Source organism: Rhinatrema bivittatum, chromosome 3, assembly GCF_901001135.1.
Source record: "Rhinatrema bivittatum chromosome 3, aRhiBiv1.1, whole genome shotgun sequence".
Lineage (NCBI taxonomy): Eukaryota > Metazoa > Chordata > Amphibia > Gymnophiona > Rhinatrematidae > Rhinatrema > Rhinatrema bivittatum.
The window spans coordinates 390,886,614-391,030,792 of NC_042617.1; the positions used below are offsets into that span (position 1 = coordinate 390,886,614).

At 42.7% G+C, this 144,179-nt stretch overlaps 1 long non-coding RNA gene across 3 annotated transcripts; it reads left to right on the top strand.

Moving 5' to 3' along the window:
* Positions 1-4,288: 4,288 nt before the first annotated feature.
* Positions 4,289-117,957, top strand: LOC115087911. 3 transcript variants are annotated; one of them, XR_003855659.1, is made up of 5 exons: positions 4,289-4,742; positions 5,545-5,577; positions 29,270-29,348; positions 114,807-114,999; positions 117,007-117,957. It is a non-coding gene; the product is annotated as an uncharacterized LOC115087911 (long non-coding RNA). The 3 variants fall into 3 exon arrangements; XR_003855658.1 differs by having other exon boundaries at positions 4,312-4,742; positions 114,807-114,982; XR_003855660.1 differs by lacking the exon at positions 5,545-5,577 and having other exon boundaries at positions 4,311-4,742; positions 114,807-114,982.
* Positions 117,958-144,179: the final 26,222 nt, after the last annotated feature.

Below are 144,179 nucleotides of genomic sequence, written 5' to 3' on the forward strand. Positions count from 1 at the left end.
TGCACTTGAGAACCATCTGTCAGGTGTGTCCCAGCCGAAAAAAGGTTGAGAACCACTGATGTGGAGAGAGCATTAATAGCATTATAGTATAGCCTACTGACAACTAAGGTAAGTGTGAAAAGACAGAATAACATGCTAACAGTTAAGTTTATAGATAGTTGTGGTGACTCATGAAGCCATTGTCTCTCTTCAGACCTAGAGTAATGGTGTTAGGCTTTTTAATGAGTTCCAATTCAGCAGTTTCTGTTATGCCCGTCGGTTGCAGATGGCTGTGACCGCTGCTGCTCACCTCTTTCTTCACTTTCCTGACCCACGGGTCTATCCAGTACCGAGCGGTAGGAAGAGCTGCGTTAGTGCCTACGGCACCCGCGGTTACCGCACGCACAGTGCAGCTCACCTACCGCTCGATCCTGAACTCTAATTTCATGCAAATGTAAACCGCGGCTAAGAAGTGCCCGTGAAGCGTTAGGCCCGCGCAACCCATTTTACTGGATAGAGCGCCTATACAGTATCCTGGGTGCGCGGGCCTAAGGCTTCACGCCACGCTGGTATCTGTCATTTCAAATGTCATTTGAAATTTATTTATTTATTTATTTATTTTTAGTTTTTATAAACCGACGTTCCTGTATAAAATACATATCACACCGGTGTACAGTGAAGTAAAAAACTGTCGCCACGTGGGCGGCTTACATTATAACAAATAACAATTAACATTTAAATAACATTATAAATAACATTATAAATACATTTAACATTTTTAACAGATAACATAAAGATTAGAGGAGAGGTTACAGTAAACCATCGGGGTTGATTAAGATTCAATGATGCTCTTCAAGGACTATGGGCAACAAGTGAGTCTGGTCAAAGGCTAAACTGAAATAGTATTAGCTCAGATATATATATATATATATATATATATATATGACAGATACCAGGAAGTTGCTTCGCCGCTGTCAGTGTCTGTTCTCCCCTCCTCCCGGAGCAGGGCGCGAAAAGCAGCCTTGCTCCGGGAGGGTAGAATAGACACTGACATCAGCGAAGCAAAAAAAGATAAAACAAAAAAAGCCCCGGCCGCGATCATGGGTGCCGGTCTCCGTGGCAGCCCCAGTCCTCTCCCCTGCTCCCAAAGCCAAAAAAAAAAAAGCGAAAAAAACGTTGCAGCCCCCCTCCGATGTCCGGACTGGGGCTGCCACGGAGACTGCAACGGCGAAGAAAAAAAAAAACCAAAAGTAATTTTGGTTTTTTTTTTTCAAAAGCGACAATTTTGTTTTTTTTCCAAAAGCGACTTACTTTTGGGATCTGTCAAGATCCCAAAAGTAAGACGCCTGCAAATCTTACTATTCTGAAGCCATCAGCAGGAAGACATTGCGATCGTAGCTCCTCCCGAGGAAGACAAAGATGGCCGCCTGCACGGGGGGAAGCTACAATTGGCCGCTCAAGACGTGGCGTCACATCCCGTGACGCCAAACGTCGTGACGTCACGTCTTCAGCGGCCAATTGCACGCTTTCCCCGTGCAGGCGGCCATCTTCGTCGGGAGGAGCTACGATCGCAATGTCTTCCTGCTGATGGCTTCAGAATAGTAAGTTTTGCAGGCGTCCAAAAGCGACTTACTTTTGGGATCTTGACAGATCCCAAAAGTAAGTCGCTTTTGGAAAAAAAACCAAAATTGTCGCTTTTGAAAAAAAAAACCCAAAATTGCTTTTGGTTTTTTTTTTGCTTCGCCGCTGTGTCCCTCCTTCTCCCGGAGCAAGGCTGCTTTTCGCGCCCTGCTCCGAGAGGAGGGGGGACACAGCGGCGAAGCAAAAAAAAACCCAAAATTGCTTTTGTTTTTTTTTTGCTTTGCCGTTGCAGTCTCCGTGGCAGCCCCAGTCCGGATGCTAGGGAATAGCTAATTCGCTCGTTTGCATGCAATATCGAGCTAATTCGCTCGTTTGCATGCAATATACATGCCGCGGGCGGAAGGGGTTGCCCGGGGAATTTAGGACGCGGTAGGAGTAGGTTAAAGGGGATTCGGGATCGCAGGAAGGGCTAACGCGGCCGGAAACGGAGTAAAAAGCGACTTAGGAGCAGGGTAAACGCGGCCGCACTTTACAGGATAGACCTGCCAGTGGGGTAGACTGGCAGCCTCTGCCAGCCTGCCTATCGCTCCCAGGCCTACCGAGGCAGCATGGCCACCGCCAACCGCCATCTTGCCGTCGGTACCCCTTAGGCACGCGTGCGCATGGGCCAGTTTTAAGCACATCATGGCGGGAACATTGGAGGCGTCCCCTCCAGATGACGTCATCCCTCCAGATGACGTCATCCCTCCAGGACATTTAAACCAGCTGGCCCTGCCTACCGACGACTTGGCAAAGAGATCCCTCCTTGCTAAATCCGCCTCGCTCTCAGAGGACCCTGCATTCCAGTTCCTGCTTTCTAACGCAAGATGTTTCGGGTACCCGCTCCTCGGGGGCTCTCTCCACGTCTTGGCTTTCCGCTCCTCGGAGGGCCTATCGCTTGGGACTTCTACCTGCCCTGTTCCCCGGGGCTTCCCTGGAACCATCGCTACTCTCTTCGTGAGTAACCCGCTCCGCGGACTACTTCCTGCTCTACCAAGGACCTCTCTGGTGTACCCAGCTTCGCGGACCATTACCATCTCTACGGAGGACCTCCTCGGGTTTTCATCCCTACTGAGGACCCTCACCAGTGTGCCCCGCTCCGCGGACCACTACCATCTCTACTAAGGACATTACCGGTGTACCCCGCTCCGTGGGCCACTACCATCTCTACTGAAGACCTCATTGGTGTATCCCGCTTTGCGAACCATTACCAACTCTCCGGAGGTATCCTCTCTGGGTATCCCCCATTCCTCCGACCCTGTGTCTCTGTGTCTGTGAGACCTCCTCTCTGGCACCCCCCGCTCCACGGGGGTGCCACTCTATTTCTTTAATAAAGACTCTAGACTGATACTGTGTCTGACGTCAGCTGAAACCTCGCCTCCTGACTGTGAGGCTCATGGGGCTCCTCCCTGTGGGCGGTACCATCTCTCACTTCTGCCCAGGGCCCACACACCACTAACCCCTAACAGTTTCATGCTGGAGTGCTCCTTTGAAGTTTCTCTATAGGAGTATGGCAACCTTAAGGTCAGATAGAGAATGGCCTGGAAAGTTGAAATGTTCTCCTACTAGTTTCTGAATATTGCCATTTCTAATGTTAGAATTATGTCCATTTATTCTTTTCCTCAGGGGTTGACCTGTTTGTAGACATTACTGGCAGGTGATAACATATATAACATTAGAAAAAGAGCAGGTGAATGAGCCCCGGATGTTGTAGTTGATGTTGTTGGTTTCTTTGATGGCACTGAGTCAATATGTGGACAGACTTGGCATCTGGGTTTCTGGCAGGGTCTGGTTCCTGAGTTGGTGTCGTCGTATAATTTGTGGTTGCTGGTGAGTATCTGTTTGAGGCTGGGGGCTGCCAGTAATCAGGCACCCATGGCAGCTGCCACTCAACTCCTGTCATTTTTACTACACTACCACCCTCTGAAGAGTATACAGATGTGTTAAATAAAAATATTAAGCATTTAAAAAATAAATAATATAAACAAGGGCTTATTTAAGCAAGAAGTTCTGACCTTTAATTCTAAATTTATAACTGAGTTCTCTGACTTCCACGTTTACATGTATTGACATTGGGAGTAATCACTTTTCACTGATATAAGACATCTTTGTTTCTGTTAATACCAAATATCCTTCAGAAAGAAATCCCCCATGAAAAATAAACTTCCACTATAACACCTGTTATGTCTCAAAATATCTTTCAGAGCAGATCCCAGACGTTTGAAAGTGAGTTCACTTCAAGGCAGTTTTACCCTCATCGCTTTCATCCAGTAGAATGGATGCTCATCGGCCTCGAAAGCAGCCTGGAGTTGGCGAATTCCTATTACTTCTGCGAAAAGGTATAATAACCTTCTCCGACAGCAAGCAAAACTTCAGCCTACCTAGATCAATCTGTTTAGCGGGCTGCTAGGAAACTTCCCCCAAAACATGCCGGGCCCCACACCGACGCTGCTCGTTAGCGGACAGCCCTGCCTCTGCCCTCGGCCCGTCGACTGCATTGGGCAAGGAACGGGGCGGGCCCGGGAAATCTGACCCTGAACGCTATGATTGGCCGAGCTCCCTGGAGCCGGGAAGAGTTTCCTGATTTCTGATTGGTCGGGAGAAATGACTTTTCTCCGGGATGAAAGGGCTAAGGAGCTCGTGCTTCATTGAAGGCAGAGAGCGGGGAGGGTAGTAACAAATCGTCAGGATTGTGCGAGGCGGGGTGGGGGTTTGAACTCAGGCAGTTTCCCCACTGGTGGAGATGAGCTGACCCCCCCCCCTTTTTTTTTTGTTTTGAGGGAAGGGGGGGGGAGGAGGAGGGTGTTGGAGATCTGTGCAGAGGGGCTGGGTGACTCCGTGCAAGGGAGCGAGGCACAGAGAGCTGCACGCCAAACTGGGCAAAGGAGGAGGAGGAGGAGGAGGAGGAGAGACAAACACACACACACACACAAAAAGAACATGGCGAGTGAGGACGACTGCAGCTGCCTTTTACCCCAGTGCTGGCAGAGAGCATTTTGTGAAAGGAAGCTTTTGTGTTCCCTCACCAACTAAAGAGAAATGCAATCTGTGCCGCTTCCCCCCCCCCCTTGCCCCCTCCCCCGGACAGAAATAATTGCAGTCCCAAATGTATTCATTCCTGTTGTCCTTCACTTGTCTTTCCGGTAAGTGCCCCTGAGACTTGTTTATTTTTAATTAACTTTAGCGAGTTGAAACCTCTCCAAAAACGACTCTTCACCAATACTTTTCTGTTTTGAGCTTGTACTCTCGTGCAGTTTTTAGGCAAAACATTTATATGGGCTGTTACTTATGTTTACCTCTAGATCCTAAAGAATATGGTGAAAGGAGATCTGTTTGAACACCAGTAAAATGTCAAAAGTTTTTATGCATGTTTGTCCTGTGTACCACATCCCTACTTACTGGTAAAACGGTCCATGCAGAACTAAAATCTACGAAGTATGAACATTTTGTTTTCTCGCTGCACACGTTATGATCTGAGGGTTGTAGATCTAAGCGTTTATTTTCTGTGGCAATCGCTCCATTTGCTTAGGTTTTCCTGGCTTCGCCTGCAGTGAAGTGGAAGGAAGCGTGGAGCGAGAATCCTGCTCCTTTCCTCCTTGCAGCGGCAGAGCGAGACCCACTCGTCGCCCCTTCCACCCTCCGGAGTTGTTTCGGGGGCGGCGGGGAGAGGGGGGTGGGTGTCGCTCCCGAAGTCACCAGGTAGCAGATCCCAGCTACCTGGTGACTTCGTTTCCCTGCATCTGGCGAGTCCGTAGCAACTTCCAACACAGCCGAGGCCGGGGAAGGGCGAAAACACAGGCACACAGGGCCACTTCAGAGGCTTTGCACGGGTCGCTCTCCGATCGGGAGCGGAAAGGAGGAGCTTTTAATATTTCGCTTGTTTCGAGGCCTGTTTAGATGCGAGAACACCTGTGAAATATTGACTTTCTCTTTTTATCTCTGAAGGGCTGCGGAAAAGAGCCTGCAGGTGCATTGACGGTAGGTCCGGTAGCTGTAGATGTGAAAACTAAAGCCCGTTTCCCGTGATTTTTGTTGTTGGCCTATCTACTTAGTAGTTAGCACCAGGTTATGCGTAAAACGTCTCTTTCTACCTGCCTGGTGCAAGTTTAAAGAAGGCCGGAAATATATGTGAACAGATGTTGGAATAGTAAGGTTAAAGTGGGTGGGGGGGGGGGGGGGGGATGTTGGTGTTCTCTTTTGACATTCACTCAGTCACAGATTGGGGTTTTCCCAAGTTGTGTTAAATTCGTTTAGTTACTGCTCCATGATTTATACAAATATTGTTCTGAACACAATACTTAAGCCTGCAACAATAGGAAATCATATAATGTGCCAGTGCACTCCACAAATGAATGCTTTGGAAATCTACATGCAGCCATCTCTGAGGTGGAATATCTGGTTATAGATTCTGGTGACCGATCTGTGTTTCACCTCAGAAGGAGAAAGAGGAGAAACACTACTGGATGGATTTATCCAGTGAAGTTGAGTGAACTGAGGTAGAGGATGGTAAGTTCTTTCTGAAAGGGTAAGGGTCAATGGGAGATCTGGCTTTTTACATTTTCTAGTCCCAACGCCTATTTCCCTGTTCTTGCTGCTAGATCTCAAGCTTCCACAGTGAGTGTAGGAATCGTGCTTTTTTTTTTTTTTTTTTTTTCTGGAGGTAAAGCTGCATATCTGGATGATCAAATGTCTATTTTAGTTTTAGAAAGAAAGCCTGCAGTATGTCTCTGAGATGTAAGTGTGGGGGCAAGATGTTCTTAAATACTTCTGTGTACCATTTGCTTCTACCAGAAGAACTCACCTGTTTGTCATGAGAAAAATTACTTTTGTAAAGTTGCTGGAAATCTAGGGTAAAAGTGTCTGAAGGTGCAATTCTGTAACCTAGCAGTTATTAAATTATCTTTAAACATGAAATTTAATGTAGCATGATTGAAAACTGTAGCTTTGCATTCATGATTTCCAAGTTAGTATGTTTGACATCTGTCGAATTATACTTACTGAGAGTTTAACATAATTGGTGTTTTTTACATTTGCTGTTTAAGAAGATACAAAATTATGCTTATCTTATTGTGCAAGAAGATCTATTTAAATGCAAGTACAGTGTCAGAAGTTTGTCCTGTGTGCCATATCCCTATTATAATTAATTTTTAAGATAGTACTATTAAAATCTTTGATTGGCATTTCACCCAGACTATAAGCTGCCCCATATTTTTGTTGCACTGGATAGTTTTTGAAGCTGGTAAAGGCATCTGAGTCGCATAGGCTGCTATTACATTTTCTTAACTTAAGACTAACTCTTTACAATGTGACATTTAATTGACCTTTGGAAGTTCATTCTGTTAATCATACTCCAAGCAGTAAAGCTATGGTTGACTGGGCTGGTGTTTTTAGATTCAGTCGTGCTCAGCATATAAATTCTACAGCATAATTGCTACTTTTAAGTTCCTATTTTCAGAGAAGAAAAGAGTTTTTACGTTCCCCCTGGGGGCTGAATCCTTGTAGTTTGTTTTATTTATTTATTTTTAATTGAAATGTTTTCCTGTCATTAGTTTGTGCTGGGTGTGGCTAAAAGGAGAAGTAATGGAAATTTCTTGCATACACTTGAACTACTTTGGGAAGGACAAAAATGCAGTTGGAAATGGAGAACAACCTTGAGGGTTGGTTTTTTTTTTTTTTTTGAAGGTTATTTGGTGGCCAGTAGAAGAGTGGTTATGAAAGTCTAAATTAACTGTTATTCTTAGTCTCGGCAACTTGGCTGAGGTTTAAGAACATTAGTAGTGAGTGAACTGTAGAGTCACACAATTTAAAAAAAAAAAAAAAAAAAAAAAGTCAACTCAAAAAATTTTTTTTTTAAATCATTGTTACATATCTGTTATCCAAATCATGGCTATAAATGAAATATTTTCTACAATTACTAGCTTTTTTATTTTCAATTCAGTGTTGCACATAAAACCATTTTTTTGCATTCAAAAAGTTTTATATCTTGTAAGAGATCTCTAAACTTTGCTCACTGTTGCTGTTAGCTGGCTGTTGATAGACTTTTTTTTCTGTTCAGCTGGAAGTGCAAGGAGGCAGCAATTTTGAAACTTGTATAAAGTAAAAACAGTACATTTTTTTTAAACTAGGATATAGTGGTAGAGAACGGGGGCACAGCCAGAAAATGTGATTTTCATTTTGTAGTTCTAGGGTGACTTACCTAATTTTTCACATGGTGGTCTTGACTGGTCTCTGAAGAATCCAGTATTTGACAGCTGTCGCAGGTGTCAATCCCAGCACATAACCAAGGAGGTGTTTTTTTTATCATGGGTGGCACAGCTGCTTGTTCTTTCATGCTGTGTTCTGCAAACACTCTGGCTGAGTATATAGGACCTCTTGTATTCAAACTGCCTTTGTATTAAAATGTTAAACTTTTCATACCTGAGACGTGCAAGGTAGTCTGTGCTTTTTAAGCTCACTTCATTTATTGCATAGCAGATTCCAGAGATGATGATCTAAACCTACAAATCTAACTGATTTTTTTTTTTTTTTTAAAGCTGTTCTGCTTCATCTCTGGCCTCTTGACCTCTCTCCACTCTTCAGTGGTCCCTAACTCCCTGGGAAGTCAATTCTGGATAGTAACATTACTTAAGCATATATCACTCAAGGCAGGATTCTGAATGTTGTGACAGGAATTGGGGGTCATTTAATTTAGTACAGTGGTCAGAGCTTCAGTTTGCCTTAGTTTACAAAAATCCTGAAGCTACAAATTAGAGGTCGAGAGAGTTTTTCTTTTCAAGGTGCCATTTTAGGGGTCTTTTTTTCCCCAAATGGGATAGATAGGATTTTATAACTTTCAAAACACAAATCAACAGAGCACCTGTCAAGTAGTTACTTGATATTGGTGTTAATTACAAGCAAGTGAGACTGGAGCCACCTCCACTCCCGGTCACTTCAAAAGTTGCTTCTCTGGGACCAGGAGAATAATCCACATTCTCTTCTGCTGTGACTTTTTTCCAGGCTAATAAAAAAAAAAAAAAAAGTTGCATGAATAATTCCTAAAGGTGTCTTGCTAGGTGTGTAAATTCCTTCAGTTTTAGAATTGTTACTAAATTAAGGTTGTCTACGATTTACAACTTTTGCTGGCTGTTTTTTTTTCCCAATTTTGTCCTTGCTTTTGGCTTTTTCCTGACCCTCAGGCACTCTGGATGGGGGGGGGGGGGTTTAAATCTGCAACTTTGACATTTTCTTTATGGTCCCTATGCTCCTAGCAACAGAAAAATAATTAAATATTGTACATCTGCCTCCTTCCCAGTTATTCCTGTGTAAGCAGGAGGGCTGGCTTCAGCTTTTCTTTGTTGATCTGTTTAAGTGCATGTAAAAGTACAGGCACAGTACATTCATCAGGCTGTAATCTTTGGATACAATGACACGTTTTTATCCATAGTGTCCCTAAAAATTTGCAAAGGGTATAATAGCCCTCGTGTCTGTGGAGGTGTTCAGGTAGCATTGGTTGCGTTAGTCAGACTGCCGTGCAGATAGAGATGAATCATTTTTGAAGTATGATTGCAAGACATTAGCATTGCATGAAATGCGATTTATATGTCTTTCATTTCAGTCGATGGAGCATTTTCCAGTTTACCATGATGAGCATGGAGTGTAAAAAGCAGAAATAAAGAGCAAAGTCTTGAGGTTTTTCCTAACTTGAGTAAGTGGAGGAGCGGCCTAGTTAGGACAGCAGGCTGGGAGCCAGGCGTCAATTCTCACATATCCTCTTGTGATTTAGGGCAAGTCATTTAATCCTCTGGGACCAGCTTAGCTGGTAGAGCCCTCTGGGGCGGGACCTACCAATTCACTTGAATTGTAACTTGCCTTGAGCGTGGATTTGGAAAGGCATATAACTTTTTTTTAAAACTTCATCTTACAGGTGCCAAACTCCTTTTTTTTTTTTTTTTTTTTTTTTTTTTTTTTAAATTTTATTTTCGGAGCAGAAAGGATGTTTAGAGATGCGGTAAGATCTATGATGTTGAATCAGTACAGAGTGTGCATATGGTTGCTCGTTTGATTATTTTGCCTCCTGTTGTGGGATATGTTCGCATCCCTGCTAATTCCCAACCGTGATGTCATTCACATGCTGCTTGTTGAATTCCACTTTTAAATGTCATTTGTAATCGTACATGAGTATTCAGATTTATTAGGGAAGCCACAAGTGCTTTCAGTTTAAGCTGAATGTCTGCTCTTCCTCCCACTTGCACAGAATGCAGAGATTTAGAGTCTATATCCACGGTCTTCATATTTGTAATGCTGTCTTATCGTTGCTTGTAAAGAAACACAAGTTCTTCGTTCTGTACTGCAGGCAATCATGACTTTTAAGCTCCTACTTGAAAAGTATTAGACATCGTATCCGGGGAGAGAGAAAAAAATCAGTAGCAGTAATCTACTTGAGAAGTTCAAATGTACTTTGGAAAATTCTTCCACTGTTTTCCAGGCTGACCTTGCTTTGACTTTCATACAGATTTGATCTCCTCCCTTGCTGTAGCTGAAAGAGTGAAGCACTATATTGTTGCTGATGCAGTGTCCTTTGCGTGATCTCTCTTGAATTAATTAGGTCCTCTGTTTCCCTTTAGAAACTGTACATGTTGGAGTATAATTGTAGACAAAGTAAAAGTGTGTCAAGGTGTAACAATTCCCCCCCCCCCCCCGCTGCTGTGTTTGTCACCAAGACCCTGATTGTAAGTAAGGTGCTCCCAGCAGAGTGCACAGTCTTACCAGTGGATGTTGGCACACTTTTTTTTTTTTTCTGAACAACCCTTACTTTTGGTGCAGTAAACAGTTTTGTGCACACACACAATGTGTACATAAAACTGCATATACTGGTTAGTTCACTTGCATGGAGATCTGATACTAATGAAGGCATTAGTTATTACCCCTCTTCCTGCCAATTCAGGGGCCCATGCAATACAGTGCGCTCAGCCAAGCGCACTCTTTAACCCGCTGTTGGACGTGGGTTAAATAGGTTCTAATCCACCCCCTAATGCAATAGGGGGATTAGCGCCTATTTAACACGCATCTGCGGAGTGAATGAGTTGGCGCTCATCACATGCAAATGCATGTGAATGAGGCTATTACTTATTCACTCCAAATGCAAAAAAATAAATGTGCGTCTCAGACGCTTATTTATTGCTCAGATATTAACGCCTGCTCCAGGCAGGCGTTAATAGCTGAGCGCACTGGGGGAAAAGTGCAGAAAAAACTGCTTTTCTGAACTTTTTTTTTTTAAGTTAAAGAAAAAGACTGCCAATATGCTCGGCATCTGTTTTCATAACCGGCCGGCTGCTGTAATGAAAATCGGCACCGGTGTTCATAACCGGAAGACCACCAGTAACCACGGGGTCGCGTAAGCAAGGAGGTGCTAAGGTCACGATAGCGACCCTAGCGCCTCCTTGCTAGCGCGAGCCCCTAATTTGTTTATTGCATGGCTCCCCCCCTTGCGGGTGCCATGCGTGCGCTAAGAAAGCAGGCGCTGAAAAGTCAGCGCCCATTTTCCGCAAATTTCATTGCATCGGCCCCATAGTGTGAGGTGTGTAAGCTTAACCTATGTCTTGTTAATGCCCAAAATGTATCTCTTGTTTAGAGGTGGAGTAAATTTTATGAAGCCAGTGTTTAGTCTGTGGGGCCGCACCTGGAGTTGGTGATGTGGGGGTCCTAGCCTAGGGATTTACACCCAGAAAACATGGCTTGTGCACAAATATTGTGTTCTGCTCATGAAATAGGGTTTCTGCACATTATTGTGTGCTGTAGAACATGATTTGTGTGCACACAAGCTGTGCACCTAACTCAAGTTACTCTGGATTTCTAATCCATTTTTATGCGCACTAAGGGGCGGATTTTCAGCGCCCTGCTCGCCTAAATCCGCCCAAAACCGGGCGGATTTAGGCGAGCAGGGCCCTGCGCGCCGGTAAGCCTATTTTACATAGGCCTACCGGCGCGCGCAGACCCCGGGACTCGCGTACGTCCCGGGGTTTTCGGAGGGGGGCGTGTCGGGGGCGTGTCGGGGAGCGGGCCCGGTCGACGCGGCGTTTCGGGGGCGTGTCGGCCGCGTTTTGGGGGCGGGTACGGGGCGTGGCTATGGCCCGGGGGCGTGGCCGCGCCCTCCGTACCCGCCCCCAGGTCGCGGCCCAGCGCGCAGCAGGCCCGCTGGCGCGCGGGGATTTACGTCTCCCTCCGGGAGGTGTAAATCCCCCGACAACGGTAAGGGGGGGTGTAGACAGGGCCGGGTGGGTGGGTTAGGTAGGGGAAGGGAGGGTAGGTGAGGGGAGGGCAAAGGAAAGTTCCCTCCGAGGCCGCTCCGATTTCGGAGCGGCCTTGGAGGGAACGGGGGGAGGCAGCGCGGCTCGGCGCGCGCAGGCTATACAAAATCGATAGCCTTGCGCGCGCCGATCCAGGATTTTAGTGGATACGCGCGGCTCCGCGCGTATCTACTAAAATCCAGCGTACTTTTGCTTGAGTCTGATGCGCAAGCAAAAGTAGGCTGATCGCGCTTCTTTTAAAATCTACCCCTAAGGGGCGGATTTTCAGAGCCCTGCTCGCGTAAATCCGCCCAAAACCGGGCGGATTTACGCGAGCAGGGCCCTGCGCGCCGGTGAGCCTATTTTACATAGGCTCACCGGCGCGCGCAGAACCCCGGGACTCGCGTAAGTCCCGGGGGTTTCGGAGTGGGCGTGTCGGGGGGGCGGGGCCGGAGCGCGCGGCGTTGCGGGGGCGTGTCGGCAGCGTTTTGGGGGCGGGTACGGGGGGCGTGGCTACGGCCCGGGGGCGTGACCGCGCCCTCCGTACCCGCCCCCAGGTCGCGGCCCGGCGCGCAGGAGGCCCGCTGGCGCGCGGGGATTTACGCCTCCCCCCGACAAAGGTAGGATGGGGGTTTAGACAGGGCCGGGCGGGGAAGGTGAGGGGAGGGCAAAGGAAAGTTCCCTTCTAGGCCGCTCCGATTTCGGAGCGGCCTAGGAGGGAACGTGGGTAGGCTGCGCGGCTCGGCGCGCGCAGGCTATACGAAATCGATAGCCTTGCGCGCGCCGATCCAGGATTTTAGTGGATACGCGCGGCTTCGCGCGTATCTACTAAAATCCAGCCTACTTTTGTTTGCGCCTGGAGCGCAAACAAAAGTAGGCTATTCGCGCGCCTTTTAAAATCCGCCCCTAATCATTTTTTTATACACACTTTCAGGTTTGTGGGTTGTTTTTTTTTTTAATTGTTTCATAAGCTGACTGCATTGGAAGCTATTTTTTTTTTTTTTAAATGCATTAAACTGCGCTTAATTTTAATGTGCAGTTTATTATATTGGCCTCTAGGATTGGTTGTTAACTTTTTTTGTTTTGCATAGGACTGTGGGTTGTTTTTTTTTTTCCTTTTCTGGGGAGTGGCGGGAGGTAAGGAGAGGGCATGCTTATAGCAAGCTTTGTTTGGGTTATGTATACATAAGTGTTCAACGATGCATACATCTGGACAGCGGATGGGAGTATTGGTAACTTCACAGTGTGTACAATAGAGACATTACTTTGTCTAGAGAAATGATTACTTGTGCTTGTAATGTTTGGTTTTCACATCTCCAATAATGCAAGTATACCATTTTGCACAAAGAATGACTCCATTTGTGGCCAGCAGGTAGTTTTATAGTTAAACAGCTAGAGTGGGCGTTTTCTGCACAACTTTCAGAAAGATTTTGTGGCGGTACTTTTTTGCTAAGTAGACCAACGCTCCCCCTCTTGTTAGGAGTGGTACACAGATGCCAAGTGCTAAGAATTCCTGGAATGTGGAATTGCACTGTTCCTGATAAAAGTTTGCTTTGTTCTCCCTAGTGACTTGACCCATTCAGAATATGTGGTTTCCTAGGAAGTTTTAATACCTCAAAGTCAGTAGTCATTAAAGAGTGACTCCAACACAATTGATTTTTTTTTTTCCCTTTCTTTCACCTGCTGCTTGGAAGATTAATTTCACTAAACTTAGCTAGGAAAAAAAAAAAGCACCTAATGTTTGCTAATAAAATTCATTAGTGGGGGGGGTTGTGCGTACTGGTTACTGACCACAGTACAGAAGCAATTGTGTGTTTTAAATTGCTATCACTTCACCATGTTTTCTGTAGCTTTACTATGCAGGTAATATAGTTTAGTTTATTTAAATTATGTGACTTGTTGGAGTGCCTTTGCTAGGTTTTATCAATCCTGCCGAGTCTTAAATCTAAAGAGTTGTCAATACAGGTAGTTAGCAGTGAAATGCAGTGAAGTCCAGATTTAATGTTGGCTTGCCAGCTCCATCAGGCCACTGAGCTTTTGAGATTAACATTTTCCTTCAGTTTGATATATTTATGGGATATTGAAATAACCCGATAGCAGACTTGGTGCTGTAATTCTTCAGGGTACTATTTTGGTATGGAGAGGTGTCTTGTGGAAATGTAGGGCTTGACAGTTTGTTGGTTTTTTTTTTTTTTCCTTTTGTAGGGTGAAGCGTGATCTTATATTATCACTTCCCCAGTGAGGGGGTTTGGGTGGCGGGCTATCAAACCCCCCTCCTCCCTCTATTGTACAGAGTGTGAATCTTGGCCAAAAATGGATTGTCCTCGGTTCATAGCATAGAGCATGCGCTTGGATTTTGACCAAAAGGAGGCCAAGAGCGATAAGATGGTAAACATTGGCGATGTGCTCGGCCTGGGTTAGGCAGTAGGCACTAGATGCAAAATATCCCAGGGTGGCGTCAAGTCACTTTATTGCAAACTTGCACCAGTGCTTCGCGCTCTGCTGTGTGCACCACCCTGTGTTAGACAGCAAGACCTGGGGCTCTGTTACTTAATGCTGCTGCTTTTTGTATTGCAAATGTATTGCCTTCTGCTTTGTTTTCTTGCAGACCAAGTTTAGGTGGCATACAGTATTTATTTATTTTTTTTCCTCACCCCAAGCATATCTAGTTGGATTTTCAGCAATGCAAAATTCAGGCTATGGAGAGCCTCAGAAGTGTGAGCTGCTGGTAGGACTCTATTGCTGGCCGAAAAGTTAAGGGGGAGGGAGTGCTTGAAAGAGTGGAAAAGGGAAGTAGAAAATACTGGGGTGGGGGCCACGGTGCGGTGGAGAGTATTTGGAAGCAAGGGAAGGACCCTGGTGGATGGAAAAAGAATAGGGGAGTAAATTATTTTTTTTTCCCAACAAAAAAAACCTCCCTAAATTAAAAAAAAAAAAAAAAAGTACCTAAATTTACAAGCTCTTTCCCACTCCTGGGTTTTTTTGTCTATGAAGAAGTGCCTTTTTTTTTTTTAATTTGGTTCTCTTTCCCTCATGTATAAAGTTTCATTTCCAGGCTTTTATGTAAGCTGTGACATAATTTTATGTGTGTTTTATTTCTAATTTCTTATATACCGCACATCAGATACCAGAGCAGTATACAATTAAAAATATACGTTCAGTGTAATCATGTATATAAACATTAAAAACACCCCAATGAAATGACACACAAAACAGTTAATAGCACTTCAAATCTGACCCTTCCTAGTCAGGAACCCTTTCAAATTAAAATTCATAAAGACCCAGACCATGATGGAAAAAGCCAGACCTTTACCTTTTTTTTTTCTAAAACTGAGAGAGTTCAATTCCACTCTCACCCCCAACAATGCCAATTTTCAAGTTTGTGATATGGACTTTATATTTTGAGATCTTCTCTCCTCCCCCACCCTTCCTTACCAATGAAAGGAGAAAAGCTTTGTCTTTAAGTCATTGTCTCTTAGGGCATGGCATCCATTCCCCTCTAAACCTCTGATCTCCACCAGTCTCCCCAGAGAGCAGTGTGCATCGTCAGCAGTGCTTGGGCTCAGAGAGGGGAAGAATGAGAGCTCTTGATGTGCCCCCAAATCCTGGAGAAAATAACCTTGGTAACTGGGAGGGGGGAAGCAGGGGTGGCTGCAGAGCACTATATAGAAACAGGGCATTTCAGCTGGGCTAACCGGTATTCATTCCTACCATGGCCAGTGATAGGAAGAGTAATCCCCCCCCCCCCCCCCCCCAACAAATTGCAGTTTATCCTGGGAGCGTCATGAGACCTTGGTGCACAGATCTGATCGGGTTCACGGAAGGGAGAGGTGCGTTCCCTCGGGAAAAGGTGGGGAGGCTACTGCCCCAAAGCCCGACAGCCATGGAGGAGCCTGCACCATTCTGTTGTAAGGCTTGGCTCTTGGCAGGATGAGATTGTACAGAAGAGGATCTTCAGGGCAGGTAATAACTTTGCTAAAGGTGAGATTAAAGGTCACCTCCATAGCATATGCCAGAATCTTTGAAACCTGGTGTATTCAGAGGCAAATGGTGCAGTTTACAGCACAGCTATCTATAGTTCTGCAACTTCTCCAGGATGACCCAGATAAAGGGCCAGCCCTAAATTCACTGAGTGTGCAAGCAGGTCAGAGGAAGTTCCTAGCATCACATCCAGATGTGCACTGCTTTAGGGTAGTGAAGCATGTGGGCCTACCAGTGCGATCCCCTAAACCTTCATGGGACATAAAGCTCATCCTGAAGGCCTTTTAGGAGACCCTCCATACAAGCCTTTGAGGATAGCCTCAATAAAGGACCTTATTTATTTATTTTTTTTCTGGTAGCAATCTGTTCAGCAAGAATGATCTTGGAGCTTAAAGTACTTTTTTGCCAGGATCCCTACTTGACTTTCTCAAAGGAGAAAGTCACAATAAGACTAGTGCTGTCCCTCTGACTAAAGGTGGTGTCAGTTCCATTTAAATCAGGTGGTCTTTTTGCCTGGCTTCAGGAAGTCAGAATGCATTAGCAAAAAGAAAGGTCTGCATTTGCTGGATGTGCAATATCTAAAAGCCTCAAATCTCTTCCCAGAGGTTAGATAGTCTTTGTGGTTTGGAGGAGCCAGTAAAGGAGAAGTATCATGAAAAACATCCATTGCTTGCTGGATGAAGGAGGCGATTTAGCTTCAGCGTCTATACTTAAAGGGAAGTTTGGTCCCAGGAGGATTATGAGCCCATGCCACTAGGGCACAGGCAGCATCTTAGGTGGGAATATAGGCTGGTGGCACTAGCAGATATCTGTAATGAGCTTCAATGCAGTTGTTCACCAAGCACTATAGACTAGACCTGCAGGCAAAGTGGGATGTAGCCTTTGAAAGCAGCCCCAGCCTAGTCCCACCCAGGACGGTGGTTGTTTTGGGACATTCTGCTTGTCTGGACTGATCTGACAGGATGATGCAGAAGGTGACATTAGCTACTTAGCTGCTAATCTGCTTTCCTTTGAATCCTGTCAGACCAATTCAGAGCCCAACCTGAAAATAGTAGGGGAAGTAGCAGCTGCAAAAAAAAAAAAAAAAATTGGGAAGGAAGAACAGAGAGGGAAAACTCGTTCTCTTATTTAGTTTTTTTGAGATTCCAGGGAAGCTCAGTCACTGGCTTGGCAAGAGTCTGACTTCTGCTGCTGTACCAGACTATGTGGGCCAGTGTAAAGAACTGCTCTCTACCTCCGTCTTCTGGTAAGGGGGACAAATTCCACTTGTTGGGAATAGTCTGACAGGATTTGAGGAAAGCAAATTAGCAGGTAAGAACCTAATTTCCCCTTTGGCAGTGACAGCAGCCCTCAATGAGAATGATTCCATATGCATTTCTGAAGTGGATGTCTCTCCAACTTCAATGCAAAGGATCCTTACAATCAGTGGGAGCCGTGCTGTCAGAACTGGTGAAGAATTTCATTGGCTCCTTAAGCCCTGAATAACAGAGAGGGACGTTGGAAACTCTTCTGTCCGGCATGGAGGAAACTTTACAACATAGTGGTGCCACTCAGTCAGTCAGAGGCTCATACTTCATCTCGGAAGGCTTCTGGCTGCCAGGGGAGTCCCTTCACGAATCGGAAGAAATGCACTCAGCTTATTCTGAGTTCCTAATGGATATGTTACCCTTACTTTCTGAGTTGACAGGGGATCAACTATCTCCTCCCCAGGCTCCAGTAATTCATCTATAAGCATCATTTCTCCCAGAGACACCCCTTTCATCCTTTTGACATCACAGAGCTCCTTCTACTTTGCTCTGGCGGCTGTCTGATAGAGGTTGGCACTTGGCGAGGTGTCTGCCAAAGACTCAGCAAGAGGTCCAACCCAAGTCTGGGACTAGCTTTTAACAGCTTCTAGGTTTCCTCACCTCCTCCTCGGGGGCAGGGGAGGCATGTTCAGTCCTTCCAGAATGGGTATGCATCACCAAGTACAAGTGGGTCCTGAAAACTGTAGAATATGGCTGTCACTTGCTCTCTTCTTGACCTCCTTTGATCCAACAGAGAAGTCTTCAGTTCTGACCTTTTTCAGTCAGCTTAACTGCATCTGGAAGGAGCATCTCTTTTAATGTAGTAATGACGGTAGGAAGACCAAATGGTCCATCTGGTCTGCCCAGCAAGTTTCTTATGATAGTAACTGTGGCTCCGTGCAGGTTACCCCCAGGCTTTATGTTAAGGGTAGTAATATTTACAATCAAAACCAAGCAACTGTCAAACCCATAACAAAATTACTGCTAGCAACATTTTTACGGGATGAGTAGTTTTCTTAATTGTGACAATGCTGCTTGAATGTACTTGCTTTTAGACTTGGCCGTAGAAACAGTCCTGTGCTTTATCTGTGGATCCATAAAGTCTAGAGGATGTGAACGAAGAGTGGGTGGCTCGCAGGAATGAAGGCTACTACCTGGAGATAATACCCTTATTCAATAAACATACACACGGTTAATGCGACTCCAACATTGCTCTAAGCTTCAACGGCAAGAGGAAATGTGAGACAAAGGATTTGCATTCACAAAAAAAGCGGGGAGTAGCTTGCTTGCTTACGGCAGTTACTACCCCAAGTCAAATAAGCTTGATATTTCACTTTCAATGCATATCCAGCATAGCTCTCTGCTTCAGTGGCAGGGGAGAATGAAGAAAAAGTGGATCTATATACAGACAACAACCAACAAGGACTGAATTACCTAGTCTGGGTAAACAAATAAGCATGGGTTTAGCTTGCTTATTGTGGCGGTTAATACCCCTAACTAATTAAGCTATTTCACTTAGATGCAGTTCCAACACTGCTCTCTACATTAATGGCGGGAGTGGAAGGGAAATAGAACCAAAAGGTTACTAAGGGCCAAGAGTAACAGAACTATGAGAGAAAAAAAAAAGTGCGAAAGCTTGCTGGGCAGACTGGATGCGCCATTTGGTCGTCTTCTGCCGTCGTTTCTATGTCTGTGTATTAGTATCTCGAACCATAAAAGTGGGGTCCCGGCATGGGCTGTCTTCTGAATCCAATTCCCCCTTTTCCCCTGCCGCCAAAGCAGAGAGTGATTGTTGCAATTGTCACAAGCATCAAAACTAATTGGTTAAGGATAGTAATCCCCCATGTCTCTCTTTTGTGCAGGTTACCCCCAAGCACCCTTTCCTTCATTTCCAACTCTGCTCTGTAGGGATCCACAGTGTTTATTCCATGTTCTTCTGAATTCATATACTGTTTTCGTTCTCACCACCTCTTGTGGATGGACATTCCAGGTACAGAAATGAAATGACATAGAGACATAGAAATGACAGCAGAAGAAGACCAAACAGCCCATCCAGTCTGCCCAGCAAGCTTTCGCACTTTTTTTTTCTCAAATACTTATCTGTTTCTCTTGGCTCTTAGTAACCTTTTTTATTCTATTTCCCTTTCACTACCGCCATTACTGTAGAGAGCAGTGTTGGAACTGCATCTAAGTGAAATAGCTTAATTAGTTAGGGGTATTAACCACCACAATAAGCAAGCTACACCCATGCTTATCTGTTTATTCAGACTATGTAATTCAGTCCTTGTTGGTTGTTGCCTAAATATAGATCCACGTTTCTTCATTCCCCGCTGCCGTTGAAGCAGAAAGCCATGCTGGCTATGCATTGAAAGTGAAGTATCAGACTTATTTGGTTTGGGGTAGTAACCGCCGTAACAAGCAAGCTACTCCCCGCTTTTTTGTGAATGCAAATCCTTTTTTCCACATTTCCTCTTGCTGCTGAAGCTTAGAGTAATGTTGGAGTCACATTAACTGTGTGTATGTTTATTGAATAAGGGTATTAATCACCAGGTAGTAGCCGTCATTCCCATGAGCCACCCACTCTTCATTCACATCCTCTAGACTTTATGGATCCACAGTGTTTATCCCACGCCCCTTTGAAGTCCTTTACAGTTTTGGTCTTCACCACTTCCTCTAGAAGGTCATTCCAGGCATCCACCACCTTCTCTGAACAAATATTTCCTGATGTTGGCTCCAAGTCGAGCCCCCCCCCCCCCCCCCCAACCTGGTATTTCCTATCATGATCCCTAGTTCTAGTTTCCTATCCAGTGGAAAATGTTTGAAGTTTGTGCATCATTAACACCTTTCAGTTATCTGAAGGGCTGTATTATATTTCCCCTACATCTCTCTTCCAGGGTACACATATGAAGAGAGGCTGAAGGATCTAAATAAATCTTCCAATACAGACCCCACATCAGAAAGTGATTAAGCTTGTCCCTTCTTGAGAATTTGATCTGGTGTTTGTACTCCGGCATTTTCTAATCCCTAATAAGTTAGAGGGACTAAGCCCTCTCCTGGACTTGGTGAAGCTGTAGATTTTTGTTCTGAGAGGTTCAAGATAATCTCCCTCAAGACAATTCTTCCTTTCATTCAACCAAGAGTTTGAATGTGCACTTTGGATCTGAAAGATGCTTATAAACACATTCCTATTCTCTCTGCCCATCAAATGTTTCTCAGATTTGTGGTGATGTGCATGCATTACTAGTAAAAGGTGTTTCCATTGAACCTAGAGTGTTCACCAAATGTCTCAGTCAAAGCTGCTAAACTTTGCTATCAGGAGGCCTACATGTTCCCATACCTGGATGATTGATGTCGGGGGCCATCTCCAGTGGGAGTCCAAGAGCCCCTCAGTGCAACCCTCTGGCCTCTCCAGTCTCTGGGTTCCTGGTCAATTTCTCCAAGTTCAACTTGGTTCCGCCTCAAAGGATATAGTTGATAGGAGCCTGGTTAGCCTTGTTTCAGGAGAAGATGGTTTTTCTGATGAAAGAGCAGGACCAGATGCCAGTGAGGTTGGTCCTTTTTTGTTTTTCTTGATCACATGACCACAGAGGTGCGTGCAGGCTCTCCAGTGGGGCCAGCTCTATCAGCCATTATCCCACCAAATCTCTGTACCAAGATGCAAATGTCTCTTGTTGGTGGAGGCTCCCAGAGGTCCTATTGGTAGGTCTCCCACTATACATCCCAGTACATTGTGACCCTATCTACTGACTCTTCCATGAAGGCGTGCACCCCAGTGGGTCATGGACCCAAGGGACATATCCCTACCTGAGAGTCACCTGCAAATCAATGTCTGAGCCAACTGTAATGCATTAAGAGCTTTCTCCTATCTACTCTCTGCAAAGGAATCTTGATCCAGACAATTTGTAGTGTTGAAACTCTCCAGCATGGAAACTGTTACTTTTAACCTTTTGACATTATTAGAAGCAGATTCAACTGTGGGATCGACTGTGTGTTGATCATAGTGGTTATATCTGCTATATTTGATAGTGAACCACCAGATCTGTTTAACTCAATTGAAGCATGTTGGAATTACGAACACAGTATTTAATTGGTTTTCTACATATCTAGTTGCAAGCAAGTCAGGATCAGTTCAGAGGCATCATGGTACAATACATGTACAAGAGTGCTATAAAGCTCTACCTTATCTGCAGTTTTGTTCAATTTATACATGACATCACTATGTAAATTTGCTGAACTCTGTATGTTTGTACACAGATGACATAGATTTTCCTTCTTAAAAACGTCATCTTGGACCCCATGTTAAGTCTCGTTTTTACTGTTACTTAACAGCAATCATTGGATGGCTTTTCCACAGTAAACTAGCTAATGATATTCAGTCATTTTCCATCCAATGACACTCCTTTTAGTTTTCCTTTTCCATGGCTGCTTGATTCCTATTGTAAAGCAAGTTAAAAAAAAAAAATAATCTAGGAATATGGCTGGATTTGAATATCTTGTTGTACACGCAAGTAAACTATGTAGTTTTTAAACTCTGGCTGCTCCATTTAAGACCACTATTGAACAGCTGTGATTTCCATACAGCCCTCAAGTATTTGTTTTGGCTCCCTTGAACTAAGTCCATCTCCATTGGAGCTTCTGCAAGTACACAGGGTCGGTAACTTTGAAACAGCCGCATGGGTGCACATATAGGCACGTAGGCCGGCTTGTGCCAAAGGACGTGGCCATATAACATGCGTGCATGGTATAAAATAGGTAGTATATGCGCACAATTTTATATGTACACGTGTAAATGCGCCTCTATTGTGTAAGTGGAGGGATTTTTGACAGTATGTGCACGATGCAATTACCAGTTTCCCCAGCTCATTCCCAGTTCGCCCAGGTAAAGGATAGGACTTCCTAAAAAAAAACAAAAAACCCTCCCCCACTAGTTAACTAACATACTTTTTGCCCTATTGTCCCCAACCTTTAAAACCCTGTTAACCATTCTGGTGTTTGTGTGTGGTTTTTGTTTTTTGTTTTGTTTTGTTTCTATCTGCGATAGGGGACCCCAGTGCATGTTTGTGCGCATAAATACTTTTATGCACAGATTTCACTGAGAAATCTAGGAATGCCCAGACCACGCCCATGCCCCGCCTCTTTTTAGCACAATATTTTTGTGTGCGCATATTGGGAGATACGCGCATACTCGCAAGCTTTTTAAAATCCTCATGACGCCCGCTGGCCTGACTTCCGCCCATAACTCCCAGCTTTGGCGTGCATAGGGCTTTTAAAATTCATCTTTAAGGATGCTGCAGATTGCGCAAAATTCTGCTGTGCATTTATTGATAAATACCTTCCTTGGAACACATTACACCAATATTGCAGTCATTTCACTGGCTTTCCTGTCTTGTGAAGAATTTAAATTTAAGATTGTATTCATAAATTATTTATTTATTTTTATATACCGGTGTTCGATTTTACATATCACATCGGTTTACATTCAAACAAAAATGCAGGAAATCAGGCAATTCCTTTGTCAAATACATTGAACATTTATAATATGGAAATTGTTAACGGGTATAAAAAGAACTTGGAGATGGTTAACACTACGGGTTGCACAAAGGGGAGTGTTCTGGCGTCGTTTAACTGTCCTGCGCTGTCATCAGTGATGTCGTGGGGGCGGGTCTTCCGATCAGGGATCTTATGAGTAATAGTGCATCTCTACACATTTTATAATCTTTCCTGTACATTACTATAGGCACATCTTGTGACTTCTGGAGGTTTCAGCTGCATGCTGACCCATCTGGCAAATTCAATCCTCTAAAACAACTGAAAACCGTTTTTATTCAGGCAGGCTTTCTAACTAGATGATTAACTTTTTTTTTTTTTTTTTTAATTTTGTCTTTCACTATTTTTCTTTGTTTTCTCTCGTTTTTTGTTTGCTGTATTGTGTTTTATAATCTTTATTATGTGTATCCTTATGTACGCTGCCTTTTCCTTCGTTTAAGGTGGACTATAAATCTTTTAACTGAACCAGGTGGCCACATTTTATGTAAACCAGAATCCAAGCTTGCCATTGCTGGTCTTCATGGCATGGATTTTGAATGCTTAGTAGTTTTCCTATTTTGTTTTAAAAAATGGTTTGGACAAGTACCTGGAGGAAAAGTCCATAGGCAATCCCTTGGATAAGCAGAATGGAATCTGTTAACCTTTTGGGATCCTGTCACATACTTGTGACCTGGATTGGCCACTGTTGAAAATAGGATACTGGGTTTAATGGACTTTTTGGTCTGACCCAGTATGGCAAATCTTATGTTTTTATGTTCTCTATCGCTTTTGGTATTCAAGTTTTATGAATGGTTGATGACATTCTAAGCTTCGGGTCAGTAAAACTCCAGTGCTTTGATACCTCTTCATTGACCTAGAGCAACTTATGAAACCTCCCTTCGAATTTTGTCCACCAGCTTGAGAGGTATGTGAGCTGGAAACGTTCTCATCGCCATCACCTTGGCCCAAAGAGTAAGCAAATTATAGGTTCTGGTTTCTTATTCATCATACCTAGGTGGTGTGTGTTTTGTGGGGGGGGGTTTCTTTGTTTTTCCACAACAGGCTTGCTTTACAAGCTCACTCTCAAGTTCCTTCTGAAATGGTGTATCTGCATTCCACATTAAGCAAGCTATTGTGCGTTCAGCCTTCTTTTCAAGACCATATGCACTTTACTGAGAGAGGGCACTTCACACCAATCCTTGGACTGTAAGAGAGCCTTTGCATATATGAGAATTCTACCTTGCGGTCAAGCTTCTCAACTGGTCGTGTTCTTTGATCCCAAAAAATTGCAAATTAATTTTGTCTAATTGGCTAACAGACTGTTTAGTACACTTGTGTGGTTGGCTTGCAGAAAAGAATCTGTCAGGGCTCATCAAGTGAGAGCTATGGCGACTTCAGTGGCTTATCTCCAGGCCATTTCTATTGAAGACGTTTGCCCAAGCTGCTGCGTGGTCAGTTCACACCGTAATATCTCACTATTTTTGGATCAATATGTCCCTGAGATTACAGGAACTATGGACAAGCAGTTCTGTACAGCCTTTCTGCCCAGTAGTCCACTCTGTGTGGTGGGATCTGGGTTGTCTTGGTATTTGTTCTGCCATGCATCCTTTAGCTTGGGACTCTTGATGCAGCATGGCTGGTTCATGCCTGCTTAGTGATGGCTAAAGCAAGCTGTGCTTAGCTGTAAACAGACTTCTCCATAGACTAGATGAATCGGCCATGCTTAATACCCTGGAGAGTCGACTATGTCTTAGGAAGATAATGAGGGGCTCATAAGTGGGCTGTGTGGATGGACTTCTGTGCATGCTCTGGAAAATCTTTACTGAGCTCTGACAGCTGGGTCTGTTGATGCTGTTTGATGATATCATCCATGTGTTAAGGCTGATTTCATCCTACTGTCTACAGAGAATCCTGTTCACATGTAAGCAGACTTTTTTTTTTATTTGCCCACCTGAGTGGAGTGAAACTGGTTAATGTCAGATATTTGTAAGAGTGAAGCTGCGTACCATAGACACCAAACTGGAAGGAGCCAAGGTGGAGGTCTCTTGAACTAATAGCTCTTGCTTGGTTATGTTTCAGCACTCAGAATATATACCTTATGTTGTAAGCAGACATCCATGCAGAACAAACCTTATTTCTGGCAAAATAAAACATTTCATATAATATCTTTCTTCCTTATTAATCCAATTATGGGCTGGCCTTTTTAAAGATATTAAAGATAAATGGTGTTAAACATATCATAGAAAAGCAGAATTCCTGCAGCAAGGCCGCAGTCAGACCCAGCTGGGTTTACATTAAGTGATTCTGAGGAATGCCTCTGTTGGAAACCACAATGCAAAATTCTATGGACCATAAGCACTCGGACAGTCAGAATACTTAGGGGTAAATTTTCAAAGGGTTACGGGTGTAACCTCCAAAAAGCTGCCCCTGCGGGCGCCGAGCCTATGTCCTGGGGCTTCGAAAAAGGGGCGTTCCGGGGGCGGGGCCGTGGGTGGGGTGCCAGCCCGGGGGTGGGACCAAGGCCTTCGGAACAGCCACCGTGCCGGGGGATGGCATGCAGTCGGCCGGCGCGCGCAAGTTATGCTTGCCCAGAGGCAGGCGTAACTTTCACGATAAAGGTCAGGAGGGGGATTTAGGTAGGGGAAGGTGCGGGAGGGAACGGAGGAAGGCTGCTCAGCGCGTGCAAGTTGCACAATTGTGCACCCCCTTGCACGCGCCGACTCTGGATTGTATAACACGTGCGTGGCAGCGCGCGCATGTTATAAAATCGGGCGTAGATTTGTTCGCCAGGTTGCGCGAACAAATCTGCACCCGCGCACTGGTTTAAAGATCTGCCCCTTAATTTCTGATACTCCCCAATCATGCCTTTCTGGAACAGAAAACTCCATGGCTTGCCTTTAAGTTTGGAAATGAACTCCTGCAAATAGGTTTTTTGTTTTTGTGTTTTTTGTTTTTTTTTTAAGTAAATGTTCAACAGACTCTGGAGTTAAAGCTGTTAAAACCCTCTTGCCCTCAGTCAGCACTTTGTAATGTGCAGATCTCATTGATGGAGTGATGCCTGTGTCTAGATTTTTTTACTCATTCTTTTTCAGGGTGCCTCTATTTGGACTTATGGGGTTGGGGATAAATGGCAGCTGCTGGGCTGAGGCAAAAGTTCAGATTGCTTCTGCTGGACTGGCCTTGCAGTATCCAGTACAGAGCAGAGCATGGATGGATACTTCTCTGAACAGAGCCAGCATGGAAACCTATCTGTTTTAAAATCTATCCCTATTAGGCGATTGATCTTTGTCCTACTGACAATTTATACTTAGATGAAACAAAATAAACTTCATCTGAATCCAACAAAAGAGTTAGTGGGTTAGAAGGAAACTGAAGGGTGATCAGGGTCTTAAGATTGAGCTGGTAGGAACCTCCTTCAGTTTTGCTACCAGAGGTGCCTAACTTGGGTGGAATTATGGATTCTGCCTTGTCAATAAATGCCCGTCTGTCCAGGGTTGTAAAACTGGCATTTGGAAACTGCCCTGTGCTGATTGCAATCTCTGTTACAAACTATAGATTTGAAAATGGCACTGCATGCAGCTGTTCTTTTCACCCTCTGTGTAGGTCTACCTGTGAATGCGCTGCAGCAGTTGAGGTTAATTCAGAAGACTGCAGCGTGGATAGTCACAGGTTGCAGGAGTAGGTGAGCATGTTACTCCTGTGTCATGCAGTCTCCACTGACTTCCTATAGAGATCTAAATCGCATGTCTTCTCATCTTTTGCATGCTCAGCACAATTTGTGGTTCCTTCTTTGAAAGATCTTCATTTGAAGTATTTGCATAACAGACCTTTTTGTGTGTGCCATGGCATCCATTTGGAACAGGTTACCTTTGCCACCTAGAAAACAGCTTTTTGAAATTCGGGAAGCTGTCAAGTGTATTTTTGTTTGGGGGTTTGTTTGTTTTTTTTTTAAAGAATCTTTTAATTGTTAAGTTAATGGTTAGGTAATTTTGAAGGTTCTGGCGATTTTTAATTTGTTAGCCTAGATGTCTGCTACCAGTAGAAAACTCTTTTAGTAGTTGCTGTTGTGGTTTTTTGTTTGTTTTGTTTTTTTGTCAGAATAATTTTTTATTAAAAGAGAAGAGGCATGTAAACATGGAGTCAAAAAATCCCCAATGTCCCACACCATACAAATAAGTACAAGTGAACTCTTGATCACAACTCATTGAACCAGATAAAAAAGAAGATGGACATAAAACACATGATACTTGAAAAGTTTTAATGATCCAAAGACAATGACAAACCTTTTCCGTTGCAAAAAAATCAACAGAACCAGGGGTCACGATTTAAAACTCCAGTGAGGAGAACTCCAGAACCAATGTTAGAAAGTATTTCTTCACGGAGAGGGTGGTGGATGCCTGGAACGCCCTTCCGGAAGAAGTGGTGAAGACCAGATCTGTGAAGGACTTCAAAGGGGCGTGGGATAAACACTGTGGATCCATAAAGTCTAGAGGATGTGAATGAAGTGAAGAGGCTTGGGGGCGGCTTGCGGGAATGATGGCTACTACCTGGAGATTAATATCCTTATTCAAAAAGCATACACACGGTTAATGTGACTCCAGCATTGCTCTATGCTTCAATGGCAAGAGGAAATGTGGAGAAAAAGGATTTGCATCCACAAAAAAGCAGGGAGTAGCTTGCTTGTTACGGCGGTTACTACCCAAAACCAAATAAGCCTGATTCTTCACTTTCAATGCATATCCAACATAGTTCTCTGCTTCAACGGCAGGGGTAATGATGAAAAGATGATTTATATTCGGACAACAACCAACAAGGACTGAATTGCACAGGCTGGATAAACACGTGTGGGAGTAGCTTGCTATGATGGCGGTTACTACCCCTAACCAATTAGCTAGATACTTCACTTAGATGCAGCTCCAGCACTGCTAACTACATCGATGATGGGAGTGGAAGGGAAATAGAACCAAAAAGTTACTTACAACATAAGAAAATGCCATACTGGGTCAGACCAAGGGTCCATCAAGCCCAGCATCCTGTTTCCAACAGTGGCCAATCCAGGTCATAAGAACCTGGCAAGTACCCAAAAACTAAGTCTATTCCATGTAACCATTGCTAATGGCAGTGGCTATTCTCTAAGTGAACTTAATAGCAGGTAATAGACTTCTCCTCCAAGAACTTATCCAATCCTTTTTTTAAACACAGCTATACTAACTGCACTGACCACATCCCCTGGTAACAAATTCCAGAGTTTAATTGTGCGTTGAATAAAAAAGAACTTTCTCCGATTAGTTCTAAATGTGCCCCCTAGTCTTTCTACTATCCGAAAGAGTAAATAACCGATTCACATCTACCCATTCTAGACCTCATGATTTTAAACACCTCTATCATATCCCCCCTCAGTCGTCTCTTCTCCAAGCTGAAAAGTCCTAACCTCTTTAGTCTTTCCTCGTAGGGAAGCTGTTCCATTCCCCTTATCATTTTGGTAGCCCTTCTCTGTACCTTCTCCATCGCAATTATATCTTTTTTGAGATGCGGCGACCAGAACTGTACACAGTATTCAAGGTGCGGTCTCACCATGGAGCGATACAGAGGCATTATGACATTTTCCGTCTTATTCACCATTCCCTTTCTAATAATTCTCAACATTCTGTTTGCTTTTTTGACTGCCGCAGCACACTGAACCGACTATTTCAATGTGTTATCCACTATGACACCTAGATCTCTTTCTTGGGTTGTAGCACCTAATATGGAACCTAAGGGACAAGAGTAACAGATAAGTGTGAAAGCTTGCTGGGCAGACTGGATGGACCGTCTGGTCGTCTTCTGCTGTCATTTCTATGTTTCTATGAGTACATCTTTTATTTTGTTACTGTTGGATTTTACGCTTTTTACTTTTTAAATTATCTGCCTTGGTGTTTTTTGAAAAGTGGTATATAAATATATTTAAAAAAATAAACTACAGCATGACATCTCAAACCAACAGATGAATTTTCAAAGGAGCTATGCATGTAAATGGAATATACTACTGTTTTAATTTTCAAAAGCCATTTACCCACATTAAGTGCACTTAAAGCTGGTAAAACCTTTTGATAATTCACTGGCATGTATTGTAGGAATTTTCAAAAGGCCATTTACACGTAAAGTGCATTTATGCTTGTAAAACCCAGTTTTAAGCATGTGAATGCTTTTGAAAATCAGGCTAAAGGTTTTAGAAAGGGAGAGCACCAAGAAAATAGTCAGTTGATCCAGAGTTGGGACATGACTTCCCCTTTTCTGTAAGTCTGTAGTTCTAAAGCCATCATAAGCATTTGCTCATAGAATGCACGATTATTTTCTCACCAAGAAATAGCTTAAAATCCAAATGCCAGTGTAAGCAAGTTTCTCTTGTGAGCAATGTGCTCAAATGCCATGACCTTTTAAAGGCAGAACTGGTTAGCTCAGCCTGCTTCAATCAAGCTCAGACCATGGTTCAGGAAAAGAAATTTCAAATGAGGTTGTCTGTGCTGCAGGGATTAACATGTGAAGTGGTGTTGCTCTGTGATCTTCTGAAGCTGAGGCCTTGAGTTCTCAAAAGCTCCTGTACTTCATCTTTTTTTTTTTTTTTTTTTTAAGGGCTGACTATAAATATTGCAACCTACAAAGACTCGTGCGATGTCCCTGAAGTTGGCTGTGTGGTAAAGCTCTGCTATTGGTGAGTGAAATGCAGACACTGGTGATGCAACAGTAGATGGTTTAGCTGTTTTGGCTTTGATTTATTTATAGAAGGGCAATAAGCTCAATAAACTATAAACTATTCAAATCCTAGTGTTTTATTTCCTCACAATTATTTATTTATTTTTAATTCCCTGGGAGCTATTAACTATTTCCGAAAGCTCCTCATATATTTGTTTCAACTCCTGTAAATTGGAGTACTGCTGCAGACTCCAAGAAGACACTGGCACTAATCCGTGTAACGTATGAATAACATATGAGGTGGAGAGACAGATCTTTAAAAAAAAATAAATAAAAATGATGGGTATAGCAAATAAAATAAAAAATATTGGATTAAAAAAAGAACATGCATGAGAATAAAACCAATAGCAGAAGCAGTGGAGCAAAAACAGACAAGCTTGTAAAAAAAAAAAAAAAAATGTCCATGCAGTGTTTCACCAGCAAAGCAGTATGTTACCTTAACATTCTTGAAATGTAATTTGAATCCTCTTTATGGTTTTGTCTGAGGTTGAGGATGGTTCGTTTTTGCATATTTTATATTTTTATGATCGATTCCAAATTTTGCTCATAGCAATTTACAGTCTCGGATCAGAAATCCCCATTAATAAACACAGTGCAGAGCTGGTTAGAGCCTACTATAGATATTTTTTTTTGTTTGTAATCATTTGTATTGATTTTCTGATAAATGGACAATACAAGTAACCATAGCAAGTACCATCGCATGAGGGTGCCATATAAATAAGACACTAACCCCTCTCCTCAAACACGCTAGTGAGAGGTGTGTCATTGAACATATATCAACAGCAACTAGAAACACATTAACATGGCAGTTGAAGGAATCATGATGCAGTGACTAAGAGCAAACCTATAAATCGTAGAAGTCCCATCCCTCCCGCCCACTCCCAGACATAACAAGCAGAGCAGGACATAATGTACAAATCCCAGACTATAGCAGTCAGTATTGGCAAATTGTAAATCCATGGTAGTCAGTATTGGCGAATGGTAAATCCATGGTAGGCGATTTATCTCCAGTAGAGATAAAGATGGGTTAACCTGGTGTGAGTCTTGCGTGATTTTAAATGTCGCATCGAATGGCAGGGACTGTAAAAATGTAGACCAGATTGCCTGGAAGTGCATCTGTTTCTTCTTAGTTAGAGGGTGTGGATTTTCGTTCCAACATATATAAGTCCAGCATAGCGGTTATCTATTCCTGTACAGATGGTGAAGATGGAGATAGCCAATGACGCAAAAGCAACCGTAGAGTTACCAGGCAACCTTTGTGGAACAGTAATAGGGGAGCACTAGATCTTGAATAAGGCGTTGCTTGGATGCCCAGCAAACAAAACTGCGCATCCCATACCAAGGTTTGCGAAGCAATAGAGCTAAGTTTCTGAAAAACCTGAGACCAAAACATTTGGATAAGTGTACATTCCCACAAGCAGTGTATCAAAGAAGCATTAGGGTGAGCGCATTTAATTCATGCATGAGATGAAGAAATACCTGCCATATATGCTTTACAAGGCCATACAATAAGTTTATGCATAATTTTAAAGTGCAATTCCCGTAGCACCACACTAAGAACCACTCTTTGATTTAGTTGATGACATTCTCGCAATTGGGCGGCAGTAATACCGCCTTGCAGATCAACTGACCAGCTCACTGCTAGTGAATTATATGTTACACAATAACCAACCTCGTTTCCTAAAATATATAATTCTTCAACCTCCACAACAAATTAGGAAACCTCCAGATTTCGTGGTTTTTTTGTGCGGTTGCCTTCTGTGGTCCAGCCCTTTAGTCTGACTGGCCACTTAGATGGCTTCCGTGTTTTATTCTTCAATTTTTATTCACAATATTTTTGTGATTTTCTGCATTTTTTATTTTGTGCTGCTCAATTCCCATGTGAGGGTTTGTGCATTATTTCCCCGGTGCGCGGTGCGATCCATCATTGTTTATTCCACTTTTCTTAAATTTATCCAATTGCCGCCGCTATTAAGATAGGACCGCTTCCGCTTGCCCGACACTGGCCATGTTTCGGCAGTGGTCTGCCTGCTTCAGGGGCCTTGGGAAGGGATTTCTTAATCGCGGAGTCTCCGTCAAAAATGCACTGGCGTTTTAATATTTTTGTAATTCATTCATCAATGTGAGCGGCGCCTTCACGCAATGCAGAAAATCACATAAAAATATTGTGAATAAAAATTGAAGAATAAAACACTGAAGCCATCTAAGTGGCCAGTCAGAGTAAAGGGCTGGACCACAGACGGCAACCGCACAAAAAAACCACGAAATCTGGAGGTTTCCTAATTTGTTGTGGAGGTTGAAGAAGTGAATTATATGTTGCATAGTGTGAGGTGGTATGTAAAAATTTGTAAGACATAGAGATAGTTATAGGTCGTTAGGCACCCATGTGTAGGAACCTTTGAAAGGGTCCATTAGTTAGGTCCCTCCTTCTCATAGCGTGCAGAGAGTGTATATAGCTACGGATCTGCAGGTATGCCAGATAGTCCAGGTGCGTAAAACTAAGGTGTTGGCAGCAGTAGGAAAACAATTGCACACACCCAGATTGCAGATCTATAAATGGTCTTACATTGAAGATACCCTCGGCTACCAAGGCAGAAAACTTTTTCCCATGCAATCCTGCTGGAAAGTTGGGGTTCCCTATGAAGGGTAAACAATATGACATTTCCCAAGGTAAATGCAAGTGGCATCTAAAAAATCTCCAACAGCCCCTAAGTGAGGTAATTAATAGGTTACCCATAATGTGAGACGGGAGGGAGTCACGGGAAGAATGCAAAATAAAGGCTAGACTTCTTGGTTGCATGAGTTCCTTTTCTAAATGTAATACTAAAGAAGAGCGACCATAGCCCAGCCATTCCCACATAGTTGATAACAAACAAGCTATGTTATGGTATCGAAGATTAGTGACTCCCAGTCCACCCTCTGCCCGGGGAACTGTCAACTTAATAAAATTTAACCTGGCATTTTTAGAATTCCAGAAAAGTTTTCCAAATGTTTTTTGTATAATCCTAATATAGAAGGGGGTCATCTGTAAGATGTACAGCAATTTGGGTATCAACATCATTTGAACTAATGCTATTCTCCCCGAGATGGATAGAGGGAGGGACATCCACCTATTCAACTTCAGTTGAAATGTTTTTATTAACGGGGTAACATTATGAAGGTACCAGTTCTGCGGATTGCTGTGGCTCTTAATCCCTAAGTACTTAATGGTATCGCCCACCCATAATAAGGGAAGTCCGACCAATGAATCTGTAAATGCCCATTAACGTCCATGGCCTCTGATTTAGTTAAGTTTAATTTCAAACCGGAAAAGGTACCAAAAGTGTGTGTAAGATCAAGTAATGTGGGTAAGGATGTGCGTGCATTGGAAATAATAATTAGCATGTCATCTGCAAAAAGCATCTTTTTTTGTTCAGTGTTCCCTGTCTTGATACCCGGAATCAGTGCAGTCTATTTTGTGAATCATGGGTTCTAGAGAGAGAATATAAAGGAGAGGGGATGGGGGCAACCCTGCCGTGTGCCCCTTCCCAGAGTGAAAAGCGGGGAAGTTGTACCATTGAGACAAATGAATGCTTTAGGGTCTTGATATAACAATTGAATAGCAGTTAGAAAAGGACCAGTAAAACCAAATCTGTGCATAGCCTCAAACAAGTATGAATATGCCACCCTGTCGAAGGCTTTTTCGGCGTCAAAGCTTATTATTTATTTATTTATTTTATTTATTTTCTTTTATATACCGACATTCGATCGAAATATCACATCGGTTTACAGGGAACTGAGAAATAGGGGGGGGGTTGGTCCGCCCTATTTTACATTATAACATGGTATATTAACTATTTAACATTATAACATGGAAACTATATACACGATAACATGGTAAGCATTTCGTTATGTCTTAAGTAAAAAGAGTGGTTAAAAGATTGAGGAGGAGAAGGTGGAATAAATAGTTTAACATAAATAGTAGTTATATACAGGATTCAGGAATGATAAAAGGCAGGAGGGTGGGCACAGGGTGGGGTGGGAGGTGGGTGATAAGGGAGTAGGGTTGGGGAGTGGGTGGGTTGGTCCGAGGGGAATGGGGATGCAGTCAGGGAAGCAGTCAGGAAGGGGTGCAGTCAGTCAGGGAAGCAGTCAGGAGGTGTGGGTGGCGTTCGGGCATGTTAAGTGTCAGGTGGGAAAGCTTTTAGAAACAGCCATGTTTTGAGATGTTTTTTAAAGACTTGCGATGAGGGTTCGTTTCTGAGTTGGGGTGGGAGGGAATTCCACAGGGTGGGGCCCGCTATCGATATGGCTCGTTTGCGGGTTGCGTTGAGGGTGTGCAGATTTGCAATCAGGGATAGAGAGAAGGCCCAGTGTTGGAGGACCTGAGATTTCTTTGCGTGGGGTATGGGTGAATTGCGGTATTTAGCCAGTTCATTTCGTTTATTTTTTTGTGTATGAGGGTGAGGGTTTTATATTGGATTCTTTGTGTGATGGGGAGCCAGTGGAGTTCTTTGAGAGTGGGTGTGATATGGGAGGATTTTCTGCTGTTGGTGATGATTCTGGCGGCAGCATTCTGTAGAACTTGGAGGGGCTTGATGTGTACTTCTGGGAGGCCAAGGAGGAGGGAGTTGCAGTAGTCGAGTTTTGAGAAAATAATTGATTGAAGGACTGTTCGGAAATCGTGCGCTTGGAGAAGGGGTTTTAGTTTTTTCAGTGTTTGAAGCTTGAAGAATCCATCCTTAATTGTATTGGAGATGTGTCGTTTGAGGTTAAGTTGGTTGTCAATGGTTACGCCTAGGTTTCTTGTGGCTGGCGTGAGTGAGTTTCCTGGGTTGTTTGGGTTCGCTGGGTTGTTTGAGTTTCCTGAGTAGTTTGGGGGGGTGACGTTGAGGTGAGCTGTGGGGCGGTCATCGTGGATGATAAGGATTTCCGTTTTGGATTGGTTGAGGCAGAGGGATAGTTGGGATAGCAGGTGGGATAGTTTTGAGCTGAGTTTGCTCCATCTTTCCATGGTGTGTTCGATGGACTTGCTTATGGGGAGTAATATTTGTATGTCATCTGCGTAGACAAAATAGGTGAGGTTTGTATTTGAGAGGATCAATAACAGAGGATCCGACGTGTGGTGAAGTCTACAGCTTTCTAGTGCCACCAGTAAATGTCTAATATTAGATACTGGACACCTGCCGTACACAAATCCAGTTCTAAGGAGATTAAGTCTGGCAAAATATACTTTAGCCTATTCGCCAAGATTTTAGCATATATCTTTACATCCTGATTAAGGAGTGAAATCGGTTGATAAAACCCTGGATCTGCAGGATCCCTCCCAGGCTTAGGCAAAATGGTAATGGCTGCAACTTTCATAGTTTCGGGGATTTGGGCCTGAGAGATCATATGATTAAACAGGGCAGTCAGAGATGGCACCACTTGTTCCTGCAACGTTTTATAGAATAAGGAGGTCATACCGTCTGGCCCCGGCGATTTATGAAGCTTGAGCTCTGATATGACCTTCAGGACTTCTTGGGGCATAATTGGTTTGTTTAAGCCTTCTAGCTGTGGTTCCGTGAGTTTTAGGAGCTGTAAATCAGCAAGAAAATTTTTCTGATTAAGCTTATGGGGTGTCTCTGAAGCATACAGGGTTTCATAAAATGTATTGATAATTTGTCCTATCTCAGAGGTAGAAACAGCAGACAAACCATCCGGTCTCCTAATATGGCTAATAAATTTAGACGGGTATTGAGCCCGGGACAGACGAGCCAAAAGCCGCCCCGGCTTGTTGCCATGGAGAAATAGTTTGTCTAAAGGAAAAAATAGTTCCCACAGCTTTCCGATGCAAAAGATCGTTCAATACTGCTTGGGTTTGCTGAAATCTGTCTTTCCAGACATCAGTATTATGGCTGTTCCATTGATCTTTATAGTAAGCCATTTATTTTCTCTAAAGTCTGTTGCCTTTTCTTTTGTATGGTATATTTAAGAATATCATCTCTTAGTACAGCTTTCGCTGCTTCCCAATACAGGGCTGGATTGTCTTTGTGCTACATATTAAATTCGACATACTGTTTCCACCTCTGTTCAAGTCTGGGTCATTAGCCAACCATTCAGGCATTCGCCATTGGAATAAGGAAGGCATCATCATCGCTGAACCAATAGTACAGAAAACTGGTCAGTGATCTGAGATCACTAAATGCCCAATATCAGCCCTGTCTACTGTAGGGAACATGGATTCTGATTAAAAAAAAATAAATATATATATATATAGTCAATTCTTGACTTGGCCGGTTGGGCCCGTGCATAGTGGGTATAGCCTTTCTCTGTTGGGTGTAACACCTGCCAAACATCAAGAAGCTGTAGGGTTTTGCCCAGAAAAGGGATTCCCTTCCTCGGGCCTAAGATCTGTGGGGGGCTATTTGAGCACTGATCTAATGTAGAATCCATTATACAGTTAAAATCCCCTGCAACCACTGTTGGGAGGGGTCCAAAATCTGATATACAGGTTACTAGACTAGTAAAGAAATGGTGATCGTATTTGTTGGCTTTAAGAATTATAATCCGCCCTTCAGCATCGGTCCATTGGGACTCTAATTGAAAGGAGATAGATTTATGTATTAAGATAGTGACCGCATTTTATTTGTGTGTACCGGAGGAGAAATATACTTGATTAACCCTCTTTTGATTTTTTAATTTAAGGTGTTCCTTATCGAACATATGTGCTTCCTGTAAAAACACAATTTCTCCTTTTGATTTGTGGCAATGAGCTAGTACTTTTTCCCTTTTTACAGGGGAGCCTATATCCGCAACATTCCAGGTCATATAATTAACTTTAGGTCCCATTGGTCCATATATGTCCAAAATCATGCCCCATAAGGGACTGATGGCAATAATGGTTAGGCTAATCCGGGGACACCCAGCCTGCTCATCCGGCAATGACCCAGCTCAGAAATACTCTGCCCCACCAAAACAGTACCAAGTGAGCAATAAGATGCTGGTTTTATAATCAAACCATGAGCCTAAACATACACAACAACAGAACCCTCCAATCTCTGATACGAGCTCCCAATCCAAGCCAGGTGCAACCTTCCCCTTCCCACTGCCCAGAATCAAGCCCCATATACAATCCCATCTCAATCCTGAAAGAGCTCCCCTCGTCGAGAGCCAGTCATAAGGGTGTGGTCAGGTGTCCGTCCCCAAAAGAAGATCGTAAGGAAATGCAGGCAGGTATGAGAGCCATCAGGTCCCGATTAACAAACTCAGCCAGCTGGCGACAGTGAAATGGGAGATAACTGAAGGGGAGCAGATCTCTTGAAAAGCAGGTGATAATGAGAACAGGTATTACTCCCTTAAGTCAGAGCAATGGCCAAATGTGACATGTGGGCAACCAAGGCAGTCCACGGGACCCATAGGCTCCAAAACCTCTCAATGTCAAAGCTGGTATTAACATGGCAGGCATCCATATGCAGCACAAAATGTCATTCCGCTGAGCAGGCCGCTACCTATCCGCTCTCATTCATCCGATGTGTTCACGACGTCCTGCATATATTTTTGGGCCTCTGACAAGGAGTCAAAGGCCTGGTTTTGGCCATTGTGCCAAATGCGTAGTTTAGCTGCATATTGAAGCCCAAAGTGCACTTGTTTCGCAGCTAATTGGGAGCATAACAGGCCAAATTCTTTCCGCTTAGCCACTCGTGCTGAAAAATCTTGAAAGATTCTTACCGGCTGGTCTTTGAATGTTAAAGATGGGATTTTGCGCGAAGCTTGCCAGATTCTTTGTCAGTCCGCAAAATCAAGTATACGGGCAATCACGATCCGTGCCATCTGGTTCAGCAGAGCACGAACGCCCAGGCAATGGGCCCATTCGATTTTTAAGGAGCCAAGTTGTTCAGGGATTTCTAGTACTTCAGGAAGCCATTGAGAAAGCTGGTTGGCCAATCATAATCTGGAATAGACTCAGGTAGGCCTACAAAGCGGAGATTATTGCGATAACGGTTCTCTAGTTCTTCTAATTTTTCATCCTGCATTTGAATGAGCTGCTCTAATTTATGAATCCGGTGCTCCGCCGACAGTGCCTCGACTTCTATTGCCGATACTCTTGAGTTCAAGGGCGTCAATTCATGGGTGCATTTCAGCGAACGCGGATTTCAGTTCCAATATCTTCTCCAATATTTTATTTATTTATTTAACAGTTTTTTTTTATACCTACATTAAAATACATATCATATCTGTTTCCATTATAACTGAAGGTGGAAAATACAGTGAACAGGGGAGGGGGGTGGACAACCAGCAAACAAGGATTAGAGGGGCTCTAGAAGAGAGCCCGAAGCATAGTGGAACGAGAGGGGGAGGTAGGGGGATGGAAAGAAACTATTTACAAAAACTGCAGGGTGTGTGTAGCTTGTATCAAAGTTTTTTGTGGTTTTTTTTTTTTTGTATTTTGTCTAGTTTATTTGAAAATGCCGTCGTCACTGCGGTTGTTCATCCGCTAGGCCCATCGGGCCTTTGTCTGTGCCGGCTGCCATTTTGTCATCGCCGGTCTTCGGGTTGTCTTTGTCTTTTTTTCGCCAATTTGGCTGGCATCGTGGTGGGTGATTTATTCATATAGCAGTCGATGTTCATAAGCAATGTTCAGCAGGAACATTGAATGGAGTAAAGAAGGTCGGATGCCTATGGAAAGTACTGATAGAGGGACGGACACCTGGAACCAGGTTAGACACGTCAACCCGAGATCACCGCATCACGTGACTCCCAGGGCCTACTATAGATTTAACAGAAGAACATTCTGGAAACGGGTGTTAATGAAGTTTGGATGGATAAATAGGTCAATCCCCCAGAGGGGTGGGTCAGTGTGTTACCAATCTAAAGGATGACACCACCAGTCTCTAGGGAATTTTGAGGAGTGGAGTCGTCAATGTCCAGGGGAGCTGGTGAGGGGCAGTCATTCTGTGCTCTTGCTGGGCTCCCGGAGGAGAGCGGTTTGGTTGCTCTCTCCTTTCCATTTCCAAGATGGAAGAGGATTCCATGGAGATGCAGTCCTGTTCAGGTCTAAGAAGGGCCCTCTACTTCAAGGTTGAAGGAAGAAGGGAAGGTCTTGCTGAGTATCCGGGACAACCATCGGATAGTGGTGTTACCATTCTTCGGGATTTGAGAATTTTCACTGAGTTTTAAGAGTTTTTTTCTAGAGGAGATGACACTTTAGAAAGAGAGCTAGGAGGGATCCTTAAGTTCTGCCCCAGTCCTAGAATGATTGAGCATTTATTTTTGTCTTTTGGGACTGTCAGATCTATTTTTGTATCTGTTGCCAAAATAATCTTTTCAAACGATATTGTTGAACTGTCTTTCTTTTAATTCAGTAAACTTCACTGTGGTTTTGGAACACTATTAACGCTGAGAACTTCTTTTTTTTTTTTTTTTTTTTTTCCTGTGATCCTACAAGTTAAACCTGTCCCGTCACAGAATTTATGTGGCAGATGCTACATTGAGTTTCAGTGCTAACCAGTCTCTGTAAATCTGCATCAATAAATACAATAATTATGATAAAGCAAGCAAAATATGCAATAGATGGCCTCATACAAAACAAGTCTCCTCAAAATGGGGCTTTTTTTTATGCTACCATGTCAGTAAAATTTAAACATCCTCTAAGAAAATTTAAATACTTGAGAATCTCTAAAATTCCAGAAGTTACTGAAAAGTTTGTAGTGGCTTTGACTGCAAATGTGTGTGTGTCTTTTTTTTCTATTTATGGAACAATGCACACATCTATTAAGCAACACATACCACTAAAAAAACCCCAATAAATTGCTTTCTGGTGGTGGTGGTGGTAATTGGTACGATGGAAAGTTCCAGAGGTTTAAAACATTGGTTAGAATTTGTTTGCTTTCCTCTCATAAACTTAGTAGTTAAAGATTTTGCCCATCGAGCTGGGAAGCCAAGGCACACCAAGCAAGTTTAGCAGGACTGTAACATAATTTACTGGAGAGGTGGTAATACTGTCCAGTGTTGTGACTGAATCAGTCAGTCTACCACTCCTGTGCCTCTTCCCTTCCACTCTTTTTTTTTTTTTTTGTTTTTGTTTTTTTTGTTCTGGCATTTTGACACTCTCTGATGCTATAAAGAAACTGTACAATGCAGACTCCCTATAAAAATACAGGTTTATGTGAAAATCTGGGGGTGAAATAATGCTGATTGCCCATAGATTTGCTGCTTTTTATTGGCTTGCTTAAATCGGAATGTTACACGCACCTACTGTCACAAGTTGTACAGTTCTGAGCCTACCAAGTCTGTTTGGGAGGTCTTGGACAGCAGAGTCTATAACGAGCTTAGAGGAGGCACTAGCTCAGTATGAGAAGAAAAGGATGGAGGTGGTGGGGTGGAAGCTCGTGCTTAAACTTAAACATTTCAGCAGAAACACAAGGGGGGGAATGCACACAACGGCTTTGGAATCTAAAGTGCTTTATTTATCCACTCAGCAGTTGATCATTGATAACCAGTGTGTAAACAGTTGCCACCTTGTAATGTACTTCAACCTTGTTCTGCGGTGATTGCTTCTTGGCATAGCTTTGTTTTAATACTGTAGTTCAGCTCAAGGAAAAAATGTAGAGCTCCCCCCACACACACACACCATAGATTTGGGTTTTATTACTTGCTTTGCCAAGCCTGAGTTCAAGGCAAATGACAAATTTGGTACAGTAAGTATCCCTGCACCAAGCGGTTTACAAGCTGGGATTTTGTACATGAGGCAGTGTATGGAGAAGGGACGTGCCCAATGTCTTTTCTGGTTCTCCCTGTGCTGATCGGCTTTTCTCAATCGGACCCAACCCATGAGCCCCTGTGCTTTTTAAGGATGGGAGCATCCCACTTGTGGGGCAGAATAAGGACATGGCCATTCAAAGCACTGGTCCTTTGTGCCATGGCCTAGCAATTCCACTGCTGCTTCCCCCACCACTCAGACTAGCAGGGCCTCTTGCCCAGCTCTCCTCTTGCTGTCTTTTTTTTTTTTTTTTTTGACAAGGTTGGGGCCCAGTAGCAACCTTAAGAGGGAAAGTCGTCATGGGTTCTGTGAGCTGGAATGCATGTGAAGGACCTCGGCAGCCTGCTTCTTGCATGGATTTCTTTGTAACAGAAAACCTGTTCAGGAGGACAGAGTGGGGACACTGCAGGCCCATGAAAACATTCTGACTTCAGTTGTATGGGTCAGTGTTAGACCGCATAGTTCAGTAATACGTCTATGGCACAGGTACCCACATTGGCATCCATGGCAAATTTTAATGGCCTAGAAATTCCACTGATGGCACCTGTAACCTTGAAATTTCTAGTTGTTGAGGTACTTTTTGGCATCTGAGCTCTGATCCCTGGTGTAGATGGCATTGACCAGGATGACTAGATGGTATCACTTTGAAACTCCTAGATATTGAGGATCAAAAGCAATTCTATTGTTTAGAAAGAAATACAGCTTGGGGATTACTGTATAGGGATGTACAATCACATTAACTCCCCCCCCCCCCAACACTGCCAAAAAAAACCTAAAACAAGCTTCCCTGAGTCCCTCCCCCAAGCCCCTCCATGAAACCTCGGCTGAGCCCATCTAAGACTTTCCCAGGCTCCTCAATTCCCTGCCCCCCCCCTGCAAATCCAGGTTTAGGATCCAGTCCAAGCCCAGCTGGATCTTCCCTGGCCCCGTCTGATAGTCCTTGAAGTATGGGCCAAGGCCACAGGGACCTATCTTTCCCCCACTTACCCCCATCCTCTAGGGGAGTCTCCAAGAAAGGGATAGGAGCAATGTCTGTTGGTTCCTGCCCCCATTGAGTCCTTTTTATAAAAAATAAATAAATAAATAAATGGTGCTGCCTGGAGGACAATGTTGAAGTGATGTCACTTCGGCACCTTCCTCCAGGCAACAGACACCCTTTTTTTTTTTTTTAGGACTCGGGGGCAAGAGCGAACAGACATTGCTTCTGCCCCTTTCCTGGAGAAACCCCCCCAATGGAAAGGGGTAAGTGGGGGGGGCTAGGGAGGTCCCCTGCCCATATTTCAAGGGCCATCGGAGGGGCTCTGGGAAGCTCGAGCTGGCCTTAGGGGAGGCCTGGGCCCCGAGCCTGGATTTGCAGAATGGGATGGGGGGGATTGGAGGGGCTGGGCTGGGCTTAGTCCAGGCCTCTAATCTTTCAAGGGCAGGAGATGGATGGAAGACCTTGGGGGGGAGGCCTTTTTTGATCACAAAAAATGAAAATGTCGTCAATTTTTTGGGGGCATGTTTGTTTTAGATTATTTTTGGTTTTGTTCCCTTTGGATCAAAGTATAGCCTCATTTTGTTTATAACAGAATCCCATCCCTTTACTATAGCAAATAGACTCTCGTTGTTTTGCCAAGCATTGAGATACCTGCTCCTGAACTTACTAAAGTCCTGCTCCTTTTGTGGGGGAGGACTTTCATAGCAGCCAACTGAGCGGCAGTTGAGGAATGCAGCAGAGTGATGTGATCCAAAATAAGCAAGAAACGCCAACTTTTCTTGAATCTAATATCGCCTACATGTTAAAGTAAATTCCAATTTAGCTGTAAGGAATTTTAATCATTTGTATTTCCCATGTAAATTGTCTGGTCTCCGATCGAAACTTGTAAACGGTTGTGATGGCGAAACCGAACGACAGTATATAAAACTCGATAAAAAAATAAAATAAAATGGAAGCATAAAAAAAGCTGAATTCCAGTTAGCTTATGGAGAACATTAATCTAAACTACATTACCTGTGCCTTTGAGAGTGCATTTTTATGAACCAGTGCTTTTAAGAGGAGTGTGGTTGGAGCTTGGGGTTAGAAACCAAGTACTCTTTAATGTGAACTTTTACTGATGAAGGCCTGGATTTAGCCATAAGTAACAGGCATGGGCCTAGGGCACCACATTCTGAAGGTGCCCCCAAAACTAGGATTCTACAGGCTGCTTTCTGATTTCCAGGGGCGAAACCTCCTATCCCTGATATCCTGCCTATGGGTGCATTAATCTTAAATCTGGCCCTGGACTGACGTTTTATATAAGAACTTTTTTTTTTATAGCAGATGAGGGCCAGTTGGTCCACCCAATCGTCTTCTCCTCTGGTTCTCTACGACTTTGGGTAGATGAATATATATATTTCCATATTTAAACCAGCTCTATTCCTATTACTGCTTTCTAAATATCCCAAGCACGTTTATATTATGTTACAATGCTGGCCTCTACCACCTCTGCGGATAGGCCATTTCAGGCATCTGCCACCGACTCAGCAAACATATTTGTTTTTTCTGAGCCTCACATAACAGTAGATGAATGTGTTGACAGATAAGGACCAATTAGTCCATCCAGCCTCCCTGGCTGTTTCTGTTATACTTGATTAAGACTATATCCCAGCTGTTCTCTATAGGAGTTTGACCATCTGCAGAATGTTGCTCCTTATCCAGGCTGATCTTTTGTCATCTTCCTCTTTAAGTTCTTAAAAGTTGCATACATAATCCAATACCTAGGTCCCATCCCATGTCTTTTATAACCTAAACAGCTATCAAAACTAGTGAGGCTGATGCTGGACCATCTATCTTCCCTGTATTTGTTTCATGTTTGGATTATAACTAAGGCTGCGCTGTACAGATTACCTCTGCTTTCTAGGAAGCCTGATGCAGCTCTTCACTTGACGATAAACTTACAGTTGCTGGATTTTAACCTGCTTTGAAGATATCTCTGGATGTAAAAATGCTACCAGGGTGGGGGACAGCATATTAGTCACAGGAGTTTCCTAGTCCATTGTCCTTCATCACTAAATTATAGTATTTCACTTTGTAGTAATATGGTGAGCTATATATAACCACACGGCAAGGTCCAGCAGTATAAATTGTAAAGCTCTCAAACTTCCAGGGCATATTCCCTTGTTTAGTTAAATTTATTTATTTATTTATTTTTAGCCTCCCTTTCGTATGATTCATTCCTACTTGAGAAATCAGATAATCTCTAGCAAAAATGTTCACTGCCATGGGTGAATAAAAGGTCAACTATTGAGCCTTATATGCAGGGTTTTAGGCCTGCCTCTGCTTGGGTGTGCACTTCATTACTTCATGCATGAGCCTCGTTTTACTTCTTGAACATGCAAAATCCCTCATTTGACATCAGTCTCATTGGAAAGTCAGTGAATGAAGTCCATGGAGTAGGCTTATTAATTTAATGGCAAAATAAAAACTTGCCAGCATGTTCCTTGCTTCACTGTTTTTGTTTTTTTTTAATATGCCCTCCCAACTTTTACATAGCCAAGATCCATAGGAAATACTTCAGACTCTCCATTAACACCATAGTAACATAGTAAATGACAGCGGATAAAGACAAATATGGCCCGTTCAGGGTGCCTAGCAGCAGTTTGTCTGCTTTGGGTAGATGCATGTACAAATTCCCATATGGAATGCAATGTTCACGCCCCCTTCCCCAGCCTCTCCTTGCAGATACCTCTCATGCTTTCTCATAGATTTGATGGCATCCTGTCCCTGCCATTTTGGGTTCTAACTGCTGCTATGATACTAAAATTAGCATCTCAAGATGGGATGGTTCAGGACCAAGAGTGGTGGTGAGGAGCATTTAGTCTTCCTTGTTAGTCATAGCAGAGGTACTTCAAGCAGTGCTCATAGCTCCCCTGCTTCCTTTCTCCTTTTGGATTCACATCTGCTCATTAATAACCACATTAGAACTAGAGGCTCTTGCAGAAGTTTATAATATGCACCTTAGGAAACTATAGGTCTCCTTATCTATAAGCTTGGCATTATCTAATGCCTTGCCTCCCTGGTGATACTCCTTTTTTCTACTTGGAAGTTGGAGAATATCATCCTTGCATCCTTTGCCAGGACCGGAGCTGCCTTGGAAAGAAGCAGTGTGTGCATTGAAAATCTATAGCAAGTTTTGATTCTGAAGTGGTTGGATGTCAAGGTCTCTTGTCAGCTCTGGACATTATCTTTCGGGGTTGCCAAGGATGCCTTGAATGGGATAAATTTTATTTTCAAAGCTGTCTTCCATGATGCATGGTTGGTAGGTTAGTGTGGTTAAAAAGATAAGGTACTCTATTTTTCAGATGATTGTACATGCTGTCGTGAGAATAGATTTACAGCCCGATGATGTGCTGTGATATAGTAAGGAGAAAAGTTATTAATAAGATACTTTTCTTGGTACCTTCTCCTACTGGTATAGCACTGGTCTTAAGGATATTATTGGAGGATGCAGAACGTTTGACATTTCAGTAGAGAAAAGGTGAGCTTTTTGTGTGTGACTGAGGCGTAATGGCACATTTCCTAGCATGTAGACAGATCGACTCAGGATCAGTGGATTATGCACCTCTGCCAGCAGATGGAGTTAGATCAAGCTGATCCTGCAGTGATATCAACCCACCAGTATTTTCCGTCTCCAGCAGATGGTGGATGTGCATCTCTCTATGGGGATTGCTTCAGATTTTAGAAGGAGAATTTTATATTAAAAAAAAAAAAAAAAAAGCCCCGTTATTCTGCAGGGATAACAGATGGTCCCTCCCCCAGTTGAGAATTCCTGAGGTGATTTCCATGGTTCCTCAGATTTGTGCCTTGGTCTGGTAGCTGGTTTTCCGGCATGGACTTAACTGATTGTACATCTTAAAGGCAGTAGGTGCAGGAAGCTGAGCACAGCAGATGCCCATTCCCCCCGCAGCCAGAGACAGTCTTATTCAGCCAGGAAGGTCCGAGCTCAGTTAAATTAAAAAAAAAAGTGACAGTATAGAAGGGTTTTGTAGGATTTCCTCTGGTCTCTGTGCGCCATTCCAACGTTCATTCCCGCTCCTTTGGGGGTTAAGGGAACCGGCAGCTTGGTGGGTTGAGCAGCCCGAATGGGCTAGGGGCCCTGCTGTTAGGCTTTTTTCTGTGTGCCATGTGGTAGGCCATGGCGGTGTTTTCACTCGCTTCTGTGCGTGTACGGCTGCCCTGAGTCTACAGGATCATCTGTGTACACAGTGTGTTTGGCTATGCCTATGAATTGTGCACCCAGTTTTGGGCGCACTTCCTGTGCACACATTCTTTAAGCGTATCTGTGGTGCACCTAGATTTTGACTCAGTGTTTGTGCGTTTTTGTTTCGTGCAGTGCATAAATGTGGGGCACCTAACTTTTCTGCGCATGAAATTTTTCAGCATGAGCCAGCTGGATGCACATTCTCAGTGGACTCACTAACTTAATGGTGCCAGTGAACAAGAAACCTAAGCGCTTTTCTCTCTGTGTTGCCTGTCATATTCCAGCATTGCTGCCTAGCGTGCCCTTTAATGTGTCAGTGCTGCTTAGAGGCTCAGGGAGAATTATCTTCCTCTAGTTTTGCTAAGCCTAGTTTTTCCCAGCCTGATGATGCTGGACCTTGGAACTCATAAGAACATAAAAAATTGCCATGCTGGATCAAACCAAGGGTCCATCAAGCCCAGCATCCTGTTTCCAACAGAGGCCAAAACCAGGCCACAAGAACCTGGCAATTTACCTCAAAAACCTCTTGTCCAAATGTAACTGATGTGTGGAGATATTTTTTTTGTCCCCGCCCCCGGTTACAGGTGGATTCTTTCCCTCTGGTGTCATATGCGTGAGTAAAATGAGAATTTGAGCTAGGTTTATCACCTTTTGTCAGGAGTGCAAAAGGAAAACCAGTAACAATGTTTCGTACAGTATAATGACAGCTGTGGCAAGGGTCCTTCTGGAGATGTACCTGCCCCTGGGCAGGAGTAAAGATTCATGGTCTCGGAGTGAGTATAAGCATAGCCATTTGGATTTTGGACCAGTCTGTGACCAGAACGATGGGTGTTAATAAGAGTGGCTATGGTAGCTCTTTCCCATGTGCCTCAAAGTTTTTTCTTTAACTTTTTTTGTTCACCTAGTTTACTGTCCAAGTAGGATTTGGATTTTGGACATATTTGCCTTCCCTAATCCATATTCAAGATGAATTACACTTTAGCTACAGTAGGTAGTTTCCTACCCCAGAAGGCTTGTAATCGAAGGTGGTACCTGAGGCAGTGAAGGGTAATGTGAATTGCTCACGGACACAAGAAGTGTTTTGGTGGGAAAAGTGGGACTTGATCCCTGGCTTTCCTGGTTCTCAGCTTGCTGCTCTATCCACGAATAGATGCTTTTGTAATAGTAGTTGTTTTTATCTAAACTCCCATGCCCTGAGAGTCACTTTCTACAGTCCAAAGGCAGCTCAGTGAGTTGGGAACTGCCCCGCCTCCACCCCACTCACCTCTGTGTGTATAGTACTGCTTTGGTTGAATTTCTTATTGAAAAAGGTAGGTAATAAATCCAAATAGAACCTTGTACTAAAAACTTAAGTGGACAGGGCGTAACCTGGCTGGACAGCGCCGCATGGTGCGGTAGAAGAGCGAGCCACGGCCTGCCCGTTGCTGTTGACGGTGAGCGACTGTAAACATCCTCGACTGGAAGCTGTGAAGCAGCAGAGATAGCTTTCAGTCAGATGTTTGCAGCTGCCAACTGCCACCTACCACAGACTTCAAGGAACACAAATGCCAGCGCTCTTTCTGATACAGAATCTTCTAGCGTACTCCTGCTCTCAACTTTTTTGTTGAAAAATGGTTTCTTGTGAAAAAAAAATTTCACATCGAATTTTAAAGGGCTGATTTTTATTAAGCATTTTTTTCCCCTATAGACACAATAGGAGAAATGTAGAGTATGGAGGCAAAGACACTTGAGGCAGCTTTCATCGCAGGCAGCAAAAAAGGCCTGGAGCACACTTCGGCGCTCTCTTTTATTGTACATTCATACAAAGGCAGATGATGTGTCATTACATGATTGGCTACTTTCCCATAGCAACAGACGAGTCCCTACACTATTGGCTTTGGCTCAGGGGGTGTGCACGGATCATTTCATTGGCTGCTGAAATCTATACCTCCTGACTTTGTCCTGCCTCTGACTAGGGAACACCCAGCCCCTCCCCCAGGAATTCAGGGCTAAGCACAAGCCAGAGAAATACATGATAGTCAGGTATCCTTTCCCAGGCAGAGACTTAAGCACAAGTGATGCTTTTATTCAGGCAAAGGTCAGGGAGAAGGGAAGTTAGTGTTTAACCCTGATGAAATGGCTTGCTGGCAAGCGCATATTTCCCACAGAGAAAACCTTTAGTATATGTTGTAGGGAGCCCCTCCCAAGTTCAGGGATGAGCCACTGCCATTCACCACCATCATGACTGCAGTGATCACATCTGTCGCACATCTGGAGAAAAACTGCACTCTGCTTTGAGGGGAAGTTTTCCAGCAGTATAATTTTACTATATTTCCTCCCCCCCCCCCCCTACAGAATGTCCTGGAAAATAGTCATATAATTATGCAGACATAAAGCTAATGTGGAAAAAAAAGAAACTGTAGATACTTGTCCATAGGGCAGCCCTAACTCCTTTCCTCTTCACATATATCAAATACTACCCTTACACTGTGGAGTTGATGTACAGTATTTTCATGAAACAAGACTGGACTGTGGGTGCAGTGAATTGAAATAGACTGTATGGTAAAACGTTAATGCTAAATGTGATTTAGCGAGTTTGACTGCAATAACATTTTAAAAAAAAAAAAAAAAAAAAAGGAAAATAAAATGTGGTTATTTGGGGGGGAAAAAAGTGGTATGGTCTAAATTGACCTTTTGAAGAAGGACCCACGTCGAAAGGGCTTTTGACCAGTGATGGCAGTATAGAAGAGGCACATTAACTATCTGGATCTGGTACTGTGCTGTCTGAGGTTTTCCCTTAGTCTACGGGGTTGTGGGTTAAATTAATTTTTTTTTCCATTGTATGATAATAGTTTTGTGTTTAAAGAAAGTATGAATAGAGCTAGTGTTAAAGAAAGTGTGCAAAAATAATAAATATAAAAATCAATAATAAAAGCAGTAGGAAGAGGTCCCCGGTAGGTACCTTTTCAGTAGTGTGTTTTGTTTTTTTTTAAACCCATTTGTTATACCACATGGGTTTTACTCTGTTACATGTGGGGTGAAGAACGTGGACTATGAAAGGTTACATTTCTAATCAGGCCTTCTATTAGGCTATGATATTGTTGCAAGCATTTTTCACTCAGCCTTTAAATGTCCTCTCCTTTCGTTGAAAGATTTGTTATGTACAATCAGCATTTTATGTGTGTGTTTATTTGTACATCGCCTAGTCCCATTTAGATGATTAATCAGTTTGAATAAAAGATAAATATAAATACTTGGTTCAAATATTTCTTCTTCCAGTCACCCCTTAAAAGTGCTAAATTTCAGGAATAAAAAAAAAATACTAGAAAATTATCTGTTCATTATTATCCCTCAGTGTTTGACAGTTTTTATTAGTTGTTTTCTTTGTTTACTTTTTAAATCATACACATACATCTCAGTGGTTGCATTTTTCCCAGATTCTTTACTGGCAGTTGGAGTAGTGAAATGCTTAGTGTCCTGAGATTTGGTGGTCTAAGTGCACTGTTGTAAAAATCTTTAACTTTTGGGCGCATGAAGTGGTGGCTACTATTTCCAGTCAGCATGCAATACTCCTCCTGCAGGTAAAGTTGTAATAAGGTTTTGCAGCAACTGTCTTTTTAAATCTTCTTCTTTTTTTTTTTTTTTTTTTTAATGTATCCAGTCAAGAAGGATTTCATTTATAATCTGTGGGTACTACTACTTAAGGGAATATAATTAAAATCAATAGATTCATACTGGAAGTTGCATCTGGCACTGCTGTCCTGCCTTGGTTTCTCGTTGCAGCCGTCCTTCATGCCTAGTCTCTTCTGTTGATCTTGAGCAGGGAAGGCCGGGAGCAGCTCCCGGTGAGCCTGGCTTCTGAGCTATAAGAGGTGGGAAATATTGATCCCTTGAGATTGGGTTAGACTGCTGGTGCTCCAAGTAGAGAGAGAGGGGTATCTTGATGGTGGCTAGAGGGAGCCCACATACTGCATGTGGCAGGACTCTGCAGACACCATCTTGGAGGCATGTTTTAGAATTTATAAAATCATAAACTCCAAAAGGCTAGAATTGCAGATTGTCTGGTTTCCATAATTATCACTTGTAATGGGATGTGTTTAGATATTTTCACAGGGAAATGTGGGGAAAGGCCCTTAAGCTGTAGTAGGGCTGTCTAAGGCCTGTTGACAATATCTGAACATTAAGAGATCTGTAACATAAGGTTTTTCTTAATGGAAACAAAATGTGTAGGTTTTTTTGTTTATATGAATATCTTACATTTTCTTATCCATAACACCCTCTATCAAATTTCATGGGGGTTAAAAAAAAAAAAAAAATCAACAAAAAGCAGCACTGGATTTTTGTTCACTTGTGGCGAGATTGCCTGCTGCTATCGCAGAAAATCTGTTTTGTGACATAAGACAGAATGATATGTTTAGAAGTGTTGGACACAGCTTTGTGTGGGAGGGTGTGTGCGCGCACGTCATTTACAGCTCTTCTTGAACAGTAACAGATGCACTATAATTTTAGAAAGTTTTGTGATATGCCAGTTCATAAGGTCTCATTAGGGAGATCTTTTTCCTTGAAAATGACTTTACATTCCTACATGTCATGTTTTGTTTCAGAGAATAGTGCTAAAGATTTTTCAGACACTGTTAAACAGGCTAGAAAAAAAGGGCCCAAAGCTGATTTTTAAGGACTCTGTTGCCTAATGCCAGCTGTCAAATCACAAGGAGCAACGGTGGGATTTGAACCTTGGTTTTCTCAGGTTTGCAGGCTGCTGCTCTAACCAATAGGCCATTCTTCCACAACATGATCTCTTATTGGGAGACAAGACTAAAATGGTATCATCTTGTCGCAATGTCTTCCAATGAGGTCAAAGACTAGTTTGTGCCAGAAAAAAACTTGGCACAAATTTTGCTCTATTTTTCCCAAAAATATTGTGCAAAATGCTCGCAATGTTTCAGAACTAACAGATTTTATTTCTTGCCAGTCTATTATATACAGACCAAATGAAGTAGCCTGCTTGCTGCAACTTGCTAGAAAAATAGGACTTAACTTTATCAGTTATGTTCCTACACCTCCCTAATTGCAACCTGTAGGCTTTTAAGTCAAGAAATGAATGGGACTGATGCCAATGACAATCAACTCATCAAAGAGAGCATCTGGCCTCTATAAAGATAGATGTATACCAGGGGGTTCTAATGGCATGATGTTGAAGGACCAGTTTAAGGGTGGCTACCTTGTCAGCATGTAGGAGCATGTTGTCTCAATTATTCACAGCAAAGGTAAAGTTGGTAGAGCTCATAGTACTTTACTTTAAAGCATGGATTAGCTGGGAGCCTAATTGGTTGATGTCCGTGTGATCCTGCTACTTTATTTCCCATGGATAACAATGGGCTAACAGACTATCTTCCCAAGACAAGCCTGGGAGTCTCAATGTATGCTGAACCAACCAAGAACATAGGTCACACTTTTTTTTTCTTTTTTTTGTTTAAGGGTTGGACCATAGTAGTTCACACAAACTGTGTTTGAGAGCAGACTTCCTTAGAGGAAGATGCTACATTGTTTTTGGAGAACAAGTTTTTTAGCTTCTGAATCTGCATCTTTTTGTCTGCTGTGTGTGGAAGGACTCTAATTTCAAAGTAGAAAAGAAGTCCAAGACTACAGAATTTTCTAGTGTGCTTGGACTGGCACTCTGAGACAATGGATGATGCAGTTGCTCAGCCTGATATTGTCAGAAAAATCTTAACATTATGAAAGCTATTTCTGTTAATGTAGCAAACACAAGTATCCCAAGAGAAATCTTAATGAATTCTCCTTTGGTTCAGGCATCAGACACAATGGAGTCTGATACATCCATTGTTATCTGAGAATGATTCACAGTGAAGCTGAAAGATGTAATAAGGCAGAGTAACAAACTAAAGAGAAGAAATTGCCTGGATCACAGTGTAGCTGAAAGATCAAACTAAAGAGAAGAAATTGCCCGGACCAGATGGTATACACGGCGGAGTTCTGAAAGAACTCAAAAGTGAAATTGAGGATCTGTTACTAGTATTTTGTAACCTATTGTTTAAAATTGTCCATTGTACTCTTAAGATTAGAGGGTGGCGATACAACCTCATTCTTTAAAAAGGTCTATGGCGTGATCCGGGAAACTATAGACCATTGAGTCTGACTTCAGGGCTGGGAAAAATTGTGGAAATTATTTTAAAGAAAAAAATCAGAGTATATAGATAAACATCATTTAATGGGACACAGCCCCTTTACACAAGGGAAACCTTACTTTGCCAATCTGCTGCATTTTTTGAAGGGGATTAATAAACATGGATAATGGTAAGCTGATGGATATAGTTTATTTGGATTTTCAGAAGGTGTTTGACAAAGTGCCACATGAGACTCCTAAGAAATTTAAAAAAAATCATGAGATAGGAGACTGGATCCTTTTGTGGATTGCAAAAGATAGGAAAGAGTAGGACTAAATGGTCTGCTTTCTCCATGGAGAAGGGTAAACAGTGGAATACCTCAAGGAACTGTACTGGGACCAGTGCTTTTTAATATATTTTTAAATGATCTGGAAAGGGGAGCAACTAGCGAGTGATCAGATGTGCAGATGATACAATTATTCAGTTTATTTATTAGCTTTTATATATCGTGGGTACATCATGCTGGTTTACAATATAACGGAAGGAGGAATTATCACAATAGAATGTGAAATATTGCAGGAAAGTCTTGCAAGACTGGACATCCAAATGGCACATGAAATTTAATGTGGACAAGTGCAGTGTTCCATGTAAAGCCTGTTGCTGCATTATTTTTCTTTATAAATCGATAAGATGTTCCCAACGATTGTCAGTATATAAAAAGCTTAAATAAATAGTGATGCACCTGGGGAAAAGTAATCCACACTGCAGTTATACAATGCTATTTAGGAGTTACCACCCTGGGAAAGGATCTGGGTGTCATAGTGGACAATACTTTGGCTGGGAATTATTAGGAAAGTAATGGAGAATATAACAGAGAATGTCATAATGCCTCTGTATTGCTCCATGGTGAGGCTACACCTGGATTACTTTGTTCCATTCTGGTTACCGCATCTCAAAAAAATATATATTTGCACTGGAGAAGGTACAAAGAACAGCAACCAAAATAAAGGGGATGGAACAGCTACCTATGAGGAAAGGATAAAGAGGTTAGAGCTGTTCAGCTTGGGGAAGAGATAGCTGGGGGGGGGGGGGGGGGGGTGGATATGATGGCAGGCTGTAAAATCAAATGTGGAATTGAATGGGTAAATGTAAATCTTTTATTTATTCTCTCAAAAAATTCAAAGACATGGGGACTCTCCATAACGAAAGTAGCACATTCAAAACAAAGCAAAATTACTTTTCATTCTATGCACAATAAAGCTCTGGAATATATTGCCAAAGGATGTGTTTAAGGCAGTTTAGCAAAGTTGGCTTTAAAAAAAAAAATAAAAAAAGTTTGGATAAGCTCCTGGAGGAGAGGTCTATAAACTATTATTCTCTAGTGCGATAGCAGCATTGGGATCTGTTTACTGCTTGGGATCCTGCCAGGTTTTTGTGTCCTGGATTGATCACCGTTTGAAACAGGATATCGGGCTAGATGGACCCTAGGTCTGACCCAGTCCAGTAGTTCTTATGTAATTTTCCAAGGATTCAGATAAACTGGTGCAGCCATCCACAGGAAGGGCTTGACCTGAGCTTTCTTACAGAATAAGTTGCTACAGCATTTAGTTTGAACTGTACAGCCAGAAAGTCTTAAGGAGGCTCTGCTTAGTACAGAGACTAAGAACAAGCAGGTATGTGTTTGTATATCCGGCTAAACATTGGCTAATTAGGAGATATTGGACCCCAGGCCCAAGCATTTATTTGTTTTAATTAAAAAAAAATGTTATGCTGCATGATCCAGTGTTCTAGGTGGTTTTACAGTAAAAGCACACGATTGTGTAAATCAATACAAATGACAGTAGAGGCTTCTATGATTGGATTTGTGGTGAGGATGTGGGGACCACAAGCTCGGAGCCATAGTCGGGTTGTTCAAGTTGACTTGATCAGAGCCCAAAGGCATCCTTAAAAAGGAAAGGGGGGGTTCCCTTCCCAGTTGCTTTTTAAAAGCAGAGATGCATGGCTCTTTCCACAGTTGCTCTGGAAGGGCCACTGCAAAAGCTTTTCATGATATTTTATGAGCCGAATTGTCCACTTCGATGATACATCTAAAAAAAACCAGCAGCCAACAGATCTTAGGCTCCTGGCAGGTTTTTATATTTTCAAAAGTGCATTAATACACTTCTTCATGATTTAAAGTAAGGATTTTGGACTTTATCCTCCATTGATCTGGTAACCAATGGAGGAATTGTAAAACAGCAGTAATACCAGGCTGTGCCAGTTAATACAGCGGTTCCCAAACTGTGCGTTGTGCTACCATGTGGGGTCACAAAAGTCTGGTTTTTTTTTGGTTTTTTTTGACATTGCAAGCATATTGGCAGCACAAAATAAATATTGCATCTATAGCCAACACATGTGACAGCTGACAGAGCTCAGACAGGGAGCACATCCTGGGCTTAGTAATGGAGAGCAGAAAAGGGAGCCTGGTGTGCCTGCCTCTAATTTGTGGAGCCCAGCGTGTGAATCAGGTATTTAATTTCCCTTCACCATCACTGTTTCCTGTGCCGGGATCATAAGTCTTGTTTTCCACCTTTCCCCATGTCTCTTGGCCCATCTTGTGAATCCTTCCCCCTCCAGCGATTAGCACAGAGTCAACCCCGGATGTTTCTCTCTCATGGACTTAACTTATTTTGTTGGTTTATTTATTAAATGCAAAATAAGTTTATCAAAGCAATGGGGAAACCCCCCCACAAAAAAAAATGGTTTTGGGTTCCTCCCCCATGCTTCTTTCCAGTTGCTCTATTATGGTCACCAAAACATGCAAAATTAAGGCCTTTCCTGGGTCTGCAACCAGCCCTCAAATGCAAACGCATCTGTGGAGGTCACCAGTACCTAAGGGAGTTGGAGCGATCACCAGCAGACTCTCTATCGACAATGGCGCTAGCCGGCCCTGAGATGGGCATCAGGCCAGATAAGACGAGTCCTGTCTGCAGCCCTGATTCCCCCTTCTGTCCCGATTGTTTAAAAAAATAAGTTCTACCAGCATCTTCAACCCCCTTCCTGTCTCCTTTCTGACAGCCAAGTAAAAAAAAAAAAAAAGTATATTTCCCTCAGCCTCTACCTCTTTCCCAATTAAAAAAAATTAAACATTGCCCACAGCCCCAGTCTCTTACTATCTCCTTACTGATAGCCAAATAAAAAATATATTGTGTGTGACCCCTAACTATTTCCCTTCAGCCCGATGTCCAAAAAAAAAAAAAAGTCTGTAGCCCCAATCCCTTTCAGCTCCCCTCACAATTAACACCCTTCTCTCCCTTTCTCCAGTCCTCCCTATGTCTAATACAATATGAAAATCCTACTTGCAGCCTCATCCTGCTTACTGCCTCCAAAATGTGTCTCGCTGATTGGTAGTAATCTCCCCAACTCCTTCCAGCTGTCATAAAATGAAAAAACAAAAAAGCCAGCCTGCTACCTTGGGATTCCCTGCCTTTTTCTTGTCCATAAAAGGAAAGAGGGTGGGCCAGAGGATTCCCCGTTTTTATGGATATGACTTGTATAGTAAAGGGAAAGGGGGCTGGCCAGGGGAATCTCCTGACTTTTTTTCCTTTAATGGACAAGAGAATGGCAGGGGATCCCTGGGCAACTGAGTACTTTTTTTTTTTTTAAACTCTGACAGCAGAAGAGAGACTACCCCAATCAGAGGAAAACTTACTTTTTGGGGGGAGCCAGGAGGCATATAAGGAGGATATGGCTACTTGTGGGATATTTATTGTACTTCCTGGAGGGAAGAATGAGAAGTTTGCAGGTAAGACTTATTTTATTAATTTGATCATAATGATGGGGTTGAGGACTCCAGGCATGTTGTGGGGGTTTTTTTGGCCATAGGGAGGGGGGGAAGGATTGTAGCTGGGGCTGTAGCAAGGTTTTTATCTTAATTTTGGCCATCAGGAGCGAAGGGGGAGGGGGGGGTGGGGATGCATCAGGAAAACCAAAAGGAAAGAAACAGCATCAGGACTTCATACCTTTTGTACAACAAGAGGGTGCCATTTTGAAGTTCTGTTTTATAACAAAGTGGCAACAGCTGACCCTATGGCACCAATATCACAGATTTTCAGAATGGCACTGTCCTCAGGCTGGTTGGGTGCCATTTAGTTGTCTACTACTGCCCTGTTGGATAGCTCCTGCCCCGTGAAAATGGCGGACATGGGGTGAGAGGCTGGGATTTATTTTATTTTATTTTTTTGTGGTGGGGCAAGATTTAATTTTAAAATGAGAGAATTTTTTTCTTCTGTTTTTTAAAGCCAGGTATCAAGTTTTCATTAAAAAAAAAATAAAAAAAAAAAATATATATATATATATATATATATATATATATATATATATATACAAGCTAATCATAGGGTACAAAAGTCATTAAGAGGAGACACCCCAATAGGCATCAACAGGTCTCCAAACTTTTAAATGACTGTATTCAGTTTGATCACTCTGCAGTCACAGATTCATATTTATGTATCGTACACATCATATTCCACCAATAATTTGTTCTTCTTCTCTCAAGAATGAAACGAAACAGGAAATTTCATTGCCAACAGTCCACTACTATCAGAAGAGGAAGAGATTAGTCCTAGGCACCCCCGTCCAGCAGCTCTTGTGAATTTCATCCTGGCTGGAGGGGTCAGTTTTGAAAGGGGGCCTGGCAGAGGAAGGGGTTGAAAGGGAAGAGCTGGTGTAACCTGAGGGGTGCAGAACTGAGCCTCGGGAGGGAAACTGGGGTGGGGCAGAGTCTCTGGAGCAGGAAGAAAAGGGATGAACTGGGGAAGGATAGATGTGGATAAATAGTTGAGTCTTGGGGATGGGATGAGCCTTGGAGGGTGAGAGAGAGGGGACTGAGCTTGTTGTAAGCTGTTGGTTTTGAACACTTTCCTGGAGTAAAAGTCCATAAACCATTATTAAGGTTGAGTTGCAGAAATGCACTGCTTATTCCTGGGATAAGGGGCCTGGAATCGATCTTTCCCTTGGGAGCCTGTCGGGTAAGAAACAGGATACTGGACGTGAAGGACCTGTGGTCTGACCCAATATGGCAAGTCTTCATGGTTGAAAGAAAAGTGCTAAACCTGGGGGTGGGGGGAGGAGATGAGCCTGGAATGGGTGAAAACGAGAGGGTGAACCTGGGATTAAGAGGAGAATTGTAGGTGACACATGATGTGGAATTGGTAGGAAGGAGGAAAGAGAGAGTATAAAGGACCCCTGCACAATCATTGTTAGCCTAGTGTAATCATCTCCCTTCCATCTTTAGTGGCATCATTTTTTCTTCTCTTTCTCTATCCCCTCGTGACACAATACCCTCCTTCCAGCAGAAGTGTCAGAAAGCAATGTGTTTCTTTTCTAGGATTGCTGCCTCCCCCTTTTACCAGCCTCCATCTGAAGGTTTGAGTGGTCCAGGGTCCTCTGTAGTTCAAATTTTAGATGGGGACCACAGAGGAAAAAAGTGGCAGCAGGCATGATGCACTACTCTGACTCCATCTGCTAGCAGGAGGGCTGGAGGTGTAAGAAATCGCCAGTGAGCTCATAGCCAGAAATTGTGGACACACATCAGTTGGCGTCTTTTTCCCTCCACAATAAACGCACACCTTTCTTCAGCTCTTGTTGGCTCGTCACACTAATGCACTCCTGTGAGCTAAGTCTTCCTGCACAGCAGTTGTTAGTCTTTTTCTTGGCCGGACCTGGTGTCACTCAGATTTTTAGCAGTAAAAAAATTAAATTTTGCATGGGGGAGGAATTTTGTACACGTTCTGTGCAGAATTCTTCCAGGAGTAAAACATACTTCATGCACACTGACAGTCTAAGTTTATGCTACAGTTGGAGGCAAGCTGAATGGATCTCCACCAAGACACATCTTTCAATGGAAGATCACATGCCTACACAACTTGCAAAAAGCAACTGATTTATCAATTCCATTACAGCATGGAGAAATTTTTAGGCAAAGCATCCTCTAATAGTGAGCTTACTCCTACTTCCTCAGGTGCTAAATAGAAACGAAACAAGAAATGTGATTTGCAAATGCAACACTCACTAGTGTTTTCCAGAAGAATGAAGAAAAGCCAAAATGCCTTCTATGTTTTGCAAGTGCTGTCCAGCAAGCCAAATAAAATTAAACACCACTTGGAAACAGTTCACAAGGAATATGTTGGAAAGCCAAGATAACTTTTCCAGCATAGAAAGCTGCAGCTTTCTTGTCAACAAGTGTAGTTTAAGAGGGCTTGACCATCTCTGAACAGGCTCAAAGTGCATCTTTTGAAGCGAGCTACCTGATTGCATAGACCAGGAAGCCTCCCACGATGGTAGAAACTTTGATTTTACCTGTCTCAATCAATATGGTTAAAATGTGTGGAGAAACAGAGGCAAATACACTTAAAACTACCTCTCTCAGACATTACCATGAAACAAAGGATTGATGAGATAGCAGTTGATCAGGAAGCCACACTGGTTGAGCGACTGAAATGCACGCTTGCTCTTCATATTGATGTCAGCACAGAAGGGAGAGATGCACATATATTGGCTTTTGTGTGTTACATGTGGAAGGATACTCTTCTAAAAGTTCTGTGTTGCTTCATGCTTTCTGAACATGTAACAGCATAGGGAATATTCAATGTGCTACGTGGAGAACAAAAGCATTCTATGGAATTGCATGGTTGTTTTTTTGTATAGATGATGCTCCATCTATGGCAGGCCACAGACCAGGTCTATGCACCTTGGTGAAGAATATTACGCCATCTGCTGTTTGGACTCTGTGCATCATTCATAGGGAACAACCAACAACTGAGAGCAGAACTGGATGAAATATTGCAGCAAGTTTATCAGTTGTAAACTATATCAAGCTTGTTTATTCGCTAAATTGTGCAAAAAGATGTGGACTGATCATGAAGTGCTGTTTCACAATGAGGTTCAGTGGCCGTCAAGAGGAAAGGTACTGGAAAGATTTTTTTAATAGAGGGATCAACTGCTTGCAATTGCAATGGACTGCAACAAAACAGAGTTAATTGATTTTTCTCTGTAATCAACAGAAAATGTCTCCTTGCTTATGTTACATATATATTTGAGAAATTTAGTGAATTGTATGCAAGGAAAGAACACAAACATCATTCAACTGAGTAATCGAATCGCAGCATTCTTGGAAAAAATTGCATTCTGGCCGAATAATTTGTTGACATTGAATTACAGTTCCTTTCCTCAACTTTCAAAGTTTCTCTCCAACAATGAAATTGAGGAGCGTCCCACTCAAGTGATGACTGAGCATCTCGGCTCCCTGCACACACACTTCACATCCTTTTTTTCTTTGATTTAGTTGTGGGAGCTTAGTTGGGTTCAAAACCCCTTTCCCACCAATCTGAAACATAGAAGTGACGGCAGAAGAAGACCAACGGCCCATCCAGTCTGCCCAGCAAGCTACGCAGTTTATCCATTTTTTTCCCCTTTTTCTCCCTCCCCCCGTCTCTATTGGCTTCCAGCACCCTCCAGCCCCAATTCCCTTCCACCCTTCCACCAATGCAGAGAGCAGCGCCATCCTAGTGAACATCCAGCTCAATCAGGGGTAGCAACTGCCGCAATCAGCAGGCCACACCCCTGCCCCTTACCCACCCCTGTTTTGTTTGCTTGTTTGTTTTTTTTTTTTTTGAGATAGCAGCCCTCCATCCTTCCGCTCCGTGAAGGAGGAACACCAACCACTGGCCACTGGCATCCCGCTCCGTGAATGCCTCTGTGGCTACTGCCGCTCCGTGCAGTGTTTTGTTGCATGAAAGTGGAACACCAACTACTGGCCACTGGCATCCCTCTCCGTGAATGCCTCAGTGGCTACTGTCGCTCCGTGCATTGTTTTGAAGACCTGCAGTTGAAATTGAACAGTTCATTGAAATTAAATGTGATCAGCTTTTCCAAGACACAATTTCCAAAGTTTCTTTTTCATAATTCTGGTTCAGTGTCAAGAATGCATTCTCTGAAATTTTCAATGCGAGCCTTAAACGTATTGGTGCCATTTGTTGTGTGAAGTAGGACTCTGTGCACTTTGATGCTGAGATTTGATGCAAACATCTACCCTGGTTGTCACATCAGAAACTAGATAAGCGGTTTTAACCACACAGCCATATTTTGAGAAGATATGTCATAACCTGCAAGCCCATGTGTCTCATTAGGCATGGTGAATACATCTCATAAAACATTTAGGAAATTAATTGAATTGAATACAATACAAGTTGAACTATATTTTCCTCTACTATCCAAGTTTATCTGACAACAGAACTGACCAATGTTCCATTCCAGTGATGACTGAGCACATCTGTTGCCTGCTTTATATTTTTCCCAATTTAGATGTGAGTGTTCATTTGGTTTCAGATCCCTTTTCACTACCAGTCTTAAGGCCTGGATTTGCCAAATCGAGCTGCTTGTTGAAACTTCATGTGATCATTTATTCCAAACTGCATCATCATCTCTCCACCTTGGATATCATGCCAGAGATTAGATGTGTGATGACAACCAGGCCACCAGTGTTTGAGAACCTGTCATGGCTTGCAAGCCTATGTATCTTATTAGCATAGTGAGTACATAAGAAGATAATTTAAAAAAACATTTACATATGTCAAAATTAAAAAAAAACAATATGCTGCTTTTTTTTTTTTTTTTTAGTAATAATTTGCTTTGGTTGCCATCTGGGGTCATGTGAAATTTCATCTGCTAAAATGGGGTGACATTGTTAAAATGTTTGGGAATCCCTAAGTTACTACTCCATTTTAATGTTATGCTCCAGTTTAGGGATGATCCTGGGTAATGACATTTTGTGAAAAGCAAGTTTGCTTACCATAAATGGTGTTTTCCATATGTGATAGAGTGAATGAGCCATGCTGATTGGATGTGATGTCTCCCGGCGGCGCAATTCAGAATCTTCTCCGATAGCAGAGCTTTTGCTCTGCCCATGCGCAGGTATTTACACACAGTAACCTCAGTCGTCATCAACGGTCTGTTGCAGATGATATGCAAGAATATGGACTACGTCCATCCAAGTTCGCAGAGACTGCCAGGGAAGTGGGTGGGTTCGCATGGCTCATTCACTCTATCTATAGAAAACACAGTTTACGGTAAGCAAACTTGATTTTTTTTCTATCGATTTAAGCGAGTGAAAGAGCCATGCTGCTTGGAGTCCTAAGCTGAGGGTTTCTGCCTTTGAGAAGACTCGAATAGGAGGTTGAGCGCTCATACTGTGACGTGCAACCCAATCATCTGAGTGGCAGGCTCTGTGCACTTTCTGCTACGGATAAGACTGCTCTTCCAACTGAATTGTCCAACTCGGAGAGCTTGTAAAGATAATAATGTGCTGTGAAAGTATGAATTGATGACCACTTTGCAGCTCTGCAGATATCTATTATAGGAATGTCTCTTTAAGTGCACCAGAGAGGTTGCAGTGGCTCTTATCTGGTGTGCTTTAGCTTTTCCAGAAAGAGGTGTGGAAGACATGGCATGACAGTGTTAGATGCAGCTTGTCAGCCAATTCGCTAATGTCCTTTTGGAAACCGCCAAGCTTGTTTGGATTATAGGAGTTGAATAATTGTTGATCTCCTGTGAGTTTGTGTTCTTGCCTTGTAGTAGGTTAGAACTTACTTTATAATCCAGTGTATGTAGAGTTTTTCTGTGAACTATGGGGCTTTGGAAAGTACGTCGAGAGAGAAATAGTTTCATTCAAATGAAAAACCAACACCACTTTTGGCATGAATTTGGGGTGAAGCCGCAATAACACTTTGTCACGGAAGACCTATAGATATGGTGGGAAGTGGACTAAGGCTTGCAGTTCACTAATTCATCAGGCAGATGTAATCGCCACCAGGAATAGTACTTTCCAAGTAAGGAACTTCAGCTCTGCCGTTACAAAGGGTTCGAATGGACTGGACATGAAGGCAGTTAACACTATATTAACATCCAATGGAATTGGAGGTTTCTGTAATGGTGAGCAAATGTGCAGGAGGCCCTTCATAAAGCGAGACACTAACAGATGTGTTGCAATGGAATGTCCCCCTACGAGTTGATGGTAAGCTGCAATTGCACTCAGATGGACTCTAACCGATGAAGTCTGAAGACCTGTCTGAGACAAGTGATATAGGTAGTTGGGAAGGAGCTTTGGGGAACAATTGAATGGGTTGATAGATTGTTTCTAGCCCCAAATCACGTAACAGGACCACTAGAAGGAATAATTGTGACGAGTGGAGGCTTTCCACAAAGAGGACATCTTGAACAGCAGTTGGCAGGTGCAATGGTTCTAAGACCTGGCACTCCATCTCCAAGTGGTGAGGTGGATTGATAAGAGTAGGGGGTGCGGAAGGGTTCCCCCTCTTGTGTCAGAAGTTGGTGGTTGCACTAGATATGTGTACCACAGTTGCCTCGGCCAGGCTGAGGCAATGAGAATCATCTCCACCCTGTCATGGATGCATTTCTGTACCATGTGGGTTATCAGCGGCAGCAAATGCATAGAGAAGACCTTTTGGACCATGAGAGGAAAAATGCATCTTGGGCTATCCTATCTGGACAGGGAAGGAGAGAGAAAAAGATTTCCACTTTTGTGTTGTATTTGGTCACAAATAGTCTATGGAAGGTTGGCCCCAATTGATGAAAATACTGTTGGCCACATTTTGGTCAATGGACCACTCATGTGGATGGAAGACTCTCTCTAAGTTTGTCGGCTTGCCTGTTCGCTATTCCTGGAAGATATGTCACCTGCAGATATATGGCTTATTTGGTCATCCAGTCCCATGTTAGTCTCCTCCTTGCATAAGATCACTGAACCTGATCCACTTTTCTTGTCTATGTAAAATATAGTAACTTGGTTGTCTGTCTGCATAGACCATTGTTGTTTTTCCCCGTCAGGATATGTTCGAATACCATCTAAGCTTTGCGAATAGTTCTCAGCTTTAGGAGAATGATCTGATAGGTTTCTTTGGGAGACCACAACCCCTGGGTCTGGTAATGAAGATGTGTGCCCCAGCCTGTGTTTGAAGGCATCTGTCGTAAGAATCAACTGATGATAGAGGCTGAAGAGGAGCTCCCTGTGTTAGAGATTTTTGGCTTCAGCCACCAGTCTCTCTTTTCACTGAAGTTGTGATCTGTACATTGGTCGACAATGGTTGAGACCCTTGAGTACATTGACATTTTAGACACCGCTGTAATCTTCTCATATGCAGTCCGGTGAGAGGTACCACGTGGATTGTCGTTGCTATGTGGCCTAGCAGCTTCAGCAGCAAACGTACAGTGTTTTCTGGATTTGCTTTGTAAGTTTAATGCCAGAAAAGCTCTCTTGAACAGAATCTATTTTTGCTGCTATAAATTTAAGGATCTGTGCTGGCTGGAGGATTGACTTCTCGTAATTGACGAGGAAGCTAAGGTCTATGAGGCAGCGAATAGTGATTTAAAGGTCTCTTTGAAGATCTTGTGGATTGGGTGAAAATATTAGCCAGTCTTCCAGATATGGGAAGATTCGTAAGCCCTTGCGGTGGAGATGTGCCACAGCCACTGCCAAACACTCTGTGAAAACTCGCAGGGCAGAAGATAGATCAAAAGGAAGAACCTTGTATTGGTAATGCGCATTGTCTATCTAGAAGAAAAGGTAGTGCCAACAGGAATGGTGAATCTGGATATGCGCTTAGGCATCCTTGATCGAGAGAGCACATCCAATCTCCCTGCTGAATAAAAGGGAGAATGGTTTTCAATGTTGTCATTTTTAATTTCTCCCTCTTGAGTGTTCTGTTAGGCAGATGGAGGTCTAATATGGGACGTAGATCTCCAGAGCGTTTGGGAATTAGGAAGTATTGGGAGTAAAATCCTGTATTGTGGTGAGATGGTGGAATGGTCTGAATTGCCTTTTGCGCTAGCAACTTGTTTGCTTCCTGTTTTAAGAGGGGAGTTTGCCTGAGATGTCTGGTCGGCGGAAGAAGCCGAGGCAAATAGGGGGGGGGGGCTTTGAATTGCAAGTGGTACCCCTGTTGGATTATCTTCAAAACCCATCTGTCGGAAGTAATTTTGGACTATGCTGCCAAATGATTGGTGAGTCTGCCCTCTTCCAGGGTCACTGTGGCTCTGCTGGGGTTCACTGCAGTGTGGTCTTCTGCAAAATTCCTGCTGATTCTTAGGGGTAGTTTTGCTGAGGGGGGCTTTTGTTGCCTACAATCCCGTAGGCATGGTCTCTGTGTTTGTGGAATTTGTGGACAAGCCTGCTAAGTAGCAGGTCTGTATTGCGTGTACTGTCTGTACGACTTCCATAGTTAGTACGGCTTTTTGTACTGCAAGAATTGGCGTTTGAAGGTAGTGGAATGGTTGGCTGGTAAAGTGAGGGATTGCACTGCTACGTTTTGTTCTTTACTCTGTGCTACTTTTTCATGGCGCTGATCTCCAAAGAAGTTGTCTCCCAAACAAGGGAGATCTGCTAGTTTGTTGTGTACATCTTCTCTGAGCTCACATGTTACATTGTAATAATAATAAGACATCTTAGTCTTATTTCTCTCTGAGTTTATATGTAAACAGATTGTGATATACCCCATTGAATGTCAGTATATAAAAGCAAATAAATAAATGTAACCAAGATGTTCTTCGAGCCACTATTGCGGATGCTGAGGTTCTCAAGGTAGTCTCAAATGATTCGTAGCCGGAGCAGAAGAGATGACTGATTGCTTCTTCAAGGTCCAGCAATGGCAGAGGAGTGAACTGCTCGCCCGTGTCTGAGCACAGAAAGGGCTTTAGGTGCTGTAGGCATTCATATATGTACTGCACCACATAAAATGAATGCTGCTGGATATGAGGTAAGCATTGAGCTTTGAAAAATCTTCTTTGCAAAGTCATCTAGTATCTTATTATCCTTTCCTGGAGGGGAGGTGGCATGAAACTCTGACTTTTTTGCCCTTTTCAGAGCCAACTCCAACCACTACTGAAGTGTGTGGGAGGTGAACTGGGCCATAGCACTGAGATTTTTTGAGGCAGTATTTCAAGTCCAGCTTCCTAGCCACTGGCAAGTTGGAGAGAGGAGACACCCAAGATTTGAGGAGGATGGATTCCAGTACAGAATGAGGAGGTAAAGCCGCTGGCTAAGAAGGAACATTTTTAAGAGTCCAAAAACTTCTTTACTGGGGTATGGGATCTTTTGGATCTCCACATTCAATGTAACTCCCATCTTCTCCACAAACTTAGGATATGTGAGATCCTCAGGTGGGGAGGTATGCTCTGGAGGGTCTTCTGGTTCATCAGAAGGGAGACCAATAGAAGAGGTCTGAGACAACGCAGGTGATTGGTATGCAGGAGGGGAATCTTGTGTCTCTGCCTCCTCATCTTTATCAGGGGAAGCTTCCGGGGATTCCAGACTCCCTGGGCTGTGCCTTGGGGTTTGCTGACTGGTTTTTGGGGAAACTTTTCCTTAGTCTATCTTGTGACGCTTTGAACTTGGGCTTTAAATTTTGGAGGACTGACTTCTGGATGATAGGAATAAAAAGAAGCCAGACAGAATACCAGAGATCTGTTGCATGACTTGCATGGAGCTACGTCTCAGTGATTTTGGAGCTGGAAGCTGTATGAAGTCTGACATACAACGCCAGCCCGTACATGATTGCACAGCTACCTCGTATATACCGGAAACCGGAGAGTGAAGAGGTCTGAAAGCTAGTGGTTCTTTCACAACTTTCTTAGTTCTGGGATTTAGTGGTTCCTGAAGTTGAGGGACTTCATATCTTCATTTGGATTCACATGATAAGCTTGAGTACACTTATTGACTGTTATGAGAAGATCCCAAGGAGATAACAGAAGGGGATCTGGCCCGTGGAAACAAAGGCCTGGGCATGAAAATTTTGCAATATGGGCTCTCTACATCCACCATTATATCTAGGTCATGGGACCTAGGAGCACTATGGAGATCTCTAAGTGATTTCCTCTGTTGGTGGTCAGGCCAAGGGGCTGGAAATAGCTGTAGGTCTTGATGGTCAAGATTTTCCTGTGGAGGTTTTAAAAATCTTGAATGTGTCATTAGAAGCTGCTTAGCTCTGTTTGGATCAAGGTTGCCTGGTGCTGGTGGCTTTCTTGCAACGTGTTTGTTCTTTGTTTGATGCTTGGTGTTGTGGGTCAACACAGCTTTTTCTCTGGATGATGCGGGTGAGGCGTGGGACATCGCAGATGCCTTGCACTGGGGTGCATCAATGAGTCAGTGGCTTGAGTTGCAGGCTTCGCTATAGCCCATTCTGTCGAAACATGCATGGGTTTGCCATGCGTCAAATCGGACGGCTTCGTCTGTGCTGGATGCATCACTGAAACCTGGCCTCTGTATTTTTGGACCCAAAAAGCAAGTAGGAAGACTATATATTGTACCTGTAAAGTAAACAAAGAAGGAGATATTTTTGAGCATGGTTTCAGACGCTTTATGATTCTACTTTTTTTCGATGAGATAAAGCTGTTGGGTCTTTGGAGGACACCCTCTTTTAGGTTCTCTTGGTCACAGTTTCGGGCCCAGCAAGGATTGGGTTAAGTATCATAGAGAGGGCACATAGCTGCCTGCAGGTGAGGAGCCTGTCATCTCATGAAGGCTGGCAATTTTTTCAGCCCTTTGCTTCTGGGCCTGAGAGGACATGCGATCACAGTCCCTGCATAATTATGTCCGTCCGAAGCAAACATTGTATGCCCACAGGAGCAATATTTGAATCCTGGGGCTTTCTTCAGACAATTCGGAAATAACAAAACAGTGACTGAGGAGGAGAAAATTTGCGTCCCTGTGCAATGCGGAAAAAAATGCAACTGGAACAGACCGTTGATGACTGAGGTTACTGCGTGCGAACACCCGCACATGGGCAGAGCAAAGCTCTACTATTGGAGAAGGTTCCAAACCATGCCACTGGGAGATGTCTCACCCAATCAACATGGCTCTTTCACAGGCTTATTGATGGAAAAGGAAGCTGTAGTATCTTTTTTTTTTTTTCTGTATTTTCTGTATTTGTATTACATAAAATACATACATACATACACTATGTATGTATGTATTTTATGTATTGTCCAGTTTCAGAAAGTTACTTAACTTGACAATTGGTATTTTTATAAGGCAGGGTATATGTGAATGGTAAGATTGTTTTCAAGGAAATTTTTGACTCAACCCTTCCTTTTTCTTTGTTACAGTAGTTCCTGGGCATTACTGATTTTCTGAACTGATACTGATTGTTCTTTACACAACTTTTAGTCTGTAATCCAGCGTTGCCTTTAAGTGACTGGGCAAGGGATTAGGAGTAACACTGGGTGAAAGCCTGGCATGTATTCTTCTGAATGCTATTTAGTATGGTTTCAGAAAATTATAATATGTTAGGATGATTGGTCAGTCACCATTTTGACAAACAGAAGAAAAAAAACAAACCTTATTGATTGTAAGCTGCTGAATGCCACTTTTCATTCGAATTTGTTGAGACCAGCTTTCAGAAAAGACAAAATATGAAATGGCAATAAATAAACCATGAGGAGATGTAGGATCTATTCCTTCACCCCCCCCCCCCCCAGTCTGATAACAGTGGCTAAAGAGAGAATGTAGTTGTGTTTTGCAAGATGTAGGGTTTGTATATAATTCCACTTTCTTGTACAATGCTGTTGCATAGAATCCTGTAGAGCTGACACACTATACTACTGCAGAAATAATTTAAAAAAATGAGTATCCAACCACAGTTTAACACCATTCACATTCAAATTTTTTAGATTTAGGAGACTTCAGATGCCAAATCGTGGGCTTACTGCTCCTGGTCTGGTAATTATGTAAACTTCATAAGTCAGAAAAATTCCCACATTTTTCTTTCATACTGTGACACACAACTTTGACTCAAATGTGCATTACAAAAAAAATTTATTCAATAAATGGAAGTATCAAAGTACAAAATTGCAAATATTCCAATGGCACAAAATAAATGTACTTACCTTATGATATTAATGATGAATTGAAGCTTCTCTTTTTAGGTTACAGAAGCTACTACTTTTGGACTGCAAAATATTTTTCTCAGTAAAGCTTTTAAACCTGAATAACAATAACTCTCTCCTGGCCAGTATTTCACCAAATTTGGCTGCAGCAACTTCTTGGAAAATGTTAAGGAGAACAAATATAATTTAAAACTATCTAAACATGAAAGCTCAAAACTTGTTTTGAAAACTTACCAGCATGATCATGTGCTTCTTTTACTAAAACAAAAACTCATGACCATGGTAAAACGCCTGCATCGAAAGACTATGAAACAAATGCTAGTAGCGTGCAATATTTAAATGAAAATTAACCAATGGTATTCAAGAAGGTGAAGAAATCTGATGGGTCCTTTGAAAATTCAGCCAGTCGATATATGAATCAAAATGCTTACACTAATTGGCAAATACTGGCATTCCAAGGCCCAAACCACCTATGAAAAATCATAATAAATGTCTCTATTTAATGAATGTACTTAAGCCATATGGGTCTACACTAACCAATTTAAAACTAGCTAGTGTAGAACCATATGGCAACGTGACAGCATTTTAACCCAGTAAGAATAAAGGTGGATCTCGCTAGTGTAGAACCATAAAAAATGGGTCTGAATTTCTATAGAATTCCCATCTCCACTGATGTCAGAGGCCTCCAAGAGCAGCTCTAATTACCTGAAGAGGTTTGGCACCTCCTCTAGACTTTCTGGGTCGCACCATTCCATTGCAGAAAGACACTGCTGCAGGCTAACTCTTGCCTGCTGAAACGATAACCCCCAAAGCAAGAGGTACAACAAGGAAACGAGCCCTTTATGTGCCCCTTTGGGCAACATTTATAGCTAAGTTCTGGAGCTGGAAAATGATTTGGTAATTTGTATTCTGGTTTATTATAGATGCTTTGCTGTTATACTACTTTATGTTCACTGTATTAAAATATTGAGGATTTCAGATTATGCCATGGTTTATTTCTTAATCTAATTTTGAAATAATATGGCAACTTGTGTTTGGACCCCCCCTCTGTTTTATATTTGGTGATAATAGGGTTTCATTAATCCCAGTAATGTTGGAAAATGCTAACATTCAATTCACTTGGTCAGTTGACTCTCTGATCCCTTCCATCTGAAATTTTTAGGTAATATGGGGGAGAAGACGACATCTATTACCAGACATCCCCCAAATTTGGCCACTTACCTGTTTATGCCATCTGCCAAAAGACCATGTTTTATAGTCCCCAGATAATTTCTCTCACTACATTAGATTTAGTGATCTGGCATTTAAGTCTACAGAATAAGGTTCTCTGGTGGTAGATATGTTTGCAAAATTGAATATTCTCTGCATGAGAGATTTGGCTTATAGCTCATATTTCACAATGTTTATATTCTCTCTCTCTCTCTCGGATGTTCTTTTTAAATCCCATGTTTCTTTTACCAGACATAACTGCATTATTCAACCAGTTGCCTTTGAATGTTACCCATCAAACACCTCATTAATTGCTAAAGTTGTTACTTAGGGGTAGATTTTAAAAGAAGCGCGATCAGCCTACTTTTGCTTGCGCATCAGACTCAAGCAAAAGTACGCTGGATTTTAGTAGATACGCGCGGAGCCGCGCGTATCCACTAAAATCCTGGATCGGCGCGCGCAAGGCTATCGATTTTGTATAGCCTGCGCGCGCCGAGCCGCGCTGCCTCCCCCCGTTCCCTCCAAGGCCGCTCCGAAATCGGAGCGGCCTTGGAGGGAACTTTCCTTTGCCCTCCCCTCACCTTCCCCTCCCTTCCCCTACCTAACCCACCCGCCCGGCCCTGTCTACACCCCCCCCTTACCTTTGTCGGGGGATTTACGCCTCCCGGAGGGAGACGTAAATCCCCGCGCGCCAGCGGGCCTGCTGCGCGCCGGGCCGCGACCTGGGGGCGGGTACGGAGGGCGCGGCCACGCCCCCGGGCCGTAGCCACGCCCCGTACCCGCCCCCAAAACGCTGCCGACACGCCCCCGGAACGCCGCGACGACCGGGCCCGCCCCCCGACACGCCCCCCTCCGAGAACCCCGGGACTTACGCGAGTCCCGGGGCTCTGCGCGCGCCGGGAGGCCTATGTAAAATAGGCTTCCCGGCGCGCAGGGCCCTGCTCGCCTAAATCCGCCCGGTTTTGGGCGGATTTAGGCGAGCAGGGCTCTGAAAATCTACCCCTTAGTCTCTATAATTTGAGAGATTTTAATCTCCACACTGATAATTGAATCCTATTCAAAGGATCTGGTAGAAGGACTTAACTGTGAAAAGCCCAGTTCACACTCAAGGTTGCTTGTGGGTGTTATATTAACGGAAATAAAGTAAGTATAGAAACAGCCTGAACTCATGATGCTAGCAACTCCCTTGATTTTGTCTTCGGCCAAAGGCTAGCAAACTCTAGTTGGAGTGTAAAATTCCATGACATCTTACCTTTACCTCACTTCCAATCTTACTTGGAATGTTAAACCTCCAAACTATTTTCTGAAAAGTGCATTCATGAGGACCTAGCTAAACTAAAAGTAGATAAAGCAATGAGGTCACATGGGGTACATCTGAGGGTTTTAAGATAACTTAGAAATTCTGGCATCTCTGCTGTCTGACCTTTTAAATGTTTCTTTCATAACTGGGAATAGTTTTGGAGGACTTGAAATAGGCGGATGTGGTTCCCTCTTCACAAAAGTAGAAATAAGGATTAGGCTGGGAACCACAGGCCAGTTAGCCTGATTGCCAGGGCCTGTGCTTCCTTAGACAAACCAGGCAGTTGCCGTTTTGGAGGCAGCAAAATTCCTCCAGCACAAGGCCCAAAGTTGTGCTGTGTTAGAGACAGTCCCAAAAAAGGGAGTGCTGAGCTGCAACTACTGCTGCTGATAGGAAGAAGCACTGTGCCGGAGGTAAGCTGGGGCAGGGGTGGGTGCATGACCTAAAGTTTGCCTAGGGCAAATACTCTTGTGCCAGCCCTGCTGACCTCTGAAGCGAGTAAGTTTTTAATGGAATCCATGCACTTTCTGGATGCCGAAGTATTACAAGATCTGAGGCAGCACAAATTACCAGAGAGAGGTGTCGAACAAATTTGATCAGTTTCTTTGAGTGTGTGACCAGAGTTGGATTGGGGGAGAGCATTAAATGTAGTTGGATTTCAGAAATGCCTTTGACATGGTTCTGCATAGGCAACTTATAAATAGAGTGCAATTATCTATAGACACTAACTGTGTTAGAAACTGATTCCATGGAAAGTGACAAAGGGTAGTGGTAAATGAGGCTCACTCCAAAGAAAGGGGCATTATTAGTGCTGTGCTGCCATGATCGGTCCTTGGACCGATTCTTTTCAACATATTTTAAGTGATATTGCATGAGGACTACTGGGGGAAAGGTTTGTCTCTTGCAAATAGTGCCTAAATCTGCAACATGGTACACAGCCAGGAAGGCGTAGAAAACATGAGATTTAATGGAACAAAGTCAACATGGCTTTACCCAAGGCAAGTCTTGCCTCACAAATCTGCTTCACTTTTTTGAAGGAGTTAATAAACATGTGGATAAAGGTGAATCGGTAGAGGTAGTGTACTTGAATTTTCAGAAGGTGTTTGACAAAGTTCCTCATGAGAGGCTTCTAGGAAAAGTAAAAAGTCATGGGATAGGTTGTGATGTCCTTTCATGGATTGCAAACTGACTAAACGATAGGAAACAGAGTAGGATTAAATGGACAATTTTCTCAGTGGAAGGGAGTGGGCAGTGGAGTGCCTCAGGGATCTGTATTGGGACCCTTACTTTTCAATATATTTATAAATGATCTGGAAAGAAATACGACGAGTGAGGTAATCAAATTTGCAGATAACACAAAATTGTTTAGAGAAGTTAAATCACAAGCAGATTGTGATAAATTGCAGGAAGACCTTGTGAGACTGGAAAATTGGGCATCAAAATGGAAGATGAAATTTAATGTGGATAAGTGCAAGGTGATGCATTTAGGGAAAAATAACCCATGCTATAGTTATACAATGTTAGGTTCAATATTAGGTGCTACAACACTAGAAAGAGATCTAGGCGTCATAGTGGATAACACATTGAAATCGTCGGTTCAGTGTGCTGCGGCAGTCAAAAAAGCAAACAGAATGTTGGGAATAATTAGGGAATGGTGAATAAAACGGAAAATATTATAATGCCTCTGTATCGCTCCATGGTGAGACCACACCTTGAATACTGTGTACAATTCTGATTGCCGCATCTCAAAAAAAGATATAATTGCGATGGAGAAGGTACAGAGAAGGGCTACCAAAATAAGGGGAATGGAACAGCTCCCCTATGAGGAAAGACTAAAGAGCTTAGGACTTTTCAGCTTGGAGAAGAGAAGGCTGAGGGGGGGATATGATAGAGGTATTTAAAACCATGAGAGGTCAAGAACGGGTAGATGTGAATCGGTTATTTACGCTTTCGGATAATAGACTAGGGGGCACTCCATGAAGTTAGCATGTGGCACATTTAAAACTAATCTGAGAGAGTTCTTTTTCACTCAACGCACAATTAAACTCTGGAATTTGTTGCCAGAAGATGTGGCTAGTGCAGTTAGTATAGATGTGTTTAAAAAAGGATTGGATAAGTTCTTGGAGGAGAAGTCCATTACCTGCTATTAATTAAGTTGACTTAGAAAATAGCCACTGCTATTACTAGCAACGGTAACATGGAATAGACTTAGTTTTTGGGTACTTGCCAGTTTCTTATGGCCTGGATTGGCCACTGTTGGAAACAGGATGCTGGGCTTGATGGACCCTTGGTCTGACCCAGTATGGCATGTTCTTATGAGATGGGATCTAGGGAAGCTTGAGGAATGGTCTGACAGTTATAATCTAATGCTAAAGAAAAAAAATGCAATCTTGAATTTGGGCTGCAAAAACCCAAGGGATTAGTACAATCTAGGGATTGAAATTGTTCTGTGCACGAGTGGGATTTTGGGGTAACATCTGATCTCAAGGTGGCAAAAGCCAGAAAGATTCTTGGGTGCAGGGAGAAGAATGGTTAGTAGAAAAAAAGGAAGTGATATTTCCCCTGCATAAGTCCCAGGTGAGACCTCATTTGATATACTGTACACAGTTCTTGTGACTGCACCTTCCAAAGGATATAAACGGGATGAAGTTGGGCCAGAGGGTGGCTACTAGAATGGTCAGTGGTCTTCGTTGCAAAGCATGTGGGGACAGACTTGAAGATCTAAACATGTATATCCTAGAAGAAAGCGAGAGAATGGAGATATGGTTGAGAGATTTAAATTCCTTAAAGTGATCAATGCACTGGAGGTAGATCTCTCAATGGAAAGGAGATTCTGAGGAGAGGGTGACAGGGAGTAGACAAGAGTAATCTAAGGAACAATTTCTTTATAGACAGGTTAGAGTTTGCATGGAACAATCTCCCGGTGGAGACAAGGACAGTATCTGAATTCAAGAAAGGATGGGATAAGCACTCGGAAGGCGTGGTAGGGATAGTAGAGCTGCTCAGTTATGTGGATGGGCAGACTAGATAGGCTGTATGGTCTTTTTCTGCCACTTGTTTCTGAGGGCAGATCACTGTTTGGTAATGTCAACTAACCTCCGTGTTACATAAGCCCTGCAGTCTTTATACTAAGTAGATTTGCTCTAAAAGTAAACTTATATCTGAATATTTTATAGCTGAATTAAAGCTCCCTAATGTAAGTGAAAGTTGATCAGCAGATGATCTAATAGATCCCTAGAAAAAAGATTATTAGTTCTGTTGACTTTAAAGAAGAATAATAAAGAGATGAAATTTAGAGTAAAGAAATTTTTTTTTCACTCATTTATTTCAAACATCCAAGCTATAAAATCTGTAAAAAGGAAATTGGAAAGAAAGTGGAAAAATAACTGTGTCCGGTAGATAAGCAAACTTGCCAAAATTTCCACTTTCAGCATATGGAAAAATGCTGCTGCAAGAGAGAATTCTGTCTGTTGAGTATAATAATTCTAAGTTAGGCAAAGAATTCAACTAAAGAGTTATTTCCATCTAAACTCTAATCCACTGAGGGCGCTCCATCTGCCTCTAAGACAAACTGTGAGAAAATTAATGAATTGGCCATAACACTTGGGTGACTTCATCTGGTGGTGCTGACGAGGACCCAGCTCTCAAAACTCAGTAAAGACTACACGGAGCAGGAGTTCCCACACGTGCATGCTGCCTTGTGAGCCCCTAGGTCTTTCTTCATCCAAGCTACCAGACAGACACATCCCAGTCTCTCTCTCTTACAATATATAGGTTTTTGGCCTTAGCATCAAAACATATATTTTACGGATTTTGGAACTTTATTTATACCAAAGCTCAGCCGACCTTCCACCCATTGCTGACGACATCACCCCTAGCCAGCACAGTACAAAATTATTTTCTCATCAGCAAATAAATGATACTTCGTTCCTGCTGACTGTCGTTTTTGTGCACTGCTAATATACAAGCAAGGGACAAGATGGCAAAGGAGAAGTGTTAAGCAAAGTTATTACCTTCTTTGGATGCTCCTTTAAAAGTGGAGCTTCATTGTGCTGCCCACACATGGAGGCTTCTTGCCGCTCTGATCTGGAAAGCTATGCAGTAACACCATCGGACGTTATTTCCCTTCGCGGGGAGATAGCAGGCGTGAAAGCTAAAATGCATGGCCAGAAGAGGCAACTGGAAGAGTATAGTCGTCAAGTGGAATGACTGTATCCTAGAAACTGCAGCTGGATTCTTATAGGAACTAGTGCTAATTGAACAATTAGGGATCTTGAAAAGCATGGGGGGGTTATTTATTTATTTTTTTTTTGTGAGGCAGTGAGTGTTCAGAATAGTGGCAGTGGCAAATTTGTTTAATAGTCTTTCTACAAAAATAATCAAACTGGTTTACATTTAAAAGTAATAAATATTACATATAAATTAGAAATAAAACAAACATAAAATCTTAATCTGAAATATAGTAAAAACCAATAAAACACTGAAATACAGTTATATGGCAGATAACAGTAAAACATGGGGGAAAAAAAATACCTAAAACATGAATGGCCAAGTCAGGTCCTCGAGAGCCACAAAAAAGCCTGGTTTTCAGGATATCCACAGTGAATATGCATGAGAGAGATTTGCATACAATGGAGGCAGTGCATGCAAATCTTGAAGACATAAATAGTGAAACATTTTCAAAGGGACATGGGATAAACACTGTGGATCCCTAAAAACTAGAGGATGGAAATGAAGAAAATAGTGCATGGGGATAACTTGCTGTTGTGGAGATTACTACTCTTAATCAATAAGCCTGTATACTGTCAATGCAACTCCATCACTGCTCTCTGCTTCAATGGCAAGGGGTAACAGGAAATTGGATTCATACAGTAAGCAACGAGGGCCCTGACTTTTACAGTTTGGGAAACTGATAAGCATGGGGGTAACCTGCATGGTGTGACGGATACTACCATAAGCTTGCTGGGCAGACTGGATGGACCATTTTTTTTCTGCTGTCCTTTCTATGTTTCTATGAAAATCTATCTCATGAATATTCATTTTGGATATCCTGAAAACCAGGCCTGTTTGTGGTGCTTGAGGACTGGAGTTGGCCACCCCTGAACTAAAATAAAAATATATGGTTCATGATATATATTAAATCTAATCTTCAAATACCTTTAGAGAAGAACCAAGCCTTAACTACGGTAATTTCCTGAACTTAAGATGGATCTACATATGGAAAGAAACTAACAGCAAAGCATTCAAATGTAGTGTGGCCTGATACTGAAAGACAGTCAGCCTAGTATGTTCTGATCTAATTTCACACAGACCCAGAAATGTAAGTAATTCCATTTGTGATGATCTAGATGGTTTATAAAGCATAATCACTTTTTTTTTTATTTTAGATTTTAATATTCTGCTTTTTGTACTTTTTTCAACACTTGAAAGAGGATTACATTCAGGTACTGTAGGTATTTCCCTATCCCCAGAGGGATATTTAAATAAGCAGGAACTCCTCTGTTCAAAGCTCTGTATGTTAAGCAGAGAAGTTTAAAAATAATCCTAATTTTAATAGGTAACCAATGAAGTTGTTTAAAGAAGTAACATGATCAAATTTTGACACTCCGAAAATAATTTGAGCTGCTGTGGTTTGCAATAATTGCAGCCTCCGCATAGCAACATCAGCAATTCTCAAATACAGGGAGTTTAAGGTAAACAATATGTGTTTAAAACCAAAGCAGTAGAATAGCAATGAGATCCAGACTCTCTAAAACGAATCATACTAATATATAAAAAATTGACTTGGTAAGGCTTGATCGGTTTCATCGATAAGGAACTATCCAAAACTACCCCTAACATTTTTGTTGCTTCTACTAATGGTATATCTGATGATTCATTTTTGGTGTGTGTTTCATGTCTGTCATGTCTGATTTGTGTGGGTTCACCTTCAACTTATGATTATTAACCAATGAGCAATTCCATCTAAACAACCATTAAATTTAACAAGTTCACTTTCTGGATTTTGAAATGGTGCAATGATCTGAATATCAGCATAGAAATAGCTACTATAGCCATAGCCCTGTATCATCGTAGTCAAAAGGGGCAAGAACTAGATTGAACAAAATGAATGAAAGAAAGCACTGAACCTAGAGGAACCCCACGCTATTTTCTTAACATCAGAAATTTCATTCCATTTCACCTTAAAATATCTATTTGAAAGAAATGATTTAGACCAGTTATAAACAGTCCTCTAGACCCCCATTTCTTATAACCTACTTATCAGCAGTTCATGATCCATTAGATCAAATGCTGCACTCATTGTCAATGGACACCATTAAAACCTTCTTTCCTCTATCCACATTTAATCTTCATTTGTCAGAGCTATTGAACTAGTTCATGTGCCCCTTTCTAAAATCAGACTGCCTAGGGTGAAGGGCATTAACCTTCTCTGCTTAGTCTGTTAACTGAGTAACCACAATCGTAATAAAAGGTAAATTTATATATAGGGCAATAAAGTTTTACATCTTCTGGAATTAATTGCTCTTTTTTTTAAGACTGGAGAAAATCAAAGAAACCTTTAAGGAGTTCAGGTGCTACTCCATCTCTTAATGACAAATTTATCAGATTGGTTAACAAATCTGAAGAAAGCATTTCAGGAACTTTTACAAGATAAGTAGAAAGAGGATCTAGCTCTTGTGTAGAATTGCTTGTAGAACAAAAGTTGTTAAACTCCTAGCTTAACCACAGGGTAAAAAGCTTTCCATTAACTTTTGCCACTAAGCATAAATCTCCCCTCCTTTCTTCAAAAGATTTCTCCCTTAACAGTCTTATTCTCCAAGTCTAATTTCTTGTCAGTAAATTGTTTGAATAGTATCAAATTTCTCTTTAAAGAAATTAGCAAACTTCTCTGCTAGTCAAAGAAAGTGACTCAGTAAAGAGTAAGGATTTACAATTTTAAAAAGTTTTATGGCATGATTATCTGACTGACTTAATTGCTTGGCAATCAACAATTGCAGAGAAGTTTGTTAATTTCTTTAAAGAGAAATTTGATACTATTCAAGCTCAATTTATTGATGAGAAATTTAGACTTGGAGAATAAGACTGTTCAGGGAGACAAATCTTTTGAAGAGGAGGAGGGGCCTGGATAGACTTGCTAAAACAGAGAATTTCTGCCCACAAAATGAGCGAATATTATGAGATCGCTTAACAATCTACTGTACACTATGAGCTAGACAGCCAGGAGCATTCCTCAAGCTCTGAGTCACATGGTTCTGCTAACCCCATATCCATTATCTTCAATGGGGTCTGCATTCTCAAGTGGATCAGTTAACTCAACAACTGTCCTCTGTAGTGGCAGTCACTTCAGCATGCAGATTAGGCGAGCTCCAGGCCTTAGTGACTTAACCAACTTACCCTGCCATGATAAAATGTAGTATATTTTAGCGCAAGCAACCTAAGTTCCTGCTTAAGGTGGTGACTGACTAACTTCCATCTTAATCAGTCTATCATCCTACCAACTTTCTTTCTCAAGCCCCATTTGCATCAAGGTGAATGAGCACTGCGCAGTTTGGACTGCAAGTGAGCCTTAGCCTTCTATCTGGAGCAACAGAAGCCCATAAGACAGTCAACCCAACTTTTTATTTCTTTTGATAGGAATAGGTTGGGAGTTGCTGTTGCCAAGCAGACACTATCAGATTGCATCTCTTGTTATGCCCAGCAGGACTGCATCTTGAGGGTCATGTCAAGGCTCATTCTGTCAGAGCCATGGCAATGTCGGTGGCCCACTTACTTGCAAGCATTTTCCGTGTAGAGCTTCAAGGCTGCGATGTGGAGCCTTGCACCATTTCAAAATCCAGAAAGTGAACTTGTTAAATTTAATGGTTGTTTAGATGGAATTGCTCATTGGTTAATAATCATAAGTTGAAGGTGAACCCACACAAATCAGACATGACAGACATGAAACACACACCAAAAATGAATCATCAGATATACCATTAGTAGAAGCAACAAAAATGTTAGGGGTAGTTTTGGATAGTTCCTTATCGATGAAACCGATCAAGCCTTACCAAGTCAATTTTTTATATATTAGTATGATTCGTTTTAGAGAGTCTGGATCTCATTGCTATTCTACTGCTTTGGTTTTAAACACATATTGTTTACCTTAAACTCCCTGTATTTGAGAATTGCTGATGTTGCTATGCGGAGGCTGCAATTATTGCAAACCACAGCAGCTCAAATTATTTTCGGAGTGTCAAAATTTGATCATGTTACTTCTTTAAACAACTTCATTGGTTACCTATTAAAATTAGGATTATTTTTAAACTTCTCTGCTTAACATACAGAGCTTTGAACAGAGGAGTTCCTGCTTATTTAAATATCCCTCTGGTTTGGGATGGATGACGTGACAGTAGGTTCTGGTTTGGGATGGATGACGTGACAGTAGGTTCGGCCAGTCTGCCCTTCAGAATCTTTGACGTGTAGAACAAAACTCTCCCTGCCTAGGGCCCATTGTTTTGAGTGCAGGCTGTCTCCTCCTCTGTTACCAACAGCACTGTTGTGCCTGTTGGCACCTGTTGGTCCCCCTTTTTGTTTTGGGGAGCAGCCTGTAGCTAGGGATTCACCCATGTGTGAGGACTACCAGGAGAAAGCAGAATTGCTTACCTGTAACATGTTCTCCAAGGACAGCAGAATGTTAGTCCTCATGAAACCCGCCTACCATGCCACAGAGTTGGGTTTCTCCTGTTTTATTTTTAATCGTAATTCTATGTTACGAGACTGGAGAAGGGACCATGTGTGGTGTAGGACTTGTTGGGCATCCTCAGTATGCCAAGTCAAAGTTCTGGAAACGTAGATGTTTTCTGTGCTGGGCTCAATCTGATGGTGTCCTTCATATGTAAGGACGAACATCCTGCTGTCCTTGTTACAGGTAAGCAACTCTGCTTTACCCATTTGCGGGTCTTCTCATTCTTTGGTCCCACTTTATGGAATGGTCTGCCTAATAGTGCAGGAGATAAGACTACAATCTTTTTAAGAAAAAATTGAAAACTTTTCTTTAAACTGGTATTTCCCTGACCTTAAGGTACCTACTTGCTTTATTTGTATGTTTACACTCTTATAATATTTTGCTCTATCTGTTATGATTAGCTGTATCCTGTTATGAGTATTTTGATGTCTGTTTTAATTTGTTTATTTTCACTGTAAACCACCTAACGTGGTTGTCCTTATAGGCAGTATATATAAGAAATGTTAATAAATAAAATATATTTGAATTAAAACCTTCTGTAGATCTTGGTGCTGCTCCAGCCTCATGCAAGCTAAATAATTTGCAACACATCCAGATTCTTTTTATGTAACTTTCTGATTGGTAGTCCTATTTATTCATTTATTTTAAAGGATTTATTTTGCTTTTGAGCTTTAAATGGTGGCGCAAAAAAAAGGATGCTGGGTGCATGGAATGCCCTGCTGGAAAGAGGTAGTGAAGTCAAGAACAGTAATGGAATTCAAGAGTGTGGGATAAACAGAGGATCCCTAATGGCTAAGAGGTGGAAATGAAGAAAAGGGGTTGACCTGCACAGAGCGGCAATTACTACCAGAATTTCTTTTTTTATTTGGCAGACTCGGACTACTTGTCTGCCATCATTTACTATATTACTCTGTTACTAAAAGTTACCACCACCCTGGAGAGATCCTCTTCTTTTTTTTTTTCTTTATAGAAGTGATGCCCACAATGCATTATTTAATGAGCTTTTGATGTTCTAAGTGATCCTACCTTAAATCTTTTTTTCCTTCACATGCATTACTGTACATAAAGATGTTTTTCTCACTTTCATATAAAATGAAATATAGCTACCAAGAGGAAATGCTAAAAATGATTGTAACTATTAATCTAGAGGGCTTTTTCCTTGAGTAAACAATGTTTTTAAGAGCTAATTTAGTGTAACAACTTTTGACTTGAGCATTTGCTCAAGCTGAATTATTTGAAGATTTTGTTTGTAATTTGAGCAGTTAGTGAAAACTAACAAAACTATTGTCCAGCACTCCAACAAAGAAAAGACTTTGGTTTGAAAGGGTTCTGGAGTAGAAGTTTTTTCAAAGTACGTGTCATGTTTTTGAAATATAGCCTTTCTTTTTTTTATTATTTTAATCCCTCATTGTAATCTTCAAATTCATCTGCACACATGCCCCCGTAGCTTATGTCTGCAGACTCATCTCTTCCACCAACAATTTCATTGTAGATTAGAGGGGCCAGCCCTGCTCCTCAAGAGACACAAAAGGCCTAGTTTTCAGGATATCCACAATGAATATACATAAGAGAAATTAGCATGTACGTCCTCCATTGCATGTAAATATCATGGATATTCATTATAAATATCCCGAAAACGCAGCCTGTTTGTTCTTGAGGAGCTACACCCTTGTCTAGATGGAGCATTCACCTCTTTTGTTCTGTTTCTCTGGTAAATTTTTGCCTACAGCAGGGGTAGGCAATTCCAGGCATGCCACAAACAGGTCTGATTTTCAGGATATCCACAGTGAATTTGCATACAATGGAGGCAGTGCATGTAAATATACCACATGCATGTTTCATTGAGGACATCCTGAAACCAGACCGGTTTGTGGCACTCTATGATCAGAGTTGCCTATCCTGGTCTATGGCATTTATTTATCTTTTTACACTTTTCCCAATGTGCATGCATTAAATTTCCATGACTTTTGTTTACTTTTTCTTATTTACATGGTTATAATGTGGTAGTTTCTACCTTAAATGAAATAGCATGGAAGCCACCTTTCTTAATCATTGTAACTAGTTAATGTTTGGTGAAGACTGGATTGTTGAAACTTTCTGCTCTGCCCTTCAAAAACCCTCTCTGGTTTAAAATACTTCTATAAATGTGATTCAACATGCTGTACTATCTGAACCGTACTATTAACTTAGTTAATGATGGCAAAGACCATATTGGCCCATCCAGTTTGCCCAGTTGAGATTCTTCCACATTGGTTAGATAAGCATACAGTACAATACAATACCAGTTACCCCTTTCCCCCACCAAAGTCTTAAGAACATAAGAAATTGCCATGCTGGGTCAGACCAAGGGTCCATCAAGCCCAGCATCCTGTTTCCAACAGAGGCCAAACCAGACCACAAGAACCTGGCAAGTACTCAAACACTAAGAAGATCCCATGCTACTGATGCAATTAATAGCAGTGGCTATTCCCTAAGTAAACTTGATTAATAGCCATTACATAGAAACATAGAAATGACGGCAGAAGAAGACCGAATGGCCCATCCAGTCTGCCCAGCAAGCTTCACACATTTTTTCTCTCATACTTATCTGTTTCTCTTAGCTCTTTGTTCTATTCCCCTTCCACCCCCACCATTAATGTAGAGAGCAGTGATGGAGCTGCATCCTCCAAGAACTTATCCAAACCTTTTTTGAACCCAGCTACACTAACTGCACTAACCACATCGTCTGGCAACAAATTCCAGAGCTTTATTGAGCGTTGAGTGAAAAAGAATTTTCTCAGATTAGTCTTAAATGTGCTACTTGCTAACTTCATGGAATGCCCCCTAGTCCTTCTATTATTTGAAAGTGTAAATAACTGAGTCACATTTACAATAAGTCACATGTACTTACCAGATTGTTCAACTCTTTCATACCATTGCCCTTCATATCAGTCCCAAGCATACCTAGAATCTGTTAATGTTCCAGCCTCAACTACCTCCACTGGTGGGCCATTTCATGCCTTATCTTTGATTCTTCCAAGATAACGGTTAACACATGAAAGGGAACCTGGATGTTAAGAACATAAGAAATTGCCATGCTAGGTCAGACCAAGGGTCCATCAAGCCCAGCATCCTGTTTCCAACAGAGGCCAAACCTGGCAATTGCCCAAACACCAAGAAGATGCCTTGCTACTGATGCAATTAATAGCCGTGGCTATTCCCTAAGTAAGCTTGATTAATCTGTAGTTTTCAGATCCTTTTTTTTTTTTTTATTAGCATTAAGCTTTTTAACAGTCCACATCGATATCAAAACCAGCAAGGTGGTTTGTCTACACCATCTTTTTCCTGCATTCCTGCAAGTAAGAAAATGAAATTTTCTTACTTGCCATACCAATCCTGTAAAGCCCCAGGATGCGTGTAAGTCTCTGGGCGGTCCAGTGGCAGGGCGGGAGTCAGGCTCTTGGTACAGAAGCCATATTTGCCGCTGTGCCGGGGATTGTTTGCCGGCAGTTGAACGGCAGGCGCAAAAGGTAAAATAAAGGTCAGGGGAGGGAAAGGTTAGGGGAAGGTGTGGACAGGACAAGCTAGGGGGGGAAGGGAACGGGGGAAGACCTCCCCCCCCCTCCCTTCCCCTGTCCACACCTTCCCCTAACCTTTCCCTCCCCTGACCTTTATTTTACCTTTTGCGCCTGCCGTTCAACTGCCGGCAAACAATCCCCGGCACAGCGGCAAATATGGCTGCTGTACCAGGAGCCTGACTCCCGCCCTGCCACTGGACCGCCCAGAGACTTACACGCATCCTGGGGCTTTACCCGCGTCGCCAGGCCTTTTGAAAATAGGCCCGGCACGCGTAACCTTTTTAAAATCCAGCCCTAAGTCTATTTGGTTAATAACAATTGATGGACTTCTCCAGGATGTTGTCCAAAACCTTTTTAAACCCAGCTCTGCTAACTTCCTTAACCACTTCTTCAGGCAATGAATTCCAGAGCTTAATTGTGCATTAAGTAAAAACAAATTTTCTCCAATTTGTTTTGACTATGCAATTTACTAACTTTTGTACTATTAGTCTTTGTAGTTTTTGAAAGAATAAATAATTAATTTACATTTACCCATTCTATTCCACTCGTGATTTTATAGATCTCTATCAGGGGCTGACCAACTCAGGTGTTGTGCTGGAGGTGGACCCTTGGCCTGGTACAGGATTGGTATGGCCCTCTGGTCAGACCCAGAGAGCGCCTGCCACCAGGAGGCGGAGCACACGAGGAGACAGAGGCTAGCTGGAGCTTCGCCAATAACAATCCGGTGTTTCCGCATGTTGAGCTCTTGGGTCCTCGGACCGCCTGGACTTAGGTAGGCCTCAGATGGTCTCCCGGAGAGGTAGCGGAGGGATGTGCCCACCACGAGCAAGGGTGTGTGGCTGATGCAGAGAGGATGGACCAGACCCGAACTGGAATCTCCGGAGACCTCAGGGAGGTAACAGTTCAGGAAGGTTCTCCGGGCGAGGCAGGCAGCACCTGCAGGTCTAGTCAGGTGAAGGCCGCAGGTGGATTCCAAGCAGGTTGGTCTGGTAGCCACAGTAGGCCAGAAGAGTGTCTTGAGTGAAGCGCAAGGGTCAGAGCCGGAGTATCAGTCCAGAAGTGGTCAGCCAAAGCACGGGTCAAATACCAAGGTCAGTCCAAGCGTAGTCAAGGCAAGCAAGGGTCTGTTCCAGGCAGCAGACGAAGAGAATGGTCAGACAGGCTGAGGTCAGTACCAGAGATCAGTCCAAGGAGGTACTACCTGAGAGAGGATACGGGAACACATGGAGACGCTGGAACAAGGAGACACTTGGAACATAGGATAGGCAAGCTTACTACAACATGGTGTCGACTTGATTGCCAAGGTGAGGTCCTGGGGACAGGACCTCGCTATACATAGGGCTTTCAAGTGATGTCATCAATTTGCACCCTATTGGTGGTCCCGCACTTGGCCCTTTAAATCGGAGCACGTCGTCCGCACGCGCCTAGGGGTGGGGCCAAGGCGGCTGAAGACGCGGAGCCCCGACAGGAGCTCTGCTGTGAGGCCTGCGGAGTGGAGGAAGCCAGAGAGGGCCATGGTGACCAGGGACGATGGGAGCTGGCAACAGCGGCGAGACCGGTGCTAGTTGAGGGCAGCGTGAGGTGAGCTGGCCTGGTCGCGACACCCATGCGGCCGGGATGCGCAACATCTGGTCCTCAAGGACTGCAAACCATTAGGCTTTCAGGATCTCTAATGAACATGCATGCAAATCATGCATATTCAGTGGGGTAGATTTTCAGAGCCCTGCTCGCCTAAATCCGCCCAAAACCGGGCGGATTTACGCGAGCAGGGCCCTGCGCGCCGGTGAGCCTATTTTACATAGGCTCACCGGCGCGCGCACAACCCCGGGACTAGCGTAAGTCCCGGGGTTTTCGGAGTGGGCGTGTCGGGAGGCGTGTCGGGGGGCGGGGCCGGATTGCGCGGCGTTTCGGGGGCGTGCCGGCAGCGTTTTGGGGGGCGGGTACGGGGGCGTGGCTACGCCCCGGGGCGGTCCGGGGGCGTGGCCTCGCCCTCCGTACCCGCCCCCAGGTCGCGGCCCGGCGCGCAGGGGTCCCGCTCGCGCGCGGGGATTTACGCCTCCCTCTGGGAGGCGTAAATCCCCCGACAAAGGTAGGATCGGGGTTTAGACAGGGCCGGGCGGGTGGGTTAGGTAGGGGAAGGGAGGGGAAGGTGAGGGGAGGGCAAAGGAAAGTTCCCTTCTAGGCCGCTCCGATTTCGGAGCGGCCTAGGAGGGAACGGGGGTAGGCTGCGCGGCTCGGCGCGCGCAGGCTATACGAAATCGATAGCCTTGCGCGCGCCGATCCAGGATTTTAGCCGATACGCGCGACTATGCGCGTATCTACTAAAATCCAGCGTACTTTTGTTTGCGCCTGGAGCGCAAACAAAAGTAGGCTGTTCGCGCTCGTTTGAAAATCTACCCCATTGTGAATATCCTAAAAACCAAACTTCTTGGAATTCTCAAGGACCAGAATTGGTCACCCCTGCTCTAGAGCATATGGTTAATGGTTGTCTGCACTAATTAAGTGTTGGCTGCCATCATAGTAGACTCTACTGCTAAATGGTTCCCCTGCTAGAATTTACTATAGATACCCAGTGCCTAGAGGAAGAACCCTTAGAAGTTGGCTTTACCAATTTAATGGCACTAAGGCTATTATGAATTTAAAGTATCTAAATTGTTTAGACCAGCAATTGGGTGATCCTTGAGGGCAGGGTTGGCAATCTGATTTTCAGATGATCCATAACAAATACATATGAAATACTGCTTGTACTGTATATTCATTTTGGATCTTCTGAAAAACAAAACTGCTTTGATGGTCTATAAAGACCAATTTGAGAACCACTGGTTTAGACTACTGCATCGTTGGTAAGAAGGATCAGGTGCCAGTCTATCAGCCCATCCCCTGGCCAGACCCAAGTTGGCTGTTGGTAGAACGATTTGTCTGGTAAACTAATACTAGTTCACTTAACTAAGAAATCAGCTTAATATTCTTGGCTGAATATTGTCCTGGCCATTCTTGTTTGGTTTAGTTTCTTCACAATGAACCTAAAGTTGGACATTGTCTAAATCTGTTTCCCTTTTAATTATGATCTGAGATTGACCGGTAGGGATCGGAGGGAAATCATTTTCTTGTGGAGTTCACAAGTAGGTATTGGCCTGATTTGGTGGTGGGTCATATTGGTGACATTAACCTTATTGTCTTTCTATGCAATTTTGCTATTTTTCATACATTTTCCTCAAGAATTAGGGGGGGGTAGTTGTTTTTTCCCTAAATATACCTGTAAACTAATAACACAACTTTCTATTGCATCCTCAGCTGTTTGTATGTAACATCCTACATTCTTTATAGCAGATCTGCTTGTATCCTCTTGGAAATTGCTTTTCCCATTGGGTGAAGACAAGGAAACTCTTCAGTTTCACCCTTCCTCCCTAGTAATTTATTTAAGGAGGTTAGATTAATATAAGAGGCAAGTCGTGGCCCATTTATACTTATGTAAGGTGAAATCCACTTAAATGTTCTAAGGCATCTCCGCTGTTACCAGCTGAAAGGCAACTGGTTATTTTATGCCTTCACCACTGACCTGGTCTTAGGATAGTGAACAGTGCATAGATTTACATTTGGCGTGAAGCTTGCAGTTTCCTAAGTACCTAGTCCATGGCACTATAGCTATTTTTTATTTATTTAATTTATATTCTACCTTTCAGACACTTCAAAGTGAATTACATTCAGGTACTGTAGATATTACAAAAAAAAACCCTTTGTTTTTTTTAATTAGGAGATGAAGGGGGGAGGTTAAGGAGATGGTGGTAACTGCTTTGTTTTGACATTTGATTATCTCTGACTAGTCAAGCATTGATGTGGTGCAATTTCTTAATGAGTTAAAAAAAAATGGGAATGACATTTCTGGGTTATTTTTATCCTTGGATTAAACAGTTGGGATTTGTAATTAGTAATATTGGGCTTCTAGCTGTAATGAAATCAATCTATCAAGCACTTTTTACCTTGATTTGGGATGAGCCTTTAGTGCTCGCATATAAACCAAGAGAAGACCCCATAGGATGTTTCATATCACCAGAAAGACTTGTGGGGGTCACCCTCAGAATTTGCTGCAAGGGTATGACCGGCCCTTTTGGATGATTTGAAATGCTGATAAAAGGAGACAGGTTCCTGGGGATGTAGCAGATAAAGTACCAGTAATATTTCTAGATTTTTCAGAAGTAAAATATCCTGCCTCAACCCTTGCTTCTCCCTTCTCTTCCATCTGCCCCCGAGGTAGGTAGGTAGGTGTTAGGGTGTGTGTAGTGCACCCTTCCCTTTCCCTAATCCTGTCATTCTCTCCCTTCCTTTCCCTTAGCTCTAATACCCTCCCCTCCCTTCCCTTCGTCACTCATTTCTTCCTTTCCTCTCTCCATCCTCCCTTACTTTGGAGCTAGCACCATTCCAGCCCCGAGTCCATGACCCGCACATTCCATGCTGCGGCCACTCTGTGCTGGTTTTCCAGGCAGGACCAAAGCATACTGGAGCTGGGACTCCTAGCCACATTCATGCCATAGCCTGAGCCCACTCAGCCTCAGGAGCAGGTGCCAGGCCTCTTCCCCCCCCCCCCCCCCCTTCCTGCACTATCATGCCACAGCCAGGGGAGGGTGGGGAGGAAAAAGCAATAGGCCTTCTGCCAGAGGAAGACCTGAACTGCATGCAAGCTCTCTCTGCGGGTGGGTCCACCCTGGTCTTCTCTTGCTTGGAACCCCGCCACCAGTTTATCTACTACTGCCACCGCACATTTTTTAAAAAAAATCCACATTCTGTGGGCCAAATCTGGCCACAAGACAGGAAAACATGGCCGACTGTTAGAACTTGTCTGTAGGACCTCCGATGTAAACAGGTTGATACGAGAAAAGAAACAAACTCTAGTAAATGCAGCGCTTTCATACCAGTCGTCTTTTGGAGCTGCTCCCATAAAGCCGTATCGCTTCCCTCCCTGCATGGTCTGTGTTGCTGCCCCCTCTCTGGACGCCACATCTCTGTTTGCTCAGGGGATTACTTGGGAGACTCCTTTCCAGTAGAGGAAATGGGCTGATTGAATACAAAAGCTTCCATTCAAGATCATTTGCATCCCCAGAAAGAAACTGCATCCTCTGCAAAGAGCAGATTTGGGTTTGTGCCAGAGTGTAACCATGAAGTTAATCTTTGGGTGAAGCTGCCTTGTTCCTTGCTGCTTTCAGCAATAATCCTCTTCAGTGTGTGTGAGCGAGAGTGGGGGAGCACAAATAGCAATTAGAGAGAGGAATTTGTAATCTTTCATGTTCTAGTAGGTTTATCAATTATTAAAGTCTACTGTAAAAGGTCTCTCAATTCTATAGTAAATATGTAGTCCAACTTTTTTATTTTTTTGGTAGTTGGGGGGAGATGGGTGTCACTTTTAGAATTTTTTTTCCCTATCTTCCCCCCCTCATTTTCAAAGGTAAATACAAATGTTTCCATCTGACTGGAGCGGGAAGGGAGAAACACACTGACCCTGAATCCTATTTTAGTTTTCTGCACATTAATTAGTTTGGTTGTGTGTGGGTCTGGTTTTTAGTTATTTATTTTTTATGAGTGGCCTTATGTGGAAGAATGCTCTGTGTGGAGGGAAGATGTGTTCTTGGCTTCTGTTCTCACTCGCATTCAGTCACTTGAGTTGAGGAGAGTAGTTTCCTGGGTGCCATGGCAAGTGGCATCAGTACAGCAGCTTAGTTGCCCACCTTGGGTTCTTTGCTTTGGGAAAGGGATAAAACTGTATATCTTTTCATACGTTAATTGTAAAGTCGCTTTTTAAAGTATTTTATGGAATAACTCTACTTTAACATACACAATGGAAGAATGTATTCTTATTAAGGCAAAGCCCTGTATTGCAGGAGATTTGGTGGTTTTATTTAATTAAAAAAAAAACCAAAAAAAAAACAACCCTTAATCGATCCCTGTTGCAGCTATTGCATAAATAGTATTAAGTTGGAGTCATGTGATATGGTGAGTCGGGAAGGAGGGTTTCTTACCAACTGCGAGTGCCTGCTCCCACAATCAGTTAAAATTCTCACAAATTCTTCCGACTACAACTGAGAGTGTCACAAACTGACTTAAGCATATGTTAATAGTGCATTACATGCAGCGGATGCCCCCGACGTTGACAACCAAAGAAGGTAAGAAAAACCCCGAGGTCAGGAACCTAAGATGGCGGGCGGCAGTGACTCTGTAGGTCAACATCCCCCCCCCCCCCCCCCCCCCCCCCCCCCCCCCCGCCTGTAACCATTGCTGACATAAAGGAGGCAATCTGGGCAGTGTTGGATGAAAAACTAGCTGTAATCACAGCACAAATTTCTGAACTGAACACCACACTTACTGAATTGGTTCCATGACTGGACCAGGCTGAGGGTCGCATATCTGTCCTTGAAGATGACGCCTTAGCGGTCGCTACTAAAACGGTGGCCCAAGAAAAAAAGATCATGGAGCTCAGTGAAAGCTTAGATGATTTAGAAAATAGAGCTTGCCAGTCAAACCTACGTTTTATGGGCATACCCGAATCTCTCGAGGAACGAAATTTAAAATCATTGCTAGAATCGTGGCTGCCTGAGGTGTTAGACTTATCAGACCTGAAAGACTCAGGGTGAAAAAAGACCAAGCAGCTAGGCTCGCATTGTGATAGCGAAAGTCCTCAGTTTCGCTCACAAACATGAAATCTGGCAAGCATATAGGAAAAACAAGAAATTTCCTATAAAACTCACAGCATTTGTATATTTCAAGACTACTTGTTTAGAGTATCTGAACTCCGAACAGCCTGATGGAAATCATCCTAACAAGACTTCCCCACTTCTGATTCAGATAATCTGCGAAACTTGCCCTCACCACGTCCTATCCTGTTATTAGGACTTTAATTTTACATGGCCAGGAACTCTATTGTATGTTTTTCACTTCAAAAAGTCTGTGATGGTATATTACATAGCTTTCACTGCCTCCACCTGACGCTTGAGGAATGTTCTCAGATTATAACATCACGAATGGAAGTGTGGCACTCAAATCACATCAAGGCATGACTCCATTCCCTCGAAGACCATGTTTTTTGTTTTTTTTGTACTGGGGGTGCGATAAAAATGAGTTCATAGTTGGGGGATGGGAAAAGGGTTGCTTGGGAAAAGGATATTCTGTTTTTCTACTCCGGCCTTTTTTCTAGGGAGAGTTTTAATGTGGCTTTACTTTTGGCGGCAAATTAGGGTTTCTAGAATTGTGATGTTAAGGTTTAGCAACTATTTTACAAGCTATCGGAGTAAGGGAGGTTATCAGACCCGAGGACTCTGTGTGTTGCTCTTCTCGCAACCTCCTTTTTCATGTGAGAGGTGGGAGAAAGATGCAGATGGGGAAGTTGGGCTGGGAGCCTCCCCTGGTAATATGGATTTATGGTTTTATCTTATAGATAGCTATGAACCTAAGAGTTATGAATAAACTCATCTCATGGAATGTGAATGGTTTGGGATCACCCATTAAGAGGAAGAAAGTTCTAACACACTTAAAACGAGTACAGACAGCAATTGCTTGTTTACAAGAGACACTTCTTTCATCAGTGGAAAGTGCAAAACTAAAGAGAGAGTGGGTTTGCTCTTGTTTACTCAGCAGCCCAAGGTAAAAAAGCAGGAGTTGCCATATTGATAAATAAATCAGCTAACTTTAAAATAATCACATGCACACAAGACCCAGAGGGTAGATCTGTTATCCTTACAGGAGAGTGGAATAGATAATTAGTCACTATGTAACGTTTATGCTCCTAATGAATATTCACATGTTTTTTTTTTTGTTAAATTATTGAATTCTCTACTCATATATATTCACTCTTTCTGTTGGGAGATTTCAACTGAACGCATGACCTCACTGTGAATAAAAACCCACTGCTATTGAAACACAGAGGCCATCAGTTAGGGCTCCTAGAGATCAGGAGGTCCCTTCATCAGATGGAGAGAGATTATACACATCTCTAGGTCACATTCATCTCTCTCTCGTATTGATTTACATCTTGGTCTCTCAATCTCAATTTCATGCAGCTGTTAGAGCAGATATCAAGTCACAAGCAATCTCTGACCATTCTCCAGTCTGCTCTTTTGAAATTTCCAAATGGCAAAGACTATGAAAGAATTTGGCGATTTCCCCAGATACCTTAAGGATGACATAAGGTTCCAGAAATTTTTACAAGACAAATGGAAGGACTTTGCCATACACAATCAACCTCATGTCCAAACCTCTTTTATACTGGGAAACTGGCAAAATAGTGCTATGTGGAGAGATAATCTCTTATGTTAAATCACGCAATAAAAGCTTACATAACAGCATTCTTCAACTAGAAACACAATTAGCAGTTGCTAAAGACACACTGATACAGGATCCCTCTGAAGTTCAGAGATGCAAATACTACAGTATTCTGGGGCATCTGAACACCCTTCTCCACTTACGAGCCCAGCATACCTTACAAAAAGAGGGCCAACACCTTTTCCGCTTTGGAAACAAAGCTGGGAAACTCCTGGCAAACCTAGTACACTCCACGAAACAAAACACTTTTCGAGCTCGTATGAGAAATCATCATAAAGAACTAGTTACCCATAAAAAGGACACATGTGAGGTCTTTCATACTTTTTATAAGAGCTTATATACCGCAGATTCTAATGAAGGGAAAGAGGTAGAGGACCTCTTCTTTCAAAATCTGCCATTCCCAAAACTTTTGGAATATCAATTGGAATTTTTGAATAGACCAATTCAAATCTATGAAGTATTGCAAGCTATTGCATCTGTAAAATCTGCCAAATCCCCAGGTCCCGATGGATTCTCATGCGACTTTTATAAAATATTGCAGGAGAGCCTGGTCACCCCCTTGATAAACTTGTATTTAGATGGTCTCGCTAAACAGGCCTTCCCAAAAACCTTTAATTTGGCTCACATTGCAGTACTTCCCAAACCTGGAAAAGATCCCCTCCTATCCTCCTCTTATAGACCGATTTCGCTTTTAAGTTGCGATCTAAAAATCTTAGCGAAAGTGTAAACTGACAGATTAAACATCTTACTGTCTGCTCTAATTTCGCCACATCAAGTAGGGTTTGTCAAAGGGAGGAAGGCGAATTCAAACATTATTAGTTTACTGATGGCTCTAAAGGTCTGCCAATTAAACTCAACCCCAGCTTTGGCCATCGGATTCGACTCTTGAGAAAGCATTCGACAGTCTCATGGCCATATCTTTTTTCGGCACTCCGCAGATTTGGCTTCCAGGGAGATTTTTTGAAATATATACTATTACTTTACAATCAGCCAATATCACGTATCATAGTCAATAGATGCCTATCAGGGGATGTATGCATCCAAAGAGGTGTAAGACAGGGATGACCCCTATCACCATTGCTCTATATTTTATCCATAGATCCTCTTTTGAGAAAGATAGAGATGGATCCCGTATTAAAGGTTTTGGAGGGCCCTCGCACCACTTCATGGTAGCGGCATTTGCGGATGACATTTTAGTTTTACTTACTGACCCACAACAGTCCCTCCCTGCAGTATTACAACTACTGAATGACTTTGGACAGTTCTTGGGCCTGAAAATTAATCAGGACAAGTCTGAAGCTATTGGTGTTATAGGCACTCTTAAACTTGGATGGCCTGGAACTTTTCCCCTGAGATGGGTAACGGGAGAAATGAAACACATAGGCATCAGAATCCCGATTTAATGTAGATAATGTATACAAAGCAAACATTCAACCATTACTAAATCACACAAAGGAAACACTGGAAAGATGGCAATCGCTACCCCTTTCCCTAATAGGAAGAATCCAGCTTTTCAAAATGGTGATTCTTCCCAAGTGGTTGCACATCTTAAAAATGGCACCCTTTTGGATCACCAAACGAGAACATAAACACCTTCTCAGAGCTCTCTGTCCCTATCTCTGGCGGGGGAGATTAGCTAGAATAAGAATGGGAATTCTCATGAGACCTACAGATGAAAATGGACTGGGGTGCCCCATTCTACAACTTTATAATTTAGTGTGTAGCACGAGATATGTGGGAGATTGGCTCTTTACCACCTCAAATCTTATTCCATGTCAAAATCTCTTAAATGGTATGGGGTTTCCACATTAGACCCCCTCCTTCAGATAGGTTCCCATCTAATCCCCCCAAACCTTCGGCAACACGTGTTGCTTTGTACATGCAGAAATGTGTGGATGCAAATTTGCAAACTCCACCACCACTTGTCTCGATTTAACAATACCCCTAACAATAGCCAATCACTCACTTTTCCACCTGGCTTGAATGCAAAGTCCTTTAATAGATGGCACAAACAGAATCTCACATATATCTATCAAATGTTTGATCCCTTATCTGAACATTTACTGGATTTTACAGATCTGTGCCAGAAATTCACACTCCTGAACACTGATTTTTATTGCCTTCCTACAAGTGTGACACTTCATTAATAGCAAATTGACTTATTTTCAGGAATCTCCTAACAATAAAAAGTTGAGAAGCCATATATCTGGGAAAACGACAATGTCCCTCAGTATCTACATACTATAAAAACTTAGTGATTATTAGCCAATTACCAGCTTTAGAAAATTTATACACAAGATGGTTGGACTGGCCACTGTTTTCGTTGACCTTTAGAGGAGTTCCAAAACATTTTTGCTACTTTGCATGACAACTCTGACAAAGTACTCTTAAGAGAATCTTACTATATATTTCTGTGACGAGCCTATATCACCCTGTCTTGAGCCTTTTACTTTAAAATAAGCACATCGAAGCTGTGTCAGAAGTGCTGAGGGGAAGAAGGTACCTCTCATCACTGTTTTTGGGAATGCCCTAAAGTCTTGGAGTTTTGGGCAGAAGTAAAGACCACATGTGCAGGCCTAGTTAAAATAAACCTACCCCTAGACCCCAACTTGTGGCTCTTTGGTTCCGAAACAACACTACAACTAAATTTAAACCATGAACTCCTCTAATTTTTTTTAAGAGGGCTGGGCTCATTGGTAGGAAGGTTATGTTGGGTTGACAATCATGGGCCTAGCCACAAGCACTGGTTCCAGAGCATGCTCCATCTCTGTTCCCTAGAGCAGTGGTTCTCAACCTTTTTTCTGTCGGGACACACCTGACAGATGGTTCTCACATGCGTGACACACTGACCCATGATCGTCACAGGGCTAGATGTAAATGTACAGTTTGCATCCACGGGAACCCCCCTGATCCACAATAATGGATGTAAAGCAGAATTATGACATTCCCCATTCAACTCATCTACAAAAAAGATATTCTGGTTCTGGTGTCATCTCAGTAACAGCAACTCAAACTCCTTGTACTTTCAGGCTCAATAGCCCTACTTATGAAAAGACAGCAGTTTACCACCAATGCATGTCCTCTTGAGAAAACGCAACAAATAAGACTGATAAAACACTTACATGCTAGTAAAATATCTCTGTAACAGACACAGAACCGACCTAACATACTCCCAGGATCTGTAGTAATGCACATAAACTAATCCACACACAGTTACACCTGTATTATGGAATACACTCAAACAGGAGCAACCCTATCTATGAAAAGGCAACACTATAAATATTAAAATCAGGCCCTAAAAACCAATACACCTCTTATTAGGAAAACAGAACTAACAAGCAGCTATAGATCCCCACACAGAAATAATTGTAAAACTATACTAATAAGCAGAATAAATGTTTCACAACAACTATGAACAGAATAACATCCAACAATTAAAAACTCATAAAAACTATTAAAAATTCTCCAAACACCAATAAAATATTTCAAAAAAAGCAGACACATCACATAATATTAAATAATTAAAATGGCAGTCAATCAAGAAAAATAAACTTAAAAAGCCACCTTTACTTACCCCCTCCAGCAGCTGTCCTACTCCTCTTCCATGCAGGCTGTAGCACACACCAGAAGCAGCAGTAGTGGCTAAGCTCTATACTCATGGTCCTCTTCCTTAGGGCCCATGTCTCTCACACACACACACCATACCAGTCATGCCCCCATGACCAGTTTCTGTCTCTCACACACCAATCATCTCCCAGTCTTTGACAAACACACCAGTCACCTTCCTGAACAGTTTCTCTCATGCCATACACACACACACAGGCTTCCCACTCCCGTGTTCCACTTACATATATGGGCTTCTCACTCTCATAATCACTTTCTCTTTCTCACATACACTCACCAGTCTCTCACTCCCATGCTTGTTCTCTCCACATGCACAGGCTTCTCATTCCCATAATCACTTTCTTTCTCTCACACATACACGCACACCAGTCACCTGATCTCTCTCATGCATACACACACACAGGCTTCCCACTCCCATGTTCTCTTTCAGATATACAGGCTTCTCACTCCCGTGCTGTATCTCACACACTCCCATGCTCACTCTTCACATGCACAGGCTTCTTATTCCCATAATCACTTTCTTTCTCTCTCTCACATACACACAAACACACACCAGTCACTTGATCTCTCTCATGCATATACACACACACATAGGCTTCCCACTCTCATGTTCTCTTTCAGATATACAGGCTTCTCACTCCCATGCTGTGTCTCACACACACACAGGTTTCTCACTCCCATGCCCACTCTTCACCTGCACAGGCTTTTCATTCCCATAATCACTTTCTCTCTCTCACACATACACACACACCCATCACCTGATCTCTCTCATGCATACACACACACAGGCTTCCCACTCCCATGTTCTCTTTCAGATATACAGGCTTCTCACTCCCGTGCTGTATCTCACACACTCCCATGCTCACTCTTCACATGCACAGGCTTCTTATTCCCACATACACATACACACACACCCGTCACCTGATCTCTCTCATGCATGCATACACACACATACACAGGCTTCCCACTTCCATGTTCTGTCTTACATACACAGGCTTCTCCCTCCCATGCTGTGTCTCACACACACCCAGGTTCTCACTCCCATGCTCACTCTCTTCACATGCACAGGCTTCTCATTCCCATAATCACTTTCTCTGTTACACACACATACACACACACCAGTCTCTCTCTCTCATTCCCATGCTCGCTCTCCACGTGCACAGGCTTCTCATTCCCTGAATCACATTCTCTCTCTCACATTCACATACACACCAGTCACACCGTCACCTTACCAACCAGTCTCTCTCATATACATGCACACACACAGGCTTCCCACTCCCATGCTTTCTCACATACCCAGATTTCTCACTTCCATGCTTTTTCTCTCTCTCTCTCTCTCACACACACACACAAACACACATCCCTGACTGTCTCACATACACATCAGTCATCTCCTTGAGCAGTCACTTTCATTGTCTCTCACATATACACATACATCAGCTCTCTGACCAGTTTCTCTCAATCACACACATACTCTCGATCAAATACATTCTCTCACTTACACACAGGCTCTCAATCACACACATTCTCTCACACACAGGCTGGCTGGCTGCTTCTCTCTCTTTCTGTCACTCACTTCCTCTCTCTCTCCCTCCCCCCCCCCAACGGTAGCTGCTCCTCCTCCTCCAGCCCCCGCAGGCCAATAAGGAAGAATTCCATCGATCGCGGGAGGCTCCTGCTGCTCTCTCCTCTCCCGATTACCGTCTGCTGCAATAGCTTGGGGGCCGATGCTGCAGCGGCCGCTGCTACTTCATCACGCGGCACGGCCTTTCTTCTTCCCGCGCACCGCGTATCACTTCCTGGTCCGGGGGGGGGGGAATGCAGGCGCGGGAAGAAGAAAAGGCCAGCCGCGGATGCCACAGATTTTTTTTTTTTTTGCACCGCTGCCGTTGCCGCTGGGCTTGAACGTGCTGATAGCCCGGCGGCAACGGCAGCGGTGCAAAAAAAAAAAAAATCTGTGGCATCCGCGGCTGGCCTTTTCTTCTTCCCGCGCCTGCATTTCCCCCCCCCCGGACCAGGAAGTGATACGCGGTGCGCGGGAAGAAGAAAGGCCGTGCCGCGTGATAAACTAGCAGCGGCCGCTGCTAGTTTATCACGCGGCACGGCCTTTCTTCTTCCCGCGCCTGCATCCCCCCCCCCCACCCCTGACCCGGAACAGGAAGTGGTGCGCGGGAAGAAGAAAGGCCGTGCCGCGTGAGAAAGGCCGTGCCTGCTAGTTTATCACGCGGCACGGCCTTTCTTCTTCCCGCGCATCACTTCCTGTTCCGGGTCCGGGGGGGGGATGCAGGCGCGGGAAGAAGAAAAGGGCAGCCGCGGATGCCACAGCTTTTTTTTTTTTTTTTTGCACCGCTGCCGTTCCCGCTGGGCTTGAACGTGCTGATAGCCCGGCGGCAACGGCAGCAGGGAAGAACGAGCAGCGGGAGGGACCGGGAGCCACGCGACACACCTGCCGGTGCTTGGCGACACACTGGTGTGTCGCGACGCACCGGTTGAGAACCGCTGCCCTAGAGTATGCAATTGTTAAGACTACCTCGGCAAGGAAGTTTGTTAGTGTTTCACAAATATGGTCTGTGGTTTTTTTTTGTTTGTTTGTTTTTAACTTATTTAGCACCTACAGTGGAACAAGATCAGGAAATGCAAGAAATATGATCATTTGAGGGAGAGAGCTTTGGCACCTATTGTTCAGCGTATCTTACTAATTTTTATAACTCTTGAGACTATCTCAGTTTCCATAAACTACTGGACATCTCTGCTTCATCTTTTGCTTCAAACCGGTTACTTTTTTCCACAAGGCCCTCATCAGAATCTCCATATACAAACCTGGAATGCTAATATCCAAATGTTTCAACTGAACATTTACCTTTCAACAAACAATCATATGTACCTGAATCCAGCTCTCTGAAAGGCAACTTACAGTTCATATTACTCATATTACATACACTAACCATTTTTATATGCCTATATATAAACCTGTTAGAATAAATATTTGTACAATTGTTCGAAACTGTCAAGGCCAGAGTAGAAAGGTGGGAAGGGTGGGTTGGAACTGAAGTGGGAGGTACCTTGGGGGGTGTTCTGATTAGTAGGTTATTTAGTTTGTTGTCTTATCAAAACTTCAATAAAAATACTTCTCAAAAAAAATTGTATTGCATTAAGATTTAACATTTTAATTGCCTGCAAAGGGCTGGAGTAACTTTACATTGTGCAAGGATGATTACATACCTATCATATGTAATAGATATCTATAATTATACAATGATATTTCAGGAAATTAAAAGCCACTAAATAAAAGTATTTGTAATTTCTTTTTTTTAAAGCCTTTGTGGTATCCTAGCTTAATGGTGGGGTTGGGGGGGGGGGGGGTTTACAGAGGACCCTGCTTGTTTTGTGCCGGCTGTAAACCTGTTCTCTCCGCAGTTGCTGCTGCTTTCTTTCCCACTTGTGTTTTGCCTTCACTAGCAGCCTTTCAGACTACTTCTATGTAATTGAATCAGAAACCTGATCTTGGCAGTAGCCATATTCAGGGCAAGATGGACTAAATAGAACTTTTTTTTTTTTCTTCAATCCTGCTTCCCAAAGGGAAAGAAGGCTTTTGAGGTTTCTATGTGTCCCCCTAATAACTTTTGGGTTTGTCCTATGCACACCAAATTGCCTGTCCATGTCAGTGAGGACGTAAGGATTTTTGATTAAAGGGTTGTTTTTTTTTTTTGTTTTGTTTTGTTTTCCCCATATCCATCCATACTGTATTTGTGGACTACAGATGCATGTGTATGTATCCTGGAAAGTAGGCTTTTCTTTTTTTGGTTCTGATTGGAACTTCTTGCTCAGTAATGTAAGGGCAATGAACAAAGGCAGAGCATCAGTACTGCCAAGAATGTGTTTACTGGTTAGCAGCTGGACCAGACTGAGGCCTACCCCTCTGACTGTGCGCATGGGGGAAGACGTTGTTTCTTTTTGTAACTACTCCCATCTTTTTGTGGCTCAAAGTTAAAATGGTGCTGACTTCACCCTGGTAGGATCATCTAAAAGTATATAAATGCTTGCAAAATGAAATTCTAAAGGGGAAGAGTTAAATTAATGAATACTCCAGTACTGCTTTTCTCTCCTTCTATCTACTTTGTCATTCAAATCACAATCACTTACGAATGCCTTGGATAAGTGAAGACCGTCCTACCAGGGCTTTCTGAGACACACATTCAGTCACTGCCTATTGACCAGCTGACATTATAATCATTGGTCCAGCAAAAAATTGCAAGCACTCCTCACTGATCATGATTTGCTGTTCTTATTTGTTTTTTTCATTTGTGCAAATAAAAACGTTCAAGTTCTCAAAAATGCATTTTTGAGTTTTTATTTGCATAAACAAATCAAAAAATTACAATCAATCATGGACAATGAGTGAGTAAAGTATTTTACTAGACTGGTCGACAGGCAATGATTGAATGCATGTCACAAAGACTTTGTACAGTGGTCCTCACTTATACAAAGCAATCGTAAGGGATTGTGAATTGAATGTCGCAGGAAGGCCCTATTTTATAATATATAGTGCTTTTTATTTTATAATATAGTTCTGTACACTCAGTCTTCAGCCGTAAAAGGTGGATTTTAAAAGCCCAGCGCATACCAAAACTGGGAGATACATGCACCAGTCAGGCTGGTGCACATTAAGAGGATTTTAAAAGCCGCCCGTGTACGTGCATTCTTGCCGCTATGCGCACAAATGAAGTTACAAAAGGGGGCAGGGCATGGACATTCCTGGGTTTCATATTGAAATTAGCGTGCAAATACTTACAGCACAGGAATGTTCCAGAGTTCCCAGGCACGTAACTTAACTTCTGCTATGGATGACATGCAAGTTGTAAACAAAAATTCAATGTATCTCAACGGGATTTTAAAAGTCAGGGCCAATAAGGGAAAAAAAGAGGCTATTAAAGTTGGGAAGTTCGGAAGTCCGATTCCTTACTTAAGTAAACTGGGAAAACTGGTAATGGTGTTGGCTCGTGGCCATTTCTGTTCATAGGTGTGCGTCCACTTAAATTTGCGCACGTGTGCACGCACGCAGTCAGGCTGTTTTATAATGTGTGCATACACGCGCGCATGTTATAAAATGGCCATGTCCCTGGGTGCGCGCTGACAAAACACGAGCACGTGTGCGCCTGTGCGTTGGTATGAAAGTTACCATCATAATGTTCAAAACGGACTTGTGCATGTAAATCAGCTTTGCAATTTGTCATTTTTATTACATTTTTCAACAAAACAAATAAACATTCATTACATTGAACATGTGGGGTACGCGGGTGAGTTCTGTCCAGTGCTTTGCAATTTAATGGGTACACGCGAACCCTTGCATGGCATTCGTACTCACATTTGCACCTACATGGGAGCCAGGTGTACATATACATGTGTAAATGGTTTCCCCACCCTAACTCTGCCCCAGGAATGCTTCTTTCTAGTACTCGTGAAAGTACGCATGAAATTCCTTCCATGTGTATGTTCATGCATAACCCCCAAGGTAATTTTCAAAAAGTCTATATATGCATGTATATACGTTTGAAAATTCACTTCTTAGTAAATATATTGGGGGAGATTGCATTGGAATATCTAAAGCATAGACATGGGCATGAATATTAAAAAAAAACCAAAACAAATCTGTGTTAACATGCTTTTTACCATGCTGCTGAATTGTTCAGCTCTGCCAGCATGTAGTGGTCCTGCCCGCTCCCAGCAACCTCTGCTGCCCTACCTCCATGACAGAAGGTCACCCTGAAAGATGCAAATCTAAGATGATCATCCATCTGGGAGCTCCTTCATGATAGGGCTGTGATAGCTATTTAGGGCTGCTGCCTGGCGTATGCTGCTATGGGATGGGTTGTTTATTGAACTTCATCTGGCATTTTATTTTGTTAATTGTATTTATTATTGCACCTTGTTTAGATACTTTAGATTTTCGGATCATGATTCAATCCATGGGCCTCACTAGCACTGAATGCTCTAATTCCCTCCTCCTTGGTCTTCCGTCATATACTATCAAAGCTGTTCAAGTCATCCAGAACTCTGTTGCAAGAATACTGACAGGAACCTCAAAATATGACCACATAACCCCAGTTCTAAATTCTCTCCATTGGCTACCTGTTGAATTTAGAATACAGTATAAAATACTAACAATGATACACAATGCTCTAAATAATGACTTACCTTTCAATATTAATTTGCTATTAAAATATATCAGCTAGTCAGAAATTTAAGATCGGAGGTGCAATGTCTTCTTGATGTGCCAAGCCATAAGTCCATTCACATCAGTGAGCCATGAGATCACCTGCTCTCAGCAGCCTGGAGCATTGCTGTGGAACCAACTTCCTCTCCCTCCTAGGAAAAGGCCCATTCCATTTATCATCAAAAACAATTAAGATCTATCATGACAGTTAGTATTTGTCCTGGCATTTGTAACTTCTGTTTTTAATTTTATTTTAATTTGTATTAGACTGTGTATATTATTTTATTAACTGCATCTTAATTCTGTTCTCTTATATTTCAAAATTTGAATGCGCACTTGGAAGCCACCCAGAACATAGGATGGTGTGACATACAAATGTTTTAAATAAAAAAATAAATGTCAGTGAGATTAGGGGATAAGATTAGGTTTGTATTATGTAAACTTTTTTTTTTTATTTGTTTTGTTATGCAAACTTTCTACTTGTGGTGTTGCAATTGTGTATGTAATTTGTATGCTGCCTAGATTCATAACTAGGTGGGTAATACATTTTTAAATAAATACATGAATTAGCCGCAAAGACATTTTCATTTAGCGTGTGTTTTGTTTTTTTTTGTTTCACGTTATTTCTTTAATTTTCTTTTTTTGGTTGGTATACTGATTTTCTTCAGTTTGCGAGCTGAACTGAAACATTAAATTAAAAAGTGGGCTCTTTTTTGAATCCCATTTTTTATTTATTTCAGGAAGAAAATTGTAAAACATTACAAATAAGGGGGCCTCCCAAGCCTCTCTACTGCCTCCTCCCTCAGGCCCTGCCAGTCGCATGGTGTGGGGTCGTACCGAGCCAAGCCCTCACCCGCTGCATAGGGGTCAACCTCCTAGAAAGGGAGCAAGAGCAATCTGCGGTCACTCCTGCCCTACCAGCTTCCGCTCTAAAAATGGCACCAGCTGACCCTAAGACCAGCGCCAAGTTCTATGTGAAGAAAATGGTGGTCTCTGGACTGGCGGGCACCATTTTGTTGTACAGCCTTACAGCAATGGTGCTGGCTGTCCTGAGCTAGCGCCATTTTTTTTATGTCGCACCTAGCTTCAATCTCCATAGCTAGCTAAATCCATTTTTAAAGATGGAACAATAGTTTTGTAATTTGCATTATGTAACATTTTAAAATAAAGAGGAAGCCGGAGACGCAGGACTGATTGGGGATCACTCCTGCTTCTATATGGGATATATGCCCTCACAAAAGAGGTGAGTAGGAGCCAGCAGAGTCCCTAGCCCCGGCTTCTTTGCTGAGGGAGCTGAGCAAGTTATGGATGAGCAGGAGTAGAGGGGCCCAGGGAGGACCCTGGGAGCTGAAAAAGCAGTAGCAGGGGGGGCCTAGGGCAGCCCTCTTATTTTTGGTTTGTTCCAAAAATGAAATTGTCTGAAAATTTTCAGATATTTTTGGGCAAGTCTATTTTCAAAAGACTTTTTGTGCCAAAAAATGCATTCGTTAAAAACAAATGCACATCCCTATGAGCCTGCCTTCCCACTCCCCGCCTGGAGTGGGAAGGCAGGATACAAATATTAGAATAGAATAGGTGCGTATCTTTTTTTTTAATTCTAAGAAATCAAACTATGCAAGAATTTTATATATAAAAACTAGAGGGTTAATATTCACTCTGGTTAAATTGCAAAGTTAGCCTGGTAAATTTTTCTGGCTGACGTTTGGGTGAATATTCAATGGTGTAGTTGCAGCATTGAATATACGGTAGACAGCTATCTTAAAGAGAGCCATATAAGTTTATCCATCTACCTTTGGGATTACTTTACAGCAGCTGAAATCTTGGCCGTTTACTCATGCATTTGGCTGACAATATCTGCTGCAATACTTAGGGGTTTTTTGTTATTGTTTTTTACTTTTATTTATGCAATGCTTTGTTTTTAATGATTATGTATTTTATATAATTTTTTATGTATGTGTGATTTGTTTATGTAACTATTTTTGTAATCTGCTTAGAAGAACAGGTTTAGCTTGGGTGGATGTCTTATCTGATCACTCACGATTTCTTAAAATGCTACACATCTTACAAATTCTGCCACGGTATGTAAACTTATGAGCACAACTGTAAGTGTTAACATATCCAGCTAACTTATTTAATTTTCTGGCTAATTTAATTCCACCCAGAAACACCCCAGAGCACCCTTAACATTATCCAGATACATTTTCGATAAGAGCCAAAATATCCAAAAGTTGGCATTTAGGTGGATAATTTTGCAAGTTATCTGGCTAAATGCCTTTGAGTATGGACCCCATGGAAATTAGTAGAGATGGCATTTTTTTTTGTTCATGTATCTGAGGATTTTAGATGTTTACGGTCCGTGATTGACTCTGCTGGATCGGATCAATGCGGAAAAATCTTAATTTTTTTTTTAAGTGCAGGCAAAGATATATTTTTGCATATTCAAAAATGCAATTTTAAAGTCTCAGTGAACCATTCTTTCACTCCCAGTTTGATTGTAAGTACCAAACCGGATGTTGGGTGCTCTCTTCCTGCGTTAGCATTGTCTAATGTTAGAAGTGCATATGTATAGTGAGACACTTTAATTTTGTTTTCAAATCTAATGTACTATGAATACTTTTACTTTTGTGATTTAGTTGTTAGGAAGGTTGTGATTTTCGACTGTAAGTCAAAAAGCTGGAATCGTTAATTTTGAATAGCAAAAAAAGGGTGAGAAAAGACCCAGAATTAAGCAAGGTGCTTTTAACCGAACAAGGAAAGGCAAATCCTGTTAAGTAGCATGATCTGATGAAAGGGCAAGATGCCAAATTTTTGTCAATGTCAGAGGATGGTCTTTTTATTTACTTTTGTGCAAACATTTGATATTCTGCTTTTTTCCAGGCATAGTCTAAAAATAGATTGCCAATGGTTAAAGTAGGCACCTGATTTGCTCTCTTCCAGTTTTCCAGCTCAGTTGGAAAATTCAGAATAAATAAGGATTCTTCTGTGCTAGTTCAGAGCAGTGACTGTCTGCTATCTAGAACATAAGATATGTATGCAGAGTCAGAGCAAATATCCATCAAGCCCAGCATCCTGTCTCAAATAGTGGCCAATCCAGGTCACAAGTACCCAGCCAAACACAAAGGAACGAATTTTCAAAGGAGTTAACGTGCGTAAAAGTAGCATATGTCATAGCAATTTTCAAAAGCCCATTTCTGTGTGAAAAACCTTTTTGAAAATTCAGCCCTATAGAATGAATTTTCGAAGGAGTTGTGCACATAAAAGTAACAATTTTCAAAGGCCCATTTACACGTGTAGTCATTTGAAAATTACCTCCAAAGTCTAAATCCGTTTCTTGTTCCTCACTTCAGGGATAAACGGTGGCTTTCCCAAAACTGCCTACTGTCTAATGGTTTATGGACTTCTATTTCCCAGGAATGTATGCAAAAACCCTTTAAGCCCATCTGTGCTAGAGATGTTGACAATGTCCTCTGGCAACAAATTCCACAGCTTGATTGTGCGTTCAGTGAAAACTATTATTTCTCCAATTTCTGTTAAATGTGCCATGTTTCATGGCATGGACCCGACTCATCGTTCAATTTGAAAGGGGAAACAACTGTCTCCATTTGCCTGTTCCACCCCACTCGTGATTTTATAGATATGTTATATCCCCTGTCTCACAAAGCTGAAGAACCCCACTATGTTTAGCCTTTCTTCGTAAGGGAGCCATTCCATTACCTTTATCATTTTTGTCTTCCTTCTCTACATTTTCCTGTTCTACCTTTTTTTTTCGATGGGGCAGCCAGAATTGTACACTATTTTAGGATGCACTTGCACTTGGATAAATAAAGGGGCAATATGATATCCTTTGTTTAATTCTCCATTCCTTTCTGATTCATTCCTAACATTTAGATTGATTGATTTTTTTTTTTTTTTTTGGGGGGGATACTTGTTGCAGATGGAGCACAAGGACTCTCAAGATCCTCTTACAGGGTGGTAACTTATATAATAGAACACAGCATCGTGTACATGTTGTCTAGATTTTTTTTTTTTCCTTATGCGCATCGCTTTATACTTGTTCATGTTAAAGTTTATCTGCAATTTAGATGCCCAGTCCCCCAATCTTGAAAGGTCCTTCTGCAGTTCCTCGGTCTGCTTGTGTTTTAACGAGCTTGAATAATTTTGTGTCATCTGTAAATTTGGTCACCCCTCTCGGTTGTCTTTCCCAGATTAGGACAGTTCCCTGGGACATTCCGCCGTTTACCTTTCTATCAGGTCAATACAGTAAAGTGCGGCCGCGGTTACCCTGTTTCTAACCCGCCTTTTACTCACAATTTGGCCGCGTTAGCCCAACCCGCAATCCACTATCCCCTTTAACCCATTCTTACCGCCTCTTTATATCAACGGGTAACCCCTTCCGTCCGCGGCATGTATATGAGATGTAAACGATCGGATTAGCTATTCCCCTCCATTCAGTAACGCGCGCCCCGACTATCGCCTTTTTAACCTGCAGTTTAGCCGCGCGTTTAACCTACTAACTTACCGCCTACCCTTACCCCTTCGTTAGAGGCAAGGGTAAGGGTAGGCGGCAAATTTTCCCCCAGCCCTCGCTCACCTGCCCTGGCCGGTGAGTGAAAAAGGGGCAGCCCAGTCCTCTCTACCCTCCTCCCGAAGCAACGAAAGCGAAAAAGGAGAAAAGCGACATGTGAAGTGTAACTTACTTTCTTGCAGCCCTCCTCCGGAGACACACCGCGGCTCCCCTGCCTCCCGGGGGCTGCCCCCTGCCTCCCGGGGACAGCCGGCGGTGAAAAGACAGCCGGCAGCGAAAGACAGCACGGGCTCTCTGACACGATCGCTCCAGCTGCGGCCACTTCTCCTGCGTGCATTCAGCCTGTGCGTGCAATTTGGCCGCTCAAGGCGTGACGTCACACGCCGTGACGCCAAACGTAGTGACGTCACGCCTTGAGCGGCCAAATTGCATGCACAGGCTGAATGCACGCAGGAGAAGTGGCCGCAGCTGGAGCGATCGTGTCAGAGGGCCCGTGCAGGCATCCATCTTCGCCGGCGGGGCCACTTTCGCCGCCGGCTGCCCCCGGGAGCCAGGGGGCAGCCCCCGGGAGGCAGGGGAGCCGCGGTGCGTCTCTGGAGGAGGGCTGCAAGAGTATTGCCATTACAAATGTCATTTGAAATGACAGGTACCAGCGTACCCAGGTTACTATATAGGCGCTGTATAGTGCTCTATACAGTAAAATGGATTGCGCGGGCCTAACCCTTCTCCGACGCTTCTTGGAAGCGGCTTGCATTTGCAAGCTATTTAAATACAGTATCGAGCGGTAGGTGAGCTGGACTGTGCATGCGGCAAACGCGGGTGCGCCCAGCACTAACGCAGCTCTTCCTACCGCTCCTTACTGTATCGGCCTGTCAATTTGGGAAACTGACCATTTACTACACTTGTTTCCTGTCTCTTAACCACTTACCAAGGCATAATAGGATATCACTTCCTACCCTAAGTGATAGGGATATGCATTCATTTAGAAACATAAAAATGACGGCAGAAAAGAACCAATGGTCCATCCAGCTTCTCGTCATAGTATCTGCCGTGCCATGCAGGTGACTCCTATGTATCAGTCAGTGATTCTTGATGTGCTTTGCTTATGGATTTGGCCATAGAAGCAGTCCTGTGTTGTTTTTTTTTTTGGTTTTTTTTTTTCCACCTTACTTCTGCATATCTGTATCCCAGACCATGGAAATCTGAGTCCTCTTGTCGTCTGAATCCAATTCCTCTTTTCCCCCTGCCTTCTTAGTGGGCAGTAATGTTGCAGTTGCATTAAAAGCATCAAAGCATAGTGATTAAGGGTAGTAATCTCCGTGCCTTCTAAGGATAATAACTGCTGTACCAGCAAGTTACCCCCCCCCCCCCACAAACACAAACACACACACGCTTCTCTTATTTCCATCCTCTAGCCTTTAGAGATCCTCAGTGTTTATCCCATGCCCCTTTGAATTCTTTGACTGTTTTCTTCTTCTTCTTCACCTCAGAAAGGGCATTCCAGGCCTCCACCACCCTCTCAGTAAAGAAATATTTCCTGATGGTGATTCAGAGTCATCCCCCACTGGAGTTTCATTTTGTGACTCCTAGTTCTGTTTTCTTTCCAATGGACAAGGTTTGAAGTCCATACATCATTGAACCCTTCTAGGTCTGTATCATATCTCCCCTGTGCCTCCTCTCTTCCTCTCTTTAGGTCTTTCAGCTTCTCCTCATAGGTCTTCCGATACAGACCGCACACCATTTTTGTCGCCCTTCTGTGGACCACCTCTGTTCTCTCTCCATCCTTTTTTGAGATACGGGCTCCAGAACTGACCACAGAACTCCAAGTGAGGCCTCACCAAGGACCATTATCACCTCCTTTTTCTTGCTGGTTATTTCTCTCTTTGCAGCCCAGCATCCTTCTGGTTTTAGCTATCGCCTTGTCACATTGCTTCACCATCTTCAGATCCTCAGACACTATTACGGACCAAGAGAGGGATCTTGGGGTGCTCATCAGTATTTCACCCCCCCCCCCCCCTATCATATACAGCAATGAATGAGGCCATTTTCGGTTTGTTCTGAATGGAACAAATTAAAAATGGCATCATATGAAAATATCCCAAAAGTTTGGGGGTATTTTCATATTTATGGTACTGGAAAAAAAAACCAACCCTCCCATGGCCCTGGAAATCCATAGGGGCTGGGGCCCTCCCCTCCCCAACTCTTTCAAAATGCTGTTGCTGGGGAGTTCCCATCTTGGCCCCCATTTACCTCCTTCCCGGATCCTGAATAAAATAAAAAAAGACTGAGTTATGCCCACTCGCTACTGCCCAGGTCTAGGTCCCTTAAAAATGGCTCTGTCCACCTGGATGACTGTGCTGAAGTGATACGGTAACAACAACAAGGGTGAATCACAATCCTTAACTTAATAAACATCAAACATCACTGTAAGGACGTGAAAAAGCATAATCTGCTCATTAATACTAATTGTCTAAATGCTTTATAAATGTACTATTAAGCTGATAGTAAATTTGTTACATATATTCCTTCCACATAATCATATATAAAAAAAAAAACCTATAACATTAAAATGTTACACATATTTATTATTCTTAAATTATTTTTTATTATTGATTCATCAACTAATTGTTAACATAGTGCAGATACCCAACAGTTCCCAGAAAAACATTTATCATGATTAACATAACAAACTGTCCCATAAAATACACTAATCATTCACTCACATCACTCATACTATTATTAAAATCCCCACCCTATTGCACATTTCCCTAAATACCTATTGAACAAAGATTACAGTATATGAGACAATAATCCCTATATATAGTTGATATACATGTACAATATCAATGTTTCCAAAATATAAATCTTTGTGATCCTTCAGCAGTCATTAATATTCCTCAAATCTTCAATACATGTGTATTTTCACTCCTTTGTATTCTCAATCCCGTGTGTTCTCAACATAAAGGATTTTTTTTTTTTAAAGGGCATCACATTAGCCACCCTCCAGTCTTCAGGCACTATGACAAATTTGAATGATAATTACTAGTAGCAGGCCTGCAGTTTCATATTTGAGGTCTTTTGGAGCTATGGGGTGAATGCGGTCCAGTTCTCGTGGTTTGCTACTCTTTAGTTTGTTGATTTGCTCTACTGCTACTTCAGTTTTTACGGTGATTTGCTTCAGTACCTCTGAACCATTGTCATCAAAGAATGCATCGTGTTGGTATCTCCTAACTAGAGGTATTTACTTCTACACAAATATTTAACTTTGACACTGCAGAGCTGACTGAATTGTGCTAGATTTAATCTGGGATACAATTTATACTTGGCAATATACAGTATAAACTCTGATTCCTGTCTACATAGCTGAGTAGTTAAACTATAGAACTTCTCTATACATTCATGTCAGAAGAAAACTCGTTTACTAAGCAGAACTCTCCCCAAGGTCTTGGTGTGGAAGAGCTGTGCTGTGATGTGACTTCTCAGGTCTCTATATGCAGAAATAAAAAGTTGAGGGTTTTTGTCTAATGAAAAATAGCCCATGCTTTTATAGAGCCCTCCTGAGGTAACTTCACTTTATTGGTTGTGGGCTGTACTGAAGAATTGGCCAAATTTTGAATTCAAACAGCAGGTAATTTTAACTAGTTCCCCCCCCCCCCTTTTGTCTACATCTATAGCTTTTGAAAGAGGAAGAAAATCCACAGGAAGGAAAAATAGGTAGAGATTTATTTATTTAGTATTTATTAATTGCAGTTATTTAACTCTTTACTGTTTTTTTGGGGTTTTTTTTATTTAAACTTTATTCAATTTTTATTCAAAAAATTCTTTAAACAAAATATATATAAGTAATATACCAATAACTTAAAAAAACAAATATATACTTATCTCAATATCTTGTATCTCAATTACATCACCAATAAAGGGGGAGAATGATATGATTCAGACTTTCAGATACTTGAAAAACTTTAATGATCCAAAGACATCGACAAACCTTTTCCGTCGGAAAAAAATCAGCAGAACCAGAGGTCACGAGCTGAGGCTCCAGGGAGGAAGACTAAGAACCAATGTCAGGAAGTATTTCTTCACGGAAAGGGTGGTGGATGCCCGGAATGCCCTTCCGGAGGAAGTGGTGAAGTCTAAAACTGTGAACGACTTCAAAGGGGCGTGGGATAAACACTGTGGATCCATCAAGTCTAGAGGGCGTGAATAAAGTGGAGGCATTCAAACACTGCACGGAGCGGCAGTAGCCACAGAGGCATTCACGGAGCGGGATGCCAGTGGCCAGTAGTTGGTGTTCCACCTTCACGGAGCGGAAGGATGGAGGGCTGCTATTTCCAAAAAAAAAATAAACAAAAAAATAAAAACAGGGGTGGGTAAGAGTATGGGGCAAGGGGGTGGCCTGCTTGTTACAGCGGTTGCTACCCCCAATTGAGCTGGATGTCACTTGGATGCAGATTCAAAGCTGCTCTCTAAATTGGGTGGAGGGGAATTAGGGCTGCAGGGTACTGGAAGCCAATAGTAACAGGTGGGAGAGAGAAAAAGGGGAAAAAAAATGGATAAAGTGTGTAGCTTGCTGGGCAGACTTGATGGGCCATTTGGTCTTCTTCTGCCGTCATTTCTATGTTTCTGTGTTTCTATGAGAAAACATTTTTAACCATAAATATCATTTTGAAAAGAGAGATATTATTTTTCTTTTTGACCATCTATACTACCTCCTTCTATATTTTTATCTTGTAGAACGCTTTACTGTTTTTGAAAATGCTCAAAGCTGTGTACAAATTTAAAACAAAACACAAAGAACACTGCAGTTGGCCAATCCTTAAATTTAGGTCTCTTGAGTAAAGTCCTGCAACGCTTTGTGCAAGTACAATTTTGTGAATCATTTTGTGTGTGTGCAGTATTTTCCTACACAAGTAAACATTGCGCAGAGCGATGCTGCTTGTAAATTGCACGGGCACAATGATAGGCTTTTTTTTTTTTTTACACCCGTTTTGCCAGACCCTGGAATCTGTTCCTTACCCATTCAGTACTTTCAAGTACCATTTTTAGCATGGTACTGCAAAATTACTTGCAGTGTATGCTTTTTTTTTCCCCAAATGCTTGTAAGATCAGACATTGTCATCTCCTTATGCAGTAATGGACAGACTATATCTGCAAGGTGCTGAGGACTGCAGTATTTGTGTGGAAGGGCAGTGGCAACTCTGCAAGTAAGTGACTTTCAGCCCATAATAAAAGTTTCTGCAAACACCAATCTGAGTAGACTAAGCTTCTCCTAGTTAAAAAAACAAACAAACAAAAAAAGCATGTACTCATGTCTTTGGAGGAGCTGGTAACTGCACAACATTCTGAGATATTCCCCTTTTTAAGAACAAGAAGTTGTGTAATTTAATACAAACAACTGTAAATGACTTATGCAAGGAGGTGCTGACCTCAGAAAGAGGTACTCCTTAATTGAGATTAAGGAGAGACAGCAGTATCTGTTACAGATTTGCCTACAGTGTCTGGCATGCAACTGCCAAGTTCTAGTAAAAGGAGGATTAACATGAAATATCCACACCTTGGAGCTAAGCCATTTATTTTAAGCTTAGCCTGACACCTGGTGGCCTCAAATGAAGTTAAATGAACTAAATAATTTTGTTCTTCATACAGTCAAACGATGCTTGGTGCACAGGGGCAATCTTTTTTTAAGTGTGAACTCTCCGTACCTTGTGTTCCCTGCTCTCTTCACTCAGGTTTGGAAGATCTATTTGCTTTCTTCTTCGCTAGCCACTCTGTTGAATCATTGATCTATATGAAACTGCCAGAAGTAGGATCAGCTTGTCACAAGACAATATTTAACTTGAGGCTTTTTGTGGGGTTTTTTTTTTCTTTTTTCTGATTTGCTTCCCTCTTCATTGTCAGCTGGTATTGCGCCATGACCCTTGAACTTAAGTTTTTTGGGGTTTTTTTCAGTAGAAACGGCACACGCCCACGTTGCAAGGCAGTTTTCACTTTCTACTGTTTGCTGTCTTCCTTCACCTCCCCCTCCCGATCATATCATTTCACAGTCTTGGAATAAGGCCTTCCTTGTCGGTGTATTTTAATTCCAGAACATCAACATATCCAGTAGCAATGCTTAACAGTATGTAGGGGATGGAGAGAATGAGAATTCTGCCACTTTATCTCTCATCGTGATTAGAACGTGTTCAATTTCATAACAAAATAAGGTTGACGTCTACTGATGCCCATTTTCTTTGGTTATGTTATCAGCATGCTTCAACTTATTCTTCAGTCTGTTTGCATTGTATACCACGTAACTATGCTGAGTTGTCATTTTCTTGTACTTGGTTATTTTGTATTTATTAAACAAAAGTGGGAAGTTGCCTTCTCAAAACACAAGTGAGCAATGAGAGCAGGGTTGCCACCGTCATTAACTGTTACGCGTGGGTGATATCAGACAGGGCCTACGCAGACCCAGCTGTCAGGGCTCTTTAAAAACTTTACTGAGTATGTGCAGGAGTTCCCATGCATGCAAAACTACCTGATGAGCCCCTCGATCTTTCTTCGAGCTTTCTAATTTAGGGCCTAGTGCTACTGTCTCTTGTTGCTTTAAAGTTTTTTGTTTTGGTTTTTTTTCTCCCACTGCCTCAAGTCTCTCAAACAGAACTTCAAAGTTAAAAAAATAATATATATATATAGCCTAGATAGGCCTAGTAAGGACTTTCCTTTAACTGGACCGAGCATCAACTAGGTTCATCCTGGTTGTGCTTGGTCACATGGTACCTCTGACTTATCTGTGCATCTAAATCCTTTAGTGGGGTCTTCGAAGGCAGTCAAATCCAGCTTTATTATGGCATTAAATCCCCATGACCTCCAGGATGAAAGCATCCCTCCAGTGTTGTATGAATCCAGATGGTCTAAAGGGTGGGTCTCTCGCTAAGAATCCCACTGCATCAAGTGACTGTCTGATGCCTTCACCAAGGGATGGGAGGCATACACTGGTACAGTGTGGACTCCATTGTGGTCCCCATTGGAAAGTCATCTGCAAATCAACCACCTGGAGCTGTGAGCCATTGATTATGCTCCTGAGAGATTTCTCTCACCTCTTCTTGGGAAAAAGAATCTTAATCCAGATTAACAGCCAAATGGCCATTTATTTTATTTATTTATTTTGAAAGGTTTTGTATACCGATGTTCGTTAGGAAAACATCACATCGGTTTCCATAGAACTATAACATAGCCAACAGGGCTTTACAATGAACCTGATACCATAAACAATAAACAGGGGAGGGGATGGAGAAGGAGGGGTCGGGGAGGAGGGGGAAATGGATTAGAGGGTGTGGGAAACCAGGGTTATACTGTACATATGGGTTAGTAGGGCATATGCCCTCTGCTAGGAGGCCATCCTAACATGGTCATGGGCAGGACATCACAATGCCCATCTTGAGGTGACCTGCCTTCCAGGAATCCATAATATATTGTAACCCTCTGCTGAGACAGTTGTCAACTGCATAAAGGGGTCCTTGGATCAAGGCATCAGGAACAACTTGTTCAGCTGCTATGGAAAGTTGGTGATCGACCGTTTCATCTTAGAAATTAACAAGAACTCTGTCCAGTTGGCTAGTTCAGTGTTTCCCAATCAGTATGCCGTGGCACAATGGTGTGCTTCCGACATGATCAGGTGTGCCATGGAGTCACCACTGTCTGAGGCTCAGACCCAGGCCAGCACCTGGGCTCAGTTCTCAGTACCTTACAGCAACAGGAGACACATGCCTCTTCTTCCTTAGCTGCATCGTGTAAGGCACAGATTGCTAAGACTTGCTTTAAGCAGCACACACATTGCACATAACACCTCATCTTCTCTGTCTTTTGAGTCCATCTGTCTTCTATCTGACCCCCAGGCTGAGTGAGACCCAGTCAGTACTACACAGTAAACACTTTTTTAATATCAATGCCCGATAACTAGCAGGTGTAAAAATACGCACATAGGTTGGCAAATGAATGCGCGCAACTTTTTTTAAAAAAAAAGCAACTTGTGTGCGTAAGTGCTGGCCCCACCCCTTTTTACACGCATATGTGTATGCATGATAGTGAAAATACATGTGGTTTTTACTTTTCTAAAATACAGAATATGCAAGTAGATGCTGTTTACTTGCCTATATGCTAATTTTTACACATTTAACATTTTGAAACTTCATCCCTAAATGTCCAGTTTGCACTCAAAATATGGGTTAAACAGATTATCAAACCCCCAGGTTTATAATTTTTAGGTAAGGTTTTTTTTATTTTTAGCACATTTCAGGTAATAAAAGCACTTATGTTTTTGGTCAGTCTCTATCTGCCACAGGCATCACAGATGGGGATTAATTTAATAGGCAGGCGAAGAAAGCGAGAACATAATTGTGGTGGTGGCTGGGACTGATGGGATCCCCCAGAAACTGTGCCAGAAACGGAGAGGAGCCCCCTTCCTCTGTCTGTCCCTAGTGTTGCGGGGCCCTGTCCTGACATCTCTCCTTATAGTTGCGATGGAGAAGGTACAGAGAAGGGCAACCAAAATGATAAAGGGGATGGAACAGCTCCCCTATGAGGAAAGGCTGAAGAGGTTAGGGCTGTTCAGCTTGGAGAAGAGACGGTTGAGGGGGTATATGATAGAGGTCTTTAAGATCATGAGAGGTCTTGAACGAGTAGATGTGACTCGGTTATTTACACTTTCGAATAATAGAAGGATAAGGGGGCATTCCATGAAGTTAGCAAGTAGCACATTTAAGACTAATCGGAGAAAATTCTTTTTCACTCAACGCACAATAAAGCTCTGGAATTTGTTGCCAGAGGATGTGGTTAGTGCAGTTAGTGTAGCTGGGTTCAAAAAAGGTTTGGATAAGTTCTTGGAGGAGAAGTCCATTAATGGCTATTAATCAAGTTTACTTAGGGAATAGCCACTGCTATTAATTGCATCAGTAGCATGGGATCTTCTTAGTGTTTGGGTAATTGCCAGGTTCTTGTGGCCTGGTTTTGGCCTCTGTTGGAAACAGGATGCTGGGCTTGATGGACCCTTGGTCTGACCCAGCATGGCAGTTTCTTATGTTCTTAAGCTCCTGGCCCTCTGCCTACTCTGCTACTAGTTGTGGGGTGGGGAAGGGCAGGGGCAGAGAAGGGGTGTGTGTTTGTTTTGGGTCGGGGAAGAAAACATGGGGGAACTTACCCACACCTCTTTTTGCCCCTGGGAGCAACTGTAACAGGCTCCCCACTGGAGAAAACTAACGCTAACTATCAAAATCTTTTCTTTGTAAAACCTGCTTTAAGCTGCTATGCAATTCTAGACTTTCATCTTTGAAAAAGGAAAAAGTTGGCTACTCATGTTTTTTTTATAAACTTTTGTGTAACCTGTAGCAGTAGCACTGTAGACTGGAATCTGATCAGGTACTGGAAATGTCCATGGTTGTTTACCATGGGGGTTTCTGAAGCAAAGGCAAAGCGAGGGATGGGAGGGGATTGAGGGATCATGGTTCTATCTTTCAAATAGGGTAGTAAATGCAGTTTTTTACTGCTCTCTGTGCATTGCCCTAAACTCCTGCAGTAGTGTAACTTGTTCATTTTGGAGTCTTGCTGAATTTCTGTCCAGTTTGTATGGTGGCAAGAATGTAGAATGTAATGATCTAAAGATGAGGGCCATACACAGAACCCATTCTACCCTTCCTGCTGAATACCAGAGATCCTTCTTTTATCATCCCTGACTAGGATCCTCTGTGCATCCTCTGCTCTTATCCTTCCTTACACTATATTGGTGGCCCTAGTCCTGGCTGTCCAAATTCTCCTGTAGGAGTCTAACCAAGCCATGTTGAGCCTGCCCCATTTCTCTGTCTTCGTATTGAGCTGCGCAGTCGTTTAGGTGAATAGCTGAATGTTTAGGGAAAACCTTGTTTTTGGACCTTATTATTCAGCCCCGTATGAGAACTTTTTAGGTGATCTTAACTTTTTTTTTTTCCTTCTTTCTGCAGGTGTGTGATAGCCGTGACATCCTGCACTGTGGTGCTGGAGTAACCTAAGAATTGTTTGCACTTTCCTGCTTTTAAAGAAGAAATGTGGAGCCCACACCTCTACCAGAAACCTCGTATAAGAACTCTTGAACCTTTCCTGAATGAAGAAGAAGAAGTGCTTGGGAACAGGAGCAAGCGTAACATTCTTTCTTTTGTAAATCTTACTTTTTTTCCTGCAGCCTTTTCTGAAGTCTGCATGTCTGGTACACCTTTAAACACCCTGAGGGACAGGGAATGTAAACATCCTACACTCTCAGCTGTGGAAAGTGAGAAGGCTGGGAGAAGGTTGTTTACTCTGCCTGCCTTGCAAAACACAGCGGAAAGGAAGCGAATCAAGGGAGTTGTAGGTTGCCTAATCTATCATCGGTGTCTGTCCTCGTTTTGTTTTCTGTGAATGCCTACCAGGTGTGTGTTTAAAGCAGAGAACAAATAAAGTCATGCGGCAATATCCTAGAACATTTTCGATACAATGCAGGCTTGCGTTCATTTGCACCCAACAAGCTGACGGACTGCAGAGACCTCTGTAGCTCTGAAGGCAGTTTAATTAGTATTATGTAAAGACCGGCTTCTGCTTTTTGACTCTACAGTGCCATGCGTTCAAATTCCCTTTCCTACACGTAAAACAGGTTTTGAAGAGGACCTGGGCCCATCGGTGGTAAATATAGGTTAAGGCTTAAAAAAAAAAGGGGGGGGGGGATGGGGAGGACACCATACAATATACACTGCCTGTGCCGAGGATAGCAGGAGGTCTGCAAGAAGCCCCGTCGGTACTCGTTTTGGGAGAGGGTTTACTAGCATCCTTCAACCAGGACTGAAAGCTGTAGCAGTGACTCAGCCTTGTGCCCTCATTCGTGAAAGACCAATCTTCTCCAGCTTTCGGGCAGGTAGAGGTAGAGGTCTTGTACCCTGTTTGAAAACTTTAACCATGGTCCTTTACAACAGGGTCAAAGTTGAAAGTGCCAAAGTCCACATCAAGGCCCGGTTTTCATGTCCTGATTTTTAATAGTTTTCCTCCAGTACACTCGCCATGCCTTCTACTCTGCCCCTCTTTTGCAGCAGTTTATAAAAGTTTCTCTTCCTAGTGTTTTAAAACCATTCCTGTTATGCTTAGCGTACAGTTAGGGACTGTTTGTCAGGGTATTTTTATTTTTTTTTTAAATTTTTTCCTGGGAATTTTTCACTTTATTACAACAAGAACAAAAAAAACCGAGGAATCGGTGGGGGGAAAAAAATGTCACGCTTCCAGGTAAATGTTATTGTTCTGTTGTAATAAACACTGAAATTCCCAGAAAAAATAAAATAACTGAAAATGGACCCTACCTATACTTTTTCCCACCACATCCTGATAAGTCATAGATATTTCTTTTTGGTGGGGGGAGAGACGAGCAAGGCCACATCGAACAATCATCGGTGCAGATTTCCTGAAAGCCCTTACGGCAGAAACAACCTTCTTTGAGTTGTCCTGAAGCCTTGCTATTTTGGCCTCCCCTTACGCTCCCTACCCCTGCTCTTCGTGCTGTGTGAATGGGAACCAGAAAGGGGGGTAGCCACGGACGCAGGGAAGGCGATAGTTCTTGGCCTGCTTGCCAAGGCTACTGCTGTTGCAGCTGCTGCCTCCTTGGGGGTTAAGTTGCAGAGGGAGACCAAGGAAGGGGAAGGACCAGGACAGAATCTGGACCCCTGCAGATCTTCACGCTTCTCTTTTTCTCTCTTGCACGTCCGTGTGAAAGGGCGAGTCCGAGTTTGGTTTCATTGTAATGTACTCTATTATGTAACACTGCTTTCAATTTAGTGTTTTACCTTTACACTTCTCCTAGCACAATTTTGATATAGACAGATGATAAATGCTTAAGTAAATAAAATAAGTTTAGCTCCAGGAAGCTGCGGGACAAGTGGGTTTCTCTCATATAAAACCAAAGGAACTTTGCAAATTTTTCCCAAAAACATAAAAAGGGGAAAACCCTCTTAGTACATCCGGGCTTTAATCTGGCACAAAGATAGTCTCTCTGGGAGAGGAGCAGAGTACCGACTGCATATGGCATAGCATCTATACCTGGCTAGCCTGCAGCGCCTTTATCTTGATAGCCAGTAGCTTTATGGTCATTTTTTGGCATCTGTTTTCTGTACGTACTTGTTAATGCCATTTCTGGTTCCTTCACAGGTGAGATTTGCCTTACTTCTGCTCCCACTGTCTAAGGCTGCCACTTTGTACTTGTACAGTATGGAGGACACATCTTTGAAGTGCCCTCTGAACCGTTGCTCAGACCTGGGCATCAACTCTGAAACTGTATGACTTAAGCCCTTTTTTTTTATTTTTTATTAGCATAGATGAGTTAATGCCAGCCACCTAGGAAGATGTTATGCAAGCAAACAAACTGTTGTGTAAGTTAGGCGGCAACCTATTTAAATGAGTAACAGCCCAGAAGAGCTGAACGGAAGGTTTACTTGGCATTGTTTGGTGAGCACTGCGCCTATTAAAAGATATCTTATAATAAAAGACTAAGGATTTTTCTCTCACTGCCTGTTGGTTTTTCCGTGTTCACTAGCACCAGCAACCAGGGAGCACATCTTTTGAAATTCCCCCTGAATGTTTGCGCAGGCCTCGGCATCTGTTCTGTACTGTGAAACAACCTTCTGCTGGAAGCTGAGATGCAAGGTAGTGCTAACATTTAAAGAAGAAATGGAAAACTTTATTTTTTAAGCTAGTATTCCCAGAGTGACAATGAAAATAGAAGAATAACAAACTAGGGAAAGTTGTTGGGGGTTTTTTTCCCCCTCTCCAAGAGGACCATGGATCCAATGATGTCTGTCTTACCATTTGTATGGCTTAAAGTGTTGCATGTACATTTTATTCTATTAGCATTTATTTAAAAAAAAATAACAAAAAACAAAAAAAAAACCCCTTTCTTTGTGACACTTGTTGCAAAGGCAGATATTAAATTTATTTATAAATGTTAATAGATCTTGCTGCAGTACTTATGGGGTATTGATAGACGTGATCACCCACAGGGAAATCTTTGTTGGCACTATTGAATATCTGCATTATTTTTAACACTCTGCTAAAATAGTATGTGTAAAAATAAATAAATAAATAAAACTAAAAAAAAAAAAAATGTATTTATTTTTGCCATGGGCCTGGTCTTCTGTGAGCATCCATATTCTACATAGTATTTCAAGGTGCAGTATACTGGCTCTGATTATTTGTTATTGGCTATGAGTCTACAAATGATGGCACACAATCACACACACATTTCATTCCATCTGAAGTAGGGTTGTTCACTATTTTTAATGTATTTTATGCAGTAAAAAATGCTTGTCTTCACTTTTGTCTGATCCTGCTTTCTGATAACTTAAGTGCTGGAGTGCCACAGAGGTCGTGAACTTGGGCTGAAGGCAAGGAGCCACAGGGGCCAGAAAGCCCCACGCCCTGCCCATCAAAATAAAGAAGCATCGGCAGTCAAGAGTGGCCTGCTGGAATCTTAAAATGTGCACATTGGCACTGCACCTTCATTCTCGACTCATTTAAAATAGGTTTTACATGTGGGACAATGGAGCAAGAGGGCTCGGCGCTGAAAGAACTTTTAGTGGGGGACTTTGACCTTACTCAAAAATTAAAACAAGATAAAATCATTGGGAAAGCCACACTATTTGCATTGCTTTTTTTTTTTTTTTTTTTTTTTTTTACTTGAGCCCCCATAAAAACAAGGATGCTGTATTTTGTGGTCATGAAACATGCATGCTCTCTGGCTCACATTTGACCCAGATTGGGTGAAATAAACGTATTGCTTGCAGCAAAACTGGACCTAAATTGGAACTGAGTTCTCCCTGAGATACCTAGGTAACTGTATGATTTCTTAGCTTCCAGTCCGAGGAATCCAGAATAAATGGGGTATGCATTCCTACCAGCAGATGGAGATGGAGTAAAGTGCCATCACAGTATATGCACCCCTGCAGTTACATCAGCCTGCCAGCATTCTCCATCTCCAGCAGATGGTGGACATACATTTCCCCACTGGGGACTGCTTCATTTTAAAATAAAGGAGAATTAAGGATAAAATTCGCCCCTCTCTCCTGCGGTAATACCAAATGGTCCCCCTTTTGAGAATTCCTGAGGTGATTTCCGTGGTCCCTCAGATGTGTGCCTTGGTCCGGTAGCTGGTTTTGCTAGTGTGGATTTAAGCTGCTTGAGCAGCTGAAAGGCAGCGGGTGCAGGAAGCAGAGTGCAGTGGTAACAGTACATGCCTTCTCCCCCAGCAGCCTGAGACCATCTCTGTGCTCAGCCAGGTACGGCTAAGCTCTGGTAAGTAAAAAAAACAAAGAAAGATACAGAGACTTAGCAGATTTTTTGTTGCACAGGTTTCCTCCTTCCCTGGTCTCCATGCACAGCACACCTGTCAGACGTTTGTTCCGCTCCGTGGGAGGTCAAGGGACATGGGTAGCCTGGCGGGTTGAGCAGCCTTCTTAGGCTAGGCCCCGCTCTGAGGCTTTTCGTTGCGAACTGTGTAGTAGTCTGCAATGGCTTTTCATGCGCTTTCTAAGGCTGCCTTGTGCAGGATTGTTGATCCGATATGTGCGTCTCACTGTGCATCTAGGTTGTGCACAGTGGGGTCTTGTAGGCTGTGCGCCCACGTTAAGCAACGCGTAGTGGCCGCGCATTTACCTATGCGCACAAGCGATGCTATGCACTTAAGCTTTTTGTGCACTTAACTTTTGGCTTCCTAGGTAAGAGCCAAGGTGAGTGTGCCTAAGTGGATGCATAATTTCTAAAAGTCTAGTTGAGCGCCTATTGAAAAAAAAAACAAAACGAAAAACCCAGCTAGACGCACGCCATCGGCCGCTACTCAGTGCATTGTTGGCCATCATGGTGCCTGTGCCTAAGAAGCCTAAGCATTTTTCTCTTTGCACTGCTCGTTATATATGGGCATCTCAGCCAGGAATGCCCATTGATTTGTGCCAGCACTGTTTGGAGGTTCAGGGTGAATTGTCTTCCTCTGATTTCACTAAGCCTGGTTCTTCCCAGCCAGATGTGAGTCTGGGTAAAGACAATTCAGGTGGGGCACCTGATTTTGGAACTCCCCTAACTAGTTCCTCAGTAGGGAAAGGTAGTTCAAGTCTGGATGCTTCTACTTTTTCATGGGTAGAATCTTTCCAGGGGTTGCAGTCCTTCAGGCACAGTTCTTGGCCCTGTCCCATGCTCCTAGAGCAGAAGCGCAGGGGCAAAAACCTTGCCTGGATATTTTGTTGGGCGCCAGAGTTCTCCTGGAGCGGCAGCTGCTCCTCTGGATGGAGATCTGGACGGCCTGGGTGACTACGCTGATCCTGACTCTCTTGAGGATGGTGAAATTCCCCTGGATTGGAACCATATGGAACTATGTTGTGGTTCTTTCATAGAGATGAACTGCCAGCTCTGATTTCCCAGACCTTAACCTTTTAGGTACCAACGTTCCACAAGTGGAACATTTTTTCATATACTTTTAATTACTTGCAAATTTTTTATACCATATTTATACCATATTTGGGTCTAGTTAACTAAGATATGTAAAAAGGGGCATCAGGACATAATTCCTTCAATGAGCAGGATCTAAAAGGTTAAATTGCTTGAAGTTCCTGGGGCAGATTCAGTGTCTGAGCCAAAGAGAAATTCCATTTTGGTTTCCTTGCATAAAGCCTCTTGGTTTTTTTTTTCCTTGTGATGGAGGTCATTTAAGAATTAAGTGATCTTGAGGGGGGCATCCCAGAGGCTATTTTCAGAGGGGGTCAGATTTTGGAAGGCTTGTGCCCTCTGGATCCAGTGCTTATGTTTTTCCCAAGGTGGAAATGCACTTGTGTGTGCAGTGTCCAAGTGGATCCCTATTCCCTTGGAAGGAGAAGCAGCCTTGAAGAATGCTCATGCGAAAAAGATTGAGACTGTCCTTAAGCGAGCATATGAATTAGTAGCAATTACCTTGCAGATCGCTTCTTGTCGTTTCTTGGTGGCTTGCTCTTGTTTGCTTCTCTCCCAGGAGTTTGATGACCTGGAGTTTAACCAGCTGCTGGCTTCTTGGCAGAGGCGGTCTATGATTTGGTCCGTGCTTCACCAGGCATCGGTTATGGTGGAGAAATTGGATGGCTGATGCAGCCTCCAATGCTAACATCACCACATTGCCCCTTAACAGCTCGCTTTTGTTTGGTTTCGAGTTGGAGAAACTGGCCAGTAAGTAGGGCAAATCTCCAGTTCCTCGTTTGCTGGAGGATAAAAAGCAGGTGCAGGGCTTCCTTTACATGAGAGTTCGCGCTGGAAGATCCAAGCATTTTTGACCATGTAGAGGAGCAACATTCAGAAGACTCGACCCTTCAGTGGGTGGATCTCAGTCCTTTTGTCCCTGACAACCCAGAAGAGTTGCAGGCTCGGGTAGTGGAAATCCCGAGCCTCCCAATGAAGGTTTGCTGACCCACCCCCGGAAACAGGAGATGGGGGGATGCCTCTCTCTTATCAGAGGTGGGTCAAAATCACATTGGATCAATGGGTCCTAGAGGTGATACGAGAGGTATATGCGCTGAAGTTTCCCAGTGTTCACTGGAACATATTCATGATGTTTCCCTGCCACTCACCACACAAAAAACAACAAAAAAATAGGCAGTGGAATCTGGATTGGCAAGCTGCCTCAGTATGAGGGCTGTGGTCTCAGTGCCCACATCTCAAGAAAATATGTGGCGATTTTCTATTATTTTATTGTGCCAAAGGGGGGTTTCTTTTCATCCCATCCTGGACCTCAAAGGTGTCAATTGTCATCTGCAAGTGAAGCATTTTCACATGAAGATATTGTGCTCAGTGATAATGGCCATGCAGTTGAGGGTATTTCTTACCTTTCTGGATTTGTCAGAGGCGTCTCTTCATGCTCCCATCTGACTAGAATATCAATGCTTCCTGCAGTTCACGGTTCTGGGACGCCACTTTCAGTTTCGGGTGCTGCCCTTGGTCTGGCCACTGCTCCCAGAACCTGTTCCAAGGTAATGGCGATAGTTGCGGAGGAGTTGAGAAAGGATGAACTCCTAGTACACCCGTATTTGGATGAATGGCTGATTTGTGCCATGTTGCTGGAAGCGAGCTACCTGGTGATTCACAAGGTGATTTCCCTGTTGCGGGAGCTTGGCTGGCTGGTGAACCTAGCCAAGAGTAGTCTTCAGCCTACACAGTTGCTAGAATACCTGGGAGTTCAGTTCAACATGAAGCAGGTCAAGGTGTTCCTGCCGGAAGCTTGAATTCAGACATTGCTAGCTCAACTCAGTATATTGTTGAACACTCTGCACCTGACCGTATGGTTTTACCTGCAGGTCCTTTGTTTAATGGCGGTGACACTGGAAGTGGTGCCATAGGCAAGGGTGCATATGTGTCCTTTTCAGCACTGCCTGCTGTTTTGATGGAATCCACAGTCTTAGGACTATTCAATTTGGCTCCACCTGCCAATGGAGGTCATCTCCCACATGCAGTGGTGGCTGCAGGTGGATCATCTACAGAAGGAAGTTTCGCTATCCCCTCTGGACTGGCTAGTCCTGATAACGGATGTGAGTCTCCTTGGTGAGCTCACTGTCAGGAGTTAACGGTGCAGAGGGTCTTTCTGGAACATCAATCACCTGGAGGCCAGTACAGTCTGGTTGGCATGTTTACAGTTCAGCTGCAGGATTGCTCCGTCCGCATGTCTGTTAATGCAACGGCTTTAATCAATCGGCAGGGAGGTACCAAGAGCCAGCAGGTGTCGCAGGAAATAGACCATCTTATGGAACAGGCAGAGGTACATCTCCAGATGTTCTCAGCCTTGCACATTGCTCTTATGTTGTCTTAGCCTGAAAACTTCTTAGCAGGAAGAGTCTGGACCCAGGAGAAGTGGGCGTTGTCAGATGAGTTTCAGCTGATTCGGTATCACTGGGGTCTCCCGTTCCTGAACCTGTTGGCGACTTTCTGCACTTTGTAAGTTTCACGATTCTTCAGCCTTAGAAGAGATCTAAGGTCATTGGGGATTGATGCACTAGTGCAGGAGTGGTCAGAGGACAAGTTGCTGTATGCTTTTCCGCCATGTTTCATGTTGGGCAGATTGATTCGAAGGATCGAACACCACAGGTAAGTAGTAATTTCTCATGTCTTAGCGTCCAGTCAGATGAATCCAGAACAAGTGGGATGTACCCAAGCTACTCCTGAGTAGGGAGAGGGGCTGCCCGTGGTCCAATCAAAACTGGTGATGTATTCAATGCCTGTGCTAACTGCTTTTCTAAGTGATTAAATAACTTGCGTAAGAGTCCTGAACCTAATGTGTGTGGCACTTTTATATCTGTCAGTAATGCTTAGGTAACAGTCACTATGTTTTATGCACTGTGGTTGCCTGCTTTAGAGACTTCTTTCGAGGTTTGTTTTTTTCTTTGCCTCTTTTTCCTATTATAAAACTGTTCAATGTTATGGGCTTTTCAGAAGATGGGACACATTTACTCCTTTTTTGGCATTCTTTTCAATATCTACGCTCCTGTATTCTTTTATGAAGTTTGTTTTCTTTTAATTGCAATATGAAATGGAAGTTTGTTTAAACTCCCATCTTAGCACTTTTTTTTGTCATTACTGTAAAGAGCCAATTATAGTTTCCCTTTGGTATTCCCCACTTGGTTCTCCCCAAACCCAGATTGATGAGATGCTAGAATCTTTTCTGGGTTTATCATTAAAATAATCCTATTTATTGGCTATGGTTTTCTTTCCACTTTGGCAATTAATGGGCTTACTCGGGTATTTCCAAGGGCTACTTATGAGAAGGGCCATACCCTAACTTACTCTTTGGATTCAAAAAAGCAAGGGGCAAGGTAATCTTGTATTTGAAGGGATGGAGAAACTGCCATGGTAGGATCATATGCTTATCAGTTTCCGATTGTTCTCAGCAACAGTCCCAGAAGAGAATAAAGAATACCAATTCAGGATTTAAAAAGATTGATCCATTTAATTATGTAGATATATGGGTAGATTCTAAAAGGAGCACACACGGTTCCCGGCACGCGCACATAGATGCACCGATTTTATAACATGTGCATGCCGATTCCAAAAATATGGAGAAAGAAGGACTTAACATTGGCAGATGTTCTGCCCCTTGGTATTCACCACAACTTCAAGAATCCAAAAGGGCATTGCGCTACCTAGAGCAATGGTGGATTAAAACTATAAAATGAGAGGATAGAAAGTGTTGGAAGTCTGCGGCTGGTTCAAAGTGCCCCAGGCGAAGAAATATTCAGAAATGATTACGGAAACAAATCATGATCCTAAAGTAATTTTTAAATTAGTTGATTCTATGCTTAGCAGTGATAATAAAAGGAATCTGATCTATGATGATGATCCTGACTCTGTTTCGTTTTGTTTTTTGAGGAGAAGGTACTTAAACTCAGGAACTCAATTATTTTGAATAAACCTGAGAAGAACCCATTTGGATTGGAGGAAGAAATTAGTCAGGTGCTTTAGACAGGCATGAGGAAGGTGAAATTTATAAGGCTGGGGTTAGTTTTGGGGAGTTGGCTGGATTTTCAGAATTTCAATCAGTTTTGTTGGTTGAAATACAGTCATTCATGAAAAAACCAAAACAAATAAGACCTCTAAGTCTGTTAGATCCTTGTCTTACTTACGTGATTCCTTTGTTGCCAAATATGGTATTGAAGGGAGTGAGAAATTTGATCAATTATTCCTTACTAGTAGGTGAAGTTCCAGCCTTGAAAAAGGCTGTGATTGTCCCACTTTTAAAGAACAATGATGTAGACCACAGGACCTGCTCTAATTATAGACCCATTGCAAATCTTCCATTTGCAATAAAGGTTTTATAAAAGGTGGTAAATTCCTAGATATCTGAGTTTTTAGAGGAGAGTGGTAAGTTGGATTTGTCACAGACTGGTTTTAGGAAGTGGTGTAGTACCAAGACTATCATGGTTGACATGATAGTCTTGGACATGATCTCCCGTCGTCATTTGTTGGGATTGGTTGGGACGGTCTTAAGATAGATTTCTAGCTTTTTGCAGAATAGGACGCAGAAAGTTCCAAGAGTCTCTTTCGGAAATGGGTGTTTTTTGCTGTGGAGTCCCTCAAGGCTCTTCCCTTTCCCCCTTGTTTAATGTTTATTTAGCTCCCTTAGTAATCTTATTTTATTGTTTGGATTTTCACCTTTTATTTGTGCAGATGACATACGAATTATTGTACCTGTTGAATATGATTTAATATCTACTATCTCATTTGGAAAATTGCATGACAGCAATTCATATATGGTTAAGGGAGAATGTCTCATTCTAAAACAAAAACAAAAAAAAATTTTGCAGGTTGGTAGTAATTTGGAAAAAAGTAAGATCTCCATTGATGGAGATCTAGTGATGCCCATGGAAGAAGTAGGATATCTAGGGGTTAAGTTAGATGCTAACTGGACTATGGAAAGTCAGGTTGGTGCCATTTTAAGAACAGCCAATGGATGTTTATGACTGGTAAGACAATTAAAATCATTCTTGACTTTTGCAACATTGAAATCTGTAGTATATGCTTTAGTAATTGTGGTTTTCGATTACTGTAATGCCATTTACTGGGGCTTCCAGGTATTTTAATTGGAAGGCTCCAAATAGTTCAGAATATGGTAGCAAGAATTGTTATGGGTCATTCTAGACATGAATCTACAGTGCCTCTTTTAATGAAATTGCATTGGTAACTTTAAGGTTATGCTGTAAATTTAAATTGCTTGTACTTGTATGTAAGATTTTGCATGGGATTGGCCTTCCCCCATATGGCTCAAAGGCTTCACTTGAAATCATCAGCTAGAGGTTTGCGCTCACAATATTGCTATCTGTTTCAGATTCCATCACCAAGGATTTTTTGTCATGTAAGAATACAGAATAGGTCATTTTCTATGACTGTTCCAAAGTTATGGAATGATCTTCCTTTATCAGTTAGAGAAGAGCCTAATTTAGTGTGATTTCAACATAAATTGAAGACCTGGCTGAAGATTTCTGAATTATAGACCATAAAGATTTGGTTGTGCTCAGCAGCATAAAATATATTTTATTTTATTTTTTATTTTACTAGGAAGTTATTAGATTGAGTTGAATTTTATAAAATGTATTCTGTTGTATAATGTGTGTTTTACTTAGTTTAATTATATTTGTTTGTATACTGTTGTACATTACTTTGGAAGATTTTAATGTAAAACCTGGAAAGATACAGTAATTTTGTTTATAAAATATATGAATTATATTGTTTCTTGCTTTTATTTTGATGAAATGCCATGAGCCTTCAATAAACAATATGAAAAGTGTCTGAGAATATTTTACATATGGGTGCTGTGTGTGGAAAAAGCTAAGGCGTAGAAAAAGAATTCCTACAGAAAAATATAATTGAGTTGGAGTCTACTGCGAGTACTTTTTTTTTTTTTTTTTTAATTAATTTCCTCATAAACTACGGTATATGAAAGGCTGTCCCTTACCTTATCTCCCATGCAGTCCTGCCACATGTCTTGTTTGCTGTTGCTTGACCGGGCAGCTGCTTCCTGGGGAGAGCAGTTTAGTTGCTTCCAGACACCTAACTTGGGAAAACTGTACTGGATACTAACATGCATGAAAAAAGCAGCAAGGCTGTGTGTTTCTTTTGACCATTTTCATAATCCTTAAATTAAAAAAAATGATCTGAGGCTACACATAGGCATGACCTGAAATTTAACTTTATAAATATTAAAAGCACATTGCTAAATCCTGGCCTGCAGAGGAACAGACTTGCTTAATTTTTTTGTTAAAAAATTACTGCTGCTTGGTTTTTTTGCTTGACATTTCATATACTTTTTTTTTCCTGTTCTTTAACCTGGGAATTCAGCTTCTGGGGGTGTGGGGGGAGAGAAGATCTGTGTTCTATTAATGATTGAAGGATCTGATTAATAGTTGATCGTGGTATAATTCTAGACAACAGTTTGTTGAAGTTGCCTCTGTATTGCTCCAGGGTGAGACCGCATCTTGAATAGTGTGTGCAAGTCTGTTCACTGCATCTCAAACAAGATATAGTTGCACTGGAGAAAGTACAGAGAAGGGCAACCAAAATAAGTGGCATGGAACAGCTTCCCTATGAGGAAAGGCTAAGTAAGTTAGGGCTGTTCAATTTGGAGAAGAGACGACTGAGGAGGGGGATATGATACAAGTCTACAAAATCATGAAAGGACTTGAACAAGTTCATGTAAATCGGTTATTTACTCTCTCAGATAATAGAAGGACTAGGGGGTACACCATGACGTTAGCAAGTAGCTTATTTAAAACTAATTGAAGAAAATTATTTTTCACTCAGCACATAGTTAAGCTTACCCAGATAGCCTGTCTGAGATGTCTCCACCCCCTTCCCTACTTAAAATGTGCATTTGACATGTGAGGAATGCATATTTTAGTTTTAAACTTTTTTTTAACTCCCAAAGCATTAGTATATCATTGGTTTACTGCAGTGAGAGTTTAAAAAAAATAAAAAAAACTCAGTGGTAATGTGTGCTGAGTGCCAAGATTATTGCACCAGCCTGTGAGTGTTTCCCAGCCCTCTTCTGGAGGCACACCTACCCAGTCAGGTTTTTCAGGATTGCCACAAGCAGTATGATTGAGATACGTTGCAACCCAGTATATTCATTATGGATAATCCTGAAAACCTGACAGGTTAGGTGTGCCTCCAGGAGCAGGCTGGCAAACGCTGTGTTAACTTATTAGTAATGGAGGTTGCAGGCTGCCTACCCAGAAGTGGAATCCAGGTTGCAGAATCCCTGTTGAATGCCTTTGGGCATGTGAGGAGGCCTGTAGAGAAGAAGGGGTGCATTGCAACAGTCCCTGACGCTTGGGTACAGGTTGGGGCCAGCGCCATGTGCTGCCCCTGCTGCAGCTTCATCTGTTCCCACTGCTGGCTGTGCAAGCATGCTTACAACTCATGAGCTGACGCTTGCTGCATGCCAGATAGCTCCAGTCCTTGAACCACAACCAGACCTAGTTTTCACAATATAATAAATATGCATGAGAGATATTCACATACACTCTCAGATGTATGTATAAGAGAGACAGATTTGCATGCACATCTATCTCATGCATCTTCATTGTGGATAGGCTGAAAACTAAACCTGTCTGTGGCTCTTGAAGACTGTATGCTAAGAAGTTGCCCCTTTAAGTTTTGAACCTGTTTGCAGGGTTGGTTTAAAGGAGGCTTGGCAGTTGTAGTTGCTTCATGTCTATGGAGCGTGAACTGTGTATACGTGTACCTTACAGGGCATAGTGGACCTACTTTTTACCTGGCATATTGTTAATTCCCCACCCCCACCCCTAGGTAAGTGCTGGGAAATTTTCAGATAGTCAATTTAACTGGCTCTGAAAATTACCTTCCTGTTTATTTGCAATTCTTTCTTTGTTGGCAGATTTCATAAGTGTCGCATTGCCTCCTATCCTTTCAGTACATAAGTATGTGTGAATAGACTGTCCTAGACTCAAGACACTGGGAACAGTGAAAGTGCATGCCAGCAGTTCAACGTACTTCCTGTTTAATGCTAAAGACCTTGCATACAGATTATGTTTGTGCAAGTCCCATGTTCTTCTGTGGGAGGCAGTCCTCTAGAAGTTCAGTCCGAAACAACTTTGGCTGCTTCGTGCTCTCTACCACATGTGGAAGCAGGGTTGTTAATTTGGTTTGTACACGCAAACCTGTCAAATTCTGAGGGCAGGATCTAATAGCATAGTTTCTGCTTTTGGCAAGTAGCTCTGCGGTGCTCCACTTTAAATCATAACAGCTGTTTAGTTAGTCAGTGATCATAGAATCTCTTCTAATTATCATATAGTATCCAAATGTTTGTTTTAGTTTTAATATAACTTCATAGTGAGCAGACTAAATCTTTACTGTTTTAAGTATTTGCCTCGGTGGGACAGAAGGGTTAGGAAATACTTTCCACTGGTGTTTTAAAGGGGTCTCCTTCAGCAGTCTTGGAGCTAGCAAACACCACTAAAAGAAAAATTGGGCTCTAACCTGGATGTCTAGCGCTGCTGCTGTGTGTGTCTGTGATACTCTAAAGTAAGCTTTGGAGCATGGCTGGCAGTTGTGTTTCAGAGCCATTGGCTGGGTCACTTCCAGAAGACAAACTTGCATGTAGACCCATGCATTTCTGACTAAACTCAAACTGTCATTTGTATGTATGTAGAGCAACAAAAGAACAACGGAAAGGGAAAAGCACAACACCCTTTCCTGAAACTTCTCTCCCCTGAACTGCAAAAAAACATTTAAGCAGAGATCTTAATTTTTTTTGCCTAAAACTTCTGTTTCTGTCCCATCCTGGGGTAGACACCCATCTTGGAATGAGTCAAGCCTTCACTACCATGCCCATCCCTGTGAACATCGTGTTAGCCATGTGTTTCACCCATATATTTCACTATTAAAACAATTAAGAAGTTTCTATGGGCAGGGCATTCCTTTCCTTAGGTGCTATCAGGCAAATTTTAAAAGCCCTGCATGGGCCAAAAGTGGGAGATATGCACACAAGTCGGGCTGGCGTGGGCCGAGCCGATTTTATACACCACCCATTGTTGCGTCTCTCCTGCTAGGCACACAGGTCACACGTTTTTAAAGTGGGATGTGGGTGTGTTCTGGACAGGGCTTGGGCAAGACCAAGAGATGTGTGTGTAAATACTTGTGCGCAGGGGTCCCCAGCCGTGTAATTTTATTATTGCTAAGCATGGTGTGTAAGTAAAAAAAAAAAAAAAGTGTATATGTGTGTATTATATATATATATAGGTAGATACAGGATAGTGGGGTTTTAAGGATCAGGGGGAAAGGGATACTATTAAACTAGGGCTGTTGGGAAGTCCTATCCCTTAACAGGGTGAACTGGGAACAAACTGGCAATGGCGTGGATGGATGTCCCTTTTAAAATCCCCCACTTATGCGGTGGAAGTGGGATTTGTGCTTGCCCACTTAAAATTGCATGCATATATGTATGTGCTCAACCTATTTGATAACAGGCATAAACGCACGTATGTTATAAAATGGCCGCATCTCTGGACGCAAGCCTGTTTCAAAGTTAACAACAAATTACCACTGCTATTTAACCTTGATTTGAAACTGTATTAAACAGTGGACTTTCCTTATAAATTGCTAAAGCATAAAAACATCCAAGACTAAAAAAAAAACCAAACCTACTTCTTCCAGGATTGTATTAGCCAGCACGAACTCCCTTAGCTCCTAAATATGAATTAGTAGTGAAGTGGCTAAACTAGAAACCTTGCATGAGGATGGACTACAATCGATGCTGCTCTAGTTCACTTTTTCGGTGTTGGCTTGCATAGGATGGTAGCAGGAATGCAGTTTTATTTGTTGGTCAGTGGTATGGTGGTTCTTTCTTTTCAAACTAATGTGAGGACTAGATCGAGCCCCCATCACATAGCAGCTGCAGGTGCTTCTACATTAATATTAAGCTTACACGTTTTTGTTGGTAGCTCAAGGAAAGTTACACTCGGGTACCGTAAGTTTGTCCCCCACAGGATGCACCATCTAACCTTATATTTGAAGCAATGGAGGGATCGGCAATCTCCACTCACCTACCCAATTGCAGGGGCTGAGGCAGAAGGGCTAATGGCTAATCTAGAAAATCCATGACATTTCAGTAGCTTACTGCTGCCTTACAACTTAGAGCACCGTGTAATAGTAACAAGATGGTCGTGTGAGGGCGAAAAAGAAAGGAGTTAGAAAATTATCCCTAGCGCCAAGTTGGATACCGGAGGGTTTCTGACGAAGCGAGACACAAACATGATCATGTGGGTCTAGACTCTGGACTTTGAATTGTCACTAAAAGGGAAGTAGTTCATATTTATTTCAAATCTAATAGATGAGGATTTTTTAAGAAAAGGCTTATAGCCATCATAAAAATTGAAAAAATGAGAAAAATCCAGAAAGACTATGGACTGTTGGACCGATGCTTAAAGATGACCCTGAAGCGGTAAAAATATTCAGTATCAGTGCTATTTAGCCGCGGGCCGTTATGAAGGTCCGAGAAGTGAAAATAAAAATATACGGATGGTAATTGGGATTTGAAAAAATTAAATTATTAGTGTGTCATCAACGTTTTTTAGTAACATTTTTTGATTCGTTGATAATGCCATTTTTTTGCCATTCAAAAGAGAGCCTGTTTCCCACAGCTAAGCGACCAGCTTAAAGCATGTGAACTTATCCCACCATTTCCAGGGAAATAAGGGTAGGTAGTGCTCTCCCTGTAAAGGAGTGCCTGGACACCTAGACGGTTGCCTCCGGTTGTTGTCATGCAGTCAGCTGTTAGGGCCCTTGCAAGGATAGCGAGAAACCTAGGTGAACCTTCAGCTTTGCACCCCCACCATTAACTTTCAGGTCTACAGGTCCCCACCCTGAGAGTTTTGATGATTAAAGCCATCAGTCATGAAGACTCCATCTCACAGAACCATCTTGTAAATACACATAATCAGATAGAGGAGGGCCAAGTTTCAAAAGCTATTTGCAATAAAAATATTGTAACAAATCGAATAATTTGAGGATGTGTTTTTATACTGTCTGTATTGATTTTTATTTTATATTGTGAAAATTTGTAAACCAGTATGACGGTTTTTCCTAATACCGGTATAGAAATTTCTAATAAATAAATACCAGATAAAAGGGCTTTTTGAAAACTGCCCACTTAAAAACATCTAAAAGACATGACTCAAAGGGAAACCTCCAAGGTTTCCATGCCCAGGAGGCAAGCCTCTTTGAAAGGAAAGGCGACTCTAGAACAAGGGGTTATGGGATGGGGTGAAAGGGAAGTAGTTTCAGGAGTAATCTTAGAAAATATATTTCTTTACAGAGAGGGTAATGGATGCATGGACCCAACCTTCCAGTGAAGATGATAGAGAGAAAAACAGTGTCTGAATTCAAGAAAGCATGGGATAAAGGCAGGGGATCTCCGAGGGAGCGATGGGAATTGTAAAGTTAAATTAGTTGGGTGGATAAGCAGACCAGATAGGCCATGTGGGCATCTTCTGCCGTCACATTTCTCTGTTTCTACTTTACATTTCAGAATTAATGCAAAGCCTGCAGCTAAAAGTATCTGCATATTTTACACCAAAATGTACAGTTTAAAAAATTGTCCTATACTTTTAAATATTAAAACGTATATAATACATATGTAGTTATATACTGTATATTTGTGTGAGTGTATGCATATAAAACAAATGTTTCATAAATCATGTCAGAGTGGCTGATAAATGTGTCAGCTGAGATTTTTTTTAGGGTATACTGAAAACAAGAAATATATAAAATTTATACATGTAAAAGACATTGGCTGAAGGTAGTCTGAAATGGCTGGATGGCTGCACTGAACTACAATGTTTTCCCTTACTACTCACCATACAAATTCTTTTGTCACTTCAGTAACAATGACACTACCTGTCGCCTATTTTGTGGACTTAATGATGTGCCGTATACATAAAAGTATTTTTCTATGTTAAATTTATTGCTTGGTTTTCTTGATGATGTGCATCTTTTCTTGGATTTCACTGATGTAAAGTGATTAAACATTATAAATAAAAGATTAAAAAAAAACAACCCCCAACAAAATGACACCAATCCCATGCATATTTTGAAGTAACACACAACCCTGCAAAAGAAGTCACTCAGAATCTATATAGCCATACCAAAACAGCACTAACTCCCAAAACTCAAATAGCAACACCCCTACCTATGAATCAGCAGCAATGCAAATATTAAACTAAACAGTATTAATATTGTTCCCATCAGCAAAAGGGAGTGGCCTAGCCTTATAATCAATGGCCTAAGAACTAAGGAAACCAAGCTTCAAACCCCCTTGACACTCCCTATGGTCTTGGGAAAGTTCTTTATCTCCTGTTGCCTCAGGTAACCACTTAGATTTTAATCTCTTGAGGGAAAGGACTTATTCTGCCTGAATTCTAACATGCTCTAAGCTGCCTTCAGCATGGTTTGGAAAGGGAGAATAAAATCCAAATATATTATTAGCAATACACCTCTTATTAACAAGCCGGACCACACAGAAACTGCACATTGGCAGAATATACACAAGACAAACACACAAAACACTGAAAATTCCTCACTAAATACAGAATAAGTGACCACTAATTATAATTAGAAATATGTAAACAAAAATAATGCTTGCACCCTCCAACCTCTCTCTGCTCCCCTCTTTTTCTTTGAAGGTCAGGGAAGAAGTGGAAAACAGGAGGGGAGGGACTGAATTAGAAAGCAGAGTGACTTTTCAGCAATATCATGGTCTAGGAAAAGGCAGCAAGGCAAATATTGGAACTGCCCTGGAACCCTAATACCTGGGAAATGCAGATCGGAAACAGAACAAGCTGAATTGCTACCAGGGATGGATTGCAGGCAAATATCAGCGTGGGCGATTGCTTTCAAAACTAGCCTACGGGATATCTGTGACTCTCTCGTACACTTTCTATGCAGCATGTGCTTCAACAACTCCCCAAAGCCCACTAAGCTAATCTTTGAAAGGTACACCTGGACCTTGGCAGAAGTGAGACACAAAATCTCCAAGTAAAATTTCACATTTTTCCTAAAACGTAGTAGAGCACATCCTAGACCAGGGGTAAGCAAACTGAGCTGCAGTCCCTCTTCCAACAATGCAATTGATTGTGCCCCCGCTCCCCAAGTTTGGTTACATCTCTTATGGATCCTGGAGTCCTGGGCTGGTGTCAGGCTCGGTGCCACCAGGTGTGCAAACCGTGCAATTGCACAGGACGATTCCGGGAGCATGGAGAGGCTCATGTTGCCACCAGTTGGACCTGTTCCCACCAGCAGCGGAAAAAGTAGAGGCCGGTGATGCTGCCGGTGGGATCAGGTCCGCAGGAGGCAGTGGCAAGGCAAGGGGGGGGAATGTCCCGGGGCATAGGGGTCACCGATGGCCGACAGGGAAGCTCATGCGGCCACCGGTGGACCTCATCCCACCGGCGGCTGAACAGGGAAGCGTGTTACTTCTATGCTGTGTGCTGGCCGCACACAGCAGAAAAATTGATGGGTCCGTGGTGGAGCTCATCCCACCACAGCCCAAAGAAAAAGTCTCGTGCAGGTGCCCCTCCTGTTTCCTGCCTATGTGGCCCCGGAAGAAAAAACATTTCCGGAGCCTCACAGGCAGGGAGAAGGAAGAGGAGCAGCATTTGTGTCAGGGCCGCCATGGAACCCACCTCACAGTGGCATGAGGAGAGGAGGCCCAGTAGCAGGGCTACCTCGAATCCCACCTCATGGTGGCCCATGAAGATCAGGGCTGCCGCGGAGCCCATCCTGTGGTGACCTGCAAAGTGGAGGCCCAGAGGTGAGAGAGAAGCTGAGGTCCTGTAGAATGTGTGTGTGTGACAGAGAGTGAGTTGAGAGACTGTGTGTGTGGGAGTGAGAGCCTGAATGATTGGAGCATAATATGTGAGAGCCTGTGTGTATGTGTGTGAGACAGCATGTGAGAATGAGACCCTGAGTGTGTGTGTGTGAAGGAAGGAGGGAAGAAGGAAAGAAGACAGATGGATAGATGAGAAACAGAAAAAAAAAAGACCCTGTAAAAGGAATTGGCAAAAGATCAAGAAACCAAAGGTGGAAAAAAAAAAAAGCCTGTACCCAACTGATTAGAAAACTAAGATCAGACACCAAAGGTTTAAAAAAAAATAAAAATTCATTTTTGAATTTTTAGTGATTGGCTTTTGTTATCTTTGAGAATGTGCAAGAGTAGCACTTTCTCTATGCTGATCTCGTAATGTTTGTTGCAGTCTGGGAAGCTGCAGTCCAGGTGTGAACCCTTGAACCGAACTACCCTGGTTAGAGTAGCTCGGGAGGCGGAGCCACAGGCACAGGTCTTCACCCGGGAACCAGGAACCCCCCAGGAGGAGCCCGTAGGGTCCTAGAACCTTGGGACTTAAGAGCACAGTAACAGTCTCTATTGAGAAGGCCTGGGCAAGAGTAATCCACAGAGTCCAGCAGCAGGAAACAGGAAGGCCCGGCGAGAGCGGGGCAGTAGATAGAGTCTGTAGCCTGCTGAACAAGCAGTAGAGAGCAGGACCGGGATCTGCAGTAAGCCGCGGAGCGGAGCAGACAGGTAACAGGAACAGAGTCTGTAGTGGAACGTAGGCTGTGACCTGCTGAAGGCAGGACTGGGGTCAGAAGCGTGCAAGGAGCCAGACCGGGCAGAGAGTAGGGAAGACAAACCCGAGTCAGGCTGACAGCCAGTCGATGCAGTCTCAGGAGCAGGCCAAGATCAGAGGCTGGCGGCAAGCAGGAGCGGAGTCAGGAACGAGCTTTGGTCAGTGGCAGGCGGCAGGCAGAAGCGGAGTCAGGAACGAGCTGAGGTCAATGGCAGGCGGCAGGCAGAAGCGGAGTCAGGAACGAGCTGAGGTCAATGGCAGGCGGCAGGCAGAAGCGGAGTCAGGAACAAGCTGAGGTCAACCGGGAAAGCAGAACAGCAGAAACGCAACTAAGAACTACTAACAGTAGCGACCCTCGTTGCAAGGCCCCGAAGAGACGTCCGGACGCCGGTTAAGAAGTCCTGGAGGCATGACGTCATCAGGGTAGGCGGGGCCTGCCTTCCCAGTCCTAGACGCTCAAGGAGAGCGTTCCTGCGCGCGCGACGCCAGCAGGAGAGAGGGCAGCCATGCCGGTCGCCGCGTGGAGCGGCCCGCGCCACCGGGACCCCGACCACGTGGGACGCGGCATCCCCAGCCGCGGAGGTAGGTCCGGCACGGCCCCAGAGAGGGGAAAGCGGCGGAGACCGCAACAATGTTTGAGATTAGCACAGGGCCTGCACAGAGGAGACAGCAGAATGGGCTTCAGTGCCAACAGCAGTGAACGGCACTGTCAGAAGTGACAGTGACAGCAGAGGAACGAGATCGGTGCTAAGATTACCAGCAAAAGAAAGAGGGGGTTTGCCTTCAGTGTGTGCTGTGTTATGAATGGGAGTCTGTCTGGAGGTGTTTGTGTGAATGAAGGGGTGCCTTCCTGCGATCTGTCTGTGAGAATGGGTGCTGCAGTTGGATTCCAACCTGCTAGCTTCTGAAATAAAGATGAGGGCCTGACGCTGCTGTAGATCCCAGCCAAAGAGGAGCTGGAGACTCCTGCGGGTTTGTCTGAGAGGGAGCATATGTGTGTATGTATATATAAGAAAGAGAGGAGAAAGTTTGTGCATCCCTCTCCCACTAATCTAAGACAATCTCAGGGTGACTGGAAGTCAAAGTTCCCAGGTATAGAGAGCGTGAATTTTTAAAGTTCTTTTTAGTTTTATTTTTCTGGTGTTATTTGCTGTGTCTGCTGATTTGAAATATGTTTTTATTTATTTATTTAGCATATTTTTCTATACCGGTGTATGGACCAAACCTTCACACCGGTTTACAACCTCATTATAAAACATAATATCAATGTCAAAAATAAAAATACATACATCAGTATTTAAAATCTAAAACTTCTTACAATTACAATACCTAACCTAAAAATCACTCAAACATAAATCCTATTTTTCAATTGTGTCTTGCAACAACCTGTGTCCTGCATCGCTCAGTTGTTACTCTCATTGAAAGCCTGTTTGAACAGCCAAGTTTTCAGTAGTTTTTTAAATTCTGGCTGTCTTGTTTTTAGCCTTAATTCAACAGGTAGAGTGTTCCAAATCTTGGGGGCCACAAGGGATAGTGCCCTTTCTCTAACTGATGTTAATCTAGCTGATGATAATGATGGAATTGCCAATAGTCCTTTGTTTGATGATCTTAAATTGCGCTGTGGTGTATGTAGTCTTATTGGTGCATTTAATTATTCTACGTGTTCCGTGGGTATTGCCTTGTGTAAAATTGTTAATGTTTTATATTAGTGTTTGGGGCATTTAAAAAAAACTTGTATATGAGTTTTTAATTATTTGATCTTTTATTCATCAGCTTTTAAAAATAATATTAGTATGTTTTTAGTATTATGATTATGTATTTATTTTATTTTTTGATTTTGTTTGATGTTTGAGGAATGGTGGTGGTTCTGTTTTTTCATTGTTGCACTGCATAGAGTGTCTGGCTTCTTGCGGTTTCCAGTTCAGTTTTTGTCTGCGAATTTGTATTTCTACTTTATGGTTGCTCTGTTCTGTAGTTGGTGAGGGTCTGTTTATGTTCTGCATGTGTGACTGAGGTGAGGCATTCTTCTAATAGGAAGTGTATTTGGGATTTCAGAGGGTCAAGCCCACACCCAACACAATTCACAAAAGGCCTAATACCATATGGTTTCCAAGGGTCTTTTTTGCCAGGATTTCTGGTTGGCATCACAGCAGTGCATGTAAATATAATGTAAGTGATATTTTTATCTCAGAATATTGTACTTTGATATTTTTCATGTAGAATATAAATGCATAACTCTTAACTGTGTGTGTGGATTGGGGCGGGGGGCGTTGTGCAAGGCTATAAGGTTCGCCTAGTGCACCTAATACCCTTCCACCAGCCATGGGTTCGGGGGCGGGGGGCCGATGTCTGTTTTTAAAGTTTATAAAGTGCTGGGCATTTTTTTTTCTTGTGGGCCTGAGACAGAGAATGAATGAATGAGGGGGGGGGGGGGGGGGCGGGGGGGGGGAGGGTAGCACAGTAATTGTTCACACAAGGCAGCAAAAAAGCTAGCACCGGCCCCTTCTGGTGTTAGTCTTTTGCTAACCAATCCGTTCTGTAACCAGGTGTCAAGTAATGAGACAACCACACTGTCAGCCAGTGGCTCTGACATTTACTATTGTGCTGCTTTTCTTGTGCTCAGTGAGTGCCCCCCTGCTCCATCACTATGTAAAAGTTGATGCTTATTGCCAGCCCTTCCTCAGTCTGCAGTAGCCCCTCTCCCTTTGCCATTCTCACCCCTTCTTGGCACACTCACTCTCCAGAAGACTCACCCTTTCCACAGCCAGCTGCCCCTCAAAGCTCAGCCCAGGTACCTCAGATAGAAGTCTCACTAACATTGCTCATCCTCTTCCTTTCTGACAGTAGCTTGCTCCAGTTTTCAGGGCCTTCTCCACTCCAGCGCATTCTCTTTGACTGTGTGCCACAATCTGCTGATTTTATGGTTCCCTAGGTTCTACTCTGCCTACTTACTCCTGGGGGAAGTGAGGATTAGAAGTGATCCAGTCTGCCTGCTTCCTCCAGGACTTGAGAAAAAGAAAATTAAGCCGTGGCCAACACTCTAAGCGTCACTGCTGCAACCAAAACTGAGGAGAGCCTGGCCCAAAATAGCTCCAAATCAAATTCAGCTTTCCACAACATAGAGCCATGACAGCCAGGACTGGTGCCAAAATATTAGGCACCCTAGGCAAAGCTTATAGCCTTGCAACCCCCAGCCCTACCAGTCATACACATGCACACAATTACAAATTATGCATTTATAATAAGATTTTACATGAAAAAGGACAAACTACAGTACTATCATAACATGTATACTATATTTACATGCATTGCTGTTGTGCCAACCAGAAAACCCTGCAAAAAATTAAAAACGACACTTGGAACTCATATGTTATTAGGGCTATTTTAATGAAAAATTAGTGTGGACTTGGATCTCAGAAAGCTATAAGTAAACTAAATTACAATTACAATATAGTAAACTTCCCATACAAAAACAGCACTAACTGCCAGCCCTCAAACAGTAACAACCCTACTTATGAAAAGGCAACACTGCAAGCCCTAAAATATCAATACACTTCCTTTTAAGAAAACAGAACAAGCCAAGCTGCTATAGATCCCTAAACAGCAACACCATGACAGAATACTTCACCTCGGTCTGAGACAGGCAGACAAATCCTCATCAATTAGAGAATAAAAAGATCATAAAGTATAAACAGAAATGGGCAGACAAAAACTGAACTGGAAACAGTAGCAAGCTAGACACTCTATACAAAAAACAGAAACATTACTATTCCTTACATCAAACAAAACCAAGAAATATAAAACAATAATAGTAAAATCATACCTTAAAAAAGAACAAATATTTAAAAACAGTTGATGAATAGAATATTCAATTTAAAAAAAAACTCACATTTTAAAAAAAAATTAATGTTTTGAAATTTTTTTTGGTGTTTGGAGACACATCAAATAACACCCAATATTTAAAATTAGTAAGGATAAAAAAATATCCCATGCTCTCCATACCTGGGAATGTTTGATTTCCAGTCATCCTAAGATTGTCGTGGATTAGCAGGAGAAAAGAGAGGTACAAACTTTTGCCTTCCTCACACACATACCTAAACAAGCTCTCTCTCTCTCTCTCTCTCTCTCTCACACACACACACTCACAAGCAGGTTCCTTCACTCCCACTCTCTGGCAGACAAGTAGTCTCCTCTCTCATATACACACACACACCTCTCTCTCACACATGAACACATACACACACACAAGCAGGCGCCTTCTCACTCTTACACACACACACACACACAGGTTCCTATCACTTATACAACACAGCCTCATTTTTTTTTCACTACCGCCAGCCTCTCTCATGTTCTTCTTTTGCCACTGCCGGCCTGGGCTCTGGTGGTGGCCCACAGCTTCTCTTGCTTCTTCTTTGGCAGCCACTGGCCTAGGCTCTGACAGTGGATCCCAGCCTTTATAACCTTTGCTTGCTACCAGCCTGGATTCCAGTGTCGGCCTGCAGTCTCTCATTTTCTTCTTTGGCTGCCACCGGCCTGAGCTCCAGCAGTAGCTGACAGCCCCTCTTCTTCAGTTTGGGTCCCGCTGGCCGGGTTCCAGCAGTGGCTCCTCTGGGCCATTCACCAGCCTGCAGGGAAATAATAGAGATCACGCTACTTCCTATTAGCATGTGACTAATTTGACCAGCCCACCAGGGGATGCCCAATCCCCTGAAAGCCCAATCCTCCCTGACTGCTATAGATCCCTACATAGAAACTATATGCTAGCAGAAAACAGTCATACATGCAACACACAAATACAGAAAAGTAACTACAGACTAGAAAGATACACGCAAAAATGTAACTGAAAACCCCATGAAGCCAGACTCTATACAATGCAACATTGGATAAATAGAAACAGAAATACATTTCTTCTTGTACTTTGTAAAATACAAAACTATCACAGCTGTATAATTCCCAAAGCTGACAGAGAAAAACAAAGACTTCCTACAAAATAAGGAGCAGAAAAACTTTGCATAATAGTGGGGAAAACTGGAGAAACAGGAGGAATGGTAGCAAAATATCTTGTATTTTGTCACCAGGCTAGCAATGTAATCTGACCTGGGATAACTCGGCCCAGCACCAAAACCTAGGACCCATCCTTGTATCCTGTGAGACAATCACTTTTAGGCCACTAAAAGTGGCTCTAGTTAGCAACTTCTGTTTCCTCATATCTGCTGCTGTCATGTTCACTCTGTTACCACAGGGCTTCCCCTAAAATAATCTCCTTCATGCTTCTCATAGTAAGTAAGAATAGCCACCCTCCTGGCCCCCAATTGTGATCTCTCTAAGCTTCTGAAATCCTGATCCAATGGCACACCTTAGTGTGATGACTGGGGAAGTCAGAAGCTGCTCCGCAGTAGCCACTGTGTGGCCTTCATGCTGCCATCTATTGACTCAAAGTTCATCCGCTAGCCAACATGAGATCCCCGTTATTGTCTGAAGTAAGATAATCTACCAAGGAGCTCATTCAATGTCCTGCTGCCAACACTTTCACAATCAACCTTGCAGCTAGGTTAACAGGTTAGGCCTTGCCCAAGGGCACTGTGAGAGCTGGCAGAAGGAAGAGACCCTCTGCTACCCATTCACAGTTGCTAAATGATGATTAGGCAATAATAGATGAAATTAAGAAAAGGGAGAAAAACAAAGAGAAAGATCAGAGTTTGAATGGCTCGAGAAAAGATGCAGAATAATAAAAGAGAGGAAGATCCCCAAAAAGAGGAGCGAGGAAGAACTGGCATCTGAAGAGGAAAAGTAGAGAACTATTTGGGCAAGGCATGGCAAGGGAAGGTGAATATCAGGTACTGAAATCTTGGGATGTTCAGGAAGAAGGCAAGGAATCCAATATGACAGATAGATAAAATAAAGGTATCTTTACTTTACTATAGACCAATGAGCCTGACTTCAGGGCTGGGAAAAATCGTGGAAACTGTTATAAGGAATAAAATCACAAAACATTTAGACATGGTTTAATGGGACACAGCCAGCATGGATTTACCCAGTGAAAATCTTGCCTCACAAATCTCCTACATTTTTTGGAAATAAACGTCGACAAAGGTGAACCGGTAGATGTAATGTATGTGGATTTTCAGAAGACATTTAACAAAGTCCATCATGAGAGGCTTCTAAGAAAACTAAAAAGTCATGGGATAGGAGGAGTTGTCCTTTTGTGGATTGCAAGTTGGTTAAAAAACAGGAAATAGAGAGTAGGATTAAATGATCTGTTTTGACAGTGCAAAAAGATAAACTGTGGAGTGCCTCAGGGACCGGTGCTTTTCAATATATTTATAAATGATCTGGAAAAGAATATGACAAATGAGGTGATCAAATTTGTGGATGACATAAAATTATTCAGAGTAGTTAAATCTCAAGCAGACTGTAATAAATTGCAGGAGAACCTTGTGAAAGTGGAAGACTGGGCTTCCAAATGGTAGATGAAATTTAATGTGGACAAGGAGGAGAGCCTGATGGGGATAAGCTGGGGTTGGGTAGAAGGAACTGGTGGAACATTCCAATGCAGCCCTCACTCTTAACGTTTGAGTCCTTCCCATGTCTATGCTACATGCTCCACTCTGGACACTTAAATGGACAGGTTGGCCTGTCCTGCCCATGAACCATGTACTTTGTTTTTTTCTTTCTATGACTAAACTCACCATGGACATAGGATGACAGCTTAATTTGTGGTGCACCAGAAAATTTGCTGCTGCCATCCGGCTGAAAAACAAATTAAATGCATGCTAATTATTTAAATGAGGGTAATGAGCTCCTGAGCTCATATTCCCCGATGCACAAAAGTCATTTACTTTCTCATGATTGTGTAGTTATGATCAAGTTAACCCTGGGATGTTGTGAAAAAGGCTAGCACACTGACCATGCATCACAGGATCAGCAGCTACCAGCTACTCAACACAAGGTTGCTCAGACAGCAGTCTCCCCACTCCCATGACACAGCAATAAACTCACTTGCACCCCAATCCTCCCATCTCTTCCTCAAAACAACAATACATAGAATGATGCCTGACCCCTCAAGGCCTCTTTGATTCCCAGAGCCTCCTCTTCTTCCATCTGGGGGCCAAACCTGTGGTTTGATCTATGCAGGAAACCATAGTGCTGTTCAGTTCATAGCACGAGTCAGGACACTGAGAGCAAAGGAGGGGATTGCCAGCTGTTTCGCTGCCATTCTGTCACACAGAGTGTGAGTCCTTTAGCTGTGGCATGATGGGCGCAGCCCAGCATGTGAACCAGCTAGGCCCACACTGACAGCAGGCAGACATAGTGAAGCTGGGACTGGATCTGGGCTTCACCTTTACTAGCTTCTTCCCTCACAGGTTGAGCCCTTGATTTCAGAGGCTAGCAGAACTTAGGCGAGGAGCAAGCAAGAGAGCTGTCGAGCATCACATGGATACAGCCCATGGTCAGGGCAGGCAGCAAACAAACAAAATAAAGTCCATAGCTGAGCATGGGTCAAGGCAGGCAGCAATCAGGCTAAGTCAGAATCCAGGCAAGGGTCAAGTAGCCAGCAGACAGGGACAATAAAAGCAGGCCACAAAGCACCCAGCAATGCAGGCAGAAAGCACAGCAAGGGACCTGTTACTGAGGTGCTGGGTGGTGGAACTGAGCTTCTTTATATACCAGAGCTGGGATGACATCATCATAAGAACATAAGAAAATGCCATACTGGGTCAGACCAAGGGTCCATCAAGCCCAGCATCCTGTTTCCAACAGTGGCCAATCCAGGCCATAAGAACCTGGCAAGTACCCAAAAACTAAGTCTAGTCCATGTTACCATTGCTAACGGCAGTGGCTATTCTCTAAGTGAACTTAATAGCAGGTAATGGACTTCTCCTCCAAGAACTTATCCAATCCTTTTTTAAACACAGCTATACTAACTGCACTAACCACATCCTCTGGCAACAAATTCCAGAGTTTAATTGTGCGTTGAGTAAATAAGAACTTTCTCCGATTAGTTTTAAATGTGCCCCATGCTAACTTCATGGAGTGCCCCCTAGTCCTTCTATTATTCGAAAGAGTAAATAACCGATTCACATCTACCCATTCTAGACCTTTCATAATTTTAAACATCTCTATCATATCCCCCCTCAGCTGTCTCTTCTCCAAGCTGAAAAGTCCTAACCTCTTTAGTCTTTCCTCATAGGGGAGCTGTTCATTCCCCTTAGCATTTTGGTAGCCCTTCTCTGTACCTTCTTCATCACAATTATATCTTTTTTGAGATGCGGCGACCAGACAGTGCCCACAGGAAATGCTGGCTGCATGATCTATAAAAGAGCTACAGGAAGTATAGGTGGTTTCAACTAGGCTCTAGGATGCATTATGCTGCAGAAAGCTGTCCTGGGAGTGTCTGGAGGTAAGCGGTGTTACACACTCATGTCTTCCTGCCCATTGAGGAGCAAGCTCTGGGATTGGGTGTTGAAATAAATGATTGAGGATCAGCAGAGGAGGGGAAACATCATGGAAGGCAGTTATCATCCCCTTCCTGACCCAACTCTACCCCACCTGACATGGCACAGGATCAGGGCTGGTGCTAACTTTTTTGCTGCCCTGTGCGAACAATTATTGCACTGCTCCCCACGCCCCCGCATCATTCATTCTCTGTCTCACGCCCATCAAAAATATCCCAGCTCCCTCCAGCAATCTATATTTTTCAAAACTGATACCCCCCCCAAATGGAACCCATGGTCAAGGCCCCCAGGTGGAAGAAGAGGAGGATCTGCTGCTCTCCTCTTCCTTCTGGCTGATTAGCACAGGGAGAGGTGACAGGGAAGGGTATTTTGTTTGAGATATGATTTTACTGATGTATGTAGAATTAATTTTTAAATTGTATTTTTTTGTGAACCGAGGTGATGGTACTCCAACCAAACATTGGTATATTAAACCGTATAAATAAATAAATAAATAAATAGGTAAACTAAGCAAATTTCACAGCCTTGCGCGCGCGCATACTCACACACGTACACATGGAAAACACAGACAGAGCCTGACCAAATACAGAATAAAGAGACCAGAAAGTAGTGAACTGAAACCCACAACAAGTCAGCCTCTATTTGCAGAGCAACAATGGAAAAACAGAAACATTACCAATCTTCATAAAACATTAAAAAATAAAATCAAGAAATCAATCATAATAGTAAAATC